Consider the following 109,012-nt stretch of genomic DNA (forward strand, 5'->3'; position numbering starts at 1 on the left):
ATTATAATAAAACTAAGGGAGTATTGCCAACACCTGCAATCTTTGATAAGTTGCAAAAGTATAAAATATTTGGTTAGACCTGAACTTAGCTTCTTTAATATGCGATAAAGTTTTTCCGCCTTCTGAAGGTATTAAGCCCGCTTTGATATTTTTAAGTTGCAAGGGTATCAAATGTTGGGTTAGACCCCAAATTAGTCCTTAGTTACTTGTTAATTTAAAAATTATTTTTTAATTACTAAGCTCTTAGTACCTTTAATAATAACAAAATAATCCTTAGTCGCTTAAAATATTTTAAATTTTTATTCTAAACTTTCATTGCTACCTTTTAATCTTCCTAAGGCATTCTAATATGTTTATTAGTACATCACATATAATATATTTAATTTTAATCACATACGGGTTTCATGTTCACATTTTAATAGTTATATTTACCTTTTTTATCTTATTTAGTCTACTTAATAAACTAAATTAATCACAAATTAGAGTTTTTTAACATATTAGAGGAATTGTATGTTCCCTCGACAAAATTTATGGCAACTTCATTACAATCCATGGCACGCGCCCAAAATTTTTATAGTAATAGTAGTCGTAAGCTAATTTACTCAGAATTAGAAGTATAAGAAAGGCCAACACTGCATTGAGCATATCGAGAGGATATATTTTCGGCTCCTCTTCCGGTTTGCAGACATCTTCACGTGTAAGCGAGAGCACATTGGCGCGACGCACCGGACTGCTGTTTTTATAGGTACACGTGATATTTATGGCATCACGCGTTATTTCATTGTACTTCATGAGTATCTCACGAAAACGCATTGTAAATATGCAAGTGCATTGCCAAGGATTGCCGCTGAGAAGTAGGAGATTCGCGTCGAGATTGTCGTCCAGTGCGTTATCGAGTGCGTAGACAGGTAACTGTGGCAAAAAGGGGAGTAATATTAAACGCTTAAGTAAGTAATTTTTATTTTAAATTATTCTTATTATTTTTGGTTTCTATTTATGACTAATTATATTATAAAATTTACTTTACCTTTTGCAATCGATTACCGCGCAAGCTGAGTAAGCGAAAGTGCTCAAACCAAAAGCCACCTTCTAACACATCAATCGTCTCAATGCGGTTATTGTCCAAATGGATGTCCACCACGTGACGATAATATGGATTGTTACGTAAAGGTAATATATCTGTGATCTGTAAGTATTAAACACAACGATTTTTCTATCGAAATTGTATTTCCTCTAATTATAATAAATTTCCTATGCACTGTACGTCCTATAATCTTTATATGTTTGTCCGCGATGGACTCCTAAACAACTGAACCGATTTTTGTAAAACTTAGCAGTGTGTCCAGTTCAAACCAACTTATAAGATAGGATAGTAAAAACAATTCATAAATAAAGAATTAAGCGGATGTACATTGTTGATGTTTATTAAGTACAATCTATTAACTGGTAACCAGACATTGAGAAAGCAGCATTAAATTCGTTATTTTTTTCAATGAAATTCATTTCTATGAACATATTCAAAATTAACTCTCAAGTACAATCCCTTGGATTCTTATACCGACAAAAACGTTTTCGCCTTTATTCGTAAATCACTTTATTGAATAGTTTGTTATATGAATAATAGTAAAAAATGTATACCACAACCACGCGTGGCCGGATCCGTAGGTATTTTGCAAATTTTAGTGTCAGTCCTATACTGAAAATTACCTCCTTACAACAATAATAACTTCCTATAATAAGTAATGCCACTTTTCGTTGCAATTTTATAACTTAAGGACGGGCTCAACTATCCAAACCAAATCTTTAGGCTTTGTTCGGGGTATTGAGTAGATGTTTTATGTGAAGTTTGTTGAATTGTTATATTGTTATGTCATTCATGCGGGCATTTCGGACGTGCTTCGATTAAAGCAAATTGTCAGTGATTATTATTGCTTTGTGTTTATATTTTTAAACATATTGTTGAGTGTATTAATACAAAGGCGAGTCTTAAATTGTTCAAATGTATTTTATGTATATAGTAATGTATACATACATACATGCATACATACATACATACATAATTACATACATACATACATACTTTCATACTTACATACTTACATACATACATACATACATACATAGTATGTATGATGCTACAACAACATTAAATATAAGAGTATTAAGAGAACTTATCGTGGTAGCATAATATTTAATAATAAGAGAAATTAGAATAAGCTCTATGTTATTCATGCTTAGTGATAATATAAGGAAATAAAGAAAACTAGTTCTTATTGTGACACTGAAAATTGTGTTTCATTTAAGAATATAAATGGCGACGAGGATTAAAACTTAAATAAAATTTAAGAAGATTTAAATATTGTTCACTCTGTACACCTAAAAATTGAAAAATTGGTGAATTGTACTAATTTCAAAGGCTTAAAAGTTATAAGGAAATACGGAACAATAAATGTGAAAAACGTCAAGTTAAATATAATAAGTAGCAGCATAAAATTATAAATTTGGTGAAATTTGTGAAAAGTGCGTTTGTAATAACGGCCTTTAATCAGGTCAATTAACTTGAATAAGGTGTTTAAAACTATATAACAAATAAGTTAAAAATAACTGAGTTTGAACACGACCTCTATGAAGGTTAAATACTGTCTGCTTAAAACAGCAACATATTAGTGATTTTTCTTAGTGCAAATTCAATTGCGACCTCTACGAAGGTTAGAGACATAGTTCTTACAAAAACAAAAACTCAGAAGTGCAAAAACAATTTCGACCTCTACGAAGGTTAGAGACTAGTTTAATATAAAACAAAAAAAATTCAGTGATTCCTCTGAAATACAATAACAATTGCGACCTCTACGAAGGTTAGAGAAAAACTTCTTGCAAAAACAAAAATTCAGTGATTACTCTGAAGTGCAAAAACAATCGGGAACTCTTCGAAAGTTAAAGCGTACCGATTTATAAAACAAAAACTACTTATATATATTTGGAATACATAAATACACAAGCAATTAAATAATACCAACAACAAATTACGGATTCTCTCAAATAAAAATGCAATTGTGACCTCCACAAAGGACATCGAATTTAACAACAACAGCACTTGTAACAACGCAACGAACGAGAGCGAGAAGTAAATTCAAGGAATATCAGAAGAAACAACAATTTCAATAATAACAATAAGTACACCGGCACAAATAGTAGAGTCGACAACCAAATTGCAACGAGAGCAACAAGATTAGCAGTTACAACACAAAACAACAAGAAGAAACGTACATAGGTAATTGTACGCCAAAAATTACATATGAACGTTTTGTGCTAACCTACTGAGTACATATGTATGTTATCACTGTGCTATTATATATTGTTTGACTAGCCATTTATCTACATACTTATATATATTTATTGCTTATTCTTACATTTACTTTTAATAATAATACATAACCTTTTCTTTACGTTATTATTTTAAAACAAATACACTTTTAATAATGGACGCCTTAGAAGTGAGCAAATTTAACCTTATTTTAAGTTGTATTAAAAATATTGAAAGCTTTGATGGCAATGATCAGAATCAACTGCCAGATTTTATAAGTCAAGTTGAAAACATCATACCATCAATTTCGGAATTTGACAATACTAACCGATGTATACTTTTTGGATATGTTAAAAACAAATGCGTTGGCAAAACCAGAGAAGCAATTCATAGATACACTAACGTAACAACTTGGGACATTTTAAAAGACATACTTATAAAGAACTTCGGTGAAAAATTTAGTAGTAATGATTTAATGGACAATCTTAAAACCTGTAGACTACAAGGAACTATAGAAAATTATTATTTTCAAATTAACAAACTTGCAAATAGAATCCATAACAGAAATTTAACTCATGGCGATAACACTTACACAACAAGTGAGATAAACCGAATTTCACTTAAAACATTTAGGGACCATTTACCAGAACCCACTCGCACGATGATATTCGCTAGAAACCCTACGACCTTAGAAGATGCATTTCAAATAATATTAGATGCTAGACACCAAGGTTACACTCAATTTGGACCAGCAAAACAAGGCTATTTGAGTACAAATACTACAAGAACCGACTTTAGTAATAACTATAGAAATCCTAATAAACCTATAAAAATATTAGCTCCAAGCTATAACAGACAGTACGATAATAAATATGATGAAAGCCATAATACAGGTAATGACAACAATTACAATAATCACAACTTTGTGAACAATTATACACCTTTACGCCAAAACCAACGATTTCCCACTGATAATTTGGATCATTATTATGATAATAACCCTGGTAGCTCGAGATTCACAGGACAAACAAGGCGATCAAACTACTCACAAGCCCCAAATACAAGCATACCAAAATATACTCCAAATAATAATCTGTATCAAACTAGACAGTCTAATTTAATAAATCATAATAAAAGTTTGAACAGTTCTAATCAACAAGTGGTACCAATGGAAATTGGAAATTCCAATGTAAATTTTCCTATCGTGGGCGAGGAAACCTTCCTTACATAATAATTAATAACCCCATAAAAAAACTAAAATTCATAATCGATACTGGCGCAGAGTTCAGTATAATTAACCCTGATATTTGCCATCCAAGATTGAAGCGAAATGTAAATGTAATAGCAAAAGCTTTAGGTACAAAAATATTGATAACAAAACTTTGTTCATTCCCGATATTTAAAGAATTCAATTTCAACAATTATTTTTGTGAGTTTTTAGAATATGCTTTTAACAAAAATTTTGATGGATTAATAGGTAATAATATTTTGAAAGACTTAAATTGCGTCATTGATTTGAATAACAGACAATTAATAACAAAAAATGCTGTTATGACTTTATATTTGTCTGAAGAAGAAGAATCTTATAACGAAATGTCTTATAAGGAAAACTACTTTGAATTCTTTAATTCCGAAATCGAAAATTATAATATAACAAAAGTTATTAAATTAAACCATCTGGCAGATTATGAAAAAGAGAAGTTAGTGAAAATATTAAGAAAATATAAACATGTTTTTTATGACAAAAATACTAAATTAACATTTACAAATGAAATAAAGCATAGAATTATAACAAAACATGATATGCCAATATATTCGAAATTGTATAGATACCCTGAGATACACAAGGAAGAGATAAATAATCAAATTGAAAACATGTTAGAGCAAAATATTATTAGACATTCTCATAGTCCATATAATAGTCCTATATGGATCGTACCCAAAAAACTAGACTCGTCGAATAAACAAAAATGGCGCATTGTAATTGATTATAGGAAGTTAAATGATGTCACTGTCGAAGATAGATTCCCCATACCAAATATTGACGATATATTCGATAAGCTAGGTAAATGTCAATATTTCACGACTCTGGACTTGGCCAAGGGTTTTCACCAAATAGAATTGCATCCAAATGACATTCCAAAGACTGCATTTTCAACAACTACTGGGCATTACGAATTTTTACGTATGCCATTTGGGCTTCGTAATGCACCAGCTACGTTTCAACGACTGATTAACAATGTATTGAAAGAATACATTGGTTCAATCTGTTTAGTGTACTTAGACGACATTCTAATTTTTTCGACAAGTATTGAAGAGCATTTGGAAGCGATTAATAAAGTATTAAAGCGTTTGAGTGAAGCCAATCTAAAACTTCAAGTTGATAAATGCACATTCCTTGTAAAAGAAACTGAGTTTTTAGGTCACGTTATCACTCCCAATGGCATCAAACCCAATCCGGAAAAGATAAAAGCTATTCAAAAGATTTTATTACCTAAAACTCAAAAAGAAATTAAGTCATTTTTGGGCATAACAGGCTACTATAGGCGCTTTATTAATGATTATTCTAGAATAGCGCACCATTTGATTAAATATCTGAAAAAAGGCGCAAAAATAAACATACATGATAAAGACTATAAAGCGGCATTTGAAAAATTAAAGGTACTGATACAAAATGACCCTATACTGGTGCATCCAGATTTTAATAAAACGTTTACGCTTGTTACCGATGCAAGCAATTTTGCATTAGGAGCAGTACTGACGCAAGGAAATAGAGTTATTTCTTATGCCAGTCGAACTCTAAATGAACACGAAAAAAACTACAGCACAATAGAAAAGGAGTTGCTGGCCATCGTGTGGGCCACGAAATATTTCCGACTATATATTTTCGGCCGTAGATTTATTATTAAGACAGATCATCGTCCCCTTGTTTGGCTCAACAATATAAAAGAACCGAATGCGAAAATCCAAAGATGGAAAATTAAGCTAAACGAGTTCGATTTTGAAGTTAACTATATAAAAGGAAAAGAAAACGTAGTAGCTGATGGACTTAGTAGATTAAGTTATGAGCCAGCTGATAGTGAAATAGAGCTGAACCTAAATGAAATTTTTGAGGAAGATGCCAATACAGTACATAGCGCAGGAAGCAATGATACTGATTACATTAAAATAACTGAAAAACCAATTAATATGTTTAAAATTCAAATAGTCATCCAAAAGTCCAATGCTGATTCTGTAAAAACTCAAATATTATTCAAAAACAAAGTTCGTTATAACGTAAATGTAACAGATAAAAATAGTATTTTAAATTTCATGAGAGAGAAACTACCTGTAAAAGGACTTGCAGTAGTTTTTTGTCCAAATATTGAGTTATATCTCGAGTTTCAATCTAACTTCATTAAATATTTTGTGAAAAATAAAAATCTTAAAATATTAAAATCAAACATGCTTATACAGGATATAACCGACAGAGAACAGCTTTTGCAATTAATAGAGAAAATTCATTATAAAAATAATCACAGAGGCATAAATGAGGTTTTTGAGGAGTTAAAAAATGATTATTTTTACCCAAAATTACAAAAGGAGATACAAAATTACATTAACAATTGCAATATTTGCAAACTTGCAAAATTTGATAGAAATCCAATAAAACACAATATATTAATAACACCTACCCCAAATAAACACAATGAAATCGTTCATGTAGATATATGGTTTCCACAGCGTGGCATGATGTATCTGACAAGCATAGACAAGCTAACGAAATATGCAACTGCACACTATCTGGAAGATAGGACGTGGGTATCAATACTCAAAGCTCTTAAGCAAAGGATTCAATATTTAGGAAAACCAAAACTGCTTATATTTGATAACGAAATCGACACTGCTACAATTAGAGAATTTTTAAAGAATCAAGACATAGAATTTCACACAACAACAGCTTATTTAAAAACTGGAAATGCAGATGTGGAAAGACTGCATGGTACTCTCAACGAGCATATTAGACTCTTTAATGCTGATCCAGATAATAAAGACGATATTTCCGAAAATGTTTATAAAGCTATAATATCATACAATAATACTATTCATTCTACTACTAAAACACGACCGATCGATCTTATAAATAACTTAGTTTCACGCGAAGAATTAGCTAAACTTTCCCAAATAATACACACAAGAAAGTCTGAAAGAATACGTATGTTAAATCAGAAAACCAATAGAGTTGCAACGGAAGGTTTTGCCAATGACGTTGTAAAAAATAATAGAGTAAGTAAATCAATGCCTAAGTATAAAAAAATTACAAATTATACACAGGAGGGAAACTATTTACTGTCTAAGGATAATAAATTTAAAAAAATATATAAAACTCAAGTTAAAAGAAAGAATAATTGTTAACATAAAATTTTATTTACATTTTGAATTACCAGGTACTGTTAATTCTAGTGGTGGAGGAGTAATGTATACATACATACATGCATACATACATACATACATACTTTCATACTTACATACTTACATACATACATACATACATACATACATAGTATGTATGATGCTACAACAACATTAAATATAAGAGTATTAAGAGAACTTATCGTGGTAGCATAATATTTAATAATAAGAGAAATTAGAATAAGCTCTATGTTATTTATGCTTAGTGATAATGTAAGAAAATAAAGAAAACCAGTTCTTATTGTGACACTGAAGATTGTGTTTCATTTAAGAATATAAATATATGAGTGCGTGTACTTTTCTTAGTTTTTAGTTTAGCGAGTCGCCGGTGTTTAATATCGTTTACAGGCTTTTTTTCAACTAAAAAAACGGTTCAAAAAAGGTTTGAACAGTTGAAATGAAATGTATGTGTGTTTCTTTATTTGAAAACAAAAACAACATATTCTGTGCTAACAGGTGTTTTATTATTCTTTTTTAATAGGTGCAATTCGAAGCTGACATTATTGTTGGTGTTGATATGGTTCTAAGATAGACGAAATTATCTACGACTTCGAAGTTATGACTGTCAACAGTGACGTGGGAGCCCAGTCGCCAGTGCGACGACTGTTTGTTAGATGACAGGAGATATTTCGTCTTGCCCTCGTTCACTACCAGACCAATTTGCTTTGCTTCTTTGCCCAACCTAGATAAAGTAGAACTAACGGCGCGGTAGTTGAGGGCAATACCATCCATGTCATCAGCGTACGTCAGCAGTTGAGCACTCTTATAGAAGATAGAACCTTCCCTATTGAGTTCTGCAGCTCGAATTAGTTTCTCCAAGAGGAGATTGAAGAAGTCTCACGAAAGGGAGTTGCCCTGTCTAAAGCTCCTTTTCGTGCTCTCAAAAGTAGTTTTAAAATCGACGAAGAGGTGGTGTGTGTCGATTCTCTGTTCACGGGGCTTTTCAAAGATTTTTTTCAAAGACGGTTAATTGCTATTCGAACTTCTTCATGGAGAATCGGGTTCGCCTTCACCTGGTGTTATACTTTCACCGCCACTCAGCAGGCTGGGGAAATGTTCCCTCCATAATTTTAGTATGCTCAGGGCATCAGTCACTAGATCACTTCTGGCGTTTCGGCAAGAGTATGCTTCGGTCTTGAACCCTTCGAGTTAGTCGCCGCATCTTTTCGTAGAATTTTCGAGCATTGCCCCTGTTGGCCGGCTTGTCGTACTCACGCAATTCGGCCTCTCTTTTTTTTTTTGTCTGCAAATGCGTCTAGCTTCCTTCTTCAACTCTCGGTATCTATTTGCACAAAGGCGGGGTCGATGCTAGGACCTCGGAGCGTACGCACGGACCTGGCTTCGCTCGGAATCTCCACATAGCAAAAAGGAGAAACGACTGGTGCGCTGTTGTTAACTCGGCTATAATCGCGTAAGCGGTGTCTATGCCAGTAAAGAAAAAGAAGAATAGACGAGCAAATATATAGCAAATATATATACATATATAGGCACAAGCCAATGAATTGCAGCGTGAACGTAATGCACGAAATAGATCTGTTGACCCTGTACCTGTACTTAATCTTGCATGGCGATCACGAATACGTCGTGCTACTTTGGCTGAAATGATGCGTGTTACTCTTAATTACAACAGTCAAATTGATTATAGTATGTATGGATACATTGGAATGATGGCTGCAATTTTTTCATATTGTGGTCCGGCTAACTTTCAAGGTGAAACGCCCTGGATGTGTTGTGCTAATGGCAAAGTGAGATTGTCAGCATTAAAAACTCCGCCTTAACCATTGTATTCATTAATTTTTGGGACATCTCAAACGTCAAAGCTTTTTTTGAGTCATGTTCAAAAATACAATTCTACATTTCAATGTTGGTGCTACAAAATTTATTATACTCTTGCAATCTGTTGATGTTGGCAGTGAAAACAGTTGTTGCCAAATTTGAATGAAGCTACGATCTACGATAAAAAGGAGAAGTGTTCTGATACCGGCATTTGATATGCCATTTCAATTCAAATGGTCACAATTAAGTTTTAAAATAGCTAGCAATTAATAAAATATTTTTTTGTTTGAATAAATCAATTTGATGTTAAAATATTGTTTTTTTATTATTTCACTTTATACGTAGCGAAGCACGTACCAGGCCGCTGGTATACTATATTTTTCATTCTAATAATAATACTTAGACTACGAGTATAATATTCAATTAAAATAATAATTTATTTGTTTTGGATACTCTTTTGGTCTATTCACTCACTTCATTATCATTGAGATACACTGTTGTTGTGTTTGCTGGTATATAACTGGGCATTGTTCGAAATTGCAAATTACTACAATTGATTGTGTAGAGTGGTATGTGCGTCTTCGGAATGATGTGATGCATTGTGCAGGTACAATTTTGTAAATCATAGTGCGTTTGGCATTCCTTGCGCAGCATCTGTGAGAAGAGATAAATGATGCGATAGTCTACAGTTATACATACAAGGTCTGTCACAAAAGAAACAGGACTGTTAAAAAAAACGACAAAAAATTTATATTTTTCAAAAGTTATATTTTTTTATTCAAAGTAGTTTCCTTGTGCTTCGATACACCGTTTAGCCCGGTCAATTAGCATTTAAAATGAGTGTTTAAGGTCATTTTTCGGAATGCTCTTGAGAATATCGGTCATCGCCTTTTGGATAGCTGAAATGTCTGAAACCAGTATCCTTTCATGGGCAAATGAAGTTTTCCAAATAGGTAAAAATCACAGGGTGCCAGATCAGGTGAGCAGGGTGAGTGATTAATGGTTAATATGGAGTTTTTTGTCAAAAAATCAGTGACAAGCGTCGACCGATGACACGGCGCATTATCGTGCAACAGGCGCCAGGACCCTGCCTCACGGTATTGTGGTCGAGCACGACGAATGCGTGACAAAAGACGCTTCATAACACCACGGTAAAACACAGCATTAATCGTTTGGTCGATAGTTTTCAAGAAATCACTCATTCGAATTTTTTCGTTCATTCGAATTTTTTCGTTCATACCAATTTTTCGTTCAAAACGAATATTTTGTTCGATACTAATTTTTCGTTCATTACTATTTTTTCATTCATTACTATTTTTTCGCTATTGAATGATTTTTCGAATGAATGATTTTATGCAAGTAGATATCTAGCAAAGATTTTTGTACGAATTCATTTATTCCATTTCAAGTAAATGGTATTATATTCAGCAAATGTACGAATAATGCTTAAATTATGTGTATTTCAAAATTATGTTGAATGATTTATGTTGAATTATGTGTGATAATGGAAATTAAATTGAATGCATGTATGAGTGGTAGAAGTTAATAGATGCTTAAAATAGATTTAAGTGAAAAGTATTAATAATAATAAATATAGACTTATAAAGCGATAATGTAGGAGGCATCGCCAAATTAATAAGATGACTAAAGTAGATTCATATGGTCATCGGTATTTGGCAAGATTAAATGACAGTTTCTAGTCGGTTTGATAAAATCCAATGGCTTTGAATTAAGCAGGTTGGCAACTTGGTTATGTATTGCGATTCGAAATTGTAGCTATGTATACATTCACTTAACCGTTTTAACTGTTGGTATTATTTGCAGCATCAATAGTAAAACATTTGAATTGAAACTTATATTAATATTGGTATTAGATTTTTAATTGCAGTGTTTTCTGTGGTAATATAAAATGTATTTATGTATTTTGTAAAGAAAATGCTGAAAATGTTTTTATACATAATTAGATAATACAAAAATGCGCCCTGGATTAAAGAGATCAGCCGTGTGGAAGTTTTTTACTAATAATGGTAATAACGTCAACTGCAATATTTGTAAACAAAATTTAAAGTTTCCTGGTAACATATCAAATATGAACGATCACCTACGACGAAGGTATCCATCATCACATAGTGTGGAGGAGACTTCTTCGGCGATAGTCGAACGAGCTCCTGCTGTAAGTGACTTAGATATGCCAAGCTGTTCTTCAACGCAAAGAGATGTGAACTTAACAGTGGAAACTATTGAAAGTGAGATAAGTAGTGCTTCTTTGGTACCTCCTGTGAACGTAGAAACTACAAGTTCTTCAACAATACCCAGTAGAAATGTTTCAGGTGGTGGACCATTAAAAAGAAGGGCAATGCAAACAAAATTATTTGTTACAAGCACGCGATCTGAACTTTCGGAAACTGAAAAGAGAAGTATAGATGAGTCTCTTATTAAAATGGTTACAAGAGATATGCAACCACTCTCTATTGTTGAAAATGAAGGATTTCGAGAATATACAAAAAAGCTTCAGCCTTTGTATTTAATCCCAAACAGAAAACTTCTTTCCAACACAATGTTGCCTTCAAAATATAACGAGGCGCGGAAAAAGCTTCATGCCATTTTGCAAAATATTTCACACCTTTCTATAACAACAGATATGTGGACTACTGACAGCCAGAAATCTTTTTTGTCTGTAACTAGTCATTTCATTTGGGAAAGCAAAATGAACTCAGCAGTCCTGGCAACTAAAGAAGTGTTCGGCTCACATACTGCTCAAAACATAACCACAGAATTAAAAAGCATTTTTGACGAGTGGTCAATTTTTAACAAAATAGTGACGATAGTGAGTGATAACGGTACAAATATTAAAAAAGCGATAAGGGATATACTGCAAAAACACCACCACCCATGTGTCGCTCACACTCTAAATTTATGCGTTGTGGATGCTATAAAGACTGCTCCTCAGAGTTTAGAGCTTATACCGAAATACAGAGCTATAGTAACATATTTTCATCATAGCTCTCAAGCAGCAGAAAAACTTAAAAATATGCAAAAGCAAATGGGAGTAGCTGAACTTAAGATGAAGCAAGACGTTGCTACTAGATGGAACTCTGGCCTTATAATGATGGAACGTATATGCTTGATAAAAGAACCGTTCTCTGCTGTACTAACTTCCTTACCAAGTGCACCGAACTTTCTGAATGCATCAGAATGGGAAAGGTTACGTGATTCCATCACTGTATTGAAGCCGATAGAGCATATGACAACAGAACTTTCAGCACAAAACTACCCAACGATGTCACTAGTGGTGCCTATAGTCAGAACACTGCAATATGCAATAAGATCCCAGCAAATGAAAACTACGGAGGGAGAATGCTTGAAAAGTAGTTTGTTGGAAGTAATTTCGAGACGACTTGGCCAACTAGAGTCTGACAAGATGTATGCCAAATCGACCTTCTTAGACCCACGGTTTAAAAAGATTGCCTTTGGAAATGAAAGTAACTCTAGTAATGCTCAAAAATGGTTGGGAGAAGAGGTATCAGCATTCATACAGCGGAACCAAAGGACTGCTACAGCCCCAGTAATAGAATTACCCGCGGATAAAAGTAAATTATCTCTTTGGACTCTACTTGACCAAAAAGTAGCGGAAGCAAAAACTATTTGTCACAACGCCCCTAGTGTTAATGTACATATTTCTTTGGAACAATATCTTAGACAAGATTTCGTTGAGAGACATCAAAACCCTTTAAACTATTGGGACAGCAAAAAGGCAACTTTTCCAGAACTCTACAAGCTTTCCAAAAAATAATTATGTATACCTGCTACTTCAGTTCCTTCCGAAAGGGTTTTTTCTAAAGCTGGGCAAATAATAAATGATAGAAAAAATAGACTTAAAGGTGAAAAGCTAGATCAAATAATATTTTTAAATAGCAGTTTTAATATATAATTAATATTTTTTTGCGTTCTTCTGATATTTATATTTATATTGATTTTATATGATATTGAATATCTTTTCTGTGCTTTCCTATTTTTATGTTTTATTAAAATATTGAATTAAATTAAACCTTTGTATTGGTTTAAGTAAAAATGAATAAAATTCCAGTACTTTTTTGTTGTTTGAAGAGCACGCCTTTGCTTAGTTATTGAATTTGATTAAATAAATGAATGAATGAATGAACGAAAAAATTCATTCGATAGTCAAAATCATTCAGTCATTAACAATCGATAGTTGAAATCACTCGATAGTTCCCAACACTAGCTGTCACTTTTTGATCGATAACATCGATTGTAGTTATCCAATTGTCTTAAAATTTTTACGAAATGTCAACAAGAGATCACACTTTTTATTTCATATACCCACCAATAGGTGGCGCCACCAAAAACAGTTATATTTAAAAAGTTCTGTTTCTTTTGCGACAGACCTTGTAATTTAAGAATATAAAACAAAATTTTTGGAAAAAAAATTAAATACTTTTCGAATCACCTATGGCGTTTAAAAAAGGTCTTTCGGTGACTCCGGTCTTCTCTGTAGATGAAATAAAAAAACTACACTAGAAGATATTGTTCGTAATGACTTACGGCCGTAAAAAAATTAAAAATTGATTAAATTCGATTTTTGAAAGAAACGGGTAGGTTATTATATGGAGTACTATAAACAAAAAATGTAGACAACATTTGAGTAGTGCTATTGACGGTTACACTTTAAAAGACTGTACAAATATTTGAAATCAAAAAAATACTTGAAATATAATTTATGTAGATTATGTTTAAGGGCATATATGTACTTGATGATATACTATTATGAGCAAAGAGTGAGTAAGACTTTGTTCATAATTAACTCCTAATCAAAGAACCTTCTCTTCTTTCGACTTTATTCTGCTGAAAAGTCTCCTTTTCTTAGACCTAGCCTTATTTGATTTCCATCAAGATTTGTGTTCATTAAATAGAAAATCAATATGTTGTTGTTAATTATTTAATGTATTATTATATAAAATTAAAACATTTTGATGAAATGTTTTATTAAATGCATGCAACTTTGTTCGCACAAAAATATCAACCAATTTTAATTAATATTTCGATCCGTCCCTAACGACTATAATTATTACTTCAAAACCTTATACCATGTCCAGACCGACACTTAATCACAAGATTTCGGCTGTTGAGTAGTTTGTCCCACTAATCTTATAAATTTACCAAGATTTCGCCAAACAAAAATGACATTTCAAAACCACTTCATCGAAGTGATTTGAAACTAATCCACTCTAAATCTCTCGGTGCGACTCTGATTTTGCGCCGTCAGCATTGGAAATCTATTACATTATCACAGCTGATTTACCGAGCGATTCTGTACTGTGATACAGTCAAAAGTCTCTAAATTTGTTATTTTAACCAGAGACGATTTTGCTATTCTGTAAGTGACAGTGATATTTTACACTTGAATGAAAATAAATATGTCGATAACAAATACTAAATTTTCTATAACATAATCAAAAAACATAATTACCGATAAAAATAAAAATATATGTTGACTTTGTTTCATAATATTTACGAAATTTATGTAAAATTGATTTATTTTTAACCTTTATAAAAAAACGGCAATCGATTAATATTTATGATGATTTCTATTCAGTATATTCAAAATGGCAAATGCTAACTACCAGGTCTCAAATTTGAGGCAATATTTTGAGACTAACGGTAGAGACTGTTTAGTGAATAGTAACTAGTCACAAATTGAGACTTTATATCAAAATGTCTCAAGTAGTGACTAGAGACTGCTTACCGAATTCCACCAAGAATGTAATGTAACCACTTACAATTTTTGGTGAGAACATAGTATTACTTACCACTTTAAAATTCATCACAGTCAACATATGACGATCTCGGTACTTCTTATCCATGCAAATAATCTCATCACGATCAACGACAATGGCACCCTTCTCTGGTACCAAGAGCCATTTAAAATTGCGCGTACAATTCCAAGGATTGTCTATTAAAAAATTAATAGATATTAAACAAGTTAAGTAGTAAAGTAATCCGGATGTTTGAAAACCTTTACATTAGTTATATGGGGGTTAGTGCGAGTTTTCGGCCGATTTTAACCATTTTAAGCACAGAGATGCACCGTTTGGAGAAAAACACTTTCACACAATTTAATTAATATGACTCAGATACTTGCGGTGTGAAAATGAATGAAATCGGATGAAAACCCCGCTCACTCCCCATATAACGGTACTGTTCAAAATTACTAAAAACGCGCCAGAAACGAAAAAATTTGTCGACGGGTTAGTATGACAACGGTTTTTAGGGACCGGGGTAAAAATTGGACGATGGGCGTGGCAACGCTCATTTTTTGGTGAAATCCCATATCTCGGCATCCGACTGTCTGCTTTCGACAAAATTTTGAACGTGGTATTTTCCTATGTCACTCTGTAAAATGAAATCGGACAATAAACACGCCTACTTCCCATATAGCACAATTTTAAATTCCACTTGATTCTTTTATTTTCCAGTACACAAATAAAGAAGCAATTAATATAATGGAATTAAACTTTGGACGGATAATGCCTTTAGTGTTTGCCACTTTAAGACAAAAAATTGTTCAAATCCAACCAAAACTGTTCAAGACCCTAGCTACCGAATATGTGGGCCCCAGTACCTATGTATAGTTGACTTTTGGTCGAAAATGTCGGCCAAGGTGTGATATACATAACTGGAATTAAAGCATCTTTCTCTTTCTCTTATAAAGGTATGTCTTCATGTCAAAAATGGGTTGAATCGGACCAATACTTTCTTTAGCCCCCATACACTTAATATAAGGGATTTCGAACTTCCGGGTGAATACTGCATATATCGCCCAATATCTGAGTTGTCCCAATGAAATAAGGGGGTGTTGTGTTTTATTCATAAGAGTGTATCTTTGTGCCTAAAATAGATAAATTTGAGCAAAAACTTGGCCTAACCCCTATATAACTAATATCAGGATTTTCGATTTGATTCTTACAATTTGCAAGAGTATAAATTGTTCGGTTGCACCCGAACTTAGCCCTTCCTTACCTGTTTATTTTTGAATTGGTTGATAGGCGATACAAACAACGGTTAGGTGAACAAAACTATTATAAAATATTTCGGAAAGTGAACAAACAACTAGATACTTGCCAGCTAAGTAGAGTTCCTCGAAGTAGCGAGGCAACAGGAGTGGCCCATCCAATTGCACCAACTTATTCCAACGTAGATCGACGATACGTAGGGCGTGTACACGCTTGAAGGTGCGCGCATTTACTTGAGATAGATTCGTCCATGATATATTGATGCTCTAAGCGAAATAGGGTGGTAACTAAATATGCTAAAATAGTTTTGGTAAAATTTACTTGTAGATAAAACATTTCGGGAAAATCGAAAACGAACTCTCGCATCTCGCTGTATTCGATAATTAGCGAGCGTATTTTCGGAAATGCCTGCAAATCGGTAATGGGGTTGAAGGTGTGCTTCGGCCAGCCACAGAAAATTATATCCTCTAAGCGGTGCATCTTTTGTTCGCTGGGCGTTGAAATTAAAAGAAACAATACGAAAATATAAATAAATAGGAAAAGTTTTGCAAGAAATGTAAATGTTTGACGCAAATATATATTATTTGACGTTTGGCATGAATTGTCATGTAAGGTTTACATATGTCGAAAATTTACTTAAAAGTTAGACCTTGTGACTAAAGAAAGATAAAGTCCAAAACAAAACAGTAGTCAAGATCTCAAACATCAACTCTATAAATTATGAAAATAGTTTTAAGGAAACCTACTGAATTTTCAGTCTTTGGAGAGATATAACTTTCGATCGCTCTTTGACTTTTTCCTTCTTTGGTTTAGACGACGCAACGCATTGTGTAAATGCAAATGGGAAATATTGTCACATTGATACAGCAAGTGTCTACCAAATGCGGCATAGTACATATGACCCTAAATTTTCCTATTATGTCTGCTTTTTCATACGAATTTTTAAGTGATTATAAAATCAGGGTTTGATTAAAAATGGATACAACATGCTCTATGCCATATCAGTTATTGATTTAAAATTTACAAAATATCATTGCTTTTTCATTGATATATCCATTTCAATCTGAGATTGATAATAAAGAATATGTCTTAACATTGACACAAATTAAAATCATTTGAAAAGCTGTCAGTTGAAGTTTGACAGCTGCCTAATTATAATCCTACGATTTATCTATTGCTAACACTTATTCTTAAGATAAAAACCAACTTACGGTATTGCAGGTAAATTACTTATGCCGCCATAACAGCGCAGAGCTCCATTGCGGCCGTAACGTGTGCAATTACCCGCTGCCGCCTCGGGAGCCCGCTTCCAGCCCTCACAGGTAAAATTGTGCTGATTATAATGTGAGATATATTCCATATTTGTAACGCTGTAAAATAAAGAACAAGAGAGTTTAAAACAAACTACAATTTTATTCTATTTTACATTTTGCTTACATCAGATTAATTCAACACACGGTTAATAATTTTTATGGGTGGAAAATATTTGGCTCCTGCTAGTTAGACTTAAGTGACACCTTTATTAGTTAATGCGAATTCACAAAGGTCAATATTTATTCGCGGAGTGTTTGCTGAATCTAATCTGTGGTGTTTGTACAACTAATAACTGGGCTAAATGAATGTCAACAGCGCTAAACTCGTAGTATCCGTATACAATATTTACATATTTGCATATAAATTTGTATACATACATACTACATACATGGGATATAAATATCGTCATATGTATGTGAAGTAGTAAGCATAGAGATTTTTCATAAAATTTTTTTCTGACAAAGAGATATTTTTTAGCATAAACTTCAATCATACATCTTAAATAAAAGTTTCTCTCAATTTTTTAGTTGATATACTATAGAAGGAATATGAGCTTATGTTATAGAGACAACGTGTGTATATAAAATTTGTCTAAAAGTCTTTATAGTTACAAAGCAGTAGCTTAAAGGTAATAGGTCCTAAAGTACCGATGTAGGATCAACTCTAAAATTTAAAAGACAAATTTCGAAAAAGACTTGAGTTAGTTTATTATAATAAAATTGTTTCAAAGTAATAAATAGAGTCCGTTATTTGAGTAAAATGTTGTGATTTTGATTCGAAAAAGTGTGAGCCGGAGCCTTTCTTTTCTTTAGGAAAAAATACATGGAGTTGCCGACAATCATTACTAATATTTTACTTATAAACACTTTACTTTTGTTTGTTTAATTTGCTTACGTACGAATGTTATTGTATATTGGATGTTACATACATAAGTATGTTTATATTCATATACAATAAAGGCATATCCAAAATTAAATGCTTCTATTCGCTAATTTATTGCAAAATATTTGTGCAAATATTTATATAAGGAGTTATGCTAAGCTTGCCAAATTTGACTATCTCTAAAACACATTTATGTATGTATACATGTATGTTACGCACATATGTAAGTATACCTGCCTGTGTGAGTATAAAATACCCTGCGAGAAAACGCGACGTTAGTTTATAGCGATGAGCTTTATGAGAAAATTGATACAATTTCAGCACTTATATTTTATCCGGCCAAGGGCTGTTATTTCAGAGAATAAACCCCGTTTAGATCGGTAAGTCTCAGTATGAAAAGAATAAACGGATAATATGTACATGATTCCCGCCGTATTAATATACGAGTTTAGCCTTTAGTGATCTGTCCAGGTGAATAAATGATGAGTAAATCGATAACATATTGATAATTACATTCAAATACTATTGGAGTTTACAAAATTTTTCTCCAAACAAAATATTCCTACAGGTATAAAATGATATATGTATTTTAGGCAGTCAGTATCACTGTAAATAAATATACATGAGGGCAATATTTGTTTATTCATAAGTGTAAAACACTTCGGTTACCGTACCAAGTGTTGGTAACAACAAATAACTCACATTTCTAGCTTCAATTGGCAATTGCATGAAACTTGTGACAGTTAAATTAACACTTTAGTGCCAAACGCAGAAAAAATAAAAGTGTAATAACAAATGTAGTATATTTTTATAAATTTTTACAGGTATAAAATTAACTTTAGGACCAGCGGCGCATGAATGCACCAATGGCAAAGTAATAAAGTGAAATTTCAATGTTTACATATCAGAAGGTGGTAAATATACGTATGTATATATTATCTATATACATATATATTATAATGTATATATACATATACATACATATACTGTAAGTTCCAGTTTTTGCATTGCCTAAAGGTACCTTTAAGATTGAATTGTTCTTTGAACTATTTTAATCAAATGAACTTTACAATAGAAAACGGCAGCCCTATGATCTGATACGATCTTCATTTTCAACTGCATGACTTACAACCAAATCCATAATCTTCAGTTTTGCAAAAAGTTGATTTGGGAACGAACATGAGAATTTCTTTGGCCGTGTCCAGCGTAGGCACGAACACGACTTTGCGGTAAATTTTATTATTAGAAAACAGTTTGTTAAGCAGTCAGTAGGGTAATGTTTTTTTTTTTTTTTTTAATTTTGTTTTTGCATTTTCTGTTCCCTTACAGCCCTGACAGACGAGCAAAATTAATACGTATTAAGCAACTCTAATGCGCATTGAAATTTTATGGTGGCAGACTTGTGCATTTAGACAGCTGATAGTGAAATTTGTTTATTTCTAAAAAAACGTGAAATAAAAATGAATAAGAAAATAATAGAAATTTTGGTATTTTTGGAAAAATTCGTTTATTATTAACTACGTTAAAAGATAATAGAGTGAAACTAAAAGCAATTATTGATTTTAATGCGGAAAAAGTGTGTGAAAAAGTTAAGAATATTGGAAAAATGGATAGCAAACTGTGCGTTGTTTATTTTCTGCAATATAAAAATATTAAAATTTGTTTTTGTTAATATAGTACTTGCACATAATTTAATTAGCAATATAAAACTGCTTACTTCTCATGGTGTAAACGCAAAGGAGGCGGCAGACTTCAAGCGACATACATACTTATGTCAAAAAAAAGCAAAAATCGGCCATTTTCGAGCAGTGCTGCCTACTCAAATTTGGTAAATTCAGCTAAATGCACGAAACTCTTGTGCATTACAAACATGCATTACCATGGGTCAAATGCGCAAGTAAATGTAAATAAGCCCGCTAATGCATATTAGAGCTGTCGTCTGTCAGGGCTATTATACCCTTAGAATTAATGTAGAAACCCACTTTACCATTGGAAGGTTTCGAAAAAGGCCCAAAATTAATAATACCGCTTGACGTTCGGAGCGCTCGGAGTGCACGCTTCAAACTTTAAGCGCGTTTTTCTCAAAACACACTTTTTTAAACTGGCGGACATGATTCGGAAAAAAATAGATAAAAACAAGTAAGGAAGGGCTAAGTTCGGGTGTCACCGAACATTTTATACTCTCGCATGATAAAGTGATACTAATTTACATATTTTTTTTATTTTGCTGTAAAATTAATTAGATTAATTAATTTGAGCATTGAATTGTATTTTCATTTCCTAATGTATATATTATACAGAGAAGGCATCAGATGGAATTCAAAATAGCGTTATATTGGAAGAAGGCGTAGTTGTGAATAGCGTTGTATTGGAAGAAGGCGTAGTTGTCACCCATATTTCGTACATGTCATCAGGGTGTTAAGAAAATATTATATACCGAATTTCATTGAAATCGGTAGAGTAGTTCCTGAGATATGGTTTTTGGTCCATAAGTGGGCGAGGCCACGCCCATTTTCAATTTAAAAAAAACGCCTGGGTGCAGCTTCCTTCTACAATTTTTTCCGTAAAATTTAGTGTTTCTGACGTTTTTTGTTAGTCCTTTAACGCACTTTTAGTGATTTTCAACATAACCTTTGTATGGGAGGTGGGCGTGGTTATTATCCGATTTTCTGTAGAGTTTTGAACTTGAATATATGAAATGCCTGAAAGCGACTCATGTAGGGTTTAGTTGACATAGCTATAGTAGTTTCCGAGATATGTATAAAAAACTTAGTAGGGGGCGGGGCCACGCCCACTTTTCCAAAAAATTGCGTTCAAATATGCCCTCTCTAATGCGATCCTTTGTTGCCAAATTTCACTTTAATATCTTTATTTATGGCTTAGTTATGACACTTTATAGGTTTTCGGTTTCCGCCATTTTGTGGGCGTGGCAGTAGGCCGATTTTGCCCATCTTCGAACTTAACCTTCTTATGGAGCCAAGAAATACGTGTACCAAGTTTCATCATGATATCTCAATTTTTACTCAAGTTACAGCTTGCACGGACGAACGGACAGACGGACGGACGGACAAACAGACATCCGGATTTCAACTCTACTCGTCACCCTGGTCACTTTGGTATATATAACTCTATATCTGACTCTTTAGTTTTAGGACTTACAAATAACCGTTATGTGAACAAAACTATAATACTCTCCTTAGCAACTTTGTTGCGAGAGTTTAATAAAACAAAAAATGTAATTGTTTTTTTTTTTTTTTTCTTAGAGAATTAAAATAGTAATATAATAGTACGTGATAATAATATAAACGACATAAATAAGACAAAGTACCTTGATAGTTATTTAAAACCAGTTAAAATGATTTCATCGGATGTGAATTACAAATAGAAGTCTTTTGTTTCAATGCATGAATAAAAAAAAAAACAGAGATAAATTAAATTAATGGAATAAAAAGCTAGTAATTATAAATATATACAATACGAGCGATGTCCACTTCACACAGCAGACTGATCAGTTTATTGAAACTCATCTTAAGACCACTTTCAATGAAATTCGGTATATAATATTTTCTTAACACCCTGATAACATGTACGAAATATGGGTGAAATCGGTTCACAACCACGCCTTCTTCCAATATAACGCCCTTTTGAATACCATCTGATGCCTTCTCTGTATAATATATACATCAGGAACCAATAATGGTAGCGGAATAAAACTTTACAAAAATACGGTATTTGAAAAATATGTAAATGACGTATAATGAAATCTCGATTATCACTTTATCGTGCAAGGAAATACCATAAAATGTTTCAGTGACTTCATGAACTTGGCCCTTCCTTACTTGTTTCATTCGGAGATAAACGTATAAGTTTTTAGATGTGCCGACTCGGAAGCAATCCACATACAATTGGCTGTGTGAAAAACACGAATTCTCCAAATTTAAACCTGACGATAGTCAACAATTGACCTTGTGCTTTGTTGATATTTATTGCAAGAGCAAGACGCACAGGAAATTGTAGCCGCTTAAACTCGAACGGTAAATCGTTGGAAATCATCGGATTTCGTGGAATCGGTACGTCTTCGCCTTTGAATTTACCACCGATGATTGTGGCGTCGACTAAATTCGGCGACAATTTTTTAATTGTTAATCTGGTTCCCTTGCATAACTTAGGTGCGTTTAAATTGCGAATGAGCATTATGGGTGATCCAATTTTCAATTTTAGTGTGTATGGCGGCATTCCAGATGGCTCCAATGAGTTTAAAAATTCAACTGGATAATTGACAGCTTGTTATTCGTCCATTATTGTGTCGATTGACTTATAATTGATTTCTTCACCGGGAAGTTTCAATTGAATTTGATCATTGAGTTTGTTAACGTCGTCATTCTTTAGTGCTAAAATTGTGCGTTCATAAAGCCAAATCGAATTTTTGTAATTAATTATTAAATTTGGAAATACTTTGGCGACAACAGCTTGAATATTTGGTTGCACTTGACAAAAATCCTGTGGAAAAGAAATCTCATTTGTCGCAGGATCAATTGTAACCGGGCCGTGTTCCCTATGTCCAAAAGTTGTTGCGAAAATGTTTGAGCAGATGAGTCTTGCTGTAAATAAACACGCATGTTCGTTGATAGCGTGATTTTCTCGACTCTCCTCCAAAGATATGAAGATTTCAGGCAAGCGTTTGGCTCATCTGCGGGAGTTGAACGCGGAATAACCGGCAAAGTTTGACGAAAGTCACCAGCAAGAAGAATAGGAGCCCATCCCATTGGTTGATCATTTCCTCTAAAATCGCACAGGGTCTTATCAAGCGCTTTCAGTGATTTTTTATGGGCCATTGCACATTCGTCCCAAATCATAATTATACACGTTTTGAGGACTTTATCCATACCAGAATTTTTGGCAATATGGCAAGTTGGTGTTTCTGTTAGGTTTAAGTTTAAAGGAAGTTTGAGTGCTGAATGTGCAGTGCGTCCACCATCCAAGAGCGTTGATGCAATCCCGGATGATTCCACTTCGAGTGCAATCCATTTCTGCATTCGAATGGACGCCAGTATCAAATTTTTTGCCTGTCTCCCCTTGTGCATCAAGAAAAAATATTCCGCCTATCTCGTTTGTTACACGCTGCATGATCTTGTCATAAGCATTTTTTTGGTCCGGCATCAGTAGTTTTACATGAGTATCTATATAATGTTGTAACTGCTGCACAGTAAAGCTTAGTTGAAAATATTTTCAGAGTACTCTTGGTTAGGATCAGTTACACGCGATAAGAATATCTTCACTGAGACTTTCACGATGCGTTTTCCACAGCTCTTTGGATTCGACGGCGCGCATGTTGTTAAAATGATTACAAACAAAGTTCGAATTTGTTTCGGATAATTCGTAAGTTATGCTTCAGTGAATGTTGTATTCCAATGCTGATCACTTTCAAGTAGACCTAATCTGAAACACGCTTCCCAATAAGTCTCGCATTCATTCTCAGCGATAGTTTTTAACGCGGTAAATGAAGTTGGGCCTTTAATTGTATGAAATAACAATCTTAAATAATAAAATTTAGCATTATTCGTATGAACAGTATAAACACGCCCCAGAGCATGAGCAGAATACACACCAGGATATTCTGGAACAATTGCGTCATTCTTTCTTCTCATAAACTTCTTTTGAGACGTGTTCCATGTGTAATATTTGTGAACTTCAGGGTACAATAAAGTCTTGGCGAAATCGTCGGTTTAACACAGCTCGAAGAAAGCGGTGAGAGTAGTGTGCGGTGGTTGCGCAGCTTTAGCTTCTGCATTTTTCTCGTTGAAGTAAGCGAATTCCTGGAATTACCTGGAATTGAAAACGCCTCAGTAAGCGGATACACTTGCGGCGCTACAACTTATCTGCAATTCCTAAAAATCCTTAATTATTTACTTTCATATACTTCAGTATACTCCATTGTACTTAAACAGGTTTCATATTGACATATATATCCACAACGCATGTGTCAACACAAACTTGGGTTATAAGACAATAGAATTTCATCATCTATCATCTATATATGTATATATAAAAAAAGAATGTATGTCTGTGTGTTCCGGGTAGGCTCCGAAAAGGCTGGACCAATTGCAAAGAAACTTTCAGGAAATCTTTAGATTGACCTAACGAGTAATGCTGTAAAGTTTGGTGACGATCAGGGCACTTGTTTTTAACTGTCAAATACAGTTTTTATTTACTATGATGATATTCTAATGTTTTACGTACTTTTTAAGAATAATTTGGGTTTTTGTGTTTCAGATGATCCAAACATGAGAAATCGATATACCTCATGATATGTGAATAAAAATTTCTATGAAAAAAATGTCAAAAAAAAACGGCCCGATTACCCTACGGACCCCATAAGTTTAAAAATATTTAAAAATCGCAAAACGAAACGTAAGATAATAAAAACGTGTGTGATATACTTATGTATAAAGACAGATTAATTTTTGTCGAATTCCATAATCTGTATCCCCAATTGCAAGTAAATGAAATTAAACTTCACTAGCTTTTCGTTTTAGGTACTTCACCTGGCTTTGTAACGTCAATGACTTTTATTCCACAAAACAATTATCTTTTGAATTTCCGAAATTAGTACATCCATTTTCATATTTCTCTCACGATACTGCTGGATCATCTGCATTTGCAAACATATGATTGTATTTGTGATCTGCCCACATTTAACGCACCGTATCGTTCGCGCCGATGTTGTTGGGTCTATGGTGCACACGGTTTTATAATGATAGAATAGAATATTGAATACCGCTGACACTCATTGATCCCAAGCTGTTAAAGCTTGTTTTGGTAGATACCTAAAAAGCAATTGATTATCGATCTTAAGGTCCTTATAACCCAAAAGATCGGTCATATTTATTCCGAGTTTTAAGATACATTATTGGCAAAGCAAGAAATGGAGTCGAATATTTCAAGTAAAATATCATTACAGGAATATTTTAAGGAAATACCTTAAGGTGTCAACCAGAGGATCGGAACAAGGCAAAAAGTCTTTTCGTATTTTTAATCTAACTTCAATTTTTTTTTTTTTTTTTTATTTCTACTGATAAATAAAAAAAAATATGTATGTACATACCATTTTGGCCGACCACTTCTTGCCATTTTTCCGCTAGAGACATTATTCCACCATTGTAGAGCTTTCATCAGTCTAAATAGAAATTTCGAAATATCCAGAACGGAAGCGAGCGAACCATTGTTGTGCTACACGAACTGATACAGCATCGTCTCCGTAAAAATTTCAAAATATAGCGAATTTCTTCATGATTTTCACTCATTTTTGAACACCTGTAACTTTTTTTCAACTTCCCCGAATCCAATTTTTTTTAGGTAAGTGAAGCTTAAAATCTCACCTTTCACCTAAACTATATGGTATAACACAATGTAATTGGTAGCACTGGAGATATACGACATCTATTGACAAAACACGAAATATAATAGCTTATACACTGACCGACATATTCGGCATAAGTTTTGTTAGAAAATCATTATAAATATGTAGCATATGGGAGTTGGGGTAGTATCGCTTCATTAACTATTATCATGCCACATACTAAATAATGGTCATTGGGTTTCATTAACATACCTCACATACAATCACCAATCATATGGAGTAAAGTATATGTATATTGTATCTGTTTTACACACAATGATATACTGTTATGGGCAAATTATGTTCTGTATTATCTTTTGAATTTCTAAAATAAGTACTTTCATTTTCATATTTCTCTCATCATCCAATATTGACCGATATATCCGGCATAAAGTCAACTGGAAGTTCGAAAATCTTTATATTAGGTACATGGGGGCTCAGGGAAGTATTGACCCGATTCAAGCTATTTTTGATATACAGAATTATTATTGTCAGGAAAGGATTCTGTGTGAATTTGAATTGTTTATCTCACACATTTAATGATATTTACGGTCAAAAGTCAGTTATACTTAGGTACTGGGGTTCACGTATTCAGTACCTAGGGTCTGGAAGAGTTTTGGTTGAATTATAACAATTTTTGATCATAAGGTGGCGCACTTTAAAGAAATTATTTCTGCAAAATTTTAAACCATTATATTTATTATTTCTTGATAGGAAGTGAAAGAATCTAGGAAATGGAATTTAAAATTGTGCTATATGGGAAGTAGGCGTAGTTGTAACCAGATTTCGCCTCGTTTCATACTGTGTTATAGAAATATGAAAAGAATACGGCGTACTTAACTGAGTCGAAATTGGTGGGTCGGGTCCCGAGATATGAGACTTCACCAAAAAGTGGGCCCCGTACTACCTCGCCGGTGTGAGTTTCGACTTTGTTGCACTAGGCACTTTTGTAGAGTAAACAATTCTGAGAAATGTGCGTCTAAAGTCAAAGCGATGCCATAAAATACCTCTGATCTGTAGGAATTCAAAGATAAAAAATCAGTGCATTTTCTATGGAAAATTTTTACATGCATCAGTGTATTTTCTATGGAAAATTTTTACATGCCTTGGTCCAGTTCTTAATATTAATATTAAGGGCTAAATTTTTCAGGAAATGTTTTTTAGGGTATTTCCAAGGAAATTTCGTGACGGGACTAAAAAAAATTAATAGTTAAAAAAAAAAACACCCTAATATACATACATAAACTTATTAGAGGACGAGGCCACGCCCACTTTAACAAAATTTTTGGCCCACAGATGCCCACACAAATGGTGTCAAATTAGAGTTTTATATCTTAAATTAGTGCTAAGTTATGGGACTTTATAGGTTTTCAGTTAGTGGCGTTTTGTGGTCGTGACAGTGGTCAGATTACGCCCGTCAACGAACTCGAATTTTTTTTTGCAGACGGACGGACGGACAGAGAAACAGTCATCCGGATTTCAACTCGTCTCGTCATTCGGATCACTTATATATATATATATAACCCTATATCTATCTCGATTAATTGTAAGTGATACTATTATACTCTGTAGCAAGATGTTGCGAGAGTATAAAAATGAAGCGCTATTTCGTTATGTACTCGAATCACAGCAAAATCTAACAAAACAAATAGTCATCAAAAGTGTGAATCAGACAAAATTTCGGTTAATACTACCACCACAAAAGTGATCTTCGTGGAATAGCCTTCGTGTAAATTTCAGCACATATTTATTTAGTTTATATTAAGAATTATTTTTCACTTTTTAGTTTAAGGAAATGTTGGAGACCCTATAATGTATATAAATAACTTAGTTACCGCCCGTAGTGAAAAAAATTTGTCAAAAGTTGAGCCCGTAGTGGCAACGTTGAAATCAGCCGTTCTCTTTCCTTTTCATTAGAACAATGTTGCTATTGCTCAATACGCATATATAGTTTTGAACACAACTAACTTTTCAATTACAATTTTTCATAATATAAAATATCAAAACTGAAATCAAACTATTAAAAATACTTTATATATTTATAAATAATAGCGTTCGACTCTGATTTTGAGTTAGTTTAAGAAAATTTCAAATTTACAATTTTTATTATTATTACAGTATATCGAGACTGGCAGCCCTGCGTTGTGAGAGAGCAATCAGCTGAATCGTTTCTACGGGCAAAATTCAAATCGTGGGAAACTCTACGGTAACGTACGGTAAAGCGGGAGGTAGAAGCTGTGTTGGCTAATCACTTACAATGCGCTCTCATAAGAAAGGTCGTATCAGCTGATTCGGGCTGCGGTTTTGCGGTGTTCGCTGTTTCTACTAAAATATCATTTGCGACTGGCCATCGTTCGTTTCCAATTGAAATCTTACCAAAAAAAAAAGGTGCGTGGAGTCCCTACGCGTGGATGAAGTTATACTTCTTAGTGATATTCCAAGAAATGCATATCATTTTGTATGAAAGAAAACTAGAAAACTTAAATTCACATTTTATAAATTTATTATGCACTTAAAATGAAGAATAAAGCAAAGTCTAAATGAAGGAACTTTGACTAGAAAAGTAGTTCTGTCTCTTCATTGCGGAAGAGAATATGCAGCGTAATCATCTCTCTTTTGTAATCCATCAACACGCGTTGAAGGCCCAGCAGTTATCGGCGAATTGACGATCGTTGATTCATCAGTAGTTATAGATGCTCCCGCAGAGATTGATGGAACAGCAAACGTTGAATCTTTTTTACACGCTCTCTGATATTCCGGAGCTGTTTTCCTCTTCCTCGTTTGACTGCCAGCTATCATTTCCAATTTCTCCTTTTCCCGCTCTGCTTTCTTTCGTGCTCTTATACTTATATGCACATATATTTGCATACATTGCCGAACAAATAATGCACAAGCATACAAACATACATATGCATACACATATGAATATGTCACCAACAAAAAATTGATCTTCACAAGTCAATATGGCAGCCAAATTGGCGAAGAACAAGTGTAGTAAATTTTTGCAACAAAAACGATTTCATTCATGAACGCAGGCGCAGAGGCCGTAACATCTCCCCGAGCATGCCTTTGCCAACAAGTCGTCTTTTCGCGACGATGGCAAAAGCCAAGAATCATAAATTGCACAACTTTCTGGTGCTTCTCGCAAAAATCTGCGTCGATATGTATTCACGATCATACGTATACATACATACATATTTACGCATGTTTGTAGGGGAAGCTGCTACAGCGGCAAGGGGTGACAAGGGGCGGCCATTACTTTACTTATGCCATAGAAATTCTATTGCTACGAATATGGAAATGACAACGAAATAATGCAAATATGCATATTTCTTTGAAGAAATGAATGATCCTGAGAAGTATAGTCTTAACTTTTCAACGGCCAACGCAGAGCATTTCAACCAAAAGGAATTTATTCATTAAAATCACCACTCAGAAGTCGTTTTATCCGTTGTAAGCGAACGATTTTCGAAGAAACATCATTTCTAATATGCCACAAGACAAAATTAGAAATGAACTCTTAAACCTCACGCTGTCAGATAAAACGATATACCTCGTCATCGCGGGTCGATTTTCAAAAAATGTAAATGAAGGCTAACTACAGAAATGATCCTGTAAATATAGCCTTAATTTTTCAACGGTCAACGCGGAGTATTTCAACCAAAAGATACGCAAAATAGTTGAGAATTCGCAGAAATGAAAGACAAACGAAAGAAAAAGAAGCATAACTTCAATAATGCACAAGCATACAAACTTACATATGCGCACACATGTGAATATGTCACTAACCAAAAATTGAAACATTGTTCTACAAAAACAACAACAGCATAAGAAACGAACAAACGATCGTCGATTGTCACCGCTTCGCTTGCTGCTCGAACATCTTCGCAGACAAGGTTGCATTAGATTCATATTGAGCAAGGTTGCGCAACCTTTTCCGAACTCGTATAAGAAGTATAACTTCAAAAATATGTAAACTCAGAGACTTGCTTCATTGTTCAAGACCACTTATAAAAAATGTAAAGCAATGAAAATTAAATAAATTTGTGAAATATTTTCAATGGAAAATTATTAAAAACAAAACAAACAAACGAAAAGTTTTATTACTCAACGTATTTTTAATATAGCAGTTCCCTCGCGATAATTCAGTTATTATAGGACACGTTTTGTCTGGTGCACAAAAATGGGTATAAGAATAGTTCAATTGCGAAAAATCATATTATACTGTTGAAAAGAATGAGTTAATTATGCAACTTGACAAATAATTAAGCACGTGATAATGAGGAGCTTGCAAAGTTGACCATGTACTACGCAAAATGGTGTGCAGGGGCAGGTTATACATAGTGCGCATGGGTGCATAAAAATGCGCATGATATATTACTAAAAAAGAACATATTTTTGCAACCAAGCTTCTTTCGTAATATTATTTCAAACGTCGTTAAACTATTGTTATTTTATTACTATGTTGGTATATCCGCTGGCCTTATCGTATTAAAGTAAATGAAAACTCTCGCCACAAACAGTCAGAGTGTTCATTTACTTTACTTTTATCTAATATTTTTAGCAACTTGACTAAAATATGGAAGATTACGAAAGATGAAACGCTAGTTACAAATACAACTTTAATTCGATGCGAATTAACTGCAAAAAATAACTTCTTCATTTAAAGCACATATAAGGGAAACCATGATTTTCTTACAAGATGTTTACTGACACTGTAAAGTGCCAATTTATAGTAATTACATACTGCGCATTATTTGCACAATTGACCCTCGGCAACATAATTGCTATTTGCAAAGACACAAAAAATAATTAATTTACAAACACATACACCGTCGAACTGTCATCGTAACCGGTTGCTTTTCGCTCTGTGCTTATTGAGTTTGTTAAAACGGTATAACGGTTTGTTCTGCGTTTATATTACGCTCGTGCTTTGTTTGTGAATTAATTTTTTATCGTTTTATATCTTTTCAATCACTTAATTTCTTAACTTGTTAAACTAAAATTCGCGTTTACTATGGCCCCTGGGGCCACCAAATTAGGGGATAATAGGTTTTCCCTATTATCTCCAATAATGAAAAAGAAAAGAAAAAAACTAAATCCGATCCCGTTAGACCAATTTCCAGAATTACCAGTCTCAAACACGGATGATCCAAAATTTTTGGTCATGTCATCGCTGGACGACAACAAGCCACTTAATTCGTTATCAAGCTTCGCTACGTATAAAGGTATTCAAGCAATCAGTAAGGAAGTAAGTAAAGTTACTGAGCTACGTGATGGTAGCCTACTGCTCTTTGTAAATAACAACAAAACAGCTAGCAAATTTCTTTCTGCAAAAATTTTACCTGGCGGAGGTCATATCAATGTCAAGCTTCATAATACTTTGAATACGGTTAAAGGCACCATATACGCCCCATTCCTGAATAACTTATCAGAAGAAGATATTGTTGATGGTCTTAAGGAGCAGGGTGTTTCTGCTGTACATAAGTTTTCACGAATTGCTGACGGCTCCCGTAATCCTACGGGTGTAGTTTTATTAACTTTTGATAAATACAAACTTCCTGAAAGAATTGATGTTGCCTGGAGGAACCTTCACTGTCCGTCCGTATTACCCATAATCCTATGCGTTGTAAGCAATGTCAATTAATTGGCCACACAGCAAAATACTGCCGTAATTCACCTTCTTGTGTCTCATGCAACCTCCCTTCCGATCATACCCCACCTACTGAATGTAAGAGAATAATGTGTGCAAATTGCTCGGGCGACCACCCGGCATCATCTAATACTTGCCCTAAATATCAACAATCCAAAGAAATATTAAAAATTAAAACTATTTATAAATGTAGTATGCGTGAAGCTGTTACCAAGTATAAAATTCAATTTTCTCATACAACTTCTAATGCAAACTCTTTTGCCTCTATAGCTAAAATTTCTAACAATACTAATCAAATCAATAATGAAACAACACCTAATAACAAATCCAACAATCCTACCAAAACTAATCTAACAACAACTACAGACATCAATTCATCTAAACAATCCCTTCCAACCCATCCTACCTCCTCTTCTGTCACTTCTCCTTCCCCTCTCTTTTCCCCTTTATCCATCTCTGACTCTCCTCTCAATATCCTTTCCTCCTGTCCTATCACACCCTCCCCCACCCTTCTCCTGCTCGCAAGATCCTCTTGCATTACCCAATTTTCCTTCTCTTGCAATGAAGACATTTAGTTTAAATAAAATATTCGTAGCTTAACTTTTTTCTTTTATAAGTTTACATATGATATGATTACACTTCTTCAATGGAACATTAACGGTTATGTTAATAATTATATTAACTTAGAGTTACTTATGGGATCGTACAATCCATCTATTATCCTGTTGAATGAAACTCACCTATCTTATAATGCCTCAGCTTTTACCCCTAGGGCTTATGTGGGATATTTTATTAATCTCCCACATAACACCACCAACAAGCAGGGAGTTGCCATCCTAGTTAAAAGAAATCTACCTCACGTATTACTTCCCATACCCCTTTCAATTTTTTCTTCTGTAGCTATTGAGATCCTCGCCCCCTATAAAATTTCAATCATCTGTGCTTATTCCCCTCCTGATCAATCATTTTCTACTACTGAATTTTTAAATCTTATTCCTTCCGGTTCAAATCCTTTTATCTTGTGTGGTGACTTCAATGCTTGGAGTCCCCTTTGGGGCTCTGCTTCGGCTAACTCCAAGGGACGTAGCATTGAGGATGCCTTACTAAGATCCAACTGCATTGTTTTAAATGATGGTTCCCCCACCCATTTTTCCACTCACTCTACCTTCACTAATATTGATCTTTCCATATGTTCTGCCTCCCTCTCCTCAAAAATATCCTGGTGTTGTATTGATGATCTCCATGGCAGTGATCATTTTCCCATCCTTTCAAAATATCTACTTCTCGCCCTCATTTCATTTTTTAAGCCCAGATCTCGGTTTAAAAACTGATTCGGCTGATTGGGATAGGTTTGAAGAAGCCTGTTTTTCGCATTCACGTTATTTCCCCTTTTCTTCCAATATAAATCAAGAGGCTTCTAGAATCCAAAAAATTATACGTTCTGCTTCTAACTATTCTTTTCCCCTTTCTTCTTCTAAACCAGTCAAGCTTGCTCCTCTTTGGTGGAATAATGAGCTTTCTGCACTAAGAAATCTGAAACAGATCGCATGGCATCAATTTAAACGTTTACGTTCTGCAGTGCAAACTTAATAGCTTACAAAAATCCAATGCACTTTTTTCGCCATAAAGCTAAGGCTGCTAAGGTTCATTGTTTCCAAGAATTTACGAATAATATCACTTCTTCTTCGGATTCTAGAAAAATCTGGACTGATATGAAAAGACTGGCTGGTTTATCACCTTCTTCTCCTATCACTTATTTAAATACTCCTCGGGGCACTCTACTATATCCCAAAGATATAGCCTTAGAGTTTGCCACCCGCCTTTCCAATATTTCTTTGGACTCAATTTCTCTTCCACGATTTTCCTCTAGTAAGCTTTCTTCTCTTTGCTCTCCTTACCTTCCTCCTTCCACCTTATCTCAATCAGCTGAATATTTAGATGCCGATATATCTGAACTTGATTTTAATTTAGCCCTCTCGTCAGTCAAGGGCAAAACTCCAGGCATTGATAAAATCTCTTACCTTATCATCAAGCACCTTCCTCCATTCCTTATATCCCGTCTAGTCAAACTTTACAATAGTATTTTTCTCAGTGGCAACTACCCTGTCCTCTGGAAGACTAGCGCGATTATTCCTATTTTAAAACCTGGTAAACCTCCTGGTGTGGTCAGCAGTTATCGTCCCATTTCCCTTCTTCCTTGCCTTGGTAAATTGATTGAAAAGATTATTGCTACTAGACTCGCCTGGTATGCTCAATCTAATAATCTCATTTCGCACAACCAAGTTGCGTTCAAGAGGGGGCAGGGTACGTTGGATGCTCTCCTGCACCTTGATCACTTTATCTCTGATACTCTGTCCCACAAAAATCATGTTTCTATTCTTTCTTTAGATTTCCTAAAAGCATTTGACAGGATTGGGATTCATGTAGTGTTAAGACAGCTTAGTAGGTGGAGAGTGGGTTCTCGTATTTTTAACTTTGTCAAATCTTTCCTATCCAACCGTAAATTAAGTGTTATCATATCCAATGTTTCATCCTCTGTTCTACCATTAGATAATGGTACCCCACAAGGGTCACCGCTCTCGGTGATCCTATTTACTATTGCATTTGATGAAATCAGTACCATTCTATCTGATTTTGTTACTATCCGGCATCAGATTTATGCTGATGATTTAATTTTATTTTCAAAAACTTCAAATTTGACTTCAGTAACAATTACTTTCTCTGAAATTTTATTGCGTCTTTCTCGTTGGTCCTCTACTTCAGGCACATCAATATCTTTTCCTAAATCGAAACTTTTTCATATTTGTAAAAAACATCAATGTACTATCCCAACGCTCACATTTGATAATACAAACATTTTGTGTACAGATAGTATTAAGTTCCTTGGTATTGTATTAGACTCTAAGTATACATTTAAGAAACATTGTCAGTATATAAGAAAAAGACTTTTGTTAATTTAAATATTATTAAATACCTCTCATGTAAGCGCTCACTCATCGGCTCGGCTTTACTGGTCAACGTCACTAAAGCCCTCATCTCATCTGTAATTAATTATGGCTTGGAAATTTATGGACATCATTCTAAGAATCATCTAAAGATGCTTGCTGCGCCCTATCATTCTTCAGTTCGTTGTTCTCTTCGAGTGTTTCCAACATCGCCAATTAAAAACATACTGACGGAAGCTGGCCTACCTTCTCTAAAAGATGCAGTGGAAGATAGCTTAAATAAGCTTTATTCAAAACTCATACTCAGCACGAACTTTACTATAAAAAAGGACTTTCAATCATCACTTTGCAGAAAGAGGTCTCCTAAAATACCGTCTTCTATTTTTAAAAGTGCTTTGTTTGCTAAAACCAATGAGTTGCCGCTTAAAATATTGCTGCCTTGCAGTAAATATATTCCACCGTGGAAAGTAAATGAATCTTCTTTCATTAGTGATCTTACTTTTCTTCGCAAATCCATCACTCCAAGCACTGTGTATAAATCTCGATTTTTGGAATTATCTGCGCACTTCAAATCTTTTGGTTGGCAGTTTATATATACTGATGGCTCCAAATCGTCGCATACATCTTTTGCTGTAGTTGATGATAACCAACAAAGAATATCGTATGGTTTATTATTTCCATTTTGTTCAATTTTTACCGCTGAAGCTACGGGTATTCTCAAATCTGTCCAGTATGCCCAACAAAACCTTGGTAAATTCATCATCTGTACAGATAGTCTATCGTGTTTTCAAGCTTTAAAAAACCGCAGTAACTACAATGACGTCATTATTGGCATTAGATCGCTGCTGTTTTCGTTAGCACATAGACTAAAAATAATGTGGATACCCGGTCACTCTGGAATCATTGGAAATACTTTTGCGGACTCGGTGGCTAAGGAGGTGTGCATCACTCCAACAACTACATCTGCCTTGTTTGTTAAGAGTGATATAAAACGGCTTATTATTCAACAAAGATCCACTAAATTGGCGCTTGATTGGATGAATTACAGACACCACTACTCTAGAATAAATTCAAATCGTATCAAACCATCCTTTCCGTCATCGCTTTCATCTAATTATATCATTCCATATATCAGACTTCGCATTGGCCACTCCATTATCACACACGCTCACATACTAAATGGCACTCAGATCAACCAATGCCCATTTTGTGATTCAGATTTAAATCTATTGCATCTTCTGCAACATTGTCCAGCACTTCAAACTCATAGACTGTCAAACTTCAATAATACTGATCCAATAATTTTATTGATGGATCCCTCAAGCAACAACATTTCGAAAATCTACAACTTTTTGAAAGACAGCGACCTTCTTCGACGCATATAACATAACCAGTCGGCCGATAGCCCATGATGCTGAGTGCTGCGTATTTTCTTAAGTTTGTATAATAAATTGTATTATTATGTAGCTTTTATAAAATAAAAAAAACTAAAATAAAATCTATAACAAAAGTGTAAGTTACAAAATTGGAACTGAATAATCGCAAAGAGCAAAACATCCTCCTTCACTTGTAAAAAATATCATTTAACAGAAAATAAAGTCCGAGAGGCTTATTTGATGCGGCAGAGTAGCGTTAAGAGTCGATCAAATTTGCCTTTTTATACTCTCGCAACAAAGTTGCCAAGGAGAGTATTATAGTTTTATTCACATAACGGTTGTTTGTAAGTCCTAAAACTAAAAGAGTCAGGTATAGAGTTATGTATACCAAAGTGATCAGGGTGACGAGTAGAGTTGAAATCCGGATGTCTGTCTGTCCGTCCGTGCAAGCTGTAACTTGAGTAAAAATTGAGATATCATGATGAAACTTGGTACACGTATTCCTCGGCTCCATAAGAAGGTTAGGTTCGAAGATGGGCAAAATCGGCCCACTGCCACGCCCACAAAATGGCGGAAACCGAAAACCTATAAAGTGTCATAACTAAACCATAAATAAAGATATTAAAGTGAAATTTGGCACGAAGGATCGCATTAGGAAGGGGCATATTTGGACGTAATTTTTTTGAAAAAATGGGCGTGGCCCAGCCCCCTACTAAGTTTTTTATACATATCTCGGAATTTACTATAGCTATGTCAACCAAACTTTACAGAGTCGTTTCATTCAGGCATTTCCATATACAGTTTAAAAATGGAAGAATTCGGATAATAACGACGCCCGCCTCCCATACAAAGGTTATGTTGAAAATCACTAAAAGTGCCTTAACCGACTAACAAAACACGTCAGAAACACTAAATTTTACAAAAGAAATGGCAGAAGAAAGCTGCACCCAGGCTTTTTTTAAAAATTGAAAATGAGCGTGGCGTCGCCCACTTATGGATCAAAAACCATATCTCGGGAACTACTCTACCGATTTGAATGAAATTCGGTATATAATATTTTCTTAACACCCTGATAACATGTACGAAATATGGGTGAAATCGGTTCACAACCACGCCTTCTTCCAATATAACGCTATTTTGAATTCCATCTGATAACTTCTCTGTATAATATATACATTAGGAACCAATGATGATAGCGAAATAAAACTTTACACAAATATGGTATTTGAGCTGAGGTAACCCTTGTGGAAAAATTGTCGTGATCGGACTATAACTTTTCAAGGTCCCTGATATCGAACACGAAGAACTCAGTGCCTAACCTAACATAACCTAATTTTTCACCGAAAATATCGGTAAATCTCTCAGACATTTTCATGTAATTCAGAGGGCATCATTTTTATACTCTCGCAAAAAAGTTGCTAATAACAGTATCTCGATTATCACTTTATCATGCGAGAGTATAAAATGTTCGGTGACACCCGAACTTAGTCCTTCCTTACTCGTTCTAGTTTTACGCTTGTGAATCATTTTCAGCACACAAAAACATGTGCAAATCCTTTTGCTGAAAAAAAATCAAATAACGCTGCCAACCACTGATAACAGCAATTGTAGGGAGATTTAAGTAGAACGAAGCAAGATATGTATAAATACCACAATAGTTCTCCCTTAATATTTCAAATTCAAATTTAATCAGCGCGCTTCGTTGTCAGCGCACTCTGTGCATCGATCTGTGAAAAAAAAATCTTGTAACTTATTATAATTGCTTATAATTTGATGCGATTTTTTTGATCAATAACCTCATTCCAAACCCATATCAACAAACATATATTTTTCTCTGAGTTTAGGGGGTGTTTTAACACCTAAAACCCCGTGGATCCGCCACTGAGAAGGACTACAATAGAAAGTTACATCTGGTGGCTTCAGAGAGTTAAAGTTTGGTGAGGTTTTAGAAGTAGAGCGGTTTTTATACATATTTTCCACCGATAATGCTTTTGAAACCTCATTAAGATCGTCAATAAACGATTAAATCGGGAAAGAAATTGTAAGCTTATACTGACTTAGGCATCCAACACATGTTTACCAAAACATAAACAAACATAACCTTACCGTCATTGAACAAACAAAATCATATTTTTTCATTGCGTTGAAAATGTCAAATTTCGTACCAAAAAGTGATGACTTTGCGGAAAGTATTTCCAAAAGGTGGTTTCAACGGTTTAGAGGTAAATATTTTGAAGACCACCAAAAACGTTTGAAGACGACAAACTGGGAACAATATTGGATGAAGATAATACGTTGGGTCAAAATCAAAAGGTAGTCATGTTAAATTTTACACAACAAACAGTTTCAGATCGTTTGAAAGCTATGGCGAAAATCCAAAACTGTGGAAAATGGAAAACCGAAAAAACTGTTATGAAATTTTGCTTCAAAGACACGAAAGAAAACCAATTTTGCGTCGAATTGTTACTGGCGATGAAAAATGGATTTATTTTAAGAATCCTAAACGAAGAAAATCACGGGTTAAACCAGATGGGCAGCGGCACCTTCCCATTCCTTAAATCACAGTCCTGTTTAGGTTGGCTGTAGTCGTCATCAAAAGTGGGAATTTTCATCCGAGGCTGTCGTTTCTTTTTTATTGGGAGTGGTTTCTACCTGGCGGGTTCCAAACCCAGCACAAAACTTCGCTAGGCGAGTAGTATAAAGTTTTCTTCACATTTTTATAGGGATCCGCTTGTTTTAAGACCGAACCTTAAACTGATACCGGTACACCTGGTTTACAAAATAAAACTATGAGGCTTAAATTTTTCTGCCTGCCATCTGAGGTCATAATTCTATATACATAAGTATATATGAAAATTATCATGATGACCAGACTAGTTAAATTCCTGGTATCACACCCACACCAGGAATAAAAGGATGTCCAACTTATTCCAGTGTGAGAGCGCTTCAAAATTAGCGTTTTTTATGACATTTTCCATCGAACAAAATAAGATCTTTTGGATATTTAAATTAAAACACCCAACATTTATTACGATTGCAAATTATTATATATTGGACTTTTAATATATGGTGAAACTACTTAAATCCTTTTTTAAGATTTTATGATATATTAAAACAACTGACTTTTGATCTTTCAATACTTAATAAGGTGAATTAAGTCTGTTAGTTCTCAATTAATGAATGTTTTTAATCATTTGTGATTGAAAATTAATTCGACTATGCATCGAATTGTAAAACGTTTCATGAAATATATTTAAATTCTGGATTTTCTTTGATTTTCATTGGTTTAAATTTTTTATTAGCGATCTTGAACGGCGGCAACAAATCCCTCCGTTCACATATATTTTTGGATTAATGTAATGCGGCCGTTCCAGTCATTCCAATTGCAACACGTCAAAACCTACCCAAACCAGTCAACTGTCAAAGTTCGGTAGGTGAGCGGTTCTCACATTTCCAGTGACAGGAGAGTTGGTCATCTCTTTATCTCGTGTGCATGTCCCGCACTGTATGGTTCAATGTACTTATTACAAGCTAAGTTTTTTACAAAAAAAAAATATCAGTCAAATTGACTCGAAGCATTATATAATGATTTTTAAACTTTTGGTTGACTTTATACTATATGTATAGATTAATCTGTGAGCTATCCTAATGAAATTAAAATACATATACAATATATCCGCCATATATTGATGAAATCTGGTCAACACCTCCATATTACCATATCCATGTCTCCATATACCATATTTGCAACTACTTGTTGGCTTTTATCGGTAAATACTTAAGATATCTATGCATACAAAATAAAGTAAAGGTTAAATATTATATACATAGATTATAGTGGGAAAGCGAAAATGGAAGAAACAGACCCCAACCCCGCATCACATACAATCGTTGTCATTATTCTAACCGACTTCATGGCGAATATATCGGGCAATGTGGGAGTTATCTTTATAAAATTGCATGGTTGAATTTTTCCTAAAATACCTTATTATATTATATAGAAAAGTGTAGACTCTTTGTGTTTACAATCGTAATGTATATCGCATATATCTCACTTTAACATTAACCTTTAACATTAGGTTGATGTCGATATAAATATTTCAAACGCGAAGCAAAATGCAGAAATGAAACTAAGCGAATCTATGACCTATACTATAAGTTAATATATTAGCAAATACGTATGAATGTAACCCATTCACAACTTCTTCAAATGAAATATGTTGAATTCTTACGCAAAATTTTCGTTTTTTAGAGTATAAAATGTTTGGTTTCTCCGCCACCTAGCTCCTCCTTACTAGTCTCATAACCGCATTTTACCTCAACAGGTGGGAGTATTTCACGGTGATCTGCTAGCATTAAAGTGAGTATCTTACGGTAAATAAAATTTCTTAAGAAATCTTAAATTAAAATTTAAGATTGCGTGGGTATATATTTGTATGCAAACATTGTTCAGATAAGATTTTAATAAGTAGTAAGCAATTCTTATAAACATAATTGGTGCAAGTTGACTTAAAGTCTAGTGCGCAAAAATACCCAACACTGATGTTTGCTCGCCACTTGATTACTCAACTCCTTTTTGGTTTAATATTTTTCAAATGAATATGTTATAAAATCGTTTTTGTTATCATTTTATTTTATTCTTTTTCTCTTCTTTCTGCAGTTAAGTGTGCGCCATAAAGCAAATGTTTGATTTATATATATATGTATATTTTATACTGGAGCTATTATTATTATTAGTTATATGTATGTACTCATACATATGTATATATAATACATTGGTACAAAAAAAGCTCCCGGAAATTGTAATTATATTCCCCGGGTAAACGATATTTCCGAAAAAAAAGTATTTTGTTATATTTTGTCCTCACTTACTAGGCCAAATATTAACGCGATCTGTCAACCAGTTTGTTTTCAGCAGCTGCTTGAGTCAGTACACCTCAGTAGTGCGTTGCAATTTTTACAATGGATAAAAATATTGCACATAGAATTTGTGTAAAATATTGTACTTCTAACCAAATTCCATATGCGGAATCATTGCGAATGTTGGTAAAGGCTTATGGTGTTCAGTTTTATCAAAAACACAAGCCTACGAGTGGGACAAAGTCTTCCAAGACGGTCGAGAGATCGTCTTGGAAGACATGCCTCGTTCTGGACAACCTTCCAGTTCATCAACTGATGAAAATTTAAAAAGTGAAGGATATGGTGCTTGAAAATCGTCAGGCAAGTGTTAGAGAAATGGCAAGAGAGCTCTACATCTCTCAGTCCGTTCGAATGATTTGGAGGATATTTTGAGTATGAAACGCTTTCTTGCTCGACTCGTCCTGATAAAGCTGATTCTTTTTAAAGAGTACAATTGTGACCGAGTTTTTTTCTTGTTCACAAAAATAAATTACCGCTCCGTGGAACCCGTTTCAGTCGATCGTTGAAAAATCGTTGGTATAAGTGTATTATATCTGGTGGGAATAATTTTGAAAGCGACAAAATAAATATTGATGAATAATAAAATATTTTGCGATTTATTCACAAATTCCGGGTTTTTTTTTGTCACAATGTATGTTCGCAGACCTGTTTGTAACTTATGTTCTGTAAATTTTTTTTTTTTGTGTAGTCAGTATAAATAATTGAAGCAATTTATTTTTAGAAAATATTTACTGTTATACTAACAGTAGCGGGTATGCTAATTTGTATTGCGATAATAAAATTAAACACTGAAACCTTCGTATGAAAATGGTTTGTGATAAATATTAGCCAAAATTTGTAGTTGGTGAGGACTACTTTATCTGAAACCATAAATAGAAAAAATATTGCTTTATCTCCCCTCTTTACCATGTAATAAATTTTATAAAATGCATTGGACTTGTAACAGAATTGAGAAAACGGGTGCTGATAAATATTAGCCAAAATTTGTAGTTAGTTAGGTGTAGTTACCCTTTAAATGGCTTTATCTGAAACCATAAATAGGAAAAATATTGCTTTATCTTCGCTCTTTACCGTCCAATAAATATTATAAAATTCCTTGGACTTGCTACAAAATTGAGAAAACGGGTTTACGTCGATCCGAGCGTAAATTCGTGTGCTGCGCAAATGGGGACAATGCGCTCGATGCTCAAGAAATAGTTTGATCAGTTGGTCGCTTGGCGGCCTGTGTAAAAACGCTATCAAAAGCTGTGCATCGAACGAAATTTAGATACATTTTCCTTCGAGGGTCTTCAGTTACTCATAAATGTTGTGATTACTTACTAAGTATTTTTCTCGGTAACCGTATACTTATATTTCTTCGACCGGAGGTCTTGTTGTGAGATATATGTATGTGTTAAAGGGAATTTGCTTGCAATTCCTATATTTTCTGTATGTCAAATACAAAGCTCGATTTATTATGTGCACCTTAGGGCACACACATTCCCTCTAGTTAAAAGATTTTAATCAGACAAAGAGAGAGAGACATTGGGATAATTGTTCAGTTCTCCGGAGTTTATGCAAAGTAAAAGTTTTATATGTTTCGTCATAGATACCCAAATTTTCCTATATTTTCAATATACATACATATATTTGTGTCTTTATGAGGAAAGAAGTGGGGAGACTATACAATTAAATCGAAATAATACATACATACATGCCTACAAACAAACGTGTATAACGAAAAACGAATCCTTGATGGTGTTCTGTGAATGGCACATTCGCTCTAAGGTATTCTTGACAAATGTTCATATTCCTAAGGTAATTTGAAAGAATCAACTTTAGTAATAAATTTCAAAATCATTTTGGAATCAGTTAACGGAAAGCATATTAAATTTGGACATTGTAAATTGCCTTGGATAATAACTCGTGCCAAATTTGTGAAGATACCTCATGAAATGAAAAATCTTTCAATAGAAGCACTTGATTCCGATTGTTCAGTTTGTATGACAGCTAAACGCTATAGCGATCTGATCTGAACATTTCCTTCAGAGATGGCACCGTTGCCTTAGACCAGAGGTGGGCATATTAGCCCTCAGTGGCATTTTGCACCGTTCGGGCACGCGTGCACATTTTGAAGGCTAGATGAGGGGATCATCGCGGGTAAACATGAAAGGGAATTGAGAGCAACATATTTTACCACTCCTTGTTTACAAATGAGAGTGCGCGTATATATGGGTAGTTGCACTGTGGGTAACAATTATAAAATTGTTTAACACTTTTAAGTTTATAAATTTATAAAATGTAAGACAAATAATAAAGAGTATAATAAATATTTCGGAGGATGTTCTTTGGTTAAAGTTCCAGCTTCTTCCAAAATTAATTATTTAATAAAATCTCCTGTATACCGATCATATTCTTTGTGTTGTGCTTCATTATGCCTCTGAATATTGTATTTCTTCATCTGAACATGTTTTTTACATAGCAGACATTGTATGCTACCAGAGCTTCCTTTTAAATTTTGGACACTGTTTTCAATCGCTGATAACATTTCTACACATTAAAATTATAATAACTTCAGTTTATGAACCACTGTTTCTTCAAACACATATGCACAAATGAGCGCTCATCACACATCTATTACCGTTTGTATTCTATTTGTGGGCTTAGCCACTCTCAATTAATAATGCCATATGGTGCAAATATATTTTTACTTGATGATTTTTTATTTTTTTAAAAATAGGTGTTCCCTCTCTAAAGCGCGTATTATAGAAAAAAACCTTAATTCTTTGAATATTTTGGTAAAATAACCAAACCGAAAAATATCAATAATCATATATTTATATAAGCATTTTCATTAAATGGAACTGCAAATGTTTAAAGAAAATATATATTATGGTCACAAGTATCATTTCTTTTTTATATGTGTATATATATAAAACTGCGTTGCATATGTACGTATAAAAGCCCACAACTTGAGAAAAGATTTCGCAATTGTAACTGAAATTAATTTTTACAACTGGTGTTATCGCCATTAACAGTTTTATCACATATACATTGGTAAGAACAACAACAAATGCATTTACGCCACAGCACGTTCCATGCGCCAACGCTGCGGAGAGTTGTTAAGCGGTGCGGTGTTGAGACGGGCGCGGCGAAAGGGAAAAGTTCGTAAATTTGATTTTCACAATATGGTATTGTGAAGTTTTAAAATTTCTTTTTGTTTTCTTATTAAATAAAATTGTTTTTAGATACATGTATAACTTATATAAATTTTTCCTAACAGTGATTAGAATTTCCCACCACACAAAAGGTGTTTTTTGTTCACGAAACTGTACAATTCCGATATGAAGTAAATATTAAAACAACTGACTTTTGATCTTTCAATACTTAATAAGGTGAGTTAAGCCTGTTAGTTCTCAATTAATGAATGTTTTGAATCATTTGTGATTGAAAATTAATTCGACTATGCATCGAATTGTAAAACGTTTCATGAAATATATGTATTTAAATTTTGCATTTTCTTTGATTTTCATTGGTCTACATTTTTTATTAGTGATCTTGAACGGCGGCAACAAATCCCTCCGTTCACATATATTTTTGGATAAATGTAATCTGGCCGTTCCAGTCATTCCAATTGCAACACGTCAAAACCTACCCAAACCAGTCAACTGTCAAAGTTTGGTAGGTGAGCGGTTCTCATATTTATAGTGACAGGAGAGTTGGTCATCTCTTTATCTCTGCATTCTGTCAGAGGAATAAGTTTACGAAACTGTTATTATCTGTGGATAATAAAATATAATAGTTATATGTACATGCGTTCCAAAGTAAACAGGTCTTTTTGAATCTAATGCCCCCTGGTGGCGCCATCTATATGTCGACTGGTGCGTTAGAACCTGCTATCTTTATCGATTTTTCAGTGAGAATTTCATGACATTTCATTGATTAGAAATGAAGTTATTTCGTTTTAAGTGTCAGTATGTTTGTGTTATCGATGCGAATATGAGTTTCGAACAAAGAGCCAACATAAAATTTTGTTTTAAATTGATACAACTTTTACCGAAAAATTTCAATTGTTGAAACAAGTTTATGACGATGATTACCCATCCCGTAGCAGAGTGCACGAGTAGTTTCAACAGTTTCAAAGTGGCCATGAGAACATAAATGACGATCAACAGGTGGGCCAATCAAAATCCGTGATCACCGGAAATTCCTTCGAAACTGTGCGTGAATTCATCAAAGATCAGCCGAAATCATAATTGAAATTCATGGAAATTGAACATCTCCCAAACATCGATTTATCTCATTTTGACTGAACATTTGGGCTTACGAAAGGTGTGTGCACGGTTTGTTCCGCTCAAATTGACTGACGACCAAAAATTGCTCTCATCGAGCGACGCTTGTGACCGATTACACTGTGGAACATTTTTGGGATTATTGTCTGGGGGGTGAGAAATTCCAAGTCAGGGTGATGGTACTAGGTCAGTACAGTAAAACCCTCAAAGGGCTTGGTGTTCGTATGTGTTAGTTTTTTTATGACCTTTTAAATTTTTTCTTATGTTATAGTGAACGAAAATTGGGTACCAAATATAGTGTGTAAAAGCTGCTACAACCGTCTAATGGATTGGAAAAATTGATAATAGTGGTTCGCGAGTTATGTTAAACTACGTTTTTGCCAAAATGTTACAACTAAGCGAAAAAACATCAAGATAAGGAAAAAATGTAAAAGGTCATAAAAAAAACTGACACATACGAAAGCCAAACCCTTTGAGGGTTTTATTATACTGACCTAGTACCATCACCCTGACTTGGAATTTCTCACCCCCTGGACAATAATCCCAAAAATGTTCCACAGTGTTATTTGACCAAAAATCACATTTTAACCATTAACCACTCCCCGTATTCACTTGATATGGCACCATGCGACTTCTTCCTTTTCGGAAAAATGCATTTGCCCATGAAAGGAAAGCTTTATGCAGACGTAGAGGCCACTCAAAAGGCTTGCACCGGCATACCGGTGGCCACACCGACCAACGAGCTAAAAGACTCGTTCGACATGCTTTTGGACCAAGGAGACTATTTTAAATAAAATAAATTGATTTTGCCGAAAAAACCATTTGTTCTGTTTTTTTTTAAGTCCTGTTTATTTTAGAACGCACTTTGTAAACCTTAAACATTTATTAATATATTAATATGTATTTATTGTTAAGTCATATATATTTGACCTCTAAAAAACAAGTTCTTCATTTTAAAAATATACATCAATTAAAACTAATTTAAACGAATGAACATAAATGCGTAAACTTTACCGAATACACCTCTTTTTAGGTAATTTATGGTATAAGCTTTTAATTTTCATTTAAATATACAACAACAACCATTTTGCTAAATTTCCAATTATTTTCATTGTTAAATGAATAAATTAAGAAAATGCAATTAATACATGCATTGGCTTTTATTGGACAATTTGTGCAGATCGGGAGGATAAATTGATATAAATAAAGATAAATATACAGCTATCAAGTAAAGGCTCTCTAAAAAACGTGTTCGTTGTTTTTCTTTTTGTTGAGGTACATAAATGCGAATTAACATATATGTAAGTAGCATGAAATGGACCATTCATTGATTTAAAATAGTATACATATATGTATTTACTTGTTAATATGTATGAATGTACGTAACAGCAAACAATAATTTTTTGAGATTCTGTTGACTATCTGAGCAGAGTGGCGTTTCAATTTCAAAATCTTTTCGGAATGTATGGTATTCTATCTTCAAAAAGAGTAGATGTGTTTCACCTTTTCGCGGATGTTGACTCAGAAAATTAATGATTGCTTTTGACTAACTAGCTTATGACTCTTAAGTGCTAATTTGGATCACACTTAGAAAATAAGCGGCTACCTTGGAATGTAACCGAGGAAAAAATCTGAATAATTTTGTGGCTTCGATATATGTACATGAAATTTATCAGAGGTTCAACTGTTGGACCAGGTTTTGAAAGTTCCATTTGCTTGTTTTAGAGAGTTGACAGTTGCGGACCAAAGTTCATCTATCGTCAGTGTAATATCGCTCGTTTAGAATAGAAAAAACTAGGGTAGTTTTTTTAAAGGAAGGAAATTTTGAAATGTAGTCAAACTACAATTCATTGTTAGCTTGTAAAGCTCTCTATCGGAAAAATTAGTTTATTCACTAACTTGTTAAAAGTTATTAATTTTTCCGAAAGGGCTGACAGGCAAATCAGGGCACAACGGAATGCCGGCTGTTGGCCTCTTGATAGGTCACAATCTACTGCCATCACATGCGAACCGGATGGGGATAAGTAAAGACGATTCATGCAGAAAGTGAAGAGAGCTTGGTAAAAGAGAGACCTTCCGTGGCTGTGTCCAGCACTATCTAAACTCGTCGTAAGTATTTAGGAGTTTCGCACTTCAAAGAACTATCAAATATGACCCATACTTCACCTCAAACTAAACTGAACCTCCATCTGGCATTACTAATGACCAGTAGGCCTATATATGGCGTGACAGCCGGCCAGTATAACCTAACCTAACATATTTAAAACCTTTTGTAGTATATGGGCTACTTATGAAATATATGAAAGCATACATATAGTGTATTTTGCACCAGTTTGAATGAAATTAGTTTCAAAGTCAAAGTAGTAAAGTATTTTCTCCACAACTCCACTTCTCTTTTATTTTTGTTGTCTTAGCACCAAAACACCTGGGTAATTAAATAACGTTCAAACAAAGAGTACAAAGTTTTGTCATATGTACATATGTATATTCACATTCACAGACACTCATTATAGAATTATTTTCATATATGTACATACATATTCTAATACATAAAATTTCCTTGCTTTTGCCGATTTTTACCAAATTTTATATGCGTATTCAGTAGGTCTGAGAATCGACTACTATCTATTTTCCAAATTGGACAATTCCAAAAATTAACTTTTTTCCACACAAATTTTTTTGTTTTGATTTTCAATATTTTGATTTGTAAATTATTTCAATCAATTCAATTTCGGTCATTTGCTTTTTTATTCCAGCTATTGAAAAGAAAAATTATTGAAAATTATTCAGTGAAAACTTTATGTGTGTTTCACACAAAGTGATCAATTGCAGATTGAAATTTGTTATGAAGCCACGAAGAGGCCGCCGTAATATCGGTCGGCGTTCAAGGCAAGGCAAGAAGTACTCCCAGGATCGCGGTCAATCAGCAAGCGATCGTCACGATGTCACAGCACGACTTTTCAGTTACGATGTTTCATGGACTTTATCTTAGACTAATGTAGTTTATGTGGTGGTGTTAGATGCTAGATGTACTCTGTTGAGTGGCAAAAGAGAAGTTTGCTTCACGCACACACTCTTCTTTGGTTGGTGGATGATGGTTACACCAGATCAAATTGATGAAATCATTTCTGCGGAAATTCCTGATGCAGAGAAAGATCCAGTATTATACAAAGTGATGAAAACCAATATGGTTCATGGACCTTTTCCTACTGTTGTGCATCTCGCAGTTCATTCGGAGAAGGCCAAAGTGTGTATTTCAACCCAGAGAATACAGTACATCCAAAGGAAACACCGCCAACAACAAAATTGACATTGACGAGTATTTTCTCAACTTGCGTCAGTGATCCGTTTGCGAGAAAATTGCTCTATTCGGAAATGCCTTGATATTAACTATACATAGAATGCATCGTCGAAGAAATGTTTACACAGAAAACAAGGCCAACCAGTAGATGGACATCCAGGTAACCAGTAGATGGACATCCTGGTAATCGCTGTATTCAAACGATGGACGATGCGATAGCTACTTCGCATGCCACTGAAGTTCGCACACTTTTCGCGATGATCATTTCAACATATCAGCCTTCAAATCTGCGTCAATTAAGGGATACGAACAAAAATTACATTGCCGAAGACATTTTACATCGTATTCGCTAAGAATTGAAAATGGGCAAAATCCGATCATCTTGACAATGAAGACGAAGCCGTGAATTATCCAGTGCAATTTCTAAATTCTTTGGAAAGGCTCGGTATGCCGCCGCATCGATTGCGTCTCAAAGTTGGATCTGTCATTATTATGTTTCGCAATCTTCTTGCGCCGAAACTGTGTGGAACCCAACTTGATGCTTGATTCTACGAATTCCTTTGAGTTCCAACGATTTGCCATTTCAGTTGAAACTTATACTGTTTCCGGGGAAAATTGCATTTGAAATGACAATCAACAGGACACAAGGATAGTCGCTAGAAGTGTGTGGCATAAATCTGGAAATGCCATGTTTTTCACACGGCCTGCTATACGTGGCGTGTTCATAAGTTCGAAACCTATCTTCCCTATACATTTACGCACCGGAACAGAAACCATGCGCTACATTGAAAAAAATCTAGAAAAATCGCAAATAACTGATTTAAACACAAAATATGGTACATTCAACTTTTTTTTTCATTTCAAAACACATAATTTCACGCAAGACAACGCCTGCGGGGTCAGCTAGTTTTTTATATTCTTGCAACATGTTACTACAGAGTATAATATTTTGATTTTTTTTTATTGAGAAGCAAAGAGCACATGTGGGTAAAAATTTTTGAAAAGTTGGCGTGGCATCGTCCTCTAATAATTTAATGTACATATCTCCTAAACTACTAAACCAAACCCAGCACAAATATTATACTTACTATATATGTATATCTCCTACCGACAGTGTGAAAATGAATGAAATCGGAATATAACCCCACTCACTCCCCATATAACAGTACTGTTCAAAACCACTAAAAGCGCAATAAATCAATAACTAAATACACCAGAGACAATAAATTGGACCACCGAGATGGTATGAGATGGCTTTAAAGGAACTGGTGTGAAACCATATACCTTATATAAAAATTTTCGAACTTCCTGGTGACTTTATACTGCATATATCGGCCAATATTTGAGTTATCTCAATGAAATTTACAGAACTTGTTTTACTTATAACAGTGCATCATTGGGCGAAAACCAGCCCCCATATAAATAACATCAGCATTTGCGAACATGCAGCTGATTTTACTCCATATGGTTTGTAGTTGTATGTGAGGTACCTTAATGAAACCCAGTGAACATTTTATATAATAGATAAAATCGGATCAATACTACCCCAACCCATATGCTCATAACATATAATGATTTTCGTTTTTCTAACAAATCTTATGCCAAATATTTCGGTCAGTGTATGAGATATATATAGTATATTTATTTATAAATTTATATATAAAATTGCTTAGATTCGATCATGTCGTTGATATTTTACATCTTGAGGTACTTCCCTGGCTTTGATTATTGCAAGTTGCAGGAGTATAAAATGTTCGGTTGAACTCGAGCAAAGCCCTTTCTTACTTGTTATTAGTATTATTATTAGATAAACACTATAACGAGTTTGCTCACACGGTGTTTTAATCAATTGTTGTATTGCTTAATTCTTTTGTGGTACTGTCTTTACTTAAACTAGAATAACATTGTCTATAAAAGATGACCGATTCTCAATGAATCACAAATAAAGCTCATTGAAAATTTATCTGTTTGCTTATCAATTTATTCATCTAACTAACATATCTAATGCGCTAACCTTCAATCTATAACATCTTCCTTCAAGTCAAAGATCGTACAAACTGTATCTATCTATGTTTCATAATCGAATGAGTTTTTGTAGGAAACTAGAGTGTTCGCCAAATGGTAGCTACTTAGGAAAGTTGGTGAGTACGGCCGGTTCTGATGATAAGATCTGAAGAAACTCCTATATAATTTACTAAAACTTCTTCTTACGACGACTTTTATTCCACAGAATCATGACGATGTAGTGAAAGCGAAAAACTGAAATACAGATGGAGGATGGAGTCATCTGTAGAAGTTCACGTAAGTGAGGAAAGTTATCTGATTGCCATTCACTTGGTAGTGGCCAGAAACGATTATTTTACTTATCCACAAGCAGCTCACGACTTCCGGTCCTAGAGAGAGTATCCTCTGGGTAGAAAAAGAACATCCGTTTCAAGGCGAGCTAAAGTGGGAAGGCTAAACATCGTGCGACTTTAACGACAGGGTGGGCAAGGAAGTTACCTTTGGCGCAACAGTCGGTATATTCAGCCTCTACGAGGAAACCACCCAAATGAGTTGAGGCTGATGACATCGACAGAGCCCGAAATATGGTTATCTGTAGTACTAGATTCCATCATAAGAAAATACATCAAGCTACCTGGCTGTCTCCGGATCGAAAAGCCACCAACCAGAACGATCATAGATGGAAGACACGTCTCCAGTGTTCTAAACGTGCGTACGCTCCGAGGTCCTAACATCGACTCGGACCACTATCTTGTTGCAGCTAAGATCCGCATGCGCCTCTGTGCAGCAAAAAACGCACGTCAACAAACACAAGGAAGGATCGACGTCGAGAAGCTGCAATCACAACCGATAGCCGAATGATTTGCAGGCAGAAAAATAGAGAGGGCGAAATGCGTGAGTTTGAAGAGCTTGACAATCTGGCCGACAGGGGCCAGGGGCTACGAAAAGATGCGGCGACTAGCAGAAGTTTTCAAGACCGGAGCATACTATTGTAGAGCCCTCAGAGGTGATCTAGTGACTGATGCCCAGGGCATACTAAAATTATGGAGGGAACACTTCTCCAGTCTGCTGAATGGCAGTGAAAGTTTAACGCCAGGAGAAAGCGTTCCATTGCCCGACCATGAAGAAGTTCGAATATTACCCGCCTGATAAGGACCATGCTCCTTTGTAAAGTATGGTCGGACGAAAGCATGCCCAACGATTGGAATTTAAGTGTGCTCTGCCCAATACACAAAAAGGAAGACCCCACAATTTGCGCCAACTGCCGTGAGATAAGTTTCCTCAACACCGCGTATAAGGTTCTATTGAGCGTATTGTGTGAAAGATTAAAGCTCACCGTCAACAAACTGTTTGGATCTTATCAGTGTGACCAGATATTCACCATGTGGCAAATCTTGGAAAAAACCCGTGAAAAGAGAATCGACACTCACCAACTCTTCGTCGATTTCAAAACTGCCTTTGACAGCAGGAAAAGGAGCTGTCTTTATGCCGCGATCCCCGTAAAACTAATACGGCTGTGTAAACTGACGTTGAGCAACACCAAAAGCACCGTCAGGATCGTTCGATACCAAATGAAGTTTCAGACAAGGAGACTCTCTTCCGTGCGACTTCTTCAACCTACTTCTGGAGAAAATAATTCGAGCAGCAGAACTAAACCGAGAAGGCACAATCTTCAATGAGAGCGTACAGCTGCTGGCGTATGCCGATGATATTAATATCATTGGCCCTAACCACGCCGTTAGTTCTGCTTTGTCCAGACTGGATTTAGAAGCGAAGCAAATGGGTCTGGTGGTGAACGAGACAGACAGTCGTTGCACTCTCGACTAGGCAACCACGTCACTGTTGACAGCCGTAACTTCGAAGTTGTAGATAATTTCGTCTATCTTGGAACCAGCATCAACACCAAATTGAACGCAGAATATTTCTTGCCAACAGATGCTACTTCGGACTAAGTAGGCAATTAAGTCACTCATTATTCCCGTCCTGCTATATGGTGCAGAGGCATGGACGATGACAACATCAGATGAGTCGATGTTGCGAGTTTTCGAGAGAAAAGTTCTGCGCGTTGGCCACGGCGAATATCGCATTCGATGGAACGACGAGCTGTATGATTAATACGACGACATTGAAAGAATTCAGCGAATTAGCGGCTACGCTGCTAGGTCATGTCGCCCGAATGGCTTCGCTTGGAATCACCAATTGGCGTCACCTTGCGAAAAGAAGAAACGACTTGCGAGCTGTTGTTAACTCGGCTATAACCGAGTAAACGGTTTCTACGCCAGTAAAGAAAAAGAAGAGAAATACAACGACTTTTGGGATTTCTATCTTCCGAAACATTACGCAAGAAAAAGAGCAAAACAAATAATTGAAGACTTTATGAAGTAATCTTGATACAAAAACTCAATAATAGTAATAATACAATAATGTGATTATCAGTTTTGCAATTCTGTTACTGTAAGCGTTTTTAGTCTTTAAAGCTAGAAGATTGCATAGCTGTCGAACTAAAGATTCTTTTCCAATGTTTCTCTTGGGAAAATGTAATTGTAGCGAAAACTTAATCAATAAAATCGTAATGAATGGGTAGCTAGTTATAAGCTGTTACTCAAGGATCTTTTGTTGTCCCAAAGACTTAAATTTATTTTAAACAGCGAGAAGCGAGAGTTTTGTGTGCAGACACAACATTTACAATCTATCAATAAGACAATAAGTAAATTAGTTCAAAAATAATATTATAACATAAATAGTTGAACTCCAGTGAGAACAGCTATTATATTCAAAATTCTATAATTAAAAGTTTATTTACAATATTTACAAAGTTTAATCTCTAAAAGGTAAATCTAAAACGTGATTTCTTTTAAGCCTTCGAGTTGTATCGCTATTATCCAGTAGAGTTATTGCCAGAACATTTTCATGACCATGTAGCTTTTCAACATACCTTGTGCTTATACTTTTTATTTCTTCTTTAACATATTTAATATTTAAATCTTTGTGTATTTGATCATTAGCCACAAACCAAGGGGCGTCAACAATAAGTCTAAGAGTGATGGACTGATATCGTTGAAGGATTTCAATATTTGATTGGCTTGCAGTACCCCATAACTGGATACCATAGGTCCACATAGGCTTCAAGATAGCCTTATAAATTCGAACTTTGTTCTCCAAACTAAGCTGAGATTTTCGCCCAAGAAGCCAATTCATTTTTTTGTTTTAATATTGAGCTTCTTTCTCAAGCTTTTAATGTGGCTTTCCCAAGTTACTCTTCGATTTATATCGAGTCCGAGATAATTTGCGGAATCACTATGTCGAATTTATGTATTATTCAAAAATACAGGCGGACAGTCTCCTCTTCTCAGAGCAAATGTGACGTGTTTCGATCTCTCAGCATTAACCTTTATTTTCCATTTCTTAAGCCATCGCTCAATTTCTATTATTTCATTTTGAATAACTTCAGTTACTTCCACCGCAGTAGTTTTGGATGCAATTATAGCTGTATCATCAGCGTAAGTGGCTACTTGAACATCACCAACAACAGGAAGATCAGCAGTGAATATTGTGTAAAGGATAGGTCCCAGAACACTGCCCTGTGGGACACCAGCACGGATACTGTATAGTTTTGACGTTTCTCCTTCCATTTGAACATAAAAGTGGCGATTGTCTAAATATGATTTCAATAAGAGAAAAAATGGAGCAGGAAGTAGTTTTTTCAGTTTATATAACAAGCCTGGATGCCAGACTCGGTCAAATGCTTGTTGTATATCAAGAAATACTGCCGCAGAATACAGCTTTTCCTCTAAACCATTTGTAATTATATTCACTATACGATGACATTGCTCTGGAGTCCCATGACCTCTCCTAAACCCAAACTGATGTTCCGGTATTATATTGCATTTATCCAAAACTGGTAACAATCTACTCATAAGTATTCTTTCGAAGACTTTAGAGAATGTCACCAGCAAGCTAATAGGACGGTAGGACGACAAAATATTTTCGGGTTTGTTTGGTTTTGGAATCATTATAACCTCCGCACATTTCCATTGTGTAGGAAAGTGGTGTAACTTCAAAATTGCATTATAAATTAGTGATAAAAATATAATACTCTTTTGAGTGAGCATTTTCGTAACTCTTCCGTCAATTTTATCGTAGCCTGGTGCCTTTTTTGGTTCAGTTTGGCGAATTCCTTTCCTGGGAGGCTATACTTTAATAGCAGACACAACTTCCGATAGAAATATTTTGTTGCGTATAACGTCTTTTCAAAAACTATTCAAATAATGAGATCTAATAGGGGAGGAAAGAATTAGACAAACATATGTATGTATATGCGAAAAACGGCAAAGCCGGTGAATTTTCCTACTATGAATAATAACGAAGTTTCTGCCTGGATTCTAATATTTTTGTAGAATACAATTAAAGAACTCCAATCGAAGTTATTTGGAGATAGTTTTGGGCCGTTACAATAAAAACACTTCATCAAATATAATTTCGGCATAAACTGTAATGAGTGTTCACATTTCCATTGTGTAGGAAAGTGGTGTAACCTCAAAATTGCATTATAAATTAGTGATAAAAATATAATACTCTTTTGAGTGAGCATTTTCGTAACTCTTCCGTCAATTTTATCGTAGCCTGGTGCCTTTTTTTGGTTCAGTTTGGCGAATTCTTCTTTATTTTACGAATTGGAAGACACATTTGACAAGGTACATCCAGGAACTGTATTATTTCAGTATCTTCAGGTGCAAGGTTTGAATTTGGTTGAAACGTTGAGTATAAGTGTTGTGCAAATGCTTCAACCTTATCTATGGCAGTTTTACACCAATCTCCGTTATAATTACGTATGGTAAAATTTCGCTTTGTAGGTCGCTTTAAATATTTGGTAGCTCTCCAAAGGCTGTATTCGTAGTCCTTCGCGTTAGGTTCCAGACTTTTAAGAAACTCTGCAGTTGCTTCATTTCTTATTTCATGTAAGCGTTTTTTAAGTTGGTTTGATGCTGTATTGTATCTTGTTTTATATAATGGACACCTACTTGTTTGCCAAATTTTCCGAAGCTTTCGCTTGTTACTTATAAGGTTCCTAAGCTCAGCTTTTATAAAAACAGTATTCGCTACCATAGTTTTGGCTGGTGCAGTACTCCTCATACCTCCTTCAGAAATGATGTTTGTAAATGTTTCCACAGCCGTATCCACTTCTAAATCAGTTTTGAGAGAAATATTTGTATTTAGTTTGGCATCTCTCCAATCTTGAAATAGCAAAATATTTGTCCCAGGTGTGACAATTTTATATTTATTTGAGAGTGCTGGAAGAGCAGCGCCATAAGTAATTATAATAGGCGAATAGTCTGAGCTTAGGTCAAAGTTGTCAGAAATATCCAGATGATGTCGTGATACTCCAAAATAAACTGCAAAATCCAAAATATCTGGTATTTTACGGGGGTCTGATGGCCAATACGTTGGTTTCCCCGTAGATATTGTTGAAAAATTGTTGGTATTTATACATTTATACAACTCTCTTCCCTTGGGATTTGCCAATCTTGATCCCCACCAAGGATGCTTGGCATTATAATCACCGTCAGCAATAAACTTACAGCCAAGTTTTCTAAAAAAGTTTCAATAGTCTTGTTCTTTGAAACAAAATCGTGGTGGAAAATACACTGAGCACACATTAATATTAAATGACATGCATTTAACATTAATGCAAGCGGCCTGTATAGCGTTTTTATTTATTATTTCCACGATATTATATTTAAGCCCGCTTTTTATTAATATCGCAGAGCCACCATGAGCTCTATTATCTGGATGATTTGCAACAATTAGATCATATCCATGAATTTTAAAGTGTGACCTATTTGTAAAATGAGTTTCTGATATCAAAAATATATCAATGTAATTAGATTTGAGGAAAATTTTTACTTCTTCTGTGTGGTTGGAAAGCCCATTCGCATTCCATATAGCAATTCGAATATCTACTTGCATATTTTTGATATTAACAGAGATATCATATTGAGGAGATTGTTTATTAATTCAAATTGTTTTGCTAATAAAGCCTCGATTTTTTCGAATGGATCCTCGTTACTTAAATTTCTATTTTCGCGTAGTATCTGTGCATAAGTTGGGCAGCTACTCCTATTGTTAAAATCATTTGTCCCGTAAGAAGTGGAAACATTATGCTCCTGAGGAGCTTTACTTGATTGCTGACTAAAGAAACGACTATTAGGTTTCTGCTTTGCAACTAATTCTTGATAAATTTTGCAGCCCTTATAGCTAGCAGCATGATCTTGTAAGCAATTAACACATTTGGCAGGTAAATCCTTGTCTTTCTGACACTCTGTGGTTGGATGGCACATAGAACATTTAACGCATCTAAATGTCTTTGTACAATACATCTTGGTATGTCCATATTCCTGACATCGAAAGCATTGTACTATATCAGTTACTTTCCTGGGAGGCTCTACTTTAATAGCAGACACAACTTCCGATAGAAATATTTTGTTGCGTATAACGTCTTTTCAAAAACTATTCTAATAATGAGATCTAATAGGGGAGGAAAGAATTAGACATACATATGTATGTATATGCGAAAAACGGCAAAGCCGGTGAATTTTCCTACTATGAATAATGACACGAGGTTTCTGCCTGGATTCTAATATTTTTGTAGAATACAATTAAAGAACTCCAATCGAATTATTTGGAGATTGTTTTGGGCCGTTACAATAAAAACACTTCATCAAATATAATTTCGGCATAAACTGTAATGAGTGTTTATTATAATAAACTAACAATTGATACAATTATTTGTTAATGGCAAATATAATGAAATTTCAATATCGAAACTGAATATTGATATTTTTGCTTTGAGACTTATTTATACACATGTCAAAGTCAAACCAATGTTAAAGGGTGGCCTTTTGAAGATTGGTCTGTTGCAACAGAATATTACATTAAACATTCCAGGCAAAAAGGGTGCTTCAAAAATGTTTTCGGTGACCTTTGAAGATCAATCTTCACCACCGAAAAGCTATCGATGCCGTTTAAATCTTACATTGTCCTTTCCAATGGTTTGAGTGACCGTTGGCATAGGTATTTTTTCAGCACTTGCCGTTTTACTTAAATTTTTTTTTTAATCTTCGACATCTGATTTTTTAGGAGGATGGATATTTTTAATTATTCATTGTTTTTACATTTAACTAAACTGCGATAGACTGAAATGGGATGCTAAAAATTAGAGAATTAAATTATATGTACTATCAACATTTTCGTTAGCCGAAATTAATTTCAAATATTTCTTCGGCTTTGCAAGCAATTAAAATGACAATGTTTAAATCTGCAGGATTGTCAATACACTTATAACATTGAGATCGAGGAAGCGAAATTATAAACATATTATTTTTCACACATTTTTCTTGGCATTCATACATTAAAAAAGTATTAAAATAAAACACAACAAAATTAGCGCTCACCGTAAAGAAGCAACACATAGAGCAAAAAACACGAACAGCAGCAGCGGCCGGAATCGAAAACAAATCACAACAGAAGACGAGATCCATGACATGGCTGAGGGCACTTTTGGAGGCATTTCTTATTTTGAAACAATCGACCTGACAGTAATGCGCGTTCCGCTAACAAGAAATATCTGGCAATTGTTCCACTATTTTATTTACGAAATTCTCAGGCGGCGGAAATCATTACAACCGATAATAAATTAATCACAAATTACATTTAAATGTGAGCAAGTGAAATCAACCAACACGAGCGACGCTTCGAAGAGAAGAGAAGCCAAGAGATTTATCGTCAAAAAAGTTGATCTTTTTCCAATGAGTATTGTAATGTATTTTCCGAACCGACGCGTGCCTTATGAACGCTGAAATATGAATGCGAAAAGCGTGCCAAAACAAGTGGCTAACGCTAACCCGCAGCTTGCGACCTAGCACGCTACGTACGCGCGTTCAAATTTTACTGAAGTGGTAAGCTAAGCGCCACGGCGTTATTTCCGAACACTTTATCGCAGCGTAGAGCGCAGGCTGACGCGCTGCTCGCGTAAGCGTAATGATAATGACATTAACGCTGACGCGTATGATGTTTGTTATTATCTGTTAGATCTGACAGCATCGTGTACTGTTTTGCGCGGTAGGCGCATCATTAGATATCATAGCTTTTATGCTATTTTGCATTGAGAGAATTATTTCGTAAACAAGAGCTGTCAACCAAACTTTGTCGCTACACATGTAATTTTATTGCTTACCAAAACGATGATGTATGATGCATCTACATACTATAAGTATATAAAATTTGTTAGCGGTAGGATAAAATTAAAGTAAAATTGTTAGTTATTCTGAGAATATGCATGCCCAGAGAACCTATAAAAGGCAGACAAAATGGAGTAATCGGCATTTTCAGTTCCAGAATCTGATAAAAAAAATGTACATATGTTGCTGAAAAATCAAAAGTAAAAACCATTAAGTTCATTTTATATGTTCGAAGTTGTAATGGGAGTGGCGGATTCCTCTTTAACATTCGATTCTTTTTTGTTTGACAAGTGACAATTGAAAGATTTAGTTTTTTTACGAAACAACGAAATTCTTATACGATATTGTGCTATAAATTATATTTCACACCTGCTTTTGTACTATGTAAATTTTTTTACGCTCTCTAAGTATGTGAGCGTATTTTTTCACTCACCGTGTCCTCGTTTTTCATTATTTTTCATTATACCCTGAACAGGGTATATTAAGTTTGTCACGAAGTTTGTAACACCCAGAAGGAATCGTCGGAGACCCAATAAAGTATATATATAAATGGTCAGTATGTCGAGCTGAGTCGATTTAGCCATGTCCGTCTGTCTGTCTGTCCGTCTGTCTGTATATATACGAACTAGTCTCTCAGTTTTTAAGATATCTTTTTGAAATTTTGCAAACGTCATTTTCTCTTCAAAAAGCTGCTCATTTGTCGGAACAGCCGATATCGGGCCACTATACATATATCTGCCATACAAACTGAACGATCGGAATCAAGTTCTTGTATGGACAATTTTCACATTTGACAAGATATATTCACGAATTTGGTATATGTTATTTTTTAAGGCAACAATGTAATCTATAAAAAATTGTTTAGAACGGATTACTATAGCATATAGCTTCCATACAAACTGAACATATAGTTACTAACAGAAATGCACCTGTGAAGGGTATTTAGCTTCGGTGCAACCGAAGTTAACGTTTTTTCTTGTTAACACCTTCTATATTTAACATTGAATATTAATTCCGCGGAATGAAGTTGTAAATAAATACAGGATATTAAATTAAATTTACTATATAATTTACATTGTGTATTCAATAAGACTCTGCGGAAAAATTCAACGGGAATCATATAGAATTTTTGGCATATCATTTAGGTAGAAGTAAAAAATTCTAATGAGTAAATAAATTTAGTCGTAAAATTACACAATTATCGAAAAAAGGAAAAAGAAAAAACGTGTTGGCCATTCCTTAAATGGTGTTAGGAAATCTGATGATCTCAGTGGACACCGAAGGTGGGATAAATTCTTTCAGACTAAATACTGCGGCTGGCCGGAAAAACGTAAAAGTTGACAGTTTCCTGAAGGTTTTTAAAGTTTTAAAGGAATTTAAAGGAGTTGAAATTCAATTCAAAAAGTCTATATTTCGCCTAAAAGTATGCAATGCGCTAACTATATGATTTGAAAGTAGTTTACATTTGGCGATTTAATATGAAACAGTTAGAAATTAGATGTGAATTAGCAGAAACCGAAAAATTCGTAGTATGTATCTTTGTTTTTTTACACAATTAATAATTCAGTAAGTCAATTTATATTTTATAAAATGTTAATTTTAAAGTAAAAGTTATATTTCCTTTTTGCAAAATATGTCTTTGTATTTGAATTTTTTGCTTTTACTAAAAATAAAATATGTACATGTGTATACTATTTGGCTAGTAAAATTCAACTAACTAACATGTGGGTTCTATTATTTTCAGTTTAGACTCAAAATAAATTAACCATTCATTTTGTTTGATTACTCATTTCAAAACTAAAATTACTTCTGCACTAAGCATTTACAGCAGGGTTCTCATTTACTACTCCGTAGCAGCAAAATTTCTAAAATTATTGCTATGCTATCGCTACCGCTCTCACTTTGTCGGGAGCCGCAGCATAGCCTTAGCATAACAATGTAAAGTATGTGCTCTACTCTGCTCCGAGTTTTGTTAGGTAAAAAACTATAGCTGGAGCGGGAGCAAAAAATTAAATTCTGCGCTATGCTCTGGCGTAGCGGTAACAAAAAATTGGGAGCGGTAGCACAGCAGAGCAAATGAAAATTTTCATCTGCTACAGCTCCCGAATGTGTTTGTTGTTTTTTTTTTCTTTTTTGCTATTTTCTGGCATAATATTTGAATTAATTGAATAATTCAAACAAAAAATGTTATGCAAATCATTTTGGCACTTTTGTTGCATAAAGTGACTTTATAAATCTAAAATCAAATATTTTAAGAAATATATTAATAAAGTGAATTAGATAATAATTGAATAAATTATAAATTTTTTTTTATTATGTAAAATATTTACCAATTTTATATTACCAAAAACATCATCTATTCCAAATGTATTACAATACTAAATTACTATGAATTTTCGAAATTAATTTTAACTATGTACATATACTTTCCCCCTTTTTATATACATTAAGAGTGTTTTTTTTTTGAACTATTAATTTTTTTCAGTCCCGTCACGAAATTTCCTTGGAAATACCCTAAAAAAAATTCCCTGAAAATTTTAGCCCTAAATATTTACATTAAGAACTGGACCGAGGCTTGTAAAAATTTTCCATAGAAAATACACTACAATCCTGATTTTTATCTTTAAATTCCTACAGATCAGAGGTATTTTATGGCATTTTTATATGTGCGGAAGAAATTGCGGGAATATAGCGCGGGAATTCCCGCAATTGTTTTATTGAAGGAAACATGAATGACGGGAATTCTCGCAATTTACGCGAATGTGTTAATCCATTGCACTGTGTATTTGCAGTTCTATTCTACCATTCCCAATATTTAGCAATTTTATAATTTTTTAGGAAGAATCAGTTTGAAATTGTACGCATATACATACTTCAATGTATATTGCAAAGAATCGAAAAGATTTCTGTATATCTAAAATTATAATAAACCTTTTTATCAACACTCCAATTATTCCGCTATATCTTTATGTTAGATATCCCGTTTGGTTTGTTATGAATGCATTTGCGTCCTTGACCAATAATCTAGCAAAGTATCCGCAGTGCCTTGACGATGAAAATTTCAATGCCATTTTTTGTTGTGATATTAAATATATCGGACGGGTTCGTCTTAAAAGAAAACTACCTGGTTAAGGAGCAAAATCAGTATAACCCATATACTAAGCATGTTTGGATATGAAAATTTTTTACTTATTTCTTTCTATTTTTGAATTACTAAAATTTTCTAATGATTTTTACATAAATTTTGAACAAATGCTTATGATTTGAAATATAATTTTTGTATTTATGAGCTGTATTGAATTTTAGCATAAAGAGATAAAATGTATCCTATGTCCTTACCCTGCTTCTAAACTACCTCCCCACCAATTTTAAGCCAAATCGGTTCAGCCGTTCTTGAGTTATAAACGACTTTCTTTTATATACCAACTTGTACCATACTTGTAAATGCCAGAAAATAGCAAAAAAAAAAAGAAAAAAAACAACAAACACATTCGGGAGCTGTAGCACATGAAAATTTTCATTTGCTCTGCTGTGCTACCGCTCCCAATTTTTTGCTACCGCTACGCCAGAGCATAGCGCAGAATTTAATTTTTTGCTCCCGCTCCAGCTATAGTTTTCTACCTAACAAAACTCGGAGCAGAGTAGAGCACATACTTTACATTGTTATGCTAAGGCTATGCTGCGGCTCCCGACAAAGTGAGAGCGGTAGCAAGAGTAAAATGAAATGCTACGAGAGTAGCGTAGTTTTTCAAACGCTGATTTACAGACATAACATATAGTATATTCAAAATAATTTCGTAGTTGGGGAAAATGTATGTATTTCAAGAGTAAAAATAACTCGAACAAGCATTTTTCACTTTCGAAACTAATATTTTTTGCATGAAAGAAAAATGTTGCCAAGTTAAATGCATGTGTGACAGTAGTGAAATATGTTGTTATCTGATTTTATGTGTAATTTAATAACGAATTTTTACTTAAAATAATCAATGTGGAAGTTATCATCAATCTTTTGTGAAAACGCTAAATGCGCGTTGTTCGTAATTTAGAACATTAATTTCCTGAGTAATTATATGTTTTATCTATTTCTTCGAGCTCTTTAAGCAAGCATTCGCTTTTTAACATTTTCAGTAAGCCATAACATTTTCTTCTGAGAACTAGTATTATCTTGTGATAATTCAAAGGTTATATTAACCGTCCTAAATGTTTACACTTCCTTCTGTTTTTACTCCTTAAACTCTAGTTTGTTTTGTTTTAAGCGCTTTCCTAGGAAACTAAACCACATTAGTATCGACACTTGTTGATTTCGCATATCAATTATCGTCAGTTGCTTTTAATTTTTCATTTGTTTCAGCTTGCTTTTGTCTTTCAAATGCACGCACATCGGCCAAAGTCATGCCATACCACTCGTCAATCCATGTAAATGCTTGTCTATGACCCAACAACAGAACGTCGCGTATGCTACGTTGTATAAAATCTTCTACCTTGGTTTGTAAACCCCAAACTTCGAAGGAAGCATTTACCAGTTTGTAGGAACACATAATGGGATCATCCATGCTTCTCCAACCCTCGATGAGAGGACCGCGACCTAGTTAGTATTTGTACAATAAAAAATTAATATACGAATAAATTTAGTAATATTACACCTGTTTTCTCAGATTTGAAAAATTTGGGATCCTCCTCTTTTTTATAAAGATTCTGATTGGAAAGCTCATCAAATGCAATGTCTACTTCCTCCAATAAGCGTGTCTGTAATTCCTCTTCGCTAAGTCCCAGACACTATAAAAGCATGTTTAAGAAATGGATGTAAATATACATATAAATTTATTTTGAACATATTTACGTTTTCTGAGCACCCATTATTATTCTCGTATCTAGTTTTGATTGTTATGCCTAATTTGGGCACGAAGGAGCACTATAAATATAAAAAACAGGTTATTTTTTGACTAAAATGCTTGTGGAAAATAATGTGTTTGCACTTACGGTATATTCTACAATTTGCGTCAAAGAATACAGCCGGTACACGTATATGAAAAGAACAAAGGCGTTTAATTCAAATTATAGTACAAGAGAGAGGTGTGGTTAATTCTAATTATTCATAATTATGAGGGTGGAATGGACAAGGGCACAACATCACACTTCAAGATGAATTCAAATTTTTGCATAAATTTTAATTAAGAAATTAACATAAAAAACTAAAAAAAAAAACAAGTAAGAAAGATCTAAGTTCGGGTACAACTGAACAATTTCTACTCGTGCAACTTGGAGCAAAACGCCACCCAGAGGATCGAAATCTAAGCAATTTTATATATATGTACATATTAGGGTGTTTTTTTTTAACTCTTTTAATTTTTTTAATCCCCACATGAAGTTTCCTTGGAAATACCAAAAAAAAAAACCTGAAAATTTGAGCCCTTGAGTCGTAATGGGCACTTTTGTAGAGTGTTCAATTCTGTGAAAAATGTATCTAAAGTCAAAGCTATGCCATAAAATGCCTCTGAGCTATAGAAATTTAAAGACAAAAAATCACGATTTTCGTGTATTTTCAAGGGAAAATTTTTACATGCCTTGGTCCAGTCCTTAAGGGGCACTTTCAAAACAAAAAATTTTTATATTTGCTTTTTCGATAGCTTATATTTCCATAAATATCCTGGGAAATCGGGAAGGTCGTATCTTGAATAGTTTTTGGATGGCAGCGTTCTAAAGAGCTACCGCTCGGAGGTGCAAACATATATAAGTGAAATTTTAAACGCATTTTTATCGAAACGACATTTTTCAAAATTGCTGGCGTCATAGCTAAACGACAAATTGACCGATCGACTTCAAATTAAAACTGAGTATTTTTGAATACATTTACTATACAACGACCTACGATATTTTTGATTGGTTGAAAATTGTCAATTTGGCATTAAAAAAACGGCAATTTTTTACCTAAAAAAAACGATTTTTTTTTTCAAAACTACGCCATTTTGATAATTTTTAATATTTTACAAAGATCGTAGGTCATTGTATAGGAAATATCTTTAAGTTTAATAAACTTTTCAATTTTTTTTGTTTCAGCTACTCATACGGCCGGAATCATGCCAGCAGTTGGGGCACTTTTTCTTTGGCACCTCCGAAGTACGTAATTTTTCAACATTTTTGTAGAAAAAGAATTTTTAAATATAGCTGAAAATATAATTTATTACGTTCAAAGAAATTAGAAATATTCAATCGCATACTTTCTCTTAAAAAAAAATTCACGAAAATCGCCTAATTTTTCATGCGTTACACTGGTATAGCCCCTTCATGTTAATATAATAATAAGGGCTCAAATTTTCAGGGAATTTTTTTTTGGGTATGTTCAAGGAAATTTCATGACGGAATTGAAAAAAATTAATAGTTAAAAAAAACACCCTAATACATATACTTATATAACTCATATACTGACCAACAAATTCGGCATAAGATTTGTTAGAAAAACGAAAATCATTATATGTAGTATATGGAGTTGGAGTAGTATTGACCTGTTTTAATCTATTAACTATTATCATGACACATACCAAAACAATATTCCCTGAGTTTCATTAAGGTACCTCAATCACAAATATATGGAGCAAAGTCAACCGGTTGGTCCCAATGTTACAATAGAAACCGATAGTTGAAGGAAAGAGGCCGAAATGGTTTGGGGAAAAAGGTTTCAAGACCGGACAATGCTCTTGTAGAACACAAGGAGGTGATTTAGTAACCGATGCCCAGAATATACTAAAATTATGGAGGGAACACTTCTCCAGCCTGCTGAATGGCAGTGAAAGCACAACGCCAGGAGAAGGCGAACCCGATTCCCCAATTGAAGACGATGGAACAGACGTTCCATTGCCCGACCATGAAGAAGTTCGAATAGCAATTATCCGAAGAACAACAAAGCATCGTGGGCCGATGGATTGGCGCCCGAGCTATTCAAACACGGCGGTGAAGAACTGATAAGGACCATGCTTCTTTGTAAAGTATGGTCGGACGAAAGTATGCCCAACGATTGGAATTTAAGTGTGCGCTGCCCAATTCACAAAAAGTGAGACCCCACAATTTGCGCCAACTGCCGTGGGATATCTCTCCTCAACATCGCGTATAAGGTTCTATTGAGCCTATTGTGTGAAAGATTAAAGCTCACCGTCAACAAACTGTTTGGACCTTATCAGTGTAGCTTTAGACCTGGCAAATCAACAACTAACCAGATATTCACCATGCGCCAAATCTTGGAAAAACCCCGTAAAAAGAGAATGGACAAGCACCACCTCTTCGTCGGTTTCAAAGCTGCTTTTGACAGCATGTAAAGGAGCTGTCTTTATGCCGCGATGTGTGGATTTGGTATCGCCGCAAAACTAATACGCCTGTGTAAACTGACGTTGAGCAATACCAAAAGATCAGGAAGGATGTCTTCCAGCCGTTCGATACCAAACGAGGTTTCAGACAAGGAGACTCCCTATCGTGGAGAAAATAATTCGAGCTGCAGAACTTAATCGAATAGGTACAATCTCTATAAGAGTGAACAGCTGTTGGCGTTTGCCGATGATATGATATCATTGGCCTCAACACCCGCACCGTTAATTCTGCTTTCTCCAGATTGCATAAGGAAGGAAAGCAAATGATTCTGGCAGTGAATTAGGGAAAGACGAAATATCTCCTGTCATCAAACAAACAGTCGTTGCACTCGTGACTAGGCTCCCACGTCACTGTTGTCATAACTTCAAAGTTTTAGATAATTTCGTTTATCTTGGAACCAGCATTAACAGCAACAACAATGTCAGCCTCGAAATCGAACGCAGAATAACTCTTGCCAACAGGTGCTACTTTGGACTGAGTAGGCAATTGAGAAGTAAAGTCCTCTCTCGACGAACAAAAACCAAACTCTTTAAGCCACTCATTATTCCCGTCCTGCTGTATGGTGCAGAGGCATGGACAATGACAATGAGTTGACGTTGTGAGTTTTCGATAGAAAAGTTCTGCGCAAGATTTATGGTCCTTTGCACGTTGGCCACGGTAAATATCGCATTCAATGGAACGATGAGCTGTATGAGATATACGACGACAAGTTATGGCACTTTTTAAGTTTCTACGAACTTCGTACTTTTTTTTGTACTAAGGAACCCGCTTACCAAGTTTCATCAAGATATCTCAATTTTTACTCAAGTTTCAGCTCACCCTGATATCAACTTTTCTCGTCATCCTGATTAATTATATATATGTACATAACGCCATATCTATCTCGCTTAGTTTTAGGTGATACATACAACCGTTAGGTGAAAAAACTATTATGTTCTGTACCAACAGGTTTCCAGAGTATAAAAAAAGACTGGATTTTGATCGATTAGTTTGTATGGCAGCTATGTACTAAAGTGTTCGGATGTGGACGGTTCCTGCAAATTAACATCTTCTGGGGGACAAAAGGACGTGTTCATAATTTTATATTGATATTTTAATAATTAAGGAGCTAGTTCGTGTGTACCCGACAGACGGACATAGCTAAATCGACTCAGCCCGTTAGGCACATCATTTATTGTGTCTTCGACGTTTATTTCCATGTCTTACAAACTTCGTGGCAAACTGAATAGACCATTTTCAGGGATAATTACGAAAACGAAGTTGAAATGTAATTAGGTGTAATATCGACTACATTTTATTAGTTGAATAAAACAATAAAGGAATCATGTAAAAATTTATAAATACTATGCAAAATAGTTTTCATAAAATATAATACAGTTCCGAAAATAATTCTAACAAAATTGGTTTGAAAACCCACATATTTTGATGCTGAAGAGTTTGTATTAATCAGTACAGTATAATTTATTTTATTATTTTAGATATCAATCTAATACCAGAATTTTGTACTGTGATACTGGCACAAGTCTCTAAATTAGAGATTTTAAATTAGAGACAATTTTTGTGACTTGAGACGATTTTGCAACTAAATTCGTAATAGTCACAAAAATCTCTAAATTGTGAACGAACAGGTCTGATCAGCTATTTTTGTTTTCTTCAAAATGTCTTAAATAGTGACTAGAGACTGCTTACAAATTACGCTATTTATAAGACGACCAAAATCTCTAATACTAATTACATATAGGACATCACATTAATGATAAACGCTATACCAATTTTACGAACTACTCTAAACGTAAGGTTTTCATATTTACAACAAAAACATACATATATACATAGCACATTATGTACCCCTTTAGACTCACTTTTATTGAAACATTTTCGAAAATCAAACTGAAAAATAAGAAAAAACTTTAACTTCGGTTGCACCGAAGCTAAATACCCTTCACAGGTGCATTTCTGTTAGTAACTATGTGTTCAGTTTGTATGGAAGCTATAGCATATATAGTAATCCGTTCTGAATAAGTTTTTTTAGAGATTACATTGTTGCCTTAAAAAATAATAATAATATTCATGTCAAATGTGAGGGACTAGTTCGTATATATATACAGACAGACAGACGGACAGACGGACAGACAGACGGACATGGCTAAATCGACTCAGCTCGACATACTGATCATTTATATATATACTTTATAAGGTCTCCGACGATTCCTTCTGGGTGTTACAAATTTCGTGACAAACTTAATATACCCTGTTCAGGGTAGAATTATCATTCAAGTTATCATTGGCAATCACATACATAGAATGTGTTTAGTTGTTTATTGTCAGCTGAATTGTTAAGGGGCCAACGAGCAACTGATATACTTACAGCTGTTGGAAGCTAATTAGAAATTCTCCGTTTTTGTAAGGTGCTGATGAGTATAATGGTCAAATGTTTTGATATACCCTTATTTACATTCCTAAAAGCCTTATAAGGTCTCCGACGATTCCTTCTGGGTGTTACAAATTTCGTGACAAACTTAATATACCCTGTTCAGGGTAGAATTATCATTCAAGTTATCATTGGCAATCACATACATAGAATGTGTTTAGTTGTTTATTGTCAGCTGAATTGTTAAGGGGCCAACGAGCAACTGATATACTTACAGCTGTTGGAAGCTAATTAGAAATTCTCCGTTTTTGTAAGGTGCTGATGAGTATAATGGTCAAATGTTTTGATATACCCTTATTTACATTCCTAAAAGCCTTATATTGTTTATGTTACTTTATTTACTACCAAATTCAGCTCAGTTTTGTAGTTGTGCAGTTGAAGTTCTGTTAATTTTTTCCCAAATAGTAAATTTAAGTTTATTAACGAGGAAAAGTTGCAGCTGTACACCTACCCTTCGCGGCTGCAAAGAAATTTCGAACAAGGTCAAATGCTAAAAAAAATTGTTTTGAATGTCCTTAAGCATATACAGAATTTTAAAACTTTTTCAATATTGCTCATAAAGAAAAAAACCGAAAAACTTCAACAGAAATACTCCGCAGAATTGCTACTATCTCCCGAAGAGACAAAAAAAAAAGAGTTCACCGACATTTTACGTGAAATTCAAGAGGAATATAATGCTTAAATATCCAAGAATACAATTTCCCAGTGTTTGGTCGAATTTGGACTTCACGGTAGGTCAGCACGCAGGAAACCACTTCTCACTAAAATTCAAAGTAAACAACGCGTAGACTTTTCCTACTCTTATTGATCTTGGACAACAAATTAATGCCAGTATGTTGTTTGGAGCGATCTAACCAAAATTAATCACATTTATCCTGATGGTCGAAGGTATGTTTACCGACCAATCTGTCAAGAATTTGATCCTCGCTATGTTTCACGCGTAGTGAAATATGATATATCTACATATATGTAAACCAATTACGTGTCACCTTTTGTCCGGGCTAAACTTCTAATATTCTGCACCGATTTTAGAAAAATTTATCCCGCTTTTTCCATTTTAATCCAACTTAAAAGATAGGTTAATCTACATATAAATATTTTTAAAACTCAAAACAATTAAAAAAATATATTTCTAAACCAAAGCATGTGTACAAAACAAAAAACAAACAATTTTCAGTTAAATGCCGAGAAGTAAATCAAACTTCTCAGCCTTACAAAAAATTTAAAATTTAAACAGCAACGATAAACTTTTCGGTGGTAGTTGTGGGTGAACCGTTTCATCATCAAAAGTTCATCGGAAATATTCTTGAGACATTTTAAATGGAAAGTTTAATGTAGAAATAGTCCTGTGCCAGCAGACCAGTCCTAAGAAGGCTACAGTTTGTTGTTGGCTTAAGTTTCGAAATGTCTATAAATAAACCTCAATGTCAAAAATAAAAACTTTCGGTTTCGATTTTAAAAATTCATTATTTCTACATTTTAAACCTCAATTAAAATCCCTTTGATTATTTTTCTGGCAATAACGCGTTCGTATTTATTTGTAAATAATATTATACAATGGTATTTAATGTCTACCATAGGTCACATAACATGCGTCTGGATGTATTAGTATGTATTCAAACAGTTATTTTAAGTAAGTACGTAAAGAAGTAGTTATTTTAGGAGTTTATTTATATCCTGAATTGGTTACCACACCTAATTGGCTTTTTAATCTAAATTAAATTGTGGGCATAACGTTCAATTAAAATGGAAAAAGTTGAATGCCGTACACACTTTTGCAGCACTACAGAATGAGGGGATGTTGTAGAAATAAGGACTTTTTGTGGGTATATAATAACTTGTTGGAAAGTGAAAGCTTTTATAGGTGCACGACAATAGGCTAGTGCTAATGGCGTTCATTAATAACATTGGTAGACACATAATTTGTGACATGAAAATTCTTAGGTGTTTCTAATGCAGTTTGATACCCTGAAGTCATATCTGTGAACAGAATTTTTGATTGATTGCGGCTTTGATTTTACAATACATAAAATTTCATCATATTGCATCATCTTTTATTTTCAAACGATCTGGGATTTATCCGGTTTAGACCGGTTCTGCCTGCTTTTTATCACGAACGGTGTTCGAATCGGTTACGTTTTATATGTTTGGATAGTTTTTAAGATCATATTATTTTACGTTTAAGATTTTTAGGTACAATGCCTAGGCAGTGCGTAAATAGTGCCAACAGTTTTTGTTATGTGTGCGGAGAACTAACCTTTAAATCGCAAAAACGTCATTTTACTCCGCTTGTGCTAAAAGCTTACGAACTGTATTTTGGGGTTAAAGTTGGGAACCAAGACAAAGCATGGGCCCCTCATATCTGTTGTAAAACTACTGTAACATTGTTAACAGATTGGTTAAAAGGTTCAAATCGTAAAATGCCCTTTGCAGTGCCAATGGTTTGGAGAGAACCTAAAGAACATGTTACAGACTGTTATTTTTGCCTCACGAATATTAAAGGTAATGGACCGAAATCTTAACATACGGTTAACTACAACTTCCTATTCTAAAAGCACCCGATTCTTGGAGTCTCGATGAAGAACTAGAATCGATTAGCTCTTCAAGTGATGTTACAGAAACCGCAAAGGAAATGACAAGCGATCCTTTATTTGATTTACCAGGATGTTCAACAGTGCCGCATCTAATTTCACAGGGTGAACTTAATGACTTAGTTCGAAATTTAAGCTTTTCAAAATCGCAGTTCGAACTTCTAGACTAAAAGGTTGGAACACTCTCCTCAAAGTGATGTAAATATTACGTTTTACAGAAAAAGGCAGAAAGACCTCACAAATTGCACTAAGACAGAAACATGATCTACGTGATTGGCGTCTATTCATTGATTCCTCTAAACTTAGTATAAAGGCGGTATTGGTTCATAACGGTAACAAATATCCTCCTGTGCTCTTATCTCATGCCGTTCATATGTAAAAAAGGTATTACTACCCCCTTTGCATATGAAATTGGATTTAATGAAGACTTTTGTTAAGGCAATGGACAGAAATGAAAGAGGGTAAAATAAGAGAGTAAATTGCTCAATGAAACTGAAATACTATCCTGGATGGCCTTGTTAAAAATTTTCTTGGAAATGTGAAAACTGACAATTACAAAGACTGCCTATTACTGCCTATAAAAAATGGCTTGCAACATCTCCAAGGAGATCTACAATAAGGAGATCAGGCTTGCCAAGACAAAAAGTTTCAGGAAATTCTGTGACAGCGTCTCCTCGACCCCGGAGGCAGCTCGGCTGCATAAGGCGTTGTCGAGAGGTAAGACGGACACAGTATTATCCCTAAAGAGACAGGATGGGAGCTATACGACTAGCGCGGAGGAGAGGGCAGAGACACTCCTACAGGCGCACTTCCCGGAGACGATTCAAGCCGACCTAACTCCAGCATCGGACAAACGTAGGCCGGACCGCTCAGACTGGCTGTCTGCAAAGAATTTGTTCACTGTGGACTCAGTCAGATGGGCACTGGTTTCTTTTTCAAACTATAAGTCACCGGGAGTGGACGGCGTCTTCCCGGCCCTCTTGCAGCAATGGCGAGAGGCAGATTTGAAAACACTCTCTGTGACATTGTTCAAAGGGGCTTAAACCTGGCGAAAGGATGGTGCAACACGGTAGGGCTAAACATCAACCCAGCAAAAACTACCGTGGTCCCATTCACTAGTCGGAGATCTCTTCCGGGCCTGAGGTCCCTAACAATAGGGGGCACAGAGGTGGAAATGTCGAAAGAGATCAAATTCCTTGGCCTCACTTTAGACTCGTCACTACGGTGGAGTAGGCATTTGGACTTAACGCTGTCCAAAGCAACGAGAGCACTTATGGTATGCAGACGCCTGGCCGGCAGATCATGGGGTTGCAAGCCAGGAATCATTAGATGGCTGTATACCATGATAGTAAGGCCTATTATTACCTATGGAGCGGTGGCTTGGGCCACCAAAGCAGCTCAGTCTTCGGTGATCCAGAGACTGTCAAAGCTGCAAAGACTTGCCTGTGTCTGTGCTTCGGGGGCAATGCGCAGATGTCCCACTGTGGCACTGGAAGTCATACTGGAGCTCACACCGCTGCACCAGGTGATAAGACAAGCAGCAAACCACACCATGCTGCTAATGTCAGCAGAAGGCTACGGTAGAGGAAAGTTAATGTCCTCCAGACAGATGGACGCACTAGCGGAAAGCACACCGCTGGTCCTCCTCCCAAAGGACGACACAACGAAGAAAATAAACTTCAAAAGGAATTTCCAAGTTACTCTCGGCAGCAAGACGGAGTGGAGCGATTCCACGCTGGAAAAACTGCTGGAAGACAATACCATCCAGTGGTACACCGATGGCTCAAAAACACCGGAAGGTATTGGGGCAGGTATTGCGGGACCGCGTACTAAGCTGTCCATACCAATGGGTTGCTTCCCAAGTATCTTCCAGGCTGAAGTTTTTGCCATAGGTCAGTGCGCTGAAGTCAACGTCAGCCGCAACTATCGCAACCAGCGTATAGCTATTCTCAGTGATAGGCAAGCGGCACTAAAGGCGATTTCATCATATGAGATCAAATCGCTTTTAGTCGAGGAATGCATAGAGAGGCTAAACCGCCTGTCCTTGTGCAACCGGGTGCACCTAATTTGGGTGCCAGGGCACAAAGGAATAGAAGGTAACGAGAAGGCCGACGAACTGGCCCGCGCTGCGGCAGCGTCCAAGGTGATGGGACCAGAACCATACATAGCGGTAGGATCCCACACTTTTAAGGAGCTGTTCCTCACGGAGGAAAGAACGGACAGAGAACGGCATTGGCAACAGGCATCAGGCATGCGCCACGCCAAACTGCTACTAGGGGGGTACAGTCTCTCCAGGTTCAAGGAACTTATTCACCTCCCCCGTGAAAAATTCCGTCTCCTCGTCGCAATTTACACAGGGCACTGCAGGCTCAGGAAGCACTTGTCCAACATGGGCATAGTCTCCGGTGCTAACTGCCGGTTCTGCGACCTGGAACAGGAAACACCAGCACACGTAATCCAGGATTGCACAGCAATCTGTGGAAAAAGGCTTAAGGCTCTGGATTCCATTTTTATCAGCAGGGATCACATCACCTCAGTAGCGCCCGGCAAACTCCTAGACCTATTCAGGCTGCTGGGACTCTGGGAAGACATGTGATATCGTAGAGGGCACAATAGACCCTAGGTCGCGGTGCATTACCTCATAACATTTATCTATCTATCATCTCCCTTAAAATTATATTTCTGTCTGGGGAGCGGTATCACCAAGACATTTCTGCTGTGGAGAAACGGTACGAAGGCAAGTGGAGTTCCAGTTTGCTTGCCGATTACTGCTGGTCATTGTTAAAGGATACTCAAAAAACAAACTATCGCCGAAAGACATCCACATTAACATTTTAAGGTAATCTTTGGTTAATAAAACAATATAACAATAATATATTTATCGCTATTTTTTTTTTTTTTAATTCTAATAGCAAAAAAAACTATAGGTGATAGAAGAAATCTGTACTTATTTCATGTCGCAAGATCATCAATCAATCAATCAGTGTAATAAGCGTGTCAATAAGCCAAAAAGTTTTGAAATAGGAGCATAATGAACACATTTTAATTAAAATGTTACAATAGTGGAAGGTACTTTAAAAATTAATGCAAAACATATGAAAGACATGAGCCTGAATGACCATGAGTGATGGCAGACTTTAATAATTATGTATCATTACCTGTTATTGTGAAAGGGTAGTAATTCCAGGACTTTTCTACGACGTAAAATACACGCGGACAGACGGCTTGTATCCAATATGGTAAACGACTGTGAATAGAACAGAAACACATAAATTAAAACAACTAATTCACTTATAATTTAATACTATTGAATAGAGTACTGTTTACAAACTCTAACCACACACTAAACTCCATCACCTTGATAGATATATGCGTTTTTCTGTATAATGTCCCTTGCCATGCACGGGATCTTCGAATTCATAACTCTCCACAACTTCAACTCCTTCACCATCACCAGATTGTTCCAAGCTGTGGCGAGCAATCATATACAGCTGTCCAATGCGATACTACAGAAGATTCAAAATGCCATTGCATTAAAGAATTTTTGGTACTACAAAAATTCAAGTTATTTTTTACCTCTTCCACTGTGAGCGGCATGCAAATGCGGTATTCCTTGCATAAGACCATTTTCTCACTCACAGTTGTATATTGATTACCTGCTTATTGATCAATGTGCTTTAAACTTTTAGTTAAAAAATGTATATGCTTCCTGTTTTCAGGATAATTTAGTTGATCAATAGCTTTTCAGACTAGGAAGAATATCCGTATTCTCTCATTTACAATTGCACAGTGCTTTTTTATAACCAACGTCAAACAGCTGTTTGGTTTGCAAGTGCTTGAATCAAGTCAATCAAGCAACTTTACAATCGGTTATGGGGCATCTCGACAGGATAGAATTTATAGAATACTAACTGTCAAAAGTATTGCTATTGCCATTGCCAAATCTGTATGTGGGCATTTGCGAAAAGGCGTAGGTTAGGTAGGTTCGAGCTGATGTAGGGCATGCTTTGAGCTCTTGAAAAATTTATTTTATCATTTGCGAAATGCCGTCGGGTAGGTAGGTTCGCATGTTTTGAGCTCTTGAATTGTTTAAAGGGTAAATGTTCAGGAGAGCGGCTTTTCCGAAAACGTGCACCAATTTTCACGGGAAATGTCTTAAAATTCGTGTTTTTAATTCCAAATTACGAATATATATGGCGCGTTATGTATTTTTCTGTTTTTTTGCAATAAAAACAATAAAAAATATAATGATTTCGCACGATATTTACGCTATAAATGGCATCACTGTTCGAAATTCAATTGAGCGCTAGTGATACAAACAGTGATCGGGTTCGAAATATCGATACTCTCGATATTCGAGACTAAAGAAGAATAGATAAAATTGAGAGACACGTAATAGAAATAAAATAATAACTGGAAAAACAAATAGAAATTAAAATATTGATATTCTCAATATTCCGGTCTGAACGAGAATTGATAAAAACGAGAAATACATAATAGAAAAGCGAGCGCTCGAAAAATATAACCCTGGTCGGTCCAACACCCCGGCGTTCATAATTCTTCTGTGTCCAACTTCTTCTTCTTTCTGCAATAATAATGAATTATAAATTTTCCAATTACATATTTCTCATTTTTACCAATTCTCGATCAGACTCGAATATTAAGAATTTCTATAATTCGAAAACGATCAGTGCATGAATCTATAGTAGCCATTCGAATTTACAACAGTGATGCCATAATTTCGAACGTAACCTTGCCATTTTCGTTGAAGTGAGGTGATTGTGAAGTTTTTTATATTTTTATAAAAATAACATAAAAACCAATTTCTGTTATTGATTAACTAAACAACAGCAATAATTACGTGTACATAATTTATAGAAAGTATAATTTTAACATCTAAAGACGTGTAAAGTGTAAAATTGAATTTTTCAATTCGGGAAATACGATGTTTTTTGATAAAAACAAAGAAAATATTATTTTTAAAGGCACGCGCTATACATATTCCTAAAGTAGAGTTAAAAACGAGTATTTTAAGACCTTTGGTGCACGTTTTCGGAAAAACCGCTCTGCTGAACATTTACAAAAACTAAATATAATTTTTTCGGAGAAATGTTATTTTGAAAATGTACTTTATTTTTATAATATAACACAACCGTCTTAATACTCGCTCTACTAAATTTAATATTACCGAAATGAAAATTCCGTCGGCATATGTGTAAATGGGATATGTTGCTTCTTCGAAATTTTCATAGAAATGAAAACTGCGCTGTCAAACAGCTGAAGTGACAGCTTATAGCTTTCAATATCTGGCAAACTAGTTAGTATTCCATATATTGCTTTCCATAAGTAATATGGAGTCTCCACAGGCAATAGGCACGGCAATACAGTTAGTATGACATAAATTTTATCCTGTCGGCAATGTATGAAATTTGGATACTGGTGGCATCATTGCGATTAATGCAACACTGTTTATTTTTTTTGAGATTAGGTATATTTTTCTGTATTGCGTTTTTTTTTTGCTTTCCTGGTGAAAATTAGTGATCATTCGTCGCTGCTGTTTCTTCCAGAAAATAGTAAATATTATTATTAAAATTTGTTGTTGTGTAAACTAAAATCTCAGAGGTAATTTAAGATGCAAAAGTATATAAATTGGTTGCGTTGACGGCATATACATAAAGGAAATTGTATTTTGTACTTATGTCGTTTCTCTTTCAATGGCAAATAAAGTAGTAACATTGATGTGAATTTGGATTTGTGTGTGTTTTTTATTTCATCAGTGCACTAGTATACAAGGAGCTGAAGTTACGTGGTTACTCACTAAATAGCAGCACAAACACGCCAATACGGGTTTTCGATGCTTAGGATCCGCATCAAAATGGGTCCACAACAGCGTTATAAGGAATGGACGTGCTGCTTTGGTTTGCATGTCCACACAGCCACCATTATGATTGGCCTTTGGCATTTGGTAAGTTTGATAAAATACACATACATATATATGTAGATATAGTTAATTGCACAAAATTTTATCTGTGCGCTACTTGGTTTGTGTGGGATTTTAGTGGTGTAGTTTTAGTTTAGGCTGGGATTTAGAATAGCATCCCCCGATTTCGGAATTAAAATTAGTATGTACGGATAGAATAGGTCCTCCAGCTCAAGAAAATATACATATATGTATACATATAGTTGCCGCTGACTTATGGTTTTTGAGATATTTGCCTTTAAAGTTCAAAAATTCGACAAATTAAAATGCGTGCTTCTATTTATTATGAATTTTACCCTTATATATTTAACTTTTATTTCTATTAACACTTCACTAATCTTTCTATAAATTTATTTTCTGTTAAATATTGCACAAATAACTTAATACCATATTTAACTTTCTTTGAAAAATATTTGTTTATACAATAAGAAAATGGTTACAAGCAAGCAAAAATTTGTGTTACCATATTTTGTAATCGAATATATATAAGCAAAAAAGAAAGATTAATATAATAATGCCGTCAATACAAAGTTCATTATCATGAAGGAAGTTCAACGCGAAAGAACTGAAAACGCCCAGCTGTTAGTTCAACCAGGGTTATTTTTTTGAAGCGAGGCTGAAGGCAGCCAATGCAGAAAAGAGTTCAAGGCGAAGGAACTCAAAACACCCAGGTGTTGGTCCGACCAGGGTTAATTTTTTTTAGCGCGGCCGAAGGCCTCCAACGCAAAAAGAAGTTCAACCCGAATGAACTGAAACACCCAGGTGTTAGATTAGATTAGATTAGATTTATTTATGAGGAATGCACCTCGACCTTTGGTCTATTGTGCCCTCTCCTAAATCACATGGACTCACTTAGCCCCAGCACATCGATGAATTCCAATATTCTACGGGGTGCTAATGAGTCGATGCAATCCCTGTCCAGAAACATGGATCCGAGGGCCTTAATCATGCGTCTGCAGACTGCTGTGCAGTCGATCAGCAGGTGTTCCGGGGTTTCAGGCTCCATGTCGCAGAACCGGCAGTTAGTGCAAGAAGATAGGCCCATGTTATATAAATGCCTATTTAACTTGCAGTGGCCAGTATAAAATGCGACCAAGAGCCTAAGCTTATTCCTGGGGAAGTTGATTACAACTTTGAACCTCCTCATGTTGTACCCTCCCATTAGCAACCTGGCATGCCGCATGCCGTGAGTTCGTTGCCAATACTTCTTTCTGCCCACTCCTTCTTCTTTGCGAAGTAGCTCCTTTATGGTATGGGGACCCACCCCTGTAAAGGGTCAGGACCTACCATTTTGGTGGAGGCTGCGGAGCGAGCGAGCTCGTCTGCCAGTTCGTTACCGGCTATTCCTTTGTGACCTGGCACCCAAATTAGGTGCACCTGGTTTCTTTCCGGAAGTCTGTTCAGCCTTTCTCTGCACTCCTGCACTAGCAGCGACCTGATCTCGTAGGAGGAGATCGCTTTTAGTGCTGCTTGACTATCTCTAAGTATGGCTATCCGCTCATTGCGATAGTTGCGATGGAGGTTTATCTCTATGCACCGACTTATGGCAAAGACTTCCGCACCCAGGTGTTGGTTCGACAAGGGTTATTTTTTTGAAGTGTGGACGAAAGCCGCCAATTCAAAAAGGAGTTTTATGCGAAAAACTTAAAATGTATCCTTCCTTCTATTTTGGTAATATTTGTTTCCTTTTTTTCTTTTTGTTCATTTTTAAAATATTCATTACATAAGAATGCAACCCATTTGTTATTGAATAAAAGTTATTTTTATACAAATATCTCAAAAACCATAAAACACTCGAAATAGATGGAAGCTATTCTAAAATTTACCCTTTGTTTACTTTGGGCGGCAACTTTCTTGCCGGTGACAAATGTACATACATAGGTGCAAATGTTGTGGGCAAAAAAAAATACGTAGGTATATAAAGAATGGAATTGGCGGTGCATAGTGTTGTAGTGGTTGAGATTGATTGATTGGTTGCCTAATCCTCTAGTGAAAGTAAATCACATCTCTGAGCAACACTCCTTAAAAACAAAAAACAACTTTAAGAATGTAGAAAACTAATGATTATTCCCTTATTAAAACTGCTACTGTAACTAGAATAATCAAAAGCAAAATATATTATTGGGCTGCGATTTAGAATAGTATCCCCCGATTTTGGAGTTAAAATGGGTAGGTACGGATAGAGGAGATCCTCCAGATAAAGAATATACACAGTAAAATGAGTCAAATAAATGTCCCGTCTTATTGACTAAGGACAACGCACAAATCCCTAATAAATTAAACACAGACACAGAATTCCGAGTACGCGTCTTTATTATTTCATATTCGGCTTGAGACTACTTTTTGGGTGAACAAAGAATCTTAACTATACTTACTATTGCTTATTTGTTTACATTAAGTATATTATACTGGCTATTGGTTATTTGTTTATGTTATGTGAGCGAGACCGCCCAGAATTGTTTATTGTTACATTAGATATTTAATATTTGTTTATTTAAAAGTGGCTGTGCCACAGTAATTGGATTCATTTAGGTGGAGTGTGAAATGAATATGTCACTTTCAATTAGGTTGAGTGTGAAGTGAATATGTCACTATTTACATATAAGTAGTTGCCGCTGACTTATGGTTTTTGAGATATTTGCATTTAATGTTCAAAAAATCAACTATTTAAAATGCATGTTTCTCCGATTTATAATGAATTTTATAGTTATATTTTTAACTTTTATATCCACTAACACTTTACTAATTCGTTTCTAACCATTTATTTTATATTAAATAGTGCAAAAATTACTTTTATTCAACATTTAACTTTTGTTCAATTATTTTTGTTCATACAATAACAAAAGGGTTGCATTCGAACTAATAATCGGTGCTACCTTACGTTCATATTTTACAGAAGAACCAAAATAAATAAAGAAAACATTTTCTTAATCTGTAGGACCTCCTCTATCCATACATACCCTTTTAAACCCCGAAATCGGGGGATGCTCTTCTAAAATTTACCCTAAAATCCATCACCTAAGTTTATAATTAAAGTTTTTTGAGGTTTATATCCTTCAGAAAGACAGGCGTATAATAAACATTAGTCAACCAAGTGTCACATGGTACAGATGTCACTGACAGTCATACCAACCCAGAAAAAAATGATTTAAAGATTACTATTTTTTGCCCACAGTACCAAATTTTAAACTGAAATGTATGTTTTAAATCTAAGCTTTTGTTGTTCACCAAATATTGCGCATGTTGTTGGTAAATATTTGCAACTAAAAGATTTATACTTGCACATCACATCCATTCAAATTTTTTATTTGTCATTTAACATACAATTAATATTTTTATTATGCTGACTCACAAGATAATAGAAGTCCAGCGCAAGTTGTCAGACTTAAAGTGCCCATACACGAGCACACAAGTGCGTTCGATCGGTATGAATTCGTTTGCCCATACACGACACACAAATCCATTTTGCGTTCGTTCTTCACAGAGTTAACATGTGCGACAGGCAAGCGGAACATTTACGAATTTATTTCTAATGTAACACTTTTATCTATTTTTTTGTATTTCGTTAATAAGTTATTCCAAATTTTATTTTTCTTAATTTTATTTTTATACTTATCCCTTTTCGTTTGCCAATTCAAATTTTATAAGATCAATAAATTCCGAACAATCAATTTTTTTTTGCTTAAGTCTCTTTAAAAAATATATAAGAATATTTCCCAAAAGTTATAAGACTTCGAAATATTATCGAAGCTAGAAGGGAAATAGTAACCGAGCGTTTAGCAGATATGTACTATATGCGCTTGGGCAAAAAGCGAAAACTTTGAAGCGTGATTTCTCGATTTTCCATTTTTACGATTATTTTTAATTGCCGGGCAGGATAGAGAAAAACCAAACGTCTTATGAATTTGGGGCAAAGTTTAGTATCTTTGGCATAAAATTATCTTCTATTTAAACTCAAAAAATCTAAGAAAAGTCAAGTTGGAACATATTTTTAAACAAGATAAAGTAAATTTTTTTTGGTCAAAACCACTTTTTTTCAATTTTTAAAAATTTTGCAAAATTTTACACTTCTTTTTGGAATTTTCTTAGTTTAACTAGAAGATAAATTATTAAAAAATATGAATCTCTTTGAATATTTTGTTTTGATAGAATTGCGACCTGCATCCTACCCGCCGTTCGAAAAATGGACATGTGAGATGCATCCGGCAATTGCTTCGCAAACGCAGAATATCAAAGATTTCGTATCCAAAAAATTTGTGAAAGATGTTCAAATATATAACTATAAAGCCTAGAAATTTTGCATGAATCAATTATTTCTTTCCCTCCCAAAAAAAAATCGATTTTTTTAAGCCTCTAAAGCAGGCCTTAACACTTGCCATTGTTCGCGAGCGATCTTCACTGTTCGGCGACACGAGAGACATGAGATTTTATTCGCGCACAAAGCCATACACGACACACATGTGCGCGCACCGATCGTAAAAAATCAAACAGTTTCGCGAACATGGATCGGTGCGCGCACAAGCCCATACACGAGTAAACCGCATGCGAACACATACCGATCCAACGCACTTGTGTGTCGTGTATGGGCACTTTTATTCAGAGTTAAGGCAACTGCAATGAAAAGGATTCAAGTGCTGAACACAATGCTCGCGACAGACCGCACACGACATCTGTCAAATATTACTGTCCACGTTCTTATGGACACTGTTATTTTCACAGCTGCACGACTACACGACTGCAGGCCGACAGTTGTCGTTCTCGCTAACTTCAATATATTCTTATAATATATAATGTTTACTTGATAGAATTGTATGTATGTACATATATATGTAAATATGTACTTATATTCATAAAAATTGTAAATCGAAGCTCAAATGAAATTTACGGTTTCAACGATAACTTATTATATAGCGTTGTTTATGAGGTAATTGTTTGAACTGACAACAAATTATTATGAGTTAAAAGTGTTTGGAGACATTAGTCACTTTTTTGTTTACAAATGTGGCAGTTAGAGGTTGCTTAACCAAGCTAGTGTGTATAGCTCCCATGTAGTATACAAAGATAATAAATACTACGACAGCGGTTGGTGAATCTCTTTTATTATATATAGTGATAAGTACTTACATACATACATATGTATGTATGTACTTGATATAAAGAATGATCTATTTAAGAGCCGGTTGCCATTGCTTCTCAATTACAATGCTTACTATACATTGTAGTGATTACACAGCTGAGTGGCTGCTTATTGACTAAATTTTTAGTTGTTTTTTATTGTGTGAGTCTGTATGTGTATATTAACAAATAGTGTGTGGTAGGGGTAATATGAAAGGCATTGTTCAAATGATGACACTAGTTTCATACTTCTTATCTGTACATAAAGTGTGATATAATACTGCACCACTAAATACATGTATGCATATTTGCAATTTTTTGTTGCTGATCTTGTCGCAGTTATTGGTTATTTACAAAAATTTTTATGTAAGTGGGCCATTTGTTGTAGCGAGTAACTAAGCAATGCTTGGGGCAAGTCAAAACTAAAGGGTCATGCAAATCACTTAGCGGTAGTTCCAGGAAACTGGTTGTTTCGATGGGACCTGGTCAAAGGGAAAACGATGTTAAGTGAGTGGCTATAGCGGATTGATAAACAATTTGTGTGTCGGTGTATATTTTAGATGAGTATCAGTTTAATCTGCTACGCGACAACTTCTACGAAAACACCCCGGCAGGAACTGCCTGGAGAGTAGTTCATTGAGCTCCTTAATTGGAAGCGTAAGCGCTTCACTATGTAGGTGTTCAAATAGAGACATGTCTGAAGCTTCTTAATCTGCGTCCCACTGCATCCTCTGGCGGCTGTGGAAGTTTCGAGATGTAGAAGTTGAACAGTAGCGGGTAGAGGGCACCACCCTGCGGAACCCCCCGTTCAATTCTTCTCAGTTTGGATTTTTCTCCTCGAAACAGTACGGCTGATAGACGACCGCCCAGGTGGTTCATGGTTCACCTCTTCAGTCCTGGAGGAAACGTAGTTTCTTCAATGTCGTGTAGACGCGTCTGTGATTGACTGTGTCAAAGGCTTTTGACAAATCCAACGCTACGAGGATCGTTCTTTCACAGAGTGGTTTCTGGTTGAGGCCACGAACTCTCCGTGCGCTTATGACGCTAAGTGCTGTGGTGGTACTGTGCACTTTTCGGTATCCCTTATCCGGGGGTCACCGGGAAAACAGCCCTTGGCCGGATAAAATCCTGGTTACTTTCGGGGCGTAGAAACGGTGTCGTGTTAATTGTTACATATATGTATATGTCATCGCCGATATCGCCTTCGATTATACGAGATGGCACGATTGTGTGTCTTACCTATTACATTGAAACCTGCACGACATGGAAGATCTGATCGGTTATTTAATTTGGTTTCTTAGATCGATTGGATTTATGTTTTTAAGAAGCTTTATTTATCAAAAGGTACTTTTACGAAAATTAAGTTTAAAACGAATTCTAAGGTTAATAACATATACAAATACCTAAAAGTCTAAAAAATTCAAAGTATTTGTTCAGATACATGTATTTAAAATGTAAACGAAATATATTAAGATTAATTGACGTCAATATATGTAAATTCATTAAAAAAAATCGTATATTCATTTTAATTTCAATGTGTCTAGAAATACACATTTATCAAACAAGCATTCGAAGCAGGTGTCTAAGGAAGCGTGTTAAAAGCGCGATGACGCCCTTACAACTGCGGATAAGTCCATTTTAATATACATACATATGCGCACGCGCGCACCGAAACATGCCGGCAACTGATGACACCTAAATGACTGCTAAGACATGCAATAACAATTCTTTGAAATTGATGCTATCGTTTTCTTTTTATGTAATAAAGCAAATAGCGTAGGAAAATGTAGACAAATATTTTGTGAAAATAAGCAGCACCGATAAACGATATTCAACACTAATGCATTTAACTTCAGACAAGCACCCAGTGAATGGCGTCCTTGGATTGCAACCATAGCCTATTGCAGAAGAAGAGCTCTATTTGCCTCGCGAATTAAGCGTGATCCTAACGCAACTTCGTTCTTCGTATCCAGAACAGACCCCGACATACTAAACAAATCATTGCCTGCTAAGAGTGCCCTCATGATTTTAACCACTTCTTTACATGTCCCATCAAACCAGCCAAACACCTCTTTCCCTATAGATCAGCCCCAACTTAGTCGCTCGTTTCCTAAACCTACCGTTAGGTGAATTCAATAACAATTGCCATGTGATTTCCCCCAAACAAGGTTTAGTTATCCAACACAACACCAACAAATGCAATCGACGTGCGTCAACATTTTATTACAAGAACAAAACATAATATCTCATTGAAAATACTGAAATATCATAATAGAAAAACAACTAGAAAAATTGGAATTTCAAAAAGGAAAATTATGCACTTTGAAGCTACTGAACCTTCAGTAAGCAAGCTTTGAGCCGACATATCACTCTTCATCAGCAACACGTCCTTGAGATAAAAGTGACAATTCCGCGATTTATTTTTTTACTCTTTGCAGCCGCGCTTGTTCTCTTACAATATATTAAAAAAAATATAGGGAATATCTCTAAATAAAATATAATACAAAACAAACAAATTGAAATATGCATATATGTATAATATAAATAAATATATATAATATAAATCAACAAAGTATCGCACCCAAATTACATTTGTAATTCCCCGCCATTACTAATAATTACAGCAAACAAAGCCTGTCAGCGCAAGCCCACAATCTATGTCTATTATATATGTACATTCATAAACGTATACATAAGTATAAATTAGGGTGTGTCATTCTGAGGCAACCTTTTTTTTTTCAACTGAAAAACAGGCTAAAAACTTCCGAAAATGTGGAAAAGAAAGTCACTCAAAAGATGAGCTCTTAATATTAATAATAAGAGGTGCCTCTTTCAAATATTCTGTTTTCCATATAAATTACTTGGAAAAAAAATAATTTTTTTTGTGGTGGTTATTGTGCGGAGGTTATTCTAGGTGCACGCGATGACTGCCAGTAGGGATGGTAAACTCGATTCCGATTCTACTGGAAAATCGAGTTTTCTCGTAAAATAATCGATTTTTCGAATGTCAAGAATCGATTCTTAATCGACTTCGACTACTGAAGATCGATTCCGAAAAATCGATAGATGGTAAACAGAAAATTTGAAATAGGCACCTCTTAATATTAATATTAAGAGCTCATCTTTTGAGTGACTTTCTTTTTCACATTTTCGAAAGTTTTTAGCGTGTTTTTCAGTTGAAAAAAAGGTTGCCTCAGAATGACACACCCTAGTATATATATATATATATACTACAAGTATGTACGTATTTCTAGTATAAGGCTCAGTATATTTTGCCAAACGTTCGTTCTGTATTTAGCATCCGACTTGTTTTTAGTCTAGATTCAAGTTGACTACGTCAGACTGCTATGTGAAATATGTTTAAATAGCGCTAAATTTTCTCTAAATGGTCCTATTATCAAGCACATTTCTTACGAATATTTGACGGCTTTGTTCATTTATTTGTACACTTGCTTCGCACGAATTCTCCGCTGCATTGTTAATGTAAGTGATGATTACTTTTGATTTTATGCAGTTATTATTTTGCAAATAGGCATTATAGATACATATTTGCTTAAATACAATAAGTTATTCGGTATTATTTGTGTGCACGCCATTTAGTGATTGTTTACAATTATTCTGGTTGTATGTAATCGCAAACCACAAAGTATTTCTGATTTTACGAAAAGTGGATTTTTTTTAATTGCCTACCGATTTTTGAAGAATATTCTTAATGTTTCTAATAAAAAGTATGAGTTACGTATGTCGAACTAAAAACTCGAAACCGAGTTGCGAAAATGCATTTCTAAAGTGTACATATCGCGGTTCCGGGATTTTTAGTACATTTAAGAATACATGCCCCTTCCGCCTTTTTGTCTCTTGAATTTCGCGCGCTACAGAGCTCGTATCTGGCAATACTATACATCTTTGAAAGGTCTTGACATAACCTACTAAACGACGCTATGCATAATTAGTTTGGATATTGCGTTCAACAGTTATAGACGTGTAAACATGGAGTTCACTAACGCCGAAATTCGCGCTATTTTAAAGTTTTTTTCGTTAAAGGCAAATCCGCTAGAGAAACGTTCCGTGAGATTAATGTTGTTTTGGGGGATGGTACTCTATCACTTCGAACTGCGGACGAATGGTTTCGACGATTCAGAGCGGGTGACCTGTGACGACGAATACCGATCAAATCATGGAAAACATCGTGTTAGACCGGCACTCACTTCGTTGATGACTCGTTAGAAACTACGGGAGCTCGGATGGGAGGTTTTATCGCATCCACCATATAGCCCGGACATAGCGCCAAGTGATTACCACCTGTTCCTGTCTATGGCGAACGCCCTTGTTGGTGTAAAGTTGAACTCAAAAAAGGCTTGTGAAAAGTGGCTGTCCAAGTTCTTCGCAAATAAGGAGGGGGTTTCTGTGAGGGGGTATAATGAAGTTGCCGTCAAGATGGAAATAGATTATCGAACGAAACGGCGTATATTTGAACTAAATCCGATCACAGTAACAGTTTTTATAAAGCATTGAATAAAGAGCAAAAAAGCGGAAGGGAGCTATTTGACAACCTAATACATAGTTGCTAATAGGTGGGAGCACCTGCCAATTGACTGTACAGGATAAAGGCCCTTTGATCAATGTTTCCAAATAGCTATCACACGACCTCAATAGCATCTATCAGTATAAAGGAATTTATCAATTTGCTGGGGCTAGTTGAGACATTGTGACTTGAAGAGAGAAGTTAGGTCGCGGTGCATCCTCATTTATTAATCTAATCTAATCTAACCTACACATTGTAAAACATTAAAAATACAAGTTTTAAAGTATCCAGAGTGTACCATCTCAAGTTTTTTGGAAATTAATAAATTTCAAGAAGGCTTCGCCCGCAGTGGAGCCATTAAATAAGTATGACAGATAAAGGGTAAGGGTATAATAATAGAAATGAGTCAAAATGATAACTAAATTTAATTGCTTTGCTGAGATCAACAATTTTTAAAAATTACTACAGACAATGAAGTTTCAACACCTTAAAATATGCGTATTGAAATGCAACAACAAATGTTAAAATATACATATTTCACCGTATCAATAATAAATAATTCTGAATTCTAAAAATTTAAAAAAATATAATACAAAGTATTAATCTAGGATATTTTTGTAGACAATGTTATAAGTTTTCCCGTCGGGTGCAAATATGTGTAAATTCTTGGCATTAGATACACGTGAACAGGCTACATAAAGTTGACCATGAGAGAAGCATGGGTTTTCTAAATGCACTCCTGGAAACTGAACCCTTTTAAATTGGAATGGAAGGTCAGTGGGAATAATTGGCATCCGAGGTATTATAACACTATTTCTTTTACCGACACCTGTTAAAATACTAGCACCAAGTATGTTCTGACCCAGTTTTGTTATCCGAAACTTTGTTCCATTACATAGCCGGTTGAAGTAGCTAAATTTGACGATTTTTTGACAAACAATTTTTTTTATCTTTCTTAAATTTTTTTTTAATATAAAGTTCGCTATTTTACTTCTAATGCCTTCAAGAGTATATGTACAAAGTTTCATGATGATCGGTTAAGTAGTTTTTGCGTGAAAGCGTAACAAGCAAACTTACATTCGCATTTATAATATTAATATGATAGTAGCACCAAGTATGTTCTGTCCCAATTTTGTTATCCGCAACTTTGTTCCATTACATAGCCGGTTGAAGTAGCGCGATGATATATTCTTATATGCTCTTTTTTTCGTAGTTTCTAAATATATTAGCACTCAGTCTACTTGCCATTATATGGCGCAATCCGACCATGATGGAGGAGCTCGAGAGTGGCTACGATTATACTGTGGATTTGAGCGCACCGCCATTACCAACACCACTAAGCAAGGTGGATCCTCCATACCCATATCGGGATCATTCGCTGAGCTATCGCAAGCAATACCGTAAGTGATAATAAAATATATTTTGTCTGTTATAATGCATGCCAAACGATTTATTGTTATTCATATGTGAAAAATAATTTGCAGATAACTTCGATATGGGCGGCTTGGTTTGTACCTGCATGATTGCCATTACGATGATGATGATTTATGGTACTCTAAAGGGTAAACCCTCACATCTTTTGCCATTTTTCTGCCTACAACTGTTTGATTTTGCCATAACCACGTAAGTTTTTGGATTCAATTTATTTTTTTCATTTCACTCTTCCTCTGTACACAGTCTAACCGCTGCCGGCTACATCTGTTACCTTCAAGCCATACACCGTCTAATTGCCGAATCTCATCGCTTGCCATGGCGCGAGAAATTGCTTGAGATGTCACAAGAAGAACTAATGGTCATCGTTTTGGTGGTTTTCTTTTGCATTGTATTCTTGAAAGCCTATGCCATTGGCATAGTTTGGCGTTGCTATAAATATCTTACGCTGCGACAACAAGATCTACGCACCTTGCTACCGTGTGTTTTACCGGAATTGGGTGGCGCCGGTTTGACGGGCGAAGAACGCGCCTATACCACACTCTTGCCAAATTATGATGAGGCCATTGCACAATATATGAAGCAGGCGCCACCGCCATCCTATCAGGTGGCCATGTCAAATTATCAGGGTGTCGATGCTCAGGTAAATAACGCTAATAATGTGCCGGATACCGTCGGTGCAGCGGTGGTCACCATTGACGACACGTTGGACAATAATAATGATTCACCGAACAACAACAACACAGTTCACGTAAATGCCAATACACCGCCAATGCGGCGTAATGAGGCTGTCACTGAGGGTACTGAGTTGGAAAGTGTTGGTGTTGAAGCTGTTACTGCTCCGCCCGCTGCAGATGTTGCCGCAACTGGACAATTGACACCACCACCATCCTACTTAGATGCTGCTGATGGTATTTCCAGTCCATCTGCAGAAAAACTCTTTGTGCCAGCTCAAGCTATACATCGTCAAGCAGACAATAGAAATGAGAGTCACGCTTAAAGTAGTGATGGCTGGTGTTAGGTAGTGCATGTGTGGGTAGTTGTCAAGTGTCGTTGAGTGCAGTAGAGCGTGATTTTGGTTTCCCAAAAATAACAACTGATGAAGGTTCGGCTTTTGCGTTAGAATGAGCATTATATTTAACGAGAAAGTGGTTTTGAATAGTAATTCTGAGATCAACTGTCACAAGAGACATGGATACTAAAATTGATTTTGTTAAAATTAAACGCACGACTAATGCAGTGGAAAGTTCGTAAATAGTTTTTTAAGTTTACGTTTATTGACAGCGAAGATTTTTTATTTAAAATTTGAAATATATATATATTTTTAATAAATTTAAAGAAATATTATTGTACCTTTGCTGGTTATTATTACAAATAACAAAAAAATTTCAATTTACAATATTTGTGTAAGAATATTACAAAACTGCAAATCGTTAAAGAAGATTAAGAAAACAACTTAGGTCGATTCCTAACAGTCACCTGAAAAAACTAAAAAGCAGTTGAAAAATGCATAAAATAATAAAATTGTCAACATTTTCGCTCTGAATGTACTCTCAATATCATTATACACTGCAACAAAAACAGAAATGAGTAAAATTATAAATACAAATATGTATGAATGATAAATGGTGTTTAAAGTGAAAGGAAATTTAAGAAAAACAATGTTTTTAAAATGATAGCGTACTGAATAAAACTAAAATTTATACAGAAACTACTTAACCAAAAAAAAAAAAAAAAAACAAAAAATGGTGCAACAGTAGAAACTTGATAAGCATACAATACTAATATACGCATATTTGAAGAAAAAATTCACGAACATTTGAAATAAAATGTCTAAAGGCCGAGAGTAGGCGGACATATAGGCCTCAAATATTGACGTTTTTAATATGTAAACAAAGAACTGGCGAAGTCATATATTAAAAGTAGCGTTAATATAACCAACAAAACCAAAATAACAAAAACAAGAAAACGAAACAAAATTGATTTAATTTTATGAGTTGCACCTACTTATCTATCGCACAATTAATAAATAATCAAATAATCAATTCATATAGTTGTCATGTTGTTGACATTTTTGCGCGATTAACAACATTATTATCCGTTTCTATACATATCTGCATACAAACAAGCATGCTCGCATGTGAATGCTCATGTACTACACTTACATACATACATACATACTACCTTTGTCAATTATTTTTTTATTTGTTTTATTCAAAAGTTTTTTCCAAACTACTAATTTTAGTATTTTAAAATATACATATTTTTCTTTTCGCAATATTATAAGGATGTTCTTAAAATAATAATATTATTATCATATTGTTTATTAATAGCTTTGAATTAAATAATAATTATAATGCACATACAATGATACATACATATATTTTAAATATTATATTACATAATATAAAGAAATAAACATACATATGTACTAAATATTACGTAAAAAGCGTCAATGTTAAGTAAATAATATTCATATTCGAATACGGCAGTTAACGGTACAATGATTTGTCATTGCGGCAGTCTGCCGCTTGTGAAAAAATAAAGAAGTAAAATAACGAAAACAACATATTCTTTGATATTTATTTTCAGCTTAGATATTTTACAATATGTTTGTTTTCGAAAATGATACTTTTCGAAATAATTATTAAAATAAATTGCTTAAAAACAATTTTTGATCTCTTATATATAATTATGTATTTGTTAAACATTTTTAATGCGGGTCCCCAAAGCTTCCATCTTAAGTTTAAGTCTAGTTTTTCCAAGCCGAACGGACGGATCATTGGGAGTACCTGTTCAGTAAAAGGGAACATATATAATGCAACTGAACCTTGGAAACACTTCATCGACTTCAACTCGCTTAGAAGGCACTCTTATATTGATAGGTTGGTATCATGATATAAAAATGAGTGCAGAATCCAAAGCTTTGGAACTTAAATTCTGTAAAACAATTATTAACTGTAATTGCACTAAAAAGCGTAGAATTGAAAAAAAGACATAAAAGTATTTACTTCTAAAGGAATTCTTAATTAAGAACCTGGCAATATAAATATAAGCAAGCCAATTAGTACATTATTTTTAGACAAGCGAAAGTAGTTTCCTACAGGTTTTATTAATGAAAAAATATAACCCTCTTCTACTACCGTTAGCTCTTAAGTGTTATCGTTAAGAAGTTTATGACTTAATTATTATTACTTGTTATTAAAAGTTATTGAAAATCTCTGTTGAAATTTATAAGGCTCCTATTATGGCTTCCAACCCAACTGCATTTTGGTTGAAATTTTGAAATTCGGAATAATGGTTTTCAACTCAACCCCTCAAAAACGCTCTCGGTTGAAGTATTGTCATCTTTTTTTGGTATTACGGTTTTCAACTCTGTGCCTGTGGCTATAGTATAAAAAAAATGTCAAATGCTAACAAGCGATTGTAGTTAACCAGTTCGGAATTTATTTAGGAAAAACATTAATAAAAAAAGGAAAATGGTTACAAAACTATTTTATTATAATTTCAAACTACTTTAATCAATTATTATGTACAAATTAAAAGAAAAATTAAAAGTTGAGCTCGTGAAGTAAAACCCCGAAACTGGACGAAAAAAAAACAAATTTGGAAACATTACTAAAATAAAGAGACCGTGGATAGTGTTTCAAATTTAAAGAATCGATAAAATTCCTAGGGAAATATTTTTTGAGTCAATTTAAAATGCATTCTTGATAACTATGGGATGTAAGGGCAAGGAGATTTTGTGGTAACGTTCCTTCATCTCATTTAGTAAAAAACCAGAATGATTCCTCATTTAAACAAAAACAACTTATGTATCTGCAATAAGCAATATTAAAAAACCACTTCATTATCAATAAAACTTTAGCTTTCTTAGTGTTAGGTAGTTCGAATGGATTTGAGTGATCACGATGGGTTTTCTTATACGCTGTACATCAATTTTGGCCAACATGTTTGTCATCGTAATATACATAAATAAAAACTAATGTCCATTGTAATAATTATTCACCTTTTAGTGAGAATAACTAAAATAAATTGTTTTTATTTTTGGTTTAACAAACAAATTTATGGAATATAGTTATTGTCTGCACATGAAAACTTCAGAATTTCTATTAACTTTTTAACGGTACAAAGTATTCGAATAGGTTTCAATTAAAAAGCTATCGGAATAATCCCGATGAGTAAGGATATTTTAAAGTTTATAGACTTTCCATAAATGTTAGGTCGAAGCTCGTTTATCCCCAAATACATCCAGAAACGCATTAACAATCAGGGAATTTAATTATTTATATTCATTTATTTTATCAAAATATTATTTCATAATATCACATTGGGAACTTAACCGCGATAGTGTGGCCATGAACGGATTTCAGCGAACAAGTTATTACCGGGGCACTCGGTGGCACCTACTTGACAATGACCGTACAGAATGTACCCAGAGCTTATTTGACCACGAGCTACGGCATCAGCGAGAATACCCTTGGCAGCGGCGATTTGCGCAGCAGTTGGACGATCGTCTGAAAATGCAAACAAGACACATATTGCACTAATAATTCTAGAAAAAAATTCACACAAAACTCACTGTTGTAATTGCCCATAAAGGATATGCCAATTGAGATACCATTCCAGTTGGAGGCATGAGCACCCATCGAATTCCAGCCACGACCCTCATATACTTGACCGTCACCACCGATCAAGAAGTTGTAACCAATGTCGGGCCAACCTAAAGAGTCCATATGGTAGCTCTGTATGTTGCGCATCTGTTGAGCGCAGGAGGCTTTTGTAGAGCAGTAAGCACCAGCGGTGTGATGGATAACGGCATAACTCAAGTAGTTGTTCAACCAAACGCGATTGGTGGGCTGACGACCACCCCATTCGGCGCGAGAGATGACCCGTACGCTGAAATCTGCTTGTGCACAGCAGAGAGCAGCTAGCAGTGTGATGAGAGCCTTGGCAGTCATTTTTCTAGTTGATTTGTATTAACAGTTTGAATGCAAAGCGGAAACTGATGGCTTGAGTGGACAAAAGTGGTTGCTTTTATATTAGAAGAATGGATCAAATAGTTTTTCTTAATAGAACATTCCAATAATTAAATTATATGTAGGCATATCCACAATCATGGCTTCGAGAGATCTAGTAAATCATAAGTAATCCCATTATATTCTTAATGAAATATTTTTTTCCATTTAGTTCAATGAGATACATAAATCAGTAGTTAAGAAAGTTTATTACCTTGATTGCGGCAAGTTGGGTTGATAACGAAAGTTTTTGTTGTAATTTCAGCTCAAATATACCTCACTTATTGCCACCGGATGTTTACAGAGAGCAGCATGCTTCTAAAGTGGGGTAATAACTTAGAGCCCGATATATAATCTCACTTATCGCACGCATATATGTAACAGTTAGGAGATTTCTAGATTGCTATCAACAAGCGATCTGGTGAAATTTAGCGCAATATGATTTTGTTGTTTTTCTCTTTGCGTGAATATTTTTGGCATTGCTCAAAAAAATCTAATATGGACAAGTGAGTGTTATGAATGACAAAAATAGAATCAGTTTCTTGGAGCGAAGGCGTCAATCTTATTTTCTTTAACCCAAAATATAGACCGTTTTCATATCATCTGTTGCATAGTTTCAGGAGTGAATTGTTCTCTTAGCTGCTGGAGTCTCTCTAGTCGGAAGTTTCGGACCAAAAACTAATACTCCTCTTACAGTCTTCAACTCCCTATAGTTGAATTACGAACTTCAACTGTTTTCAGTCGAAGTGACTGTATCAACTTAAGGGGAGCATAAGGCTTCAAAGCTTTTACTTTAACCAAAAAACTTGTTCCTAGTACAGTAGATCGTATCTTAGTTTCTTTTAGTTTTTCTTAATTTGGGCTTGCCTCGTTTTTTTTTCACGAGTTGAAAGAAACATTGTGGTTTCTATGTATTTCATATTAATATTTTTTCAAAATAAACCTACAAGTAATACTACGTAATAATGCTACGTTTGTTTTCCTCTATCTCAGAGTTGAAAACCGTAATACCAACAATCTATGATTGTTGCAAACCCGACTTTTAAATATTATTCACTGCATATTTGTGCACAGTTCATAAAACCAATGACTGACGACGCTTCAAAAACTAAATTTGACTCAAAAAATATTTCCCTAGGAATTTTATCGATTCTTTAAATTTGAAACACTATCCACGGTCTCTTCATTATATTTTAGTAATGTTTCCAAATTTGTTTTTTTTCGTCCAGTTTCGGGGTTTTACTACATGAGCTCAACTTTTAATTTTTCTTTTAATTTGTACATAATAATTGATTAAAGTAGTTTGAAATTATAATAAAATAGTTTTGTAACCATTTTCCTTTTTTATTACTGTTTTTCCTAAATAAATTCCGAACTGGTTAACTACAATCGCTTGTTAGCATTTGACATTTTTTTTATACTATAGCCACAGGCACAGAGTTGAAAACCGTAATACCAAAAAAAGATGACAATACTTCAACCGAGAGCGTTTTTGAGGGGTTGAGTTGAAAACCATTATTCCGAATTTCAAAATTTCAACCAAAATGCAGTTGGGTTGGAAGCCATAATAGGAGCCTTAATGATGGGTATATTCATTAAAAGCGTGAACTTTAGAAGAGTCCTCAATGGAGTACAGTTACCATTATATCTTCCTGTATCTCAGAAGAAATTACGCTCTTCAAAAGGAGATTCACTTGATTTTTGTGTATTGAAATTAACAACTTTTTGGTATAGTGATAAGTTTATCGTGGCACCAAGTTTGAATTATGGCATTACTTAGCTGTTCAGAGTTATATAAATTTCAACAGAGATTTTCAATAACTTTTAATAACAAGTAATAATAATTAAGTCATAAACTTCTTAACGATAACACTAAAGAGCTAATGGTAGTAGAAGAGGGTTATATTTTTTCATTAATAAAACCTGTAGAAAACTACTTTCGCTTGTCTAAAAATAATGTATAATTGGCTTGCTTATATTTATATTGCCAGGTTCTTAATTAAGAATTCCTTTAGAAGTAAATACTTTTATGTTTTTTTTTCAATTCTACGCTTTTTAGTGCAATTACAGTTAATAATTGTTTTACAGAATTTAAGTTCCAAAGCTTTGAATTCTGCACTCATTTTTATATCATGATATCAACCTATCAGTATAAGAGAATTAAAAACTTGTATATTATGCCTTCTAAGCGAGTTGAAGTCGATGAAGCGTTTCCACGGCTTAATTGCATTGAATATTGTCCCTTCCCTTACAGCGTTGTACGAATTTTATATTTTACTGAACAGGTACTCCCAATGATCCTTTTATACTTCTGCCTAAATTTTATAACGGCCGCTGGAATATGGCCACCGCAATACATATAGGACTATTGTAAAGTGATGACCAGTAATGCCACCACTGCCAGAATCAGTGTCTTTTAAAGATTTTTGATTCTTAACATGGCATCAGGTGCAAAAATTTTCGCATCCAATAGGATTATAAGTATGGTCCTTCATTTAGAATCGTAGACTCATACAAGGTATTACAAAGTAGCCAAATAAGAAGAAAAATCCTCTTTTGACGATGCATATATAACTTAATTATGATATAGAATCTAACAATTGTATTACAAATAAAACAGTTGTAAAGTGCTTGTGAGTAAGATTTTATTGGAGTTGAAGCATAGTTTCGGTGTCTCAGTATCAAACATATGTATGTATGTATGTACATATATAGTTTTGTGAGTTGAAATCGTGTGGCAACTATATACCGAATGAACCCAAAGACTTCCAGTATAAAGATTCCGGGTTGTTAATGAATGAATAATCAGACTTGACTCAACTTGGGTCTATTAAGTACAATCAAAATGTAAAGGAATGAAATGGATTATTTATTAACGTTAGAATCTGCTATCTTTATCGATTGTCCAGTGAGTGAATTTCATGACATTTCATTGATTGGAAGTGAAGTTATTGCGTTTTAAGTGTCAGTATGTTTGTTTGTGTTATCGGTGCGAAAATGAGCTTTGAACAAAGAGCCAACATAAAATTTTGTTTTAAAATTGGTAAAACTTTTACCGAAACGTTTCAATTGATGAAACAAGTTTATGGCGAAGATTGCCTATCCCGTAGCAGAGTGCACGAATGGCTTGAATGTTTTCAAAGTGGTCGTGAGGACATAAATGACGATCAACATGTGGGCCAATCAAAATCTGTGATCACCGGAAATTCCATCAAAACTGTACCAGAATTCATCAAAAATCAGACGAAATCATAATTGAAATTCAGGAAAACGGAATTGAACATCTCCAAAACATCGATTTATCGCATTTTGACCGAACATTTGGGTTTACGAAAGGTGTGTGCACGGTATGTTCCGCACAAATTGACTGATGACCAAAAATTGCTCAGAATCCAACATTCGTGTTATTTGACTAAAAATCACATTTTAAACATTAACCACTCCGCGTATTCACTTGATATGGCACCGTGCGGCTTCTTCCTTTTCGGAAAAATGCATTTGCCCATGTAAGGAAAGCGTTATGCAGACGTAGAGGCCATTCAAAAGGCGAGCTAAAACACTCGTTCGACATGCTTTGGGACCGTGCAAAAAGCTGTATAGAAGGAGACAATTTTGAATAAACTGAATTGATTTTGCCGAAAAAAACATTTGTTCTGTTTTTTTTTAAATCCTGTTTACTTTGGAACGCACTTTGTAAACCTTAAACATTTACTAATATATTAATATGTATTTATTGTTAAGTCATATATATTTGACCTCTAAAAAACAAGATCTTCATTTTAAAAATATACGTCAATTTAAACAATTTCAATGTACATAAATGCGTAAACTTTACCGAACACACCCCTTTTTAGGTAATTTGTGGTATAAGCTTTTAATTTTCATTTAAATATACAACAACAACCTTTTTGCTAAATTTCCAATTGTTTTCATTGTTAAATGAATAAATTAAAAAAATGCAATTAATACATGCATTGGCTTTTATCGGACAATTTGTGCAGATCGGGAGGATAAATTGATATAAATAAAGATAAATATACAGCTATCAAGTAAAGGCTCTCTAAAAAATGTGTTCGTTGTTTTTCTTTTTGTTGAGGTACATAAATGCGAAATAACATACAAGTAGCATGAAATGGACCATTCATTGATTTAAAATAGTATACATACATATATGTATTTACTTGTTAATATGTATGAATGTACGTAACAGCAAACAATAATTTTTTGAGATTCTGTTGACTATCTGAGCAGAGTGGCGTTTCAATTTCAAAAGCTTTTCGGAATGTATGGTATTCTATTTTCAAAAAGAGTAGATGTGTTTCACCTTTTCACGGTTGTGGACTCAGAAAATTAATGCTTTTTTACTAACTAGCTTATGACTCTTAAGCGCTAATTTGGATCATACTTAGAAAATAAGCGGCTACCTTGGAATGTAACCGAGGAAAAAATCTGAATAATTTTGTGGCTTCGATATATGTACATGAAATTTATCAGGGGTTCAACTGTTGGACCAGGTTTTGAAAGTTCCATTTGCTTGTTTTAGAGAGTTGACAGTTGCGGACCAAAGTTCATCCAGCGTCAGTGTAATATCGCTCGTTTAGAATAGAAAAAACTAGGGTAGTTTTTTTAAAGGAAGGAAATTTTCAAATGTAGTCAAACTACAATTCATTGTTAGCTTGTAAAGCTCTCTATCGGAAAAAATAGTTTATTCACTAACTTGTTAAAAGTTATTAATTTTTCCGAAAGGGCTGACAGGCAAATCAGGGCACAACGGAATGCCGGCTGTTGGCCTCTTGACAGGTCACAATCTACTGCCATCACATGCGAACCGGATGGGCATAAGTAAAGACGATTCATGTAGAAAGTGAAGAGAGCTTGGTAAAAGAGAGACCTTCTGTGGCTGTGTCCAGCACTATCTAAACTCGTCGTAAGTATTTAGGAGCTTCGCACTTCAAAGAACTAGACGAATTATCAAATATGACGCATACTTCACCTCAAACTAAACTGAACCTCCATCTAGCATTACTAATGACCAGTAGGCCTATATATGGCGTGACAGCCGGCCAGTATAACCTAACCTAACTTATTTAAAACCTTTTGTAGTAATTGGACTACTTATGAAATATATGAAAGCATACATATAGTATATATTGCATCAGTTTGAATGAAATTAGTTTCAAAGTCAAAGTAGTAAAGTATTCTTCTCTACAACTCCACTTCTCTTTTATTTTTGTTGTCTTAGCACCAAAACACCTGGGTAATTAAATAACGTTCAAACAAAGAGTACAAAATTTTGTCATATGTACATATGTATATTCACATTCACAGACACTCATTATAGAATTATTTTCATATATTATATTATAAAAAACAATGTTGTGTTTTTTATATTCTTGCAACATGTTACTACATAGTATAATATTTTGATTTTTTATATTGAGAAGCAAAGGGCACATGTGGGTAAACAATTTTGAAAAGTTGGCGTGGCATCGCCCTCTAATAATTTAATGTAATATTCGATATATCTCCTACCGACAGTGTGAAAATGAATGAAATTGGAATATAACCCCACTAACTCCCTTCATAACAGTACTGTTCAAAACCACTAAAAGCGCAACAAATCAATAACTAAATAGAGATAATAAATTTGACCACCGAGACAAATTTCCTGGTGACTTTACACTGCATATATCGGCCAAAATTTGAGTTATCTGAATGAAATTTGCAGAACTTGTTTTACTTATAACAGTGCATCATTGGGCGAAAACCAGCCCCCATATGACTAACATTAGCATTTGCGAACATCCAGCTGATTTTACTCCATATGGTTGGTGGTTGCATGTGAGGTATCTCAATGAAACCCAGTGGACATTTTATATAATAGAAAAAACGGGTCAGTACTACTCCAACCTATATGCTCATAACATATAATGATTTTCGTTTTTCTAACAAATCTTATGCCAAGTATTTCGGTCAGTGTATAAAATTGCTTAGATCCGATCATGTCGTTGATATTTTACATCTTAAGGTACTTCCCTGGCTTTGATTATTGTAAGTTGCAGGAGTATAAAATGTTCGGTTGAACTCGAGCTAAGCCCTTTCTTACTTGTTATTAGTATGTATTATTATTAGATAAACACTATAACGAGTTTGCTCACACGGTGTTTTTAATCAATTGTTGTATTGCTTAATTCTTTTGTGGTATATAAAAGATGACCGATTCTCAATGAATCACAAAGAAAGCTCATTAAAAATAGATCTATTTGCTTATCAATTTATTCATCTAACTAACAAATGTAATGCGCTAACCTTCAATCTGTAACATCTTCTTTCAAGTCAAAGGTCGTACAAACTGTATCCATCTATGTTTCATAATCGAATGAGTTTTTGTAGGAAACTAGAGTGTTCGCCAAATGGTAGCTACTTAAGAAAGTTGGTGAGTACGGCCGGTTCTGATGATAAAATCTGAAGAAACTCCCATTTAATTTACTAGAGTTACCTCTTACGACGACTTTCATTCCACAGAATCCTGACGATGAAACGAAAACGAAAAACTAAAATACAGATGGATGATGGAGTCATGTGTAGAAGTTCACGTAAGTGAGGAAAGTTCTCTGATTGCCATTCACTTGGGAGTGGCCAGAATCAATTCTTTTACATATGGCACAAGCAGCTCACGACTTCCGGTCCTAGAGAGAGTATCCTCTGGGTAGAAAAAGAACATCTGTTTGAAGGCGAGCTAAAGTGGGAAGGTTAACATCCCCCTCCACAGAGTTGTGCGCCGGGCTTGGGACCCGCCACGAAAAAAACGCACCCAATGAAAAGGAACAAAAAGCCTCGGAAGAGAAACCCTCCTTTTAATGACAACCATGGCAAATGAAATAAGGATTACGATTTGAGGAGCATGCACCTGGAATGTCTGATCTCTTAATTGGAAACTCCGTCGCCGAGTACTGTCTTTCACCCCGGTGGATGAATGTCTAGCCACAATCCCCTACGGAAGAGGAGAACGATGTGCCCAAAGATGTTTCCTATGAGCGCTTGGAGCGCACCTATGGGCCAAAATCGTGCTGGGCGACTTTAACGACAGGGTGGGCAAAGAAGGTACCTTTCGTGCAAGAGTCGGTATATTCAGCCTCCACGAGGAAACCACCCAAATGGGTTGAGGTTAATCGACATCGCCGAGGCCCGAAATATGGTTATCTGTAAGGCTAGATTCCTTCTTCTTTACTGGCGTAGACACCTCTTACGCGATTATAGCCGATTTAAGAACAGCGCGCCAGTCGTTTCTTCTTTTCGCTACGTGGCGCCAATTGGATATTCCTAGCGAAGTCAGGTTCTTCTCGACTTGGTCCTTCCAACGGAGTGGAGGTCTTCCTCATCCTCTGCTTACCACGGCGGGTACTGCGTCGAATACTTTCAGAGATAAAGTGTTTTCGTCCATTCGAACAACATGACCTAGTCAGCGTAGCCACTGTCTTTTAATTCGCTGAACTATGTCAATGTCGTCGTATATCGCGTACAGCTGATCGTTCCATCGAATGCGATATTCGCCGTGGCCAATGCGCAAAGGACCATAAATCTTTCACACAACCTTTCTCTCGAAAACTCGCAACGTCGACTCATCAGATGTTTTCATCGTCCAAGCCTCTGCATCATAAAACAGGAGGGGAATAATGAGTGACTTATAGAGTTTGGTTTTTGTTCGTCGAGAGAGGACTTTACTTTTCAATTGCCTACTTAGTCCGAAGTAGCACCTGTTGGCAAGAGTAATCCTGCTTTGGATTTCCAGGCTGACATTGTTGGTGGTGTTTATACTGGTTCCTAACTACACGAAATGATCTACAACTTCAAAGTTATGACTGTCAACAGTGACGTGAAAGCCAAGTCGCGAGTGCGACGACTGTTTGCTTGACGACAGGAGAAATTTCGTCTTGTCCTTGTTCACTGCCAGACCCATTTGCTTTGCTTCCTTGTCCAGTCTGGAGAAAGCAGAATAAACGGCGCGAGTGTTGAGGCCGATGATATCAATATCATCGGCATACGCCACGAGTTGTACACTCTTATTGAAGATGGTACCTTCTCTATTTAGTTCTGCAGCTCGAACTATTTTCTCCAGAAGCAGGTTGAAATAGTCACACGATAGGGAATCGCCTTGTCTGAAACCTCGTTTGGTATCGAACGGCTCGGAGAGGTTCTTCCCGATTCTGACGGAGCTTTTGGTGTTGCTCAACGTCAGCTTACACAGCCGTATTAGGTTTGTGGGGATACCAAATTCAGACATCGCGGCATAAAGGCAGCTCCTTTTCGTGCTGTCGAAAGCAGCTTTGAAATTGACGAAGAGGTGGTGTGTGTCGATTCTTCTTTCACTGGTCTTTTCCAAGATTTGGCGCATGGTGAATATCTGGTCGGTTGTTGATTTGCCAAGTCTAAAGCCACACTGATAAGGTCCAATCAGTTTGTTGACGGCGGGATTTAATCTTTCACACAATATGCTCGATAGAATCTTATACACGATGTTGAGGAGGCTTATCCCACGGTAGTTGGCGCAGATTGTGGGGTCTCCCTTTTTGTGGATTGGGCAGAGCACACTTAAATTCCAATCTTTGGGCATGCTTTCGTCCGACCATATTTTACAAAGAAGCTGATGCATGCTCCCTATCGGTCGGCAATTTATTGGCCCCTTCCGTTTTGTTGTTCTTCAGACGGGTAATTGCTTTCGAACTATTTCATTGATTGGGAAATCGGGTTCGCTATTTCCGATATACTTTCACTGCCATCCAGCAGGCTGGGGAGGTGTTCTCTCACTAATTTTTGTATGCTCTTAGCATCAGTGACTAGATCACCACTGGGGGTTCTATCTACAAGAGGAGAACCGGTCTTGAAACCGTCTGTTAGTCGCCGCATTTTTTCGTAGAATTTTTGAGCATTACCCATGTCGGCCAGCTTGTCGCACTCACGCATTTCGCCATCTCTCTTTTTCTGTCTGCAAATGGGTCTCACCTCCTTCTTCAACCCACGATATGTATCCCATTCCGCACGAGTTGTGGTCGATTGTAACGTTGCTTTCTCTCCGCTGCCACACGGCACTCCTCGTCGTACTAGCTGTTCTTTTGCACTTTCCGAAAACCAATGGTTTCGGTTGCGGCTGTACGTAAGGAGTTTGAAATGCCGTCCCACAGTTCCCTTATACCGAGTTGTTGACGAATGCTCTCAGAGAGCAGGAGTGCAAGCCGAGTAGAAAATCGTTCTGCTATCTGTTGTGATTGCAGCTTCTCGACGTCGAACCTTCCTTGTGTTTGTTGGCGTGCGTTTTTTGCTGCACAGAGGTGGGTGCGAATCTTAGCTGCAACAATATAGTGGTCCGAGTCGACGTTAGGACCTCGGAGCGTACGCACGTTTAGAACACTGGAGACGTGCCTTCCATCTATCCCAACATGATCGATCTGGTTGGTGGCTTTTCGATCCGGAGACAGCCAGGTAGCTTGATGAATCTTCTTATGCTGGAATCTAGTACTACAGATACAGAGAGTGCCAAAGATACCTTCTTTGCCCACCCTGGCGTTAAAGTCGCCAAGCACGATTTTGACAACGTGGCGGGGGCAGCCCTCATAAGTGCGCTCCAAGCACTCATGAAAGGCATCTTGGTCACATCGTCCTTCTCTTCCGTCGGGGCGTGGGCGCAAATCAGCGATATGTTGAAGAACCTCACTTTGATGGGGATTGTGGCTAGACGTTCATTCGCCGGAGTGAATGATAGTACTCGGCGACGGAGTCTCTCTCCCACCATGAATCCCATACCAAACTTGCGCTCCTTTATATGGCCACTGTAGTAAGTGCCACAAGGATTTCTTGGACGGCGGTGTTGTCAGCCTTTATTTTCACGAGGACATCAACCAGCTGGGCAGCGGCACCTTCCCAATTAAGGGACCGGACGTTCCAGGTGCATGCCCTTAATTCGTAGTCCTTATTTCGTTTGCCATGGTCGTCATCAAAAGGGAGGTCTCTTATCCGGGGCTTGTTGCTTCCTTTCATTGGGGGTGTTTTTTTTCGTGGCAGGTCCCATACCCAGCGCACAACCCTGCGGAGGGGATGTTTCGCCTTCTCACTTTAGCTCGCTTTAAAACGGATGTTCTTAGGCTACCCAGAGGAAAGACCGGAAGTCGTGAGCTGCTTGAGTCATATGTAAAGCAATCGTATCTGGCCACTCCCAAGTGAATGGCGATCAGAGAACTTTCCTCACTTGCGTGAACTTCTACACATGACTCCATCCTCCACTTCTACACATGACTCCATCCTCTCTTTTTGTTGGTATATCCTTTATAAATATTATCAAAACACATAACGTACACACAACTTGTGCCTAACATTCTTGACGAGTGTTTATCTATTTTCTTACATTTATTTCGCGTTGCCTATGAAATAACGCAATATTCCTGTGTTTTTTATAATATATGCAAGCTTCGCTGCCTTCAAAAGTCGGTAAAAAAATTGTCATTTACATTTTAGACACACTTTTTATTAAAGACAACGCTTATGTCAATTTTTTTCACTGCATGGGAATTCGAATCAGTGAAGTTTTCTCTGAAGTGTCACATACAATGAAACTTGCGAACTACTTGCGAACACCTCTAATAAGCGGACCCATCTCTTAACCGGACAAAAAATCAGGAACCAAAAAGAAAATGTTCTTAAATAATGATGGCTCAAAAATATACAATTTGTGTTTTAAGTGCCGGGCTCTATTAAAAAGATAAACGCAAAAAAAAATTCCGGTCAATTAGGAGTTCAAACTTTTTCGGTATCAAAGGGATGGTTGGAAAAATGGTGTAAACGACTTAGTGTGACGTTCAAACGCGTATGTGGGGAAACTGCTGAGATTAATTCCGAAAATGTTGTTACCGAAAGAAAGATTAACAGTGCTATTGTGTGCCAATATGGCTGGAGATAAAGAAAAACCGTTAGTGATCGGAAAAGCAGCATGCCTACGTGCGTTTAAATAATGCGATGTAAGAAGCCTGCCAGTTGAATGAAAGTCATATCCGAAAGCTTGGATGTCTCGTGAAATTATATGTGAGACGCTACTAACGTTTCATAAAAAAATAGACTCTCAGAATAGAAAAGTTTTACTATTTTTGGACAATGCCACATCTCACCCTCGAGATATAATAACATATATGTAGGTGATCTTTTTTCCTGCTAATACAACATCCATTTGTCAGCCTCTTGATCAGGACATTATACAGAATTTCAAATGTCACTACAGATGCAATATTATAAAATATTTTTTATTACCTCAATGAAGTTTTATTCAATACCTTACCGCTGGTGGTGTGGGGCAATGAAAGACTTTCACTCAGTGAGAATTAATTTATTCTGATTTTTGTTTTCGTTACTTATAGTATATCGTCCCCTCAATATAACAATAGCGTATGTGCTCATACGCCATTATTTTTTTATTGCATATTTAGAATCTCCATCATTGATTCTATGTCTGGTCAAAATTTCGTCAAATTCTACTTCCACAAAGTGGGTAAAAATGTCGTTGAATAAAATGGTGTATAATTTCATGCTCAAAAATTTCCTTCAATAAGTGTATAAGCTCATATGCGCTATTTTGATTGAAATTGCTACTGCAAAGTTGTTAAAAGAATAATAGTGTATGCGCATTATACTACATTTTTGCCTGTAGAAATAAATACAATTTATCAAAACTTTAACTCATAAAATAGCTTATAATAATATACACTATTGTTTGAGAAATAGTTTTATTCCGACCATTTCTATACTCCACATAAGCTGTTTTATTTTCAATACAAATTCGAAAGTTTTATCAGAAATTTACAGGAGTAGTAGCCTATGCGATATTTACGTGGTTTTGACTACATGGAATGCCAAGGAAATATTGTAGTCATTTGAAATTTCAGCTTGCAAATTCATTTCGCAGAGAAAGTTTGTTCATTAAAAATATGGATTTTAAACATCTGAGTGAGTATCGTCTTTTATATAATGTAAGTGAAGTAAGTAAGGTAAATATCAACAGGCTGTGACACGAAACCACCAGTCGTTGTGGAAATTGCTCCAAAGACTGATGAGTTTGATTTCGCTGTGGGATTGCCGGACATAGAGATACCTCAAAAAGAGGTGTTCAACTTTTCGTTTACTGGCGAATACAATAAAGAGCTGCCAATTTGTAATCGAAAGCTGCATGATCTTCAAAATTTGTGCAAAAAGAGTGTAATTCCTCGTGGCTCGCAGTCATTTTTTTTTAACTTACGAGGTGGAAACAAGCGAAATTGTTTAGATGAGCCAGATGTAGCAGAGGAAGAGAATGAAGACGAATGAATTTCTAGTTGTTTTTGATTTACGCAATGTATACCTTCATTTCAGAGAACGGCTTCCGTTGAGCGCAAAAATGTTCATGCACGATCAATACCCGAACTATCAGCACATTCGGCTCAAGCGCTCAAAATGGCATTCGTGAATGTTTTCGCTACTGAGCTAAATTCAGCTCAATTGCGGTAAATTCGTTTGCTTGCTGAGTTTATTCACGCTCGTGTTGAACAAAACCACAAAAGAGCAAACTCAACGCCTATGAGCAAACTCAATGGGTATGAGCAAACTCAACGCATATGAATAGACTCACTGTGCTTGAATAAAGGCGCCGTCTCCTTAATAGAAAAGTCTACCGGGAGCAAAAATTAAAATAGTGATAAACAAATAGTTTTTTCTGATATTATATAAAAAAAATATATATATATTTTTATAATATAATATGATTTGCAGCTTATCTCAAGGGTTTTTGTTAGAAAAATGACCTAAAAGTTGAAATAGCGTAGAAAGTAACATTTGTGTACCTTTATCCCTTTTTTTTGTATTTTTTGATAATACGTAAATTATTATTATGTTTGCACTAGTCTTATTACATCTTGCTAGAAACAACAATGAATACAAAAAAATCAACGAGACCAAACGAAGCTCGATATCGGTAAATTTTTATTTTGCTTTCATTGATATTGTTTTGTCGCGTTCTTGTTCGTAAATCATTATTTTTTATCAGTAGTTTGCGATCGATCGTAACACGTGGCTGCAAATTTATATTTAAATCAATTTTAGTGACCTAAATTTAAAAAAAAAGTTTCAGTATCTTATATTCATACAAAATATTTTAATTGGTTTTTGAAGTGTGTCGCGTTCGCTACCGTAAGTATAACTTTTTTGAAAAATATTTTTTTTTTTTGCTTTTTTCAGCATGTATATTTATTTATATAGATAGGTAAAACATGTGGCTTAGCAAGAAAAGAAATATCAAAACCCTAAAACTCCATTCGATCTCCTGTGACGATCATTTGAAATTAAAAGTAGCTCAAACCGCATATTCATTGAAAAAAAAATATTTCATAAAAAAACATTTCTCATTTATTTTTACTTATTTTCAAATATGAATTTTTATTTTTGTTTTCAATTTCATTTTTTGAATTGGAATTATTATAGCAATCGTCATTAGAATCATGGAAGGCAAATATGTCACGTTCTAAATGTCACGTGCTAAATTAGATTTAAGCTTGTAAAAAAACAGCGATGAAAATATATCAAAAAGAAATGTATCAAAAGAAGCCCTTTTTAGTTTAAATTAATCATTCTAAAATATATTGTTGCGTTTCGCAGAATCTTGCATTTTTCTATATGTAGTCGAAAGCAAGTTCTATTTTTTGTCGCGTTCTTGATCCCATGTTTATTGCTAATGAATTGGAAACAAATTATCGAAAGCTCCTACATTTTGTACTATACATAGTGATAATGAAAAGCTTTCGAATAATAACAACACATTTTTTTGTTAATTTTTTTACTTTTGGTTTATGCACTTCAAAGGCGTACGACTGTTGCGTTCTCGACCATGGAAATACCCATATGTCTGTTTAAATTTGAAGAATTTTTTGGCAAATATTTTAAAATATTGTTACAGGATTGGCAGTATATATGTAAATCCATTCCAAATAGTGCCATCCTCTTTAATAATTTCAGATAATATATTCCAAACATGGCTCCTTCCCTTATGTCGGGCTGACAATGTGTAGGCGTTTGTACGTATTTTTTCTAAAATATCTTCTTGCTCCATATCGACGGGATGACAAATACATACTAAAATATAAGTTGTGTACCAAATTCTTAGTGCAATGCATGTGACACATAAGCTGATCGCGAACAACGCATACAAAAACTATATATGTACATACCAGAGAACTTCACTTTTTCCTTAAATCAGCTCATACGCAAAAGTTTCTATTCAATTCCAATCACTGAGCGAAAGTGAGCTAAACATTTAGTAAAGTGAGCGAGCATGAGCTAAATATTTCGTGAAGTGAGCAAACGTGAGTAAAGCATTTCGGACCGAAGGCTCACATTGTACGCGAATGAGCGATTCGGCAACATGAGCTGATTTTTACTCAACGCTGTGTTTCGCTCAGTGATTGGACTTGAATAGAAACTTTTGCGTATGAGCTGATTCAAGAAAAAAGTGAGTTTTGCAGTTCTCTGCTTCATTTGTCATAATTTTTTGTTTATAATAACCCAAATTGGAAAGTAATGAATAAATGCCACTGAATTAACAAAACTATGAATTAATTACTGTTTTATAATGTTACAAATTGATATTTTTGAGATCAAATATTTTAATAAAAATACCGTAAAATTATTGAATAAAACAGGGTATACCATACAAAATAAAATAGTGTATCAGATACATCATACGAATTCCTTAAAAAATAAAATGGCCTATGTAGAGGACTTGCGCTTTGAATAACATAATTATGGTCTTAAAGGATGCGTAGAATAAAAAAACTTAGTAAATTTAAAGACAAGAAACGGTATAATGTACTCATCGAAAAATCCACTATGAAGAATTTTTATTTACCGCGATATTGAGATTTTAATAGACATCTGATTTGACAAAAACTTTAAACTCGATTTTCTCAAAACCCAAAAAAAATTATACGCTATTGTTATATTGAGGGGACGATATACTCTGCCAACCATGAGCGGGTAAAAAACCAGATAATCAGTGGGTAAGAAAGTGGGTAATCCATAGGGTAATCATGTGTACTTTAACATAGGCCGAGCGACAATTTTACCCAGTCACGTACGTATCCATGTGATCATACATCTTTGTTGCGCTCATTCAGCAGTGTCATATAAAACAGTATATCTGTCCTGCTCTAATATCCCCAATCGACGGCTGATGCAGGGTTGCATTTTTTGATTCCTACTTTTAAAACTTCTTAAAATTTCAAACTAAACTTTTTAATTTTCAAAATTTTTATTTTATTTTATTTTTTATATGTTTACAAAAAATTTATTACAATTTATATAAATAAAAATATATTTAATTTAAAAAATATTTAATATCTGAAAAAAGATTAAATAAAGAAAAGAATTTTTAAAACCTGAAAATAAAAGTGTGGAAAAATATTATAAAACACAAATTCCTGTAAATTAAATAAAGGTTATTAAAACCTGAAAATAAAAGAGTGGAAAAATATTATAAAAGACAAATACCTGAAAATAAAGATTATTAATGCCTGAAAATAAATAATAATTACATTGAAGAAATATTACTTGTATCAAATGATAATAATATCTGAAAAAAAAAGATTAATATTATCTGAAAGAATAAAATATATTAAATACAAATAGAATT

General features: G+C 35.0%; 4 protein-coding genes and 1 pseudogene across 8 annotated transcripts; 1 reads left to right on the forward strand and 4 right to left on the reverse strand.

The window, feature by feature from the left end:
- Positions 1-271: 271 nt before the first annotated feature.
- LOC120771899 (protein singed wings 2) lies at positions 272-58,580 on the reverse strand. Of its 4 annotated transcripts, XM_040100172.1 has the most exons (9): positions 58,080-58,129; positions 24,368-24,585; positions 17,775-17,933; positions 16,885-17,053; positions 16,673-16,829; positions 15,361-15,503; positions 10,007-10,186; positions 1,028-1,186; positions 272-912 (listed from the first exon to the last, which is right to left on the reverse strand). In XM_040100172.1, the coding sequence occupies exons 3-9, from the start codon at positions 17,921-17,923 to the stop codon at positions 529-531; spliced, it is 1,341 nt and encodes a 446-aa protein (XP_039956106.1). In that variant the 5' UTR covers positions 17,924-17,933; positions 24,368-24,585; positions 58,080-58,129; the 3' UTR covers positions 272-528. The 4 variants fall into 4 exon arrangements, with proteins under 4 accessions (XP_039956106.1, XP_039956105.1, XP_039956107.1 ...); XM_040100171.1 differs by lacking the exon at positions 24,368-24,585 and having other exon boundaries at positions 58,080-58,576; XM_040100173.1 differs by lacking the exons at positions 24,368-24,585; positions 58,080-58,129 and adding an exon at positions 18,001-18,123.
- LOC120773164 lies at positions 29,586-29,786 on the reverse strand (annotated as a pseudogene).
- A 4,078-nt stretch (positions 58,581-62,658) lies between the features above and the next one.
- LOC120772358 (cytoplasmic phosphatidylinositol transfer protein 1) lies at positions 62,659-75,060 on the reverse strand. The gene is made up of 7 exons (XM_040100923.1): positions 74,823-75,060; positions 74,604-74,752; positions 74,405-74,493; positions 63,846-63,853; positions 63,706-63,777; positions 63,509-63,641; positions 62,659-63,450 (listed from the first exon to the last, which is right to left on the reverse strand). The coding sequence occupies exons 1-7, from the start codon at positions 74,871-74,873 to the stop codon at positions 63,176-63,178; spliced, it is 777 nt and encodes a 258-aa protein (XP_039956857.1). The 5' UTR covers positions 74,874-75,060; the 3' UTR covers positions 62,659-63,175.
- A 1,661-nt stretch (positions 75,061-76,721) lies between these two features.
- Positions 76,722-90,238, forward strand: LOC120770883 (lysosomal-associated transmembrane protein 4A). 2 transcript variants are annotated; one of them, XM_040098526.1, is made up of 5 exons: positions 76,722-76,819; positions 77,024-77,211; positions 88,080-88,266; positions 88,351-88,489; positions 88,544-90,238. In XM_040098526.1, exons 2-5 carry the CDS (start codon positions 77,101-77,103, stop codon positions 89,295-89,297), a joined length of 1,191 nt encoding a protein of 396 aa, XP_039954460.1. In that variant the 5' UTR covers positions 76,722-76,819; positions 77,024-77,100; the 3' UTR covers positions 89,298-90,238. The 2 variants fall into 2 exon arrangements, with proteins under 2 accessions (XP_039954460.1, XP_039954459.1); XM_040098525.1 differs by having other exon boundaries at positions 76,759-76,868.
- Positions 90,239-90,943: 705 nt separating this feature from the next.
- Positions 90,944-95,253, reverse strand: LOC120772567 (peptidoglycan-recognition protein SC2-like). The gene is made up of 2 exons (XM_040101254.1): positions 92,880-95,253; positions 90,944-92,814 (listed from the first exon to the last, which is right to left on the reverse strand). Exons 1-2 carry the CDS (start codon positions 93,256-93,258, stop codon positions 92,636-92,638), a joined length of 558 nt encoding a protein of 185 aa, XP_039957188.1. The 5' UTR covers positions 93,259-95,253; the 3' UTR covers positions 90,944-92,635.
- Between the last annotated feature and the right edge of the window lie 13,759 nt (positions 95,254-109,012).

Source organism: Bactrocera tryoni, chromosome 3, assembly GCF_016617805.1.
Source record: "Bactrocera tryoni isolate S06 chromosome 3, CSIRO_BtryS06_freeze2, whole genome shotgun sequence".
Taxonomy (NCBI): Eukaryota; Metazoa; Arthropoda; class Insecta; order Diptera; family Tephritidae; genus Bactrocera; species Bactrocera tryoni.

Bases quoted from the DNA above. Each gene is read 5' to 3' on its own strand.
- LOC120772358 (XM_040100923.1), bottom strand. From the start codon at position 74,873: ATGGTCTTATGCAAGGAATACCGCATTTGCATGCCGCTCACAGTGGAA. The intron at 74,753-74,822 runs GTAAAAAATAAC...AATCTTCTGTAG, and splicing joins TGCCGCTCACAGTGGAAGAG to TATCGCATTGGACAGCTGTA. The intron at 74,494-74,603 runs GTGATGGAGTTT...TTCTATTCACAG, and splicing joins AAACGCATATATCTATCAAG to TCGTTTACCATATTGGATAC.
- LOC120770883 (XM_040098526.1), top strand. From the start codon at position 77,101: ATGCTTAGGATCCGCATCAAAATGGGTCCACAACAGCGTTATAAGGAA. The intron at 77,212-88,079 runs GTAAGTTTGATA...TTTTTTTCGTAG, and splicing joins TGATTGGCCTTTGGCATTTG to TTTCTAAATATATTAGCACT. The intron at 88,267-88,350 runs GTAAGTGATAAT...AATAATTTGCAG, and splicing joins GAGCTATCGCAAGCAATACC to ATAACTTCGATATGGGCGGC.
- LOC120772567 (XM_040101254.1), bottom strand. From the start codon at position 93,258: ATGACTGCCAAGGCTCTCATCACACTGCTAGCTGCTCTCTGCTGTGCA. The intron at 92,815-92,879 runs GTGAGTTTTGTG...TTGCATTTTCAG, and splicing joins CTTTATGGGCAATTACAACA to ACGATCGTCCAACTGCTGCG.
- LOC120771899 (XM_040100171.1), bottom strand. From the start codon at position 58,195: ATGCCTCCAAAAGTGCCCTCAGCCATGTCATGGATCTCGTCTTCTGTT. The intron at 15,504-16,672 runs GCAAGTATCTAG...ATTTTTTAATAG, and splicing joins CGAGGAACTCTACTTAGCTG to ACAATCCTTGGAATTGTACG. The intron at 913-1,027 runs GTAAAGTAAATT...TTTTTGCCACAG, and splicing joins GCGGTAATCGATTGCAAAAG to TTACCTGTCTACGCACTCGA.